The following is a 121,879-nucleotide window of genomic DNA, read 5'->3' on the forward strand; positions in this document are numbered from 1 at the left end:
TTATAACAGGAACTAAACGTTAATGAGGGCAACGTCGTTTTGAATTTTAAGAACAACAGAGGAACTAAAACGTTGCCGTTGTATTCAAAGTCTCACACGCATCTTACTTGAGGGCTGAGGCAGATCTGTAACTAACTTCCAGGTGTCTAATTGTAATTGGTTGAGTTAGTTATTGTTAGCGTTGCACAGTTTCTTGGTTAGTGCTGTTGAATATCGTAATTTAGGTGTTATTCATTAGGTTCTCATCTTAAAATTTAACCATATAGTTACTTAATTAAAAAATATACTTTCATCTTATGAGAAAAAATCCACATGGAAGAATCTTAAAAGGGGAACCTAAGGAATAATACATAAGTACTATACCTAAGTTTTGCTCAATAAATAAATAAAAGACAAAGCAACTTAACATTAATATGAAAAAACAGTTAGAAGGGAGGGAAGTTAGCACAATCGTTTATGAGGAGGATTGAAGAGGTCCAGAGGATGCTAAGGCAGTGTGATTTTTTTTTTTTTTTAACAAGATCCTGCTTGGTGCTTGCTGTTTTGTTCCGGGAATACTAATAAACAAACAATATTTTGGGTGTATAAAAGTAAGATGACCATATCAATCGAGCAAATTTTATATATACAAAAAATTTTATAATATTTTCTCACAATAATTAAGTTGATAAGTATATAGTAATTCTTATTTAGGATTACCACTAACATCGCACTTTTATACTAACAATTTGTCGCATTAACATATTTGAAATTTTTTGTCAATTTTTATTTTATTTTATTTTTATACTATAGGTATAGAGTTCCTCATATCAATAACCCTAAGCATCACATGGGTGATCAGTGCTGGTGGCTCTCATTGAATCAATTATTTATGCATTAGTAATGTAGATGCAAAAGTAAGAATACCTAACTATAAGTGTTTTGTAATTTAACTAACATTTTTTAGAATTTTCAAGAAAAATGTTTATGTTCAAAATTTCCTTTCCAACTATCAACTTATAAAACATAAAATAAAATAAATATTAAGAAAGAAATAATGCATCCACCTAAGGCACACTTGTCACTTATTTTAAGAATGATAGTGTTTATTATACAATGTGTGTGGATTCATATTCCAAAATAAACTAAACAGACATGTGCGTAACAGTTTTTTTGTTACGATCTTAGTGTCCCAAATGGATTAAGTGCAAGCGTAACCATGTGTATATAAGCTTTTAAGCACCCTTTCCTTGCAAGCCAGTTTTCAAGGGTGGGTTTTCTTCAAGAATTTATATCATTTGGTTAGCCACCACTTCGAGTAATCGAACGTAGCTCTTTGAATATAAGATCAAATGAGTGTGGTTTTGTGGTTGGATCTTGAAGGGGGTGACATAGAGGATAGATTAAAATGTCTTGTTAAGTCATTGAATAACTGATAGATGAGTAGAGTCGCCAAAAAAAGAAAGGGCTACCATCAAGTTACTATAGATAAAGTGAGCCGTTGTTGATATCAACATCAACTGCGGAGCGCGATGGTATATTACGATCCAAGTGTTCCACGTTATTTAGGTGCAAGGTTAAACACGTGTATATAATCTTTTAAATACCCTTTCATTGCAAGCCGATTTTCAAGGTCAAGTTTTACCCACGATTTTGTATCATTTTTCCCTCATATGAAGTTGCAAATGTTGCTTAATCTAAATAGACAACCAAATATAAAAACTTCAAATTTTTTTTAAAATAAAATAATAAATTTTTTTTTTTTTTTTTTGGTGGCATATAATAGTAAGATGCACATTTGGCGATGTATAACTCTTGAGAATCGTAAGCATCACATGAATTGTTGACGCCAACTCTTATTTCAATAGTTGTTTAATTTTCAAGTACATTTAGCGATGTATGACTCTCGAAAACTGTAAGCATCACATGAATTGTTGATGCCAGCTCCTATTTAAAAAGTTGTTTATTTTTTAAGCATATTTGGCGATGTATGACTCTAGCTCGAAAACCGTAAGTATCACATGAATTATTGACGCCAGCTCTCATTTAAGTAGTTGTTTAGGGTCCGTTTGGATACACTTCAAAATTGAAAATTGAAACTGAAAAATACTGTAGCAAAATAATTTTTAAATGTGTGAATAGTACCGTGAGACCCATTTTTAATGAAAAAGTTACTGAAAAGTGAAATTTGTGGATCCGTGAACAGTATACGATATGCACTGATTGCCTTAAAAAAAATGAGAAAAGTCAAACTTTGCGGCTATTGTTCATTGAAGAGTGCATGAACAATAGCCGCAAGTCTCACAGACGCATGAAAAAAAAAAAAAAAAAAGGAAAAACGCAGACGCAGACGTGCTGGGTTTTCAGCCCAATCCAAACATAGCCTTAGTTTCTCAAAAAAAAAAAAAAAGTAGTTGTTTATTTTATTCAGCAAAAAAAGAAAAAAGAAAAAGTAGTTGTTTATTTTTTAAGCACATTTGGCAAATAAAGGGGGTGTTTGATACATATGTTTGAAAACATGTGTTTTATTGTTTGAAAATATGTGTGAAAATACGTGTGGGTGAAAAAATGTGTAAAAATACGTGTAATATTATCTAAAAACTGAAAACGTATGTTTAAACAAATCTATCAAACAGCCCCAAAGACTCGAAAATTGTAAGCATCACGTGAATTGTTGACGCTAGCTCTTATTTAAATAGTTGTTTATTTTTAAGCACATTTGGCGGTGTATGTATCTTGAAAATTTTAAGGGTATGCTTGGTTAGAGTAGGGAAAAAATAAGAGGATAAAAGATGATGGGATGATATATCCTACCAAACTCACCCGCATCACATGAATTGTTGACTCCAGCTCTTTATATATATATATATATATATATATATTATGCACATTGCATGCAGATGTTACTTAATCTAAAGTGACAGCCAAATATAAAAAGTAAAAAAAAAATTAATAAAAAAATATTTTTGGGGGCATATAATAGTAAGATACACATTTGGTGCTGTATAACTCTCGAGAACCGTAAGCATCACATGAATTGTTGATGCCAACTCTTATTTATATTGTTATTTATATTTTATGCACATTTGGCGATGTATGACTCTTGAGTACTGGAAGCGTCACATGAATTGTTGACACCAGCTCTTATTTATATAGTATACTTTTTATGCACATTTGGCGATGTATGACTCTTGAGTACTGTAAGCATCACATGAATTGTTGATGCTCTTATTTATTTATATATATATATATATATATATATTTATGAGAATGACAGCAAGGCATATTATTACCCCCCAAAAAAAAAGTTAAGACATATAATATAATAGTAAGATTTATATTTGGCCGCCCCCTCCTACTTCCTTTTTTTTTCATGAAAAGATGCATTTTTCGTTTTTTGCATTACAGGACATGCACATTTGGCGATGCATGACTCTCGAAAACAATAAGCATCACGTGAATTTATTTAATTTAATTCATATTTATATTTAAAATCCGACCATTTTTGGGCTAATGCACCTTATAAAGTTATAATAGCGTTTGGAATTTATAAATTGGTGACTTTTAGTCTTTTAGTGCTAGTAAAGTGCGAAAGTGGGAAGCATGTGCACTTGTCGCATGTTCTACGGCAATTTGCACGTGATTCTGAATCGAAAGGATAGATAGACGCTGAAAAAGAGTTTTTTTTTTTGAGAAAAGAGTTGATTATTACTTAATTAGTGCACAACATGGGTCTATATTCTGTTAATTATAGTGGAAAAATTGAGATAGGAATCAATTCGAACCATTCTTAAATTTCAAAAATCAATAATACAAAATTGATAATAAAGGGTCAATTTGTAATTGAGGCCAAACCCTATGAGTCTTTTTGTATTTTTCCCTATTCTTTTCTTTTTCCTTTTAACGAAATAGCAAGAAAACTTACATGAACTAGATATTATTGGATTCAATAAGTCTAGAGTCATAAGATATTTCATATTTATTGAGAATTTAAGTTGTTCAACCTTATCAGTGATGGAAATCAATAACAACCTTTTAAATGCTGTGAAAATTATTGTGCTAGATTTAAGATATAGTTATGACTTATGATGTTGCCAATCTCTCTGACATTGAATGTCGATGTCCCCCATGTCGTTAATGCATCTACGATGACTTTTTTTTTTTTTTTTTTCCTGAGAAAAAATCTACGATGAAATTGAATGTTAGACATAGGTATAAAAAGAATGTTAGTTATGTTTCATTTTTACCCTTTTTGTATCAGTTTAATTGGTACAATTATATGTGCCCTTGAAAATTTGCATTTGTATTTGGAGACTCTTGCATGACAGCCTGCCAAACTTCCTAAATCTAAAACATAGGGGGATTGTTAATGTTTGTCTGTGCCCTCTTTGTGATTCTGACGAAGAATCATCCACTCATCTCTTTCTTAATTACTCTTTCTCTAAGGCTTGCTGGTATAGATCCCAACTAGCTATACAGTCCTCTGAAATTGGTTCTGTTTCTGTCCAACAGTGGATTAGTAGAACAATACTTGATCACAACAGATTGGAGGAGGGAGATGTGAGATATCTGCAACTTGTCTTTACTCTCATTTGGTCTATATGAACCACAGAAATAAAGTGGTTGTTAGGTTCTAAAGACTTAGGATTTTATGTATTTAGAACTCTAATGTGTATTGTTGGCAAACCATGATCAAAACAATGTGTTTAGTTGTGTTTAGACTTGCTCAAAGTTGGTTCATTTATGTAAAGTTGGAATAAGTTGATGCAGAAGGCTTTTATACTTTTCGGCCTGGTTCGATCGATCAAAACTTAGGCTCGATCAATCGAAAATCGGGTTAGAAGCGTTTTCTATAGAATTCCAACTCAGCCCTAGTTTTTTTTTTTAAAACGTTTAGGGTTTTCTAATTTGCCCTAGGTATAAAAGGCAAACCCTAGCCACGTTTTAGTGTTGCTTATATTGCTGATTGTGTAAATCTCTTGTGAGATCTAGAGGAACTTTCCTTTACATAAGCTTAAGGTTTTCAAGGAGGAGATATTATCTACACCTTGATGATCAATTCAGTTGCTGCCATTAAAGCTTAAAGAAACACAAGTGGGTGTGCTTGTATCTGGTGGTGAATCCAAGAAAGAAGGAGTCCGTGAATTCGGAGTTTGTACGTGGTCGTGTCAGTAAGTTCTACTGGTGGATAGTAATAAGAAGTCGAGCGTGGGGGCTTGTAAGTCTTATTGTATGAACTTCGATTCTTTAAAGATAGTGGATTCAAGTTTACCTTGAGGATAGTTAGGTTAAATTCTCCTCAGGTTTTTACCGGTTTGGTTTCCTGGGTGATCATATCATTGTGTTATTTATTTTTCTGCTGCTTTGTATGATATGATTGTTTGTTTGTGATAACCTAGACTTGGAATTTGGACTAAGTAACAACTTGACTAATTAACTAGGTTAATCCAATTGTGTTTTAAGGGGTCTAAAAACTATCAAGTGGTATCAGAGAGGATAGCTCTCTTGTTGTTGATCTCTTGATCACTGAGCTGATCCTTAACCTCTCTTGTCATGGAACACGGACACTCTCTTGTTATTCCTCCTCACTTTGATGGGAATAATTATACTTATTGGAAAGTAAGGATGAAAGCATTCCTGAAATTGATTGATAAGAGAGTCTGGAACTCCGTTGAATATGGAAGGGAGAAGCCCACTACTCCTGTTAGTGAGTGACAAACTTCTCAAAAAGAAGCAGTCGCGTTCAATAGCAAGGCTATGAATGCTATCTTTAATGCTATTTCTATGGAGGAATTTAAGAGAATCTCTAATGTTGAGGTTGCTCATACTACTTGGAATATCCTCCAGACTATGCATGAAGGCATAAAGGCTGTCAAAATCAATAAATTGCAGCGGTTAACTTCAAAATTTGAAAGCATTAGGATGTCTAATGATGAATCTTTTGATGAATTCTATGCTAAACTAAATGATATTGTTAATTCTGCTTTTAACTTGGGTGAAATCTATGATCAACCTAAAATTGTTAGGAAGATTCTTAGATCGTTAACTGAAGACTTTAGACCCAAGGTAACTACCATCACTGAGAGCAAGGATGTGGACTCCATCTCTGTTGATGAACTTGTAGGATCACTTTAATTTTATGAGTTGGACCTATCCAAAACTAGCAAATCCAAATCAATGGCTCTTAAGTCAGTTGATGATGTTGAGGTTGGTGGATTTGATGATGAGCACTCTGCTACAGAAATTGCTTACCTTACCAAGAACTTTAGAAACTTTCTCAGGAATAGTAACAAAAAGGCAAGAGGTACGAACACTGCTGAACCTAGAAACTTTAGGAAGAATGATCCCACTAAGGTTAACAACAATGATAAACCTAGAGAAAAAGTAAGTCAATCTTCAAATAATTCTATGGGTTTTCAGTGTTTTGGATGTCAAGGGTATGGTCACATGAAATCTGAATGTCCTACCTATTTGAAGTCTAAGGATAAGGCTATGGTTGTAACCCTTAGTGATGGTGAAGTTTCTGATGATGAGTCTGATTATGACGAGGATGAAAACTTCATTGCTTTTACTGCTACTGCTGTAGTCAATGAAAGCATATCTGTTGAAGAGAACCCTTCTGATGGGGAACTCTCTGAGGATACAAATCTTCAAAAGGCCTACAATAAACTTTGCAAAGTTACTGCAAAGGATGCTATGAATGTTAAACTTAGTCTGAAGAAAATTGAATCTCTTGAGCTTGATAAGAAGAATTTGCTTGTAAAACTGTTTGATGCTAATGAACTTTTGAACAATGTGAAAACTGAGAATATGCTATTGCTTGATAAAGTTAAATCTTTGGAACTTGATTTATCTGTTGCTAGATCTGCTAGCTCTAAACTTGATCAAATGCTGAGTGTTCAAAAGTCTCTTTCTGACAAATTTGGCTTAGGTTTTGTTGAAAGCATCTTTGTGTCTGCTCCCTATTCCACAAATTTTATTCCTTCATCTTCTTCTGAACCTTTTGTGAGTGAGATTGTAAGTGAAACTGTCAAACCCCCTATGAGTGAGGTTGTCAAATCCATAAAAGTTTTACCATATAGGAAGATTAGGATTGATCTGAAAGAGTCTAAACCTAAGCAGCCTACCCTTTCTAAGGACAAGTCACATGATAAGCCTGTATAAGTTTGTTATTTTTGTGGAAAGTCTGGACACATTCGTCCAAACTGTTACAAGCTGCAAGCTGCTAAGAGAACAAACAAACCAAAAGTACCTGTGCCTCAAGCACAAGATCCTATGGTACTCATTGGTGAATTGGTAAAAGTTTTAAACATTTATTCCAATCCTAGAGTTGGAAACCACTATAATGTAAATACGAACTCTAATGCTCATGGTGCATCTAAAAGATTTTGGATGCAAAAGAATCGAACTAATTGAGTCTTTCTGACATGGTCCTTGTGTTTCATTGCTCTTCCCTTTGTGACCTTTATTTTTTGGTTTTGTGTTTTTGTTTGTTTTTGTTTCTAGGATTTGCATTGCATAACATTCATGCATTTCATTCTAGGTGTCTTTTTTTTCTTTAAGAATAAAAAAAAAAAAAAAAAAAAAAAAAAAAAAAAAAAAAAAAGGAAGCAAATTGTGTTTTGCACTATTTTCTTGGTTTTTGAGAATAAGGTTGGTCAATTTATTTTCACATAACATATCTTTTGTACCTTGTTTAGCTTTGATGAGCTTATTTATTGCACTTGACTAGTTGAAGCTTTGTAGTGCATATTGTGTGGGAAAGATGTTTATGATGTTTATTACTTTGTCTTAATCTTGAAGTCACATGTTATTTGACTGTCGGACTTGATCTTTTTGAGAAAGGCATAAATAACCATCTCACCACTGTTCACTAGCCAATCATAAACACCTTAGTGCATATCATAAGATTTTGTGCTCAAGAAAGTGTAGCACATGCACAAAAAGAACATAAGGTGTAGCCTTGGTTTAATTGCTTAATGCTTAAAATTGGTGTGTACTATTAGGCTTGATGCCAAATCACATAATTAAAATTGGTGTGTACATTATCCTGGCTTTTCAATAAGTTTCTAAATAAATTAAAATTGGTATGTACATTATGAGGCAAAATTCAAGAAACTTACATGATTGCAAGCTTATGTTCTAGGAGATGTGGGAGTTATATGATGTAACTCTTTAGGTGATAGTCTCTTTTAAATTCTATGTGATGAATTTTGTAGACTTTGTGATTGAATGCTATTCACATATCACCTCACATGTAACTCAAGCTTTTGCTAGTTGCACATACTACACAAGTTACTCTTTGCTAAACATTGTACATATTATTGTGTGTGTTTTTGGTCTGACCAACCAAGTTTGCAAATACTTTGAGTTCTGTGCAAAACTGATTTGATGCTTGAAAATTTATGGAGAATGTAAGAAATTTTAAATTTGGGAAAATTGGGCTTCATTTTTTGTTTTTGAAAATCATATCATCACATACTCATGCATTTTGTTCCTCAATTTTAATGCTTTGAGATGTTTCTAAAACTTTTTCAAAAACTGTGTTTTTCTCAAAAAATTTTGTGAGTCTCTGTCTGTTTCAATTGATCGAGTTTATTTTTCGATCAATCGAAATTGGTTTTAAAAATTTAAGTGAGCCTCTGTTTGTTTCGATCGATCGAACTTAATATTTCGATCAATCGAAAATCGTATGAGAAGTTTTTTAAAAACTGATTTTCAGTTGAGTCAAACACTTTTTCAAAAAGTTCTTTAACTTTTCTCTCTCCATACGACTCGATCAAGGCTCAATCTCAAATTTTTGTCGTTCTCGTCCATTCTTTTTGCAAGGTTTTCCTCTCCCAAGGTCGGTAAGACCTTTATACCCTTCCTTTTGCATTTATTTTCATGTTTTCATGCATAAACTCATGTATTTTGTTGGGATTTTCGGACCTTTTAAAATTTGGGATTTTTGTTGAATCAAGCTTCTTTTTCTGAAATTGATCATTGGGTTTTGTTTCTATATTGTTATAATCATGTTATATGATGATTAATTTGATCAATTTGATGTTTTGTGAGAAATTGAAAATTCTAGGGCTTGTATTGAACCCGAATTAGGGATTTTGTTCAAATTGGTTTCAATTGATGAAATTGGCTTGTTGAAGTGATGTAATTGATCATTATTTTTTGTAATCTATCTTATGTAATGATTAATTCGTCAATTTATTACAAATTGATCAAGTGGTTTTTCAAAATTTTGGGGTTTTTGTTAGAAACTCTATGCTCAAGCCAAATTTGTGAACTTGAACTTAATTTGAACTTCATTGCACTGCATTAGGCCATGCATCACTACATTTAATTTGTTCATGCATCATATAGATTTTTGTTCTACATTTTTTTGTGCTAACTTGCAGTCTGCCCTTGGTTTTTTGTTTTTTTTGCTTTGGGTTTTGGTCCTTATCCTAGCACCATGCCTAGGAAGACTAGAGCCCATAGGACCCCCTTCACTTCCTCTGAGTCTCCCTCTAGGTGTGAGGTGTTTAGGAATGACAAAAGCAGAAAGGCCTTTGAGAAACTGAACTGTAAGCATAAGATTTGGGCTGAGCATTCTGTGTTTTTAGAAGAGGTTGATCTAGCCATTAGGGCTAACTTTGAGTCTAAAGGTTGGTTGTCCTTGTTAGGGATAGATCATCCACCCCCGACCGCCCTGATTAGAGAGTTCTTCTCGAATCTCTCTTGTCACGTCTATGATTCCAACACCCTTGTTAGGAGTTGGATATGAGATGTAGAGTTCACCATTACTCCTTGGATAGTGGCTGAAGCTCTTGGGGTTTCGGTCATTAGGGAGCCTGTCTATCCCTATGCTGAGTCTCCACCCTTAGATGACGTCATGTCATACATCACTGGGTCTTCTATCTAGTGGGGTTCTGATCCTCAGATCACCTCTGCTGAGCTTACTGAGACTACCTATCTTTTCTTTAGGATAGCATGTCATTCTTTGTGGCCTATTTCTCATCTCTACACCATCCCTCTAAAGCGATGTGTGTTTTTATACGCTTTTGTTTCTGGTGCGTCTATTAGTTTTCCTCATTTGTTCCTTCGTTCCTTGAACAAAGTTCATAGGAGTTCTGCCGTAAGGCATGCGCTTATCCATCCTATTTTCATTCATAGGATTTTGTTGTTTCTTGGTCTAGATGGTTTCCCTTCTGGTGAGCCCGTTCATGTTGTCGCTCCAATAGGTGCCACCTTTCTTAGGCAGAGGGCCGCTCACTTGAGAGTTGATCCTTCGCGTCCTAGAGGTGCGTCATTTGGTGCTGTTCCCCCTCTTCCCTCTTCTACAGGTGCTGATGCTGCTGAGACGTTTGGTGCTGCTGCTGCTGATGCTGATGTTCCTTGACCGACTACTTCGGATGATTCAGACATTTAACATACGTTGGATCATGTCTTGACCGTTCAAGCGACTCGTGGACAGATTTTGGTGGACGTGCTTGATGAGATTCGTGCTTTGCGTGCAGAGTTGGCACAGTTTCGACTATCTTCACCGCCACCTCCTTTTGATGATGGATTTTGATTGCCCTTTAGCATTCCGTCGTGAAAAGGGGGAGTTCATGTTTGAGATATGAGCTCGTGTAGAGTTTTGTTTTCAGGGGAAGAGTTTTTTTTATTGGTTGGAGCTTGTGGAGTTTAGATTGTATCTAGGTGCTTCACATTTTATTTTATCTTTTTAGCTCTTGCCACATTTTTTGTTGTTTTGATGGGCTATTCATGTTAGGGGGAGTTATTTTTTATTGTGTTATATGTTTCTTATTTCAACTGCTATTGATTTATATTTATGAGTTTTTCATTGATATATGTCTTTATTGTGTGTTGTTTGAAATCAAGATTTTATTTTGTTTACTTTTAATTTCCACACATGCGGTTATGCATTTTGTTTAGTGTTTCAGGAAATATACAGGTTGATTCAATTGAGTTACTGTCTACACTTGCAACTGATGGATAGTAGTTAGGATTGAATTTATTTTTTATGAGCATTACTTTTGTAAATGGCTTTTCTTTGTAAACTTTGAGCTTCTAGTTGTGTTTTGTCACGGATTGCCAAAGGGGGAGTTTGTTAGGTTCTAAAGACTTAGGATTTTATGTATTTAGAACTCTAATGTGTATTGTTGGCAAACTATGATCAAAACAATGTGTTTAGTCGTGTTTAGACTTGCTCAAAGTTGGTTTATTTATGTAAAGTTGGAATAAGCTGATGCAGAAGGCTTTTATGCTTCTCGCCCTGGTTCGATCGATCGAAGCTTAGGCTCGATCAATCGAAAATCGGGTCAGAAGCATTTTCTGCAGAATTCCAATTTCAGCCCTAGTTTTGTTTTAAAAAGTTTAGGGTTTTTTAATTTGCCCTAAGTATAAAAGGCAAACCCTAGCCACGTTTTAGTGTTGCTTATATTACTGTTTGTGTAAATCTCTCGTGAGATCTTGAGGAGCTTTCCTTTACACAAGCTTAGGGTTTTTAAGGAGGAGATATTATCTACACCTTGATGATCAATTCAGTTGCTGCTATTAAAGTTTAAAGAAACACAAGCGGGTGTGCTTGTATTTGGTGGTGAATCCAAGAAAGAAGAAGTCCGTAGATTCGGAGCTTGCACGTGGTCGTGTCAGTAAGTTCTACTGGTGGATAGCAATAAGAAGTCGAGTGTAGGGGCTTGTAAGTCTTATTGTATGAACTTCGATTCTTTCAAGATAGTGGATTCAGGTTTACCTTGAGGATAGCTAAGTTAAATCCTCCTCAGGTTTTTACCGATTTGGTTTCCTGGGTGATCATATCATTGTGTTATTTATCTTTCCGCTGCTTTGCATGATATGATTGTTTGTTTATGATAACCTAGACTTGGAATTTGCACTAAGTAACAACTTGGCTAATTAACTAGGTTAATCCAATTGTGTTTTAAGGGGTCTAAAAACTATCAGTGGTGTATGAGGTTTGAAAACCAGATCCTTTGAATGTAATTTTAACCTCTTAAGCTCTTTTTTGCAGGTATCATGAAGCATTTGCTAATTACAACAATGCTGACAGAAGATATGGTACTCATCAGGTACAGAATCAGAGATTGGTTGGACAATGGGATCTCATTATCAAGATTGCTAGGGTCAGGAAAAAACATGTCAGGAGAAGTGCTTACTCTTATGAGGCTCAATACATCCAGGGTAACATTGTGTTTAAAGGCTGCCACAGCAGTGCTGCAAAATTAGCTCATGGTGCCTTACTGGAGGCTTTGATAGAAGCTGCAGTCCTAGCTAGGAGATATGGTTTCAGCCACATTTTGTTCCTGAGTAGCAATAAAAGCCTTGTCCAGCAGTTCAATGGGGATAGTAGCCCAACTTGGTAGGAAAGAACCTTTTTTGCAGATATGTGTTCTTTGAAACAGCTTGGCTTATTCTTTAGGTGCCTTTTTGTACCCTCTTTTGTTGTTAACAATGTTTATAGCATAGCTGCCTTGGCTACCAGCTCTCCTTTACACTATAGTTGGCCTATGTTACAAACTGTTTAATCTTTTTCCTCTGATGTTATCAAAAAAAAAAAAAAAAACTGGTACAATTATTTTTGTAGGCTTTTGAAAAAAAAGAGCATATATCGTATATTAGATGTTAAAAATTGGGTTTTAGAAATCATGATTGTGTCAAGTGGTTATATTCTCTATGCACCAAATGGCTACCCCTTTATTTAAGAGTTTGATAAATTACACAATTCCTTTGTAGTTTCGATGGTTTCTTGTACATATAAACCTAATCTATAAGTCAAAATGAGCATTTGCCCCTTTCTCACAAATTTTCCAGCATTTTGCTCTCTTTCTCAAATTAATTAGGGAAATGTCCCTGTGTTGAAACTCAATTTTTGGACAATCGAGTTATAGCGAACTGAAAATTAAAAAAAAAAAAAAAAATTCTGGAACTCGAGTACTTTTATGGAACTCAAGTTCTTGGAACTCGAGTTCTAAAAAAAAAAAAGTCTTAAGTCCATGTTCGCTATAACTCGATGTTCCAAAAATCGAGTTTCAAAACAGGGACATTTTCCTAATTAGTTTCAAACACAGGGTATTTTGTTGGAAAGTTTGTGAGAAAGGGGTAAAAGTCAATTTTGGTCATAATCTATATCTATATTCTATATCTGCACTACTATTTAAGGGCTCAGCTTTACATCCTCTTTTCTCTTTCTTTCTTCTTCTTCTTCTTCTACTTTCAGATTTGGGTTCTAAACAGTTTAATTATCAACCTTTTCACGTCTAAGTCTCCACATTTTCTGTACTTAAGTCGGCAATTGGGTTCCCTAATACAAGTTTTATTCGGTCAAGTTGCGAACAACTTGGGCTTGGAGAATTCAAGCCACACGAAAAAGTCAAAAGCTATAGAGTAGAGAAAGATAGAGACGAGACAAAGAGGTAAGGATTCACTCTGCACTGATTCTAAACCTAGAAAGTTCTCTCACGCTTTTAGTTCAAAGTTCTATATGATTTTGATTATTATTGGTTTTAAGTTTCAATTGATTTCGGGATATTCATATTTGCTTTGCGTTAAACTTAAACTACATATACGTTTACCCCAGTCAGTCTTTTTTTGCTTATATGTATTATTATTGCGATTTTTTTATATATAATCAAATTATGAAAAAGATTATGCCTTATTTATTTATTTATATATGAGATAGAGAATGAGTTGGATACAAACATATATATATGAACTCAAATTGTGAAAAAGATTATGTCTTCTAATCCAAATTGCAAGTTCCTCTTTCTTTTCTTTTCCTTCATCATTGACTTTTGTTTTTTCCCTCAAGTAAATGCTACGATTAGTTTATAGTATAGTTTTTTTTTTCTTTTTTGCAGCTAATTTAACATTTTTTTTTCATTTTAATTCCCAGATATGTTACTTTTGCTATTCATTCTTTATTTTTCGCAAAATTTTAAATTATTAACATTGGATTAAAAAAAAATACAAACTTTTCATTCAAACACAAAACTCTGCACCAACGTACATGTTTCCATTTAAAGTTTTTTTTTTTTTTTTTAAATACTTGGTTTTTTAAAATAATGATAACCTTATATTTAACCCTTAAAGAAACTATATTTATCCTTTATGTAATTTTATGTGAGATTCAATTTACAGTTTTTTAATAATTACTAATTTACTACTTATAAAAAATGTTACATACCTTTTTTTGGTTTTAAAGGTAGTTGTTAAATCTTGAATTTAATCTATTTTTAACTTTTGTTATGGATACGTAGTAAGTAGCTGAATTTTACTATTAAAAACTAAAATTTAGGATTACAAATAAGTTGATAAGTGGTAACTCCCATAAATATATTTTTCTTCTAAAAAGCAACAACAAAAAACTAGGTTTTTCAATGATTGAAAAATGTAGCAATCCTAAATAATGATGAATGAGTGCATGAGAGCGTGCTTAGAGGCCATTTTTAGGAAAAAAGTTTGGTTTCAAACTTGGTTGTAGCCATTGACAAATTCTCCATTCGATTTGCAAGCATGAAAGATATAAGAAGCAAAAGTAATTCAGTGGTAAATTTGTCAAAATTCACAACCAATAAAAAGATATTGAATGAAATTGTAACCATTAGTTACAATCAAGTTTGTAACAAAACTTTTTTCTAAATAGGATGTTAGTTATATTTCATATTGGTCCTTTTTGCATTAGTTTGGTAATAATTATTTTGTAGCTTTTTAGATACAAATCATATATTATATAATAGGGTAAAATATAAAAATTACCCTTAAGGTTGGGCCTAATGTTAGGTACTACCACTTTCTCTGAAAAAAGAAAAAAGAAAAAGAAAAAAAGAAAATGGTCCTACCAAAAATTTTTAAAAATTTATTAATTTGTTCCTAAGCACAAACATCAATTAAAACCGTTTAAAAATACCCTTGTTCCTCATGTTTCCGTCTCTATTTTTGGCTGTTATTTTTCTATCATTGGCAACACACACACACATACACTCTCTTGTGCATATAATTGTCATAATGCAACAACTATGAGACCTATGCAATCAAGACAAGTGGGGAAGCAAAGTGACATAGAGGTAGAACTCTCCAATGGTGTTAAGTGTAGTTTGCGCTTAAGGAGCAAATTTGGTATTCTTGAAAATTTTTGATAGTATATGATATAAGCCTAAGCCTCAAGAGTGGTTTTTGTATTTTACCCTATATAATAAAATTTGAATTCTAAAAATTGCAATTATGTCAAGTGGTTATAATCACATTACACCAAATAATTACCTAATATTAAAAAATTTAGTAAACTATATTAATTCTTTTATAGTTCGGGATGATTTCAAATTGAACCCTAAATTTTAAAAAGTTTAATTTAAAACCATGAGCTTTTTAAATCTTTTCAATCAACTGTCTCAATGTTTCACTAATAATAATAATAATTCACATAAATTACCACAAAAACTTATCTAGCAGCCACAAAAAAAAAAAAAAAAAATCATTTCATAAAATTATACATTACATGAGATTCTTGAAATTATATAATAACCAGATTTGTAATTGTTGTCTACAAAACACTCTGCAATAAATTTTTTTTTTTTTAATTGCGAGTGTTTTATAGACAACAATTACAAATCTCACAATAAAATTAATATCATATAAACTCATGTCTAAATCATATATTATAATATAATGTATAATAAAAGTTGAAATCTCAAATTAGTGTGAAAACACTAAAACTTGTTCAGAACCCCAATTTAAAAAATTACGGTTAGATTGCTTTTACTCTAACTTATGTAAGTGCAGAATAAAAGTAAATGATCGCAATAAACCGGTAACACTATTTTAAGCCATATGCAAGCAAGCAACAACAATAATAAAGCTTAAAGAGTAAGGTTTCGGCGATCCTCAAAGTCGAAATCGATCCACTAGTGAATAAGTTGGAGTACACAAATAATAAAATGCCCTCCAAGCTTAGTCTATCCAATGTACTTGAGCTCTCCAAGTTTCTGCTACCAATAGACTTCTCGGAGTTTTGTCTTCGTTAGCTTCCTAGATCCCGCAATACTGTCAGATTGCATCCACCAAGCCTCACCAGCTTCTTTTGGCAAATCCAAAATGCTTCCCAAGCTCCAAAACACTCTCTACACTCTGAATAGGTATGAGTTGTATTTGAGTAGAAATATCCTCTCAAGGTATAACAATGGAAGAGGGGATGGAGAAGAGACTACAAGGATTTCTCACTAAAGGATAAGTAGCTCTCTAAAAGGTAGGTGTGCTGTGTTGTAGAAACCTATCTAGGGTTTTCTCTTTGAATAGCCCATTTTTACTTTTGTGGGTAAAGGGGTATATATAGTATGGATGAAGGGTATAAAAGTTACACTTAAAATCCTTCAGGCAGAGAGTTTCGCAGGTACCTCGCGAGATGGTATGTCTCGCAAAGTACTTGTGAAATATAGCCTTGCACTTAACTTTTTAGCTTCCAGCATGTGCTTTTTACATGACCTTTTCACGAGTTCCTTTACTCGCGAGTTAGTCGCGAAATTGCACTGATCTTCATTGCATGCTTAATTCTTCACCAACTTAATACTAAACCCACTACAATAAAATCTCACAAAATACAAGGAAATAATTTAATACAATTACAACATTTTTTGTCATGGAATAAAGCCAACATAAAATATAGTTGTAAATCACAACTTTACAAAAGTTTTTTTCCTGCATATTGTGGTTATTTTAAGTGGACGCATTCTTGATGTTTTCATTATTCTTATTATTTATTATGTTTTTTCTGTTTATGACATGTGGTGCATCATAAGTACATTAAATAATTAACATAGTTGCACTTAGTGAAATTCCATTGCAATGTTTGAAAAAGTTTAAAATCCAACTAAAACAATTCTACCACCAAGAGTTTCTAGAATTTATTTTAAAAAAAAGTTTCATTATTTATTTTATATTTTAAATATTTTATCATAATTTTTTATTATAATAAAAAAAATTGGGTAGTATATGTTGTGGTTGCCCTGCATGATTTAATGCACTGTTTTAAAATTGGGACAGATCAGTAGGTTCAACCTAGAATCGAACTGGCCCAAACCGAGAAACTTGAGAAAAAAATACGGTGACTAGTATCTTTTTTGGTTCTTTGACCTTTCCGGTATTTAAAACCATGGTTCAGTGTAAGGATTATTGTTGTACAGAATTAATCTTTTGTTATGTGGCTCATTTAAGTACGTTAAAATAAAAGTTAAAATTATTTAGATATGTAATACTATGTTACTAAATATTTAAATGGAATGTAATGACATAGTGGTTCATATGTAAACATAGTACCTATTTACATAGGCTTGAATAACCCTAAGAGTGACCAACGTAATGAATTGATCGACTCGCATTCAAATAAGTGACGCGCATTTGAATCCCGCTTATACCAAAAGGAAATTAATTGATGTTTTGGATTGGTAGTAGAGACTAGTATACATTTGGAAATTTCTTATTTTCATTAGCTTATTTGCATAATGTGAGACAAAAAGCTAAAAGTTAGATTATTTGAATAACGCAAGACTTAGAGGCTCTTCATTTTTCTTTTTTCTTTCTTCTAAAGGTTAATAATTTTCATTTACCATAATTCAAAGTTGCTACATTAAAACATTTTCCCATAAAAAAAAAAAATTACGAGTGTGATGAGATTTATGTGTTTGTGGGTAAAATGAATTTTTTTTTTTTTTGGTATATAAATCTCACCACACTCTAGGTATTTTTGTGATTGAAAAATATAGTAACTCCGAATTATGATAAATGAAAATTATTAACATTTAGAAAAGAAGAATAGAAGAACCTTTTTTTTCTTTTTAAAAAGGTGAGAAAAAAAAATATTTTAAAAGTAGGTTTCTTTCTTGCAAAAGAGATTTAAAGAAAAAATAAGGGTGGGTTACCGGGTTTTGATAGGAGTTATTGTAACAAATTTAAATTTTGATAGTGGTTTAGTGGAGTGGAAAGTTTTTTTTTTTTGTTGATAAGTAGGGTTGTTTTGAAACATGGGTCAGTAGAAGAGTGGTTCTATTTTGTAGGCATTATTTTACATGGAGTTAGAAATATATATATTTTTACCGAGTTGTCCCATGTTTTATCCCAACTTAATTGTAGGGTGCAGGGGTATTTTTGTACCACAAAATTGTTCATCTAAATAAGTTTCTTAAATAGTAGTATAAATATAAATATTGAGTATATACAGATATAGAAATAGATTAGTATAGTTATCCAAAAAAAAATATTAATATAGTTTTCTATATATATATTAATTAAATTTTTGTTTATCAAAAAAAATTAAATTATTAATATAGTTTCAATTTATTTACAAAATTTTTTTAATTAATCCATACATTAAAAAAAAATTCGTCCATTCATATCATAATACCATATAATATAGGAATAAAAAAGAGAGGGAAAATAAGCGCGCTCTATATCTTTGATCTATCTGCTCCATCCTCCTCTCATAGAAATAGTTCTCATCGTAACCTTCTCACAAAGATAGCATTCATTCAATTCTCAGCAAGAAATGGCGGAAGAAAGGGCGGAAGTAGTTCTATTCAACGTTTCTGCGGGAATCATCGAGAAAGCGGGCAACCTCACAGTCCAAGAGATTGGACTACTCTGGGGTGTCAAACACGAGACTCAAAAGCTCAGCAAGACAGTGTCGGCAATCAGTGCTGTGCTACTGGATGCAGAGAAGAAGCAGTGGAACAGTGAAGTCAAACAGTGGCTGACAACGCTGAAGGACCCCATTTATGAGGCTGATGACTTGGTGGATGACATCTTCACTGAAACTTCAAGACTGCAACGGATGACTCGGAATAAGACGGCAAAAGAGGTAAGCATCTTCTTTTCCAAATCCAACCAGCTTGTTTATGGTCATAAAATGGGCCATAAAGTTAAGGCAGTGAGGGAGAAGCTAGATGCTGTTGCAGCAGATAGGACGTTCTACTTGGTAGAACATCTTGAGGAGACACAAGTTAGGAATAGGGCGAGAGAGACTCATTCATTTGTAGGTGCTGAAGCAGTTATTGGGAGAGAGAATGATAAGCAGGCAATTATAGAAATTCTTTTGGATTCTAATGTTGAGGAGAATGTTTCGATTCTTCCTATAGTTGGAATCGGAGGGTTAGGGAAAACCACGTTAGCTGAACTTGTATTCAATGATGAAGAATTTAAGAAACATTTTGACCAAAAATTTTGGGTGTGTGTCTCGGATGACTTTGAGGTAAGAGTAATTGTTGAGAAAATTATGGAGTGTGCACAAAATGAAAAACCAAGAAACCTTGAAATGAACACTCTGGTTAATGAGCTTAAGAAAGAAATTGATGGAAAGAGATACTTACTTGTTTTGGATGATGTATGGAATGATAATCATGAAAAATGGCTTAGCTTAAAAAATATTTTAATGAGTGGTGCAAAAGGCAGTAGAATTTTAGTGACAGTACGCGAGGAGAGGGTTGCAAATATTGTACAAACAATGAAACCATACTTTTTAAGGGGTTTAAGTGAACATGAGGTTTGGCTTTTATTTAAGAAAATGGCTTTTGAAAATGGCGAAGAGCCAAAGAATCCAATCATTAAGTCAATTGGAATGGAAATAATTGAAAAGTGTAGAGGAGTCCCTCTTGCCATAAGGAGTATAGGAAGTTTATTATATTTTAAAAACCCTGAAAAAGATTGGTTGTCATTTAAGGATAATGAACTTTTGAAAGTAACTAATATCCTGCAAACACTCAAGTTAAGTTATGATCATCTTCCGTCATACTTGAAGCAGTGTTTTACTTATTGTTGTTTATTTCCAAAGGATTACAAAATTCATAAAATAACATTGATTAAAATGTGGATAGCTCAAGGGTTCATTAGGTCTTCAAGTCTAGACCAATGCTTGGAAGATATTGGTCATGAGTATTTTATGGATTTGCTTTGGAGATCATTCTTTCAAGAAGTTGAGGAAGATCAAAGGGGTAATATATTACAATTTAAAATGCACGATCTTATGTATGATCTTGCAAAATCAATAGCAGCATCTGATAGCACCATTTCTTATTTACAAGAGGAAGACATTCATGAGAAAACACTCCATGTATCATTTGATAAAACAATACTCTCATCATGGGGAATTCCAATCTCATCGTATGAAGCAAGAAGGATAAGAACATTTCATTTGCTAGGTGGTTCACGATATCTAGATAAAAGATTGGATGAGTCAACTTGTGATGCAATTGTTTCAAGTTTTAAGTTCATACGCTTGTTGGATCTACATGATATGAAAATTGAATCAATTCCAAGTTCTATCGGGGAGTTGAGACATTTAAGGTATCTCGATGTATCTTATAATCCCATCTATATGCTTCCTAGTTCCATCACAAGATTGCATAATTTGCAAACACTTAGACTCTTTGAATGTAACATTAAAGAATTGCCTATTGATATTAACAAATTAGTCAATCTCACACATATTGATGGGGAATTGCATTTGACTCATATGCCACGTGGACTGGGGCAATTAACTAAGCTTCAAACATTGTTACAATTTGTGATGAGCCGGAATAGCTCTTTAGACTTCAAGCACCACGGTGGATTGAAGGAACTCAACGGGCTAAACAAGCTTAGAGGAACACTAGAGATTAAGGGATTGAGACACGGGAAAGAAGCTGCATCAGAATCTAAGGATTCAAATATGAAAGAGAAAATACATCTTCAAGACTTGACGTTATCCTGGAGAAAAGAAGAGGTGGATGAGTCCAACGTTGGGTATAATGAAGAGTCACTTGAAGCCTTGCTCCCACACGGCCCTCTTTCAAATCTTCAACTACTGTATTTAAATGGATACGGTGGACTGAGATTTCCAAGTGCGATTTCTTCGCTTTCAAATCTTGTAGAATTTTCCTTATACGCCTGTAACAAATGCCAACATCTTCCACCGTTGGATCAGTTTCATTCCCTCAAAACTCTCTATCTTTATAAAATGAATGATTTGGAGTACATATCAGAGAGAGAAAACAACGGGGAGTTCTCTGATTCTTCATTCCTCCCATCTCTAGAGCAACTCACAATTCAACATTGCCCTAATCTAAAAGGATGGTGGCAACGACAGAGGGATTCTGTTGAGGAGTTCCATAATCATTCACTGCCTTCATTTCCTCATCTTTCCAACTTACTAATTCAGGAATGCCCTAAGCTGATATCCTTACCTCTCTTTCCATATCTCGAAGAGCTAGTGCTGGATAAATGTAGCTTGAAGCCATTGGAGCAAACACTGAGAATGGAGGTGATAAACACGGAAACCCCAAAGAACCTAACATCAATAGCAGCAACATCAACCTCTTCTTCTTCTACACTTGCCGCTTCCTCGTTCATCCCTCTCTCCAAATTGAAGTCCATGGAAATTTGGATTATGGAGGAAACTCTACCCAAGGAGATGATGTGCAACCTCATTTCTCTCCAAGATTTAACGATACATAATTGTTGTGGTCCTCTCCCTCTCTCTCGACATCTCACTGCCCTTCAGTATTTGACAGTTGGTGGTTCTAAAGAGGTTGATTTAACAAACGATGGAGACGAGATGGAATGGCATGGCCTTCAGAGCCTTCGCCACCTACATTTCTTGTACCTTCCAAATTTGGCCACTCTACCGGTGGGTATTCAATATCTCACCTCTTTGCAGACACTGCGAATTTATGGTTGTCGAAGTTTGTCGGCTATACCGGAGTGGATCTGTAACCTTACCTCTTTGCAGACACTGCGAATTTGGGATTGTCCCATCTTATCGAAAAGATGCGAAAGGGAAGCGGGTGAAGATTGGAGCAAGATTGAGCACATCCCAGACTTACGTATAGACAGGTAGCTATCTAAGTCTCTCTTTTATCCCAGTCCTTGATAGAACATCAAAATTCCAATTTCTTCTTCTTCACTAAATTTCCTGGTAATTAAATTTCAGATGAATAACCTACTCTTACGATTTGGAGCTTAATCAAACCTTTTGGGCGCTGCAATTGCTCAACAAGTCAACAAATTCACCGGTAATATCTCTTTTCTTTTTTTCCTCTTTTAGATGCTCATAGGATTTTCATTCTTTAATTTATGACTTCCCATATTAGGAAAAAGAATATGTGAATTTTTCCACATCTATTTCTTCATTTTGGCAAATTACATCTTTGTATTTTGAACTGAGTTGATCTGTTTTATATGCTTTACAAACAGAGTAAAAGATCAATGGTACAAGACGATATCGGGTAATATTGTGAGAAGAATAAAATCTGGTAGCCATTTTGCGGGAAGTAGCATGTTGTGCAGGTATTTGGTTGATTTAATTTCAATTTCTTGTTATATCTACAGAACTTTTTATTTTTTTGGGGTAAATACTACTATATCTTCAAATAATGATAGACAGTTTAGTATCTGAATTAACAGAGTAATTTTTGTATTTCATCCTGATTTTATTTCAGTATTTGTAAAACACAGTCTTGATACTGAATAGTCCTCACTTTTCAATTTTTAATAAAAAATTTCATTTGTTGTAGGAGACCTATCATTCAGTAAGGGATTTAGCACATCTGAAGCTTCATTCTATTTATATATGTACGCAATTTTCTGGAATTGGCTTACAAGGTGAAGGCGAGGCCCCATCTCAATCAAGCTAAATCAGAAAGATCAATGCTTTTAAATGTGCACTTCCTCTCTGCATGATTCTCTTGACTGATGGTTAGCACTCTTTCTATCTCTCATCTGTTGATTGTGGGAATTTTCTTTTTGAATGGTAATTTTTATTTATTTTTGAGGTGGCTATGTCACTTTTAGGATAATGAAGCATGAAGCAATGCAGGATATTGGAGAGGTGGATTCGCCGCTGATATTTGTGCCCTTACCAGTGAGGATTTCCCAAAGATTTGTAGATACTGGGAATTCATCAGTGTCCCATCTTACCACAAAGATGCAAAAGGAAGTATGTGAGATTTTCCATAAGATTTGTTACATCCTAGAGTTGGAAGGAGAGGTTTTCCATAAGATTTGTTACATCCTAGAGTTGGAATGAGATCCAATTTAGTGGTAAGAAAACTTATGTCTACATATCATTGTTTTTTCCCTGTCCTTGATAGAAATCAAAATCAAAATTTCTTCTTTGTTCTCTCCAAGAAATGGAGCTTAATGAAAAACTTTTTGGTTTCAACAACAACTCAATGGTATTAGTATTTTTGTTCTCTACAACTCAACAAAATATGTGAATTTTCCTTTTATCTATTTCTTAATTGATCCATGTATTTCAATGAGAATGCTATTTGAACTTGCTCTGACAGAAAAGTGGTTGATATACAACTTACTGAAGAAAATAAGAGATTAGCATTGTCAGGATCCATGTTCAAGTGACTAGCTGTTTTGTAGGGAAAATACATATTGTGCAAGGTCCAGACTTGATCCATGTATATCGATGAGAATACCATCTGAACTTGCTCTGACAGAAAAGTGGTTGATTTACAACTTACTAAAGAAAATAAGAGATTAGCATTGTCAGGATCCATGTTCAAGTGACTAGCTGTTTTGCAGGGAAAATACATAATTTTCCAGTGAGATGGCTCCTTAGACTTTCCATGAACAACGATTTCTTGGTGAGTGCATTCGGTTCATTAGCATGACATTTTCTTTCATCTTTGAAATTGCCTTACATTCTTAAGTACGCTTGGCATACAAAATAATCCACCAATGGACAATTATGGTTATGACGCCTATGGCATATCACTTGAATCCAGCACCTTCTAGTCTCAATAACAGGAACTCTGTTTTCACAAGGCTTTAAATGGAATGCTAAATAATTGCATGCTTAATGGCATTGAGGTGTCTACTATTGAACTAAATTTGGCTGTTTTTATGAGTGCAGTTAGTGGACTACCGGCATTGACAGAGCTACAGTTCCTTCTCTTTTGTAGACTTTGTTGATCATTTACATTTTAGCTTGTAATTCTTTAGAGGTTTTCTGCTGCTTGTATGGGTAGAGGTCCACTCATTTTAATAAATCTTTTATTAAGCCAAAAATATATATATATATATATATATGATTGCTAAATAACTATAGCTATCAAACAAAAGACAACAAATGAGTACCCTTCCAACTGTTTGGGTCTGCAAGTAAAATTATGAATACATTATTGTTACTAATAGGAACTCCTCTCTTCATATTGCTCATATTAATGTTTCAATTATTTTCACTTTCTTGGTAGTGGTTCTTGTATCGGTGAGTATTGGAATTGGGCACATGTTCCAGAAGTTTCATTCTATGAATCAAGTTAGATATATCAACACTTTACTGGACAGAAATTTGCATTCAAGGAGAAGGTAAGGCTCTGTCTCAATTCATCCAAATAAAACTCCTAGTTTTCTACCTGACTCTTATTTGACATTTTTTCTTACTAGAAATTATGAAATGTTCCAAGTATGCCAAATAAAATTGCTGCACAAATGATTGCAAAGGTTTTCCACAACAATTTTCTCTGGTAGCAGCTTTTCAGAACCCATGGAAAAATGGGCTTCTAAATTCTTATTGTCTCAACTGATTAACAAGTGGATTAGAGAGTTTTTTTTCCCGCCAAGGAGTTTTCCATTGATCAGACTATCTGTGGTTAGTTTGCAGTTCCTGGAGATTTTATTGGTCCTCCTTGGTGGTTAGTTTCTCTCACATTTAAACATCAAAATGGATTGTTTATCTTAGAAATTTTTGATTGGTTGATAAATGTGTGAAGTGTGCTTTCTAGATATTGTGAGAAAGAATTTATTTTCGCTTAATGGATAAAATTTAAGTATAAGTACCTGCACTCACTAACTTTAGGAAACAAAAGCCTCATATAGCATTCAATTACAAAATTTGCATTATTGCTTTTTTCACCCACAAGATTTTCAAAATATTTCTTAAGATAATCACCATATGAATGTTTGGATGAAGTTCCATATTATTTTGTTTAAGCATTAATTATGTGTTTGAGACTTTGAGTTCTTTCTTCTTCCACGAGAGTGGAAAATTAACCACATGTGCAATTAGCTAACCTTATTTGAATGCATTTCTTGTTAGGCACTGATCAACTCAGAATTTTCAATATGTTAATTGGAGTTAACACAATTAATCAATTTCATTTGTTATTCATCCAATATTAAGCTTTGTCCTAACAAATGCCAGGTTACGCTTTTTTTTTTGCAGATTAGATGACAAGAGCAACAAATGTCATCTCATAGCACTGTGAAGTCCACCACCTTGGAGGACTTGTGCTTTTGTGAAGTAGAATGGAAAATAAGGGTAAGTGGATATAATAAAATAAAAACATCAATTTTTGGTTTTGTATTTGGTTGATTGCGTCTGCATGACTTGCATATTGTCTTATGATAGACTTCTATGTCTAGAAAAATGTTTAGGTATCATGTTGGAGCAGATATAAATTTGATTTTAAACCAAGAAGAGAATGAGAATTAGCAGATGAAGGAAGCAATTGAAGGAGTTCTTGTTTGTTCCATGTAGTCAGAGACCTAACAACCATCAAGAAGAGCTTCTCTATCCCCAACTGGGAGGGATATTCTTAAGTTAGGAATTCAACCACCAATGTCAAGTGTGAAAGTCAAATTTGAGCCGTATCTGACTTGGACTCCTTTTGTTGACTTTGGCTTGGACTCTACTCCTTTTTGGTTTTGTACTGTACTTGGTTTAGGATTTGAATCATTTTCCTACTACCCCTTGACTTGGGGTACTGTATATATGTGGGCTCTTTATGTAAATATCTTCAGCCTTGGCTCTTGTCAACTGAGAGAGTGAGAGTTCTTTGAATGTATTTGGAGTTAAGGTTCTATGAGAGTGTCTTTGTATCACATTTGTAATCTCCTTATTTTCTTAGTGAAACTTTCTTGACACCGCCTGTGGATGTAGGCCTAAGACTGAACCACGTAAATCTGTCTTCTTGTGTGATTCTTTCTTCTATTTTTCTGTTTATATTCACAAAAACCCATTATTATTCTCTACACTTACAAAAAATTGACATTAAAACTTCTGCTATGTCAATAGATCTCTACTATTGATCCCTCTCTCCTGCTAGTCATTTAGAAAGGTAATCTATTCCCCCTTTAGCTTTTGGTTATTTCATTGGCAGAAAACTTGCAAGCTTGATTTTGTTTCATTCCTTTTTGTCCCCATTTCTTTGGATGAATTTTGCAATTCTAAGTATGTTTAGTGTTGCTGTGAGCTATACAATGAGTTTTTCATAGTTTATCTCCTTAAGTTTAAGGCATCCATAATTTCTTTATTTTATTTGTGCATTTTGATGAGTACATGTTTATATATGTACTTGGTTGAAAAGTACTTGTAAATCAAGCTTCATGTAGTGGAATTTTATGAATATACCAATTCAATCTCTGCAAATTGCAGATATATGCATTTGATAATCTGGAGATCAATTATCTTGCGTGCTTTCCTATTATCATTTAGTTCCACTTACTGGACCAATTTATCTGCCTAAAAAATTTCAATATCTCCTGTAAATAGATATTTGCTAATTGTCAGGTGTAATTTTCTTACCCCTTTCTATTTGGTTAGGGAGCACAATTTTTGTACCTCAAAGTTTGCCCTATATAGAGGAGAAGAGCTATAAAGTTGAACCAGTTGATTATAAATGTTGATTAGATCAAGCTCTAGAGACAAACAGTGAGACCTTTTTTGCGAAGAAGAGGCACTATCTTGGTCTAAAAATCGATGATTTATGTTATGACTGCTAGATAGATAAATAAGATCTTTGTAAGAACGTATTTACTGTTTTTTTCATAGTATGTTCAAGTGCAACAGATGCAATTAGCATGTTATAGTTTATCCTTCTGTGTAGTGTGGATATCATTGAAGTGCTCTGTCCTCAATTAGATACCACTACATACTCTACATATCTACAGCGTAGCATACCAACAAACATGCAGGAGAAATCAAAAGCAAAAGCATTGCCTTTAACCCATTGGTTTAAGTTCTCCAAAAATCCTTGTTAAACTGATATTATTGAAGGGAAAGGGAATGATTATTACATGTTGGCGTCAATCTATATATTTAAGTGGCTTGTAGATTCAGTTGACAACAAAACTGTAGACATTTCATTAAACATTCTGCTAATGGTAAATGCCTTCAATATCTATTTTTTCAATAAATGCCAATTTTTTTAAATATAATAAAATTAAATTCTATAGCATTGCTTAAAGCTATAATAGTGATGATACTATGTTTTTAGCTTTTTTATTTTTATTTTTATTTTTTTTTTTTAATTTTTTGAGTAATTGACCTGCCATGAATTTGTGTGTGGTAAACTGGTTATGTGTTTAATTATATCATAATTAATTATGATAAAAATGGTGATTGAGGTATAAAATTTGGAGTAATGCTTTAGGCACAAATTATTTTACAACATTTTTACAAAATGTTGATGTGGCCAGTCTCTTATTGGTTTTCATCTAGGTCCATCATTAATATCACATTTTTATTTACTAATAATCACTTACCACATCAGCAGTTTGTAAAAATTTTTGTAAAATAATTTATATCTCTAGCATTATTCTAAAATTTGTTACCTTGGAGAATTGACTTATTTAAAAAGAATTTTTTAAAAATAAAACTTTTATTCTTCTAATGAAAGCACTTTAAAGTTTAAACCTTAATTATTTGATTATTGTTTTGAGAAAATGTACCTCACCGTTCATTCTTATTCCATATTAATATATAATATGCGACTTCAAGCATATTTTATTCAAATAATAGTATTAATAATAAATAAGTCAAGAAATATGTTGTAAACCCTATTTTTCATTGAGTTAAAACATTAGTTGCTTGCTTCCATGGATGTAGGCATGAATCAAGAAAAAATTGGAGATCAATTATCTAATTACAAATTATAGATTTATGCATTTCATAATTTGGCTTGAAAAAAAATTTGGAGATAAATTATCATGCCTGCTTATTACTAGTTAGCTCCACTAGCTGAACCAATTTACATGCCTCTTAATGTCTCAATGTCTCTTTATGATTAAAATTTAAGCCTAGATATCTGCTAATTGTTAGTTACATTTTTTTTTACCCATTTCTATTTAATAGGGAAGCTAGATTTTGTACCTTGAAGATTGCACTATATGGAGGTTAGAAGCTCTAAAATTGAGTGAATTGATTTTATTTGTAAATATTGTTTAGTTGAAAGTCTAGAGACATTTTGTGCCTTTTTCCCCAAGAAAATACACCATCTTGGTTTAAAATTTCTTTATGCCTTGGTAAGGACTGATTTGTGCATGATTTTATATACATGACTGGTAGGTATTGTTGTTATCAGAAAATGCTGCAACTAGCATGTTGGTCATACTTATACCAATAGTGTGGATAATTAATAGGCCCTGTTCTTGACTAGATACATCAACAACATGGTATTCCAACAATTGTGTAAGAATCACATTATGACATGTACTTACAGGCTAACATTTCCATTGTAATTAAGAAACCTTGTTAGTAGCTTTTGAATTTGTTCTCTATCAGTTTATACATTTTTTTTTTTGCTAAACCACTATCAGTTTATACATAGTAATTAGAAAGGAGCAAAAAGCATAAGCCTTAAAAGTCCTTGCTGAGATGCTATCAAAAAAGGGATAATTATTCAATGTAGGAACTAGTCTCTGTTTTTCAAGCGGTTTGTAGCCCCAGTTTAGAATGAATATGCAAATATTTTATTGAAGTGCAAGCTTCTGCTGTTAAAGTGGATTGCTCACATTAACTTATTTTCTATAGCCTTCTGATCATCACATAAACTTATTTAAAGCAATGGCCCATATGCCTATTATTGCATTCACTAGATTACCTGGACCGGCCCATTAGAACTTGGACTCCCTTCCTTGCAACGTGATCCAACGGTGCATGGTCTGAATATATACATTATTTTTTGGGTAAATAAAATTAGGTATGTAAAAATCCAAAGTTTATATCATATTTTAGATTGGGTATCAGATTTGATGATTTTGTCAATTAAAGTCCCAAATTAATAAAATCGTTTCAATTTAAGACATTCATTTAAGTTATTATGACAGTAAAAAAGCTTATAAAAGCTGGAATTTGTTAATAAAATCTTGTGTTTTACGGAAGACTTATTCATCAATCAATTTAGAGAGAGAGAGAGAGAGAGAGATTGTTTTGGCTCTACAATTGTACATAATAATGTAAATAAATAATATGAATAATGTTATGTCTATAACACTTTCACAGCAAATTATAAACGACAGTTATTAGAATAAAGAGTCTAGCGACCTTATTAAATATCAAGTATTAAATGGCATGACTCTCACATTAAAATGTGAAATTTGGAAGCAGTTTCAATTTCTTGGCTTGAATCATCCATGTAGGTAACTCACATATAGTATTATAATTTCCCTTTTTAGAGTAATTCTTGTCCTTTTTTTTTTTTTTTTTTTCCTTCGTCTCTTCCTTCACTTCTTCAGGACTTGATTCTTATTGACACTAGATTGTGTGAAATATATGTATCCTGGTGCTACTTGCATACATACTAATTTTATAAATTCTCATTTAATTGTGCTTCAGATGCATTGCTACAGGACAAGAAGTGGAGAGTAGATGACTATCCAATATATAAATTGATATTTGGGGGTGCTTCTGACGGCATAATTATGTTGATATATGTTGATGACTGCTTTTATAAATAGTGGAAGTATCCAGGTGATTTTGAAGAATTCTGTATTTGATTTTAGATTTCTAAGGGCTAATGTTACTTGGTCAAAAGCTGAGTGATTTGAGTGTTATCTCCATTTTTTCTTTTCTGGTAGCCTGGTTTTCATTGAAAACACAGCTTAATTTTTAGAGTTTTAGATCTGCATAATTTCATGGGTTGATTTCACTTTGTGCTCCACTTGGAGTAGGGCCGGCTGAATGGGTGAGCAAAAGATGTGGTCGCTTAAGGCCCCAAGTAAAAAAAAAGGCTCCCAAATTTTAACCAATAGGGTTATTTATAATAAATAAATAAAATAATATTTTTTTCCCAAATGAAAAACAAATAAAAAAGAGAGAAAAATGCAACGTCCACAATATTTTTCACAACACTTTTACAACTAATACTAAGTAGTAGGTTGTTACAATTTGTTATTGATGGCAAAAAAATAATTATAGTAATATTTTCAAATAGAAAACAAAAAACAACTTAAAACTTAGGATTTGTTGTAAAAAAATATTGTGAATGTTACACTTCTAAAAAAAATAAGAATTGAGTTAGCAAACTTTTACTAGTTTTCATATAAGTCTATTACTAACATCACTCTTTTACTTACCAATACAATCTGTCACACCAATAAGTATGAAAAATTTTGTCAAATTTTTCTATCTATAAAATTTCTTAAAAAAAAAAAAATTCTAAGTAGTTCATGATAATGTAATTTTGTATATAAAACAAGATAATCAATTTTTGCCTTAGGCCTCCAAATGCATCAAGCGGCCCTGACTTGGACTAGATTTCTCATCACAGTACTATCTTTTTCTTACTTTCTCATCACACATTGGCCTCAAGTTTAAAAATCGGGCTGTCAATCTTGGATTTTATTCTTTGGACTTTATTTTGGTATGAATATTCTTCATAACTCCACCATGTTTTCATTATTACCCCGATTTATAATGAGATTGCACACTTTTCCATCAATGTTGCAAATAGAATAGAAAATGCTGGTTCTCAACCAATCTTCCTTGCTTTCTTTATTCAGCACAAAGAGAGTCTTCTTCATTAAGTGTTATACCTTCCTCATCTTCAAATTCTTCTCTGATTTCTTCATGTAAGGACTGATAAACAGGTTCCTTACTTTCTTGTTTTATCTATCATACATTGGCATAAGAGATTCTTTCTTGTCATAAGTGCAAGACGCTATTCTCCTTCATAGTCTTCAACAATTTCTTCACACAACTGATTAGCATAGGTAGGGGCTTTGGATTGTTGATCAAATTCCTCTAGTTCATCACAAAGAGTGCTTTTCCATCGAGGGTTTGCGTTGCTAATCATTTTGCAGTTTATTTGTGGGAAGAATCAAATCTGGCAACCACACTGCAGGAATTAGCTTGTTGAGTAGGAGTGTATTCAGCAGGTTCAATTTCTTTTTTTATATGAACTTCCAGCTTGCTGTTATATTTACAGATTTTTTTTTTTTTTTTTGGCTAAGTACCATTTTGCTAAAGATAATGACAGACAGTTTGGTATTTGAGTTTAGAATAATGTCTGTATTTCCCAATTTTGTCTAAAAACTTAGTCTTAATTGAAAACACTGCCTGATATTTAAATCAATTACCAATTTCAAATTAAATGGATCCTATATACTATTGGAGCAACAATGTACCATATTTTTTTGGTAAGTAACAACAAAGTACCATATTTTCTCACTTTGATTTTTAAATTGTAGTTTGGCATGGGTTAAGAAAAAGAAAAAAAAAATCTCTAGCATGTATTTCATACACTAATTATGGATTTTATATAACTAGAGACATGTTAATTACTGTTATTGTCTCTACCTACTAAATGTTACAGTCAACACCATTATTTTTTTGTGAAGATAATCTTTCTACAGATTTAGCAACAGAACCTGATGTATCATTTTAAAGTGTGTGCTTCAGGATTTGATCATGTGAATTAATATTGGCATCTTTCCACACATCTCTAGAATCCTTTCTGTCAATATTTCCTTTGGTTCTTCTTTGACATCTTCAAAACCCGATTGACATGTAGGTTGTCTTTCATACTATGTGACTTGATGCAATCCATCTCTGTACTAATAGTCTTATATCGATGCTTTTTTATTGTATTTCAGTTGCATTGGCATGGGACTAGAAGCAGAGAGTTAATGAGGACCCACGTATAAGGTATGACAGTGCTTCTAAAGGCATAGTTATGTTGAGATACAGGGACAAGTGCTTTTGTATTATGAACTAAGGACACTTTATTTGGGGTGCCGTACTTGTGTTGGACACGCGACATGTCTGGGACACTTGCGGGACAAGGGAACAAGAGGAATCAAATACCCTTTCACAAAACAAAGAGAGCATTCTTGCACTTATAGTAATAGTGCATTTGAAAATTAATAAATATTCTTATTTTTTATTTGTATTCTAATTTCTAAACATCCTTTAATAGTCATGAATTCACTTTATTATTTAGTTTTGCTCTTAAATTGATATATACTTAACATTATGTGAAAAATAAATGCTTAACAATATATAGAAAATATAAATAAAAATATATTTAATAATTATTTAATAGATGTGTTCTGCTGTGTCCTATTTTTTCAAAACAGTGTTGCATGTCGTACTCCTACAGGTACCGTGTCCATGCTTCCAGTTTATATGCAAGTAGCCTCATGACTCTGTGAGAGGTAAGCCTATGTCTCTAAAATTGTAATGGTTTAATTTCTGCTTTTGCTAGGAGAACACGTTTCTTCAAACCTAACTAGTACGATAAACTAGCAATAAAACTATGGTAACTATCTTGCTCCTTGCCTAATTAAATCTTTACGAGTAGATTAGGTTTCAATTTGTTTTTTCTCTTTTTTTGGGCAATATGGTAAACTAAGTATTACTGTCTTGGATGAAAATCCATAACTTGGTCTTCAAACTCAAAGTACTCCCTGATTTCAAGGATAGCTTAGTTTCATGGTGAAATATTCTTGGACTGCTCAATCAGCAAGAGTTCCTTGAAAGAGGATTGTTTGAATAAGATGTTGCCCGTAAGGGGGTGGATTGTGAAGGACCAAAGGGAGATGCAATCCTAGAGTCTCACATCACCAAGGGAAGCACATGGTGATGTGCTTATAAGGGGTAATCTTCCTTTAATGTGCAGAGGCCTTTTCTCTCACTACACAGTTGAGCTGGGGTCATGACAAATAGCTTTAATTCTGGTCATGGTCTGAATTGTGCTAAATTGTAGTTGATTGTATCAAGTGAGAATTGTTCTGCTCTACTGGGTCTGTACATCTTTGAACTTGCTTGCTTCCCTTTTTTTGGGACTAGCAGAGACTTTATTGTATCAGTCTTTTTGTGCTATATATATTGGTCCTCCTTGTTGGTTGGTTTCTCTCACATTTAGACATCAGTTCCTATAATAGATTTTTTATCTTAGAAATATTTGATTGGATGGTAAACATGTCATGCTTTCTAGATTTTTTGATAAAGAAGTTATTCCAGCTTAATAATTAAAATGAAAATCGTACCTTCACTCACTGTAGGAAGCAAACACTTCATATAGAAGTCAATTACAACATTTGTGTTTTTGTTTTCTCTGCCAACAAGATTTTCGAAAGATTTCTTAAGATAATCACAATAAAAATGTTAAAGGTGTAGTTTCATCTTATTTGTTTTTAGCGTTGCTGTGTTTGAATCATTTCTACTTCCATGAGACTGAAAATTCACCGCATGTGCAGTGAGCCGACCTTATTTGAATGTGTTTCAACCTGTTAATTGGAGTTAACATAATTAAACAATTTCATTTGTCATTCATCCAGTAATTTGATAATAGATGATCGTATTATTTTTTGTCCTAACTAATGCCAGGTTACTCTTTTTTGCAGATTATATGACAAGACCAACTAATATCATCTCATAGCATTGTGAACTCCGCCACCTTCAAGAGACTTGTGCTTTTGTGCAATAGAGTGGAAAATAAGGGTAAGTGGTCATTATTAAATAACTTTATCAGTTTTTGTTTTGTTTCTTTTTAGATAACTGCGTCTTATGACTCACTTCTGCATCCAACAAACGTTTAGGTATCATGTTGGAGCAGATATCAAGTTGATGATGCAGCCAGTTGTTTGGCTGCTAAACCACGAAGAAAATGAAGAACTAGCAGATGCGTGAAGCAATTGAAGGCGTTCTTGTTTGTTCCATGTGGTGGAAGACCTAACAACCAACAAGAAGAGGTGCCCTGGACTCATACATTACTGGCCTGCTGAAATATCATAATCTATCAATGATCTTGCAGTTCCCTTCTGTGCAAGAAATAAGTATAACAAAAGAGAGAAGATATAGCACCAGCACTGAGATTACAAGCTCCAATGACACATGATGATAAAGATTACAAAGTAACCTTGTTGGCGTGGCTTGAATATGTTAGGTGTGAAAGTCAAATTTGAGTTGTATTTGGCTTGGACTCGTTTTGTCGACTTTGGTTAGGACTCTGGTATTTTAATCAAGTTCCACAAACTATACATGGTTTGGGATTTGAGTCATTCTTTTGCTACACCTCTACTTTGGTAATATATATGTGGGCTCTTTGTGAAATCTCTTGAGCCTTCGCTTTTGTATTTTGAGAGAGAGAGAGTTCTTTGGGTGTATTTGGGGTTTGGGTCCAGTGAGAGTGTCTTTGTGCCACATTTATAATCTTCGTATTTTCTTAGTGAAACTTTCTTGATGTTGCCCGTGGATGTAGGCCTAAAGCTGAATCACATAAATCTTTGTCTCTCATGTAATAATGTTATTATTTCTTCTCTTTTCTATTTCTATTTCGCATAAACCCACTACTATTGGCTACACTTTCAGCGTATTAGCATTAAAACTTCTGATATATCAACTGATCTTTTCTATTGATTTCTCTCCTACTAGTCATTCAGAAAGGTGAACTATCCCTTCTTCTTTTTTTGGTTATTTCATTGGCACAAAGAACCTGCGACCTTGTTTTTGTTTCTTTTCTCACCTTTTTGGTTAGATTTTTCAAGTCTAAGTATGTTCAGTGTTGCTGTGAGTTATGCCATGATTGGAAAAAGGTGGAGATTAATTTATGCACAATTTGGTCAGGAACCAAAATTTATGCACCTCAAAGCTTGCACTATATAAAGGAGAAAAGGCTATAAATTTGAGCCATATAAATTAGACGATTGGTTGGTAGTAGTTCTGAAAATTACATAAACTATTTTAAAATATTATCTCCTTGATTGGCCAATCTGCATCACTATGCATGGTTGCACACACATTTAAATTCCATGTCATGGCTAAGAAGAGAACCAACCAAGTAACACTGGCATAGGTAGCACCTAAAAAGAAGGCTTCTCCAAGTCTATGTTGAAACAAGTTTGATCTAACTTGAGTTATATGAAATTAAAAAAAAAAAAAAAGGTGCAGCCAAAAAACAAAGACACATACAACATTGAAAAGAATCAAATTGTCATCCTCTAGAAACCAAATAATTAACACTCAAGAAAAAATCAAGAGAGAAACACATAAAAACTTAAAACCTAAAAAGGTGGATGTAGCATGAATGTAATTTATAAGATTCTGCTCTAACTTCAAAGCTTCTTTCTTGCAAACTATATATAGGATTCAAGTAATCATCTGTGAAGTATATGCTATTAGGATTGCATCCAAAATAATCTTTTGGCATAGATAGAAAAAGAAATAAAATAAGAACTATTTCAAATAAATAAATAAGGTCCGGGCTTTGACAGTTCTGTATTATACATATAGACCCAGACCCAATAAAGCTATTGGGTCATCATTCAGCCGCAAGCAACAATAAGTCAAAGACTATGTATAAGTCCAATGTTTTGTTAGGATTAGATACCAAGATAAACTAATAAATGCAATCTACATACATGTGGATGTGGGTGTTTGCATCAAAATTTTCATAATGTTAAAGTCATGGAGGTGCATGTGCACCAACGTTTGTCCATGGCCATTATGTAGACAATCCCAGTCAGAGAAGAAGAAAATAAAAAATTGTGGGGTCTTATCTCTTAAGATGGCCCAAAGGGCCCATGGCCACATGCGACCCATACTTTTTCTCTTGACAGATATGGACCAGAATGAAATTGTGCTCAACAAAATCTGGGTTTTTATTAGGCTCCATTGGTAGAGTAAAAGTGTTAAAGCTTAATTGGCTATTTTCGACGGTTCAAATCTTTACCTTATTACCATCACATATCTTTGATGTGATGATCACTTCACAAGAATAAAGTTATTATGGAGGTTGAGGTTTAAGTTTCCAAACAGGAGCTTCATATATGTATATACTTAGATTAAATTAGAGTAAAATTTATATCTTGCATAAAAAATAATAATAATAAATCTTCACCTTATGATTAACAATCTCAAATAGAGGCAAAAATAAAAATAAAATCCTATTGGTGTCGCTATTTTCGCGTACAATAATTAAGTTGGGTATAGAATTCATTTGATTACACATTCTTTTCAGGGAAGAAACTTATAACAATGTTGCTGAGTCATAGCATCTTCATGGCACCATTCTAAGATTCTGTGAATATAATTATGAACATTGACATTTTATATAATTACGAGTAAAAGTGAGTCAAGGAGAAAAAACTACTTTGATTCATCCTTACACCGACATCTCCACGTGGGACACTATTCAGATCTTCTTTAGGATAAAGAAGATATGATATTTAAGCAAGTAATATATTATTTAAGAGCATATGTTTTCTTTTACACAATTTTTTTAATATATATATTTTATTTTACATGATTGATAAGCCACTTGGAAAAGTGAAATCTATGCACCACTCTTCTTATATGTACTTACCTGAAATTTAATACTGTGAAAGGGGCGCTCAAAAAATAAATCTTGGGTAAGAGAAGCTAAATGTAAGACCTCATTGGACAAGTTTTTATTAGATTTTAGATGTTGGTTAATTTCGTGAGACAAAACTCAAATAAAAATTATTAATATTGATATAATTGAATTATGTTAAAAATCTATCAAATGATATTATTGGAGATTTTGAAGAACAAAATTTCGCCTCAAGCAAAATTACAGGAAAATTCGTTAATTTATGCTGAGGTAATACTTGACAACTATCTTAGCACTTGATATGGATAAAAAAGCTTCTTCTATTTTTCTCCTCCAAACACCACATAACATTGGGTTTTTAATCCAAATTTTAAAACTTTAAGCGATAAACTTGAAGTATCCTAAACTTTAAGGATACAATTTACAATTTTATCTCTTATCAAAACAAAAAATATCAAAAGGAGGTGTTATGGACAAAAAACTTGTATACAATGGGCACATGAGATACCTTCTTGAGTTAAGGACAGTTTTAAAGTTCCAAATAAAACAACAATAAACATAAAGGTCCTGGAAAATTTGAAGTACCCTATCCATACTACTTTGTTTCGAATGTAAACTTTGCTCTCTATGCACATGGGTACAACCAGCTTCAACCCCATCACCTAATCCTGTCAATGTACCTTACTAGTTTTAGTTTGTTTCTCCTCTACGTTTTATGTAGGCCATTTTTAGAGCAAGTGGTCCTGTCCCACCTGTGTGTTGATCTCAATAAGACTAGAACAATTCTTGAGCATCTAATTTAGATGCTTTTAGGTGCCCATTCGCCTATAAACATGTCTCTACAAAGGGTTCTATTTGAAATAAATTCAAACCCCAAACAAAAGCTTCTTATACATGATAGACTCATCACCATCTAAAGTTAGAGATTTGGTGCCAAGGAGTTCATCATAGTTATGGTTTATTCACCCCTTTCTACGGGATTGCAAGGTTTGAATTCCAAAGAAATATTCCTTGATTACAACACTAGGTGACAATTTAATATGAAGAAACTATAACTAATATGGAAATAATCCATTTCTATTCATTAAACTGTACCATTCTCAAATTATTTCTTGAACAAATACATTGACAGATTGCTCATGCAGTACTAGCAAGCATAAAATTTTCCGTTCATATATGATGGAGCATAATAATAGAATAATGTGGAATGTAGAGTGATTAATTAGTGTTTTTTGAAAAAATAGAACATGATATTAAATTGAAGTTTCATGGTTATGAGGATATAGCTTTATTGAGCATCAAAGTTTTCATGAAAATTTATAATCTTACTATTCTTAATAAAAATCATGATGATCAAAATCCGTTAAAATAATGGTTAGATGGTTAAATTCATCAAACTCCTAATAACTTAAGTTTTTGGAAAAAAAAAAACCATAGAGATGAAAAGATTTTTTTTCTAAATCTTTTAAAAGATAAAAGTTATCATGGTATCAAAACAGACAATAATGAATTCGAACCTTATTTACACTCTTTTGATACAATTGTTTGGCTTTTATAGTTATTTAAAAATAAAAAATAAAACCAATTCTTTTTGTATTGAGGTGTCAATTGAGTAAATTGATAGTTTGAATTGACATTGTAAATGAAACGAGAAGTATAGGATGAAAAACACGTAATATTTCTTAATACAATTTTTCAATTGCCAATAAATAAAGGAAAACTAAAGCCACCCTATGTTGGAAAGACCATGAGACAAATGAGATAACCCATTTTATGGTAGCACCCATTATTCATGTGAGAGTAAAAACACAAATTTATTGTGCTTCTAAAGTATTGAATAATCATACCTTGTTGTAAGAAAAATTAAAACACGCTTAAACAACTTCAAAGCACTATAAATAGTCAACTTAGACAAGATCCTAAATAAATTTTTTTTCTCTTTTCATATGCTTCACAGCTAAATCCATGACCCATCCACATAAGTTTTGAAAAAGCAATGAACGATTTCCCTAGTTTCCAATTTCATTTATCATGAGCCCCACAGATTACATTGCACATGGACTGCAAGAAATTCTTTGTTTTTATTTTTTATTTTTTTTACTCAATGATAATAAATCAATTTGTACAAGAGATAATGGTTGAATCCTTATTTTCACTTTTTCTGAAAAAAAAAAAAAAACAGTAAATTCCAAGTTCCATCAAATTAGTGCTAAATCATTACTTTTTCTCTGTATCTAATCTATTTATTGGTTTTGTCTAGGAAACTATAATTAGCTAATCAAAATATTTACCTGAAATTCTTCTATTTTTCTCCCCCAAACACTTCATAACATTGGGTTTCTCATCCAAATTTTAAAACTTTAAGCGATAAATTCAAAGTATCCTAAACTTGAAGGGTGCAATTTACAATCTTATCTCTTATCAAAACAAAAAATATCAAAAGGGGGTGTTATGGGCAAAAGTCTTGTATGCGTTAGGCGCATGAAATACCTTCTACAGTTTTAAAGTTCCGAATAAAACAAAAATTAACATAAAAGGTCCTAGAAACTTTGAAGTACCCTATCCATTCGGTCATGCTAGGGACCATACTACTTTGTTTCAAATATAACTTTGCTCTCTACCCACATGGTACGCATGGGCGACTCTAGGAACAATTCAGGGGTTCAAATGAACCCCCTGAGCTGGCCAAAAAAAAAAAAAAATTATATATAATTTTTTAAGTTATTTTTTGACCCTCCTAAAATAAAATTTTGAACTCCCTAGACCTAAATTTTTTTAAAGCCTAATTGAAATGAACTTGATTATGATTATCTTGACAATATTTTGGTCTAAATTTTTTTAAAGCCTAATTGAAATGAACTTGATTATGATTATCTTGACAATATTTTGGTCTTTAAAAAAAAAAAAACTCAATATCAAACCAATTTTACCTAAACTATGGGGAGAACAGTAAGCCTAACAACAAAAGTATAAATTTATTGTTCTTAAATTTAAAAAAAAAAAAATCATTTAGATCTTAAAAAATTTGAAATAAACTAATACATAAAAGTTTATTATATTTAGATCTCACTTGGAGTTTACTTAACAACAATAATTCATATGTTTATTGTATTTAAAAATAATAGATGATTTCCAAGATTTAATCTTAGCAACAATAATTAGTATCTTTATCATATTAATAAACTATCATAAAAATAAAAATAAAAAAATCGTATTAATAAACAATATGCATTAAACTTATAGTTTATCTTATATGAGAAACGTTATGTTCATAATACTTTCACAACAAATTTTAAGTAACAGATTTTACTGGTTGTTACTGATGGAAAAAAGTAATTCCAGTAGTAAGTTTAAATTAGAACTAATAACAAATTATCACCATTTCTCCACAAAAAAAAAAAATTATCACCTAAAATTGTTAAAAAAGTCTTATGAAAATTTTGTAAATATAGCACTTTATAATAAAGAAATCATGTAGACTATAAGATTCATTTTTTACCCAAATGTATCTTCTTATTGACCCCCCTAAAAATATGTTCTGGAGACGCCACCGATGGTATGACCAACTTCAAAACCATCACCTAATGCTGCCAACGTACCTTACTAGCTTTAGTTTGTTTCTCCTCTACGTATTATGTTGGCCCTTTTTAGTTTTTAGAGCTAGTGGTCCTGTCTCACCTGTGTGTTGATCTCAATAAGAGTAGAACAAATCATGTGCATCTATTTATAAGATGCTTTTAGGTGCCCATTCACCTATAAGCATGTCCATACAAAGGGTTCTATTTGAAATAGATTCAAACCCCAAACAAAAGCTTCCTATACATGATAGACTCATCACCATCCAAACTTTAAGATTTGGTGCCAAGGAGTTCATCGTAGTTATGGTCTGGTCACCCCTTTCTACAGGATTGCAATATTTGAATTCCAAAGAAATATTCCTTCATTACAAAACTGAGTGACAATTTAATATGAAGAAACTAAACAATATCGAAATAATCCATTCCAATTCATTAACATGTACCACTGTGAAATTATTTGTTGAACAGACACATTGACAGATTGCTCATGCAGTAGCAAGCATAAAACTTTATTCATTCATATATGATGGAGCGTAATAATAATAGAATAATGTGGAATGTGGAGGGATTAAAATATTAATAAAAGTTTTTTTGAAAAAATAGAACATGAATTAAACTGAATTAGTTTCATGGTTTTGACGATATAGCTTTAGGGAGCTTCAAAGTTTTCGTGAAAATTTAAAATCTTACTATTCTCAATGAAAATCATGATGAGCAAATAAATTCTATTAGAATAATGGTTACATGATTAAATTCATCAAACTCCTAATAGCTTAAGTTTTTGAAAAAAAAAAAAAGCCATAGTAGCACTGTAGCAGAACATACGTCATGAATTTGAACCTTATTTTCACAGTTTTATAACATTTTGTTTGAAATTAAGGTGTCAATTGAGTGAATTGATAGTTTGAAGGGACATTGTAAAGAGAAAAAAAGTTTATGATGAAAAAATGTAATTTTTTTTCTAATAATAATTTTCAATTGCCAATAAAGAAAGGAAAACTAAGCCACCGTTTGGAGGAAAGAGTGAAGACCATGAAACAAATGCAATAACCCACTTCATGCTAGAGCCAATATTTATGTGGGAAGAGCAATACATATTTATTATACTCTCAAATCATTAAATAATTACACCTTGTTGTAAGCCAAAAAAAAATTTTAAAAATTAAAACACGCTTAAACAACTTCAAAGCACTATGAATGGTCAACTTAGACAAGAACCTAACTAATTTTTTCTATTTTGATATGCTCCACAGCTACGCCATGGATCCACATAACGTTTGAAAAAGGAATGAACGATTTCCCTAATTTCCAATTCCATTTATCATGAGCCCCACACGGATTATAGTTGTCGGATGAGCAAACCTAAACCTGAACTAATTGCGCAAACAGAATCTGATATCAGATCTCAGTCTCTTAGCTAAGCTAATTTAGACAAATTCCAGAATGAGACATTGAAGCAGATTACATTGCACATGGTGCACACGGACTGCAAGAAATACTTTTTTTTTTTCTTTTACTCAATGATAATAAATCAATTTGTACCAAAGATAATGGTTGAATCCTTATTTTCACCTTTTCTGAAAAAGAAAAAAAAAACGGTAAATTCCAAGTTCCATAAAATTAGTGCTAAATCATTACTCTTTCTCTTATAATTAGCTAATCATATTTAACTTTGCATAAGAAGGTGAATCTTACATATTAAAATTAAAAAAAAAAAAATTTAAAAAATGTATTTGTCAGTTATCACAAACCCTTTTTTGTTGTTCAGAAAGAAAAAAGGGAGGGAAAAAAAAAACAGTAAAAATTATGCAAAGTCACTTTGATTTATATCAATTGCAAAAAAAAAACCCTTAATTAAAAAAACATGATTTTTTTATTGATTACAATAATTTTTTTAAGGACATCTTATTAATTAAATCATTAAAAGAAATCCTAATGTCATAAATTTTTTTAATGGAATGTTAATAATTGTGGGTTTGGTTGCTCGGCTACTGAATATGTAGAATAGTTGACTGATTGACTAAGATTTATCATAAAATCAATACTCACCATTCACCAACTAAAATCACTTGTCAGTTCATTAATTAAAAAATAATAATAATAAAGTCATCTTCTTTGCTATTTAATTACTTTATAGTTATACTCCAACAGCCAACCACTAATATCTGGTTATATCTAAGAAAAAAAATAGCTACTATTTATCTTCCAAAGTAATGAATTGTTGTTGGAAATGCTTTAAATGCCTGAAACCTTCAAATGTATGCATTTGCTTCATTCCATAATGAAAATTGAATAAAAGGCAATGGATTCAGCGAGTTTCAAGTAGCCCAATCGGTGAAGTTTTTAATAGTTAAAAAAAGACTTAAAGTTTAATATCTGACTATACAAAAAACTGATAAATATCTTGATTTGATAATAAAAAATATAATTATCAAAAGCAGATGCTATAAATTGAAAATTCTTTATTAAAAAAAAAAAAAAAACATAAGAGTGGGTTCTATCATGAATCCCAATTAGTAAGACGGTGTAGAAGAAACCATTCATGAATCATGATGAAGAAATATCATTTTCGTTTCGACAATAGTTATATTTTTGTTAGAAATTATTCATTTTTCCACTTAGAGAATACCCCCAACATCAAGGAGCTAATTCAGGAAAACAATAACACTATTCATCTACTAATACAACAATAATTCCAGCATACATGGACAAACAAGGAGCAAATTTACCAAAATGGCACTGCTCTGCCATTAATTATGGAGAAAATGTTGGTTTTTATAATCTGAGACAGACAGACATATTCACGAGGTCTTGCTTCAGTAAACAGTAGCTTTTTCAACGTGATTTAAGCTACCCTTTTTCTTCATCATTTCCTAAACCCACTTTTTCTTATCCAGCTTGAATATAATAAAGGACTTCACAGCTCACTATACAGAACAGAAAACCCATTTCAGCTGCCTAGCTCTTTTTCCTCTTGCCTAGTTTTCCTTATGGAAATGTCACTGAATATCACACTTTTGCTTGCTTCCTTCTTCTTGTTGTTCACTAGTACTGCTTTGGCAGCTACAGGTTTGGAAGGTAATGCTCACATCCAACTCCTTTTGGCTTAGACTCTGATCTGTTTTGTTGAGCTGGATCTTGTTGCTTTTTACTTTGTTTTGCATTATTCTTGTGGTGGTTTTAGTCCACATTACTTGAATCTATTTTGTTGGAAGTGTTTTTTTTCCCTCATATTTGTGCTCTCTCTAACCCCATTTGACTTAGTTATGGAGGTCATGGTTTTCTGATCTGTTCTGCATGTTGGGTTTCCATGTTATGTTGTGTACACTCTTTTGAAGTGGCTTTAGGATCTGTTCTGGTCTGTTGTTAGGTCCTCACTTTTTGCTCTCACTTACACATACAGTGATTTGTTCAAAGATTTTGCCTTTTGCTCTCTCTCTCTCTCTCTCTCTCTCTCTCTCTCTCTCTCTCACACACACACACACTAGTAGATTTGTTGAAAGATTGTTCATTTTGTTCTCTGTCTCTCTCTCTCAAACACATTTTGTGAAACATTTTCCTTTTTGGATTAAAATCTTCTAAAGATGTTAGGCTAACTATGAAGAGTTCCAAAAATCCTATCTATGTATTTTGAAATGAATAGATTAAATTTTGCCACGTTATCAGAACTTTAGATAAATACCATATTAGTGATAATTAACTTTTGTTTAAATGTTGAAGACGTGGTCAAATCCACTCCACATTTTTTTTCAAAATGGACGGATAGGATAGAACTCTAGAAGAGAGAGTTTACATTTGATATCTTTCTAATACATAGTACCAACCCTTAATTTCTGGTGCTCTTCTATTTTTGTGCAGGATTGGTAGGAAATGGCAACTTTGAAGAACAACCAAAATCCACTGACGTCAAGAAAACAGTACTCATAGGAAAATATGCACTGCCCAAATGGGAAATCAATGGCTTGGTGGAATACATCTCTGGGGGGCCACAGCCTGGGGGCATGTACTTTGCTGTGGCACATGGTGTCCATGCTGTAAGGCTTGGCAATGAGGCCTCAATCTCTCAGAGTATCAAAGTTAAACCAGGCTCCCTGTATGCTCTAACCTTTGGGGCATCAAGAACATGTGCACAAGAAGAGGTTTTGAGGATCTCAGTGCCTCCTCAGAAAGGAGACCTTCCTTTGCAGACACTCTACAGCAGTAATGGAGGTGATACTTATGCTTGGGGATTCATTGCCACTTCTAATGTTGCTAACTTGACATTCCACAACCCTGGGGTTCAAGAGGACCCTGCTTGTGGACCACTCTTGGATGCAGTTGCTATCAAGGAGCTCTTTCCTCCAAGGCCCACAAGAGGTAAGCCATTCTATTCTATTTCTGGAGACAGACCTTGGTGGTGTTGTTAACTTTGCTGTTGGTGTATCATACTTTACCTAGGCTTCCTTGGTTTGTGATGTCTTTCTGCCACATTACTTGTTCTAAAAATCCATCTGGGGGCTTCTTCTGTAGTTGTATGTACATGTATGTGCTACTTGTTACTTAAACCAAAAAGTGTAAAGGACTCTGCAACTGTCAAGTTGGAATGCCTAGATCTGTGATATGGGTTATTGCTGTTCATTAAAAAAAAAATCAGAATATTGTTATTAGAATAATGGTAAAATGACTAATTTCATCATTTCCGAACAACTTAAACTTTTGAAACAATTAGTAATTAGTTAATAATTTCTTCAGTTCACTATGATTTGCACGATGTGCTCATCATTGATTTGAGCTGTCTTTTTCTACTGATTTTTTTTTCTTGCATGATTTAGACAGAGATTGACATCTATCTCCATGATGTGATCTTATACCCTATATATGTTTGCTCTGTTATTTCATCTGCTATTCTGTGTGCTTCTACCAGACCAAGCAATCTGTTATCTATAGCTAAGTTCTCACCTTAGAACAGTCTCAAATGAATAGCCTAGATGAGAACATTACTATCACTAAGATCTAAAATTACACTCCCTGTGCTGTCTACCCTATTTTGCATGATTTACTCAATTGGCTTCTCAGTTGGCTCTCACAAATTGTTGTCTAATCACAGCCTATAGTTAGATTTCTGCCTTAACATCATGTGGATATAGCCTAGTTAAGACCAAGAAATGTCACTATGATCTGAATTCCACTCTCTGCTCTGAACATTGTACCGTTATAGTATTATTACATGAGACTTGTGCTTGTTTCTTTATATCTATGAACGACTCTGGTTTTATTTTTAACTGTAAATAGTTTTTTGCAGATAACTTGGTGAAGAATCCAGGCTTTGAAGAGGGTCCCCATCGTTTAATAAACTCCACCAATGGTGTTCTCCTCCCTCCAAAGCAAGAAGATCTCACATCCCCACTCCCTGGTTGGATGATTGAATCCCTTAAAGCCGTTAAGTTCATAGACTCAAAGCACTTCAACGTCCCTTTTGGACTTGCCGCAGTTGAGCTTGTTGCAGGTAGAGAAAGTGCCATTGCCCAGGTTCTCAGAACAGTTCCCAACAAGTTCTACAATCTTACATTCACTGTTGGCGATGCAAAGAATGGCTGCCATGGATCAATGATGGTTGAAGCATTTGCTGCCAAAGACACCTTAAAAGTACCCTTCAAATCTGAAGGCAAGGGCAAGTTCAAGACAGCCAGCTTCAAGTTCAAAGCACTGTCACCCAGGACCAGAATCACATTCTACAGCTCTTTCTACCATACTAGAATTGATGACTTTGGATCTCTTTGTGGCCCTGTGCTTGATCAAGTCCGGGTTTTGCCAGTAGCTTAGATGTTATTTCTGTTATCTACTTCCCACTTGTTATCTTGATAGAGATTTTGCAACGGTTACTAGATCCTGCTTTTTTGGTAAATTAGACCGTTGATGAGGCCCATCTTCTACTTAAACTTGTTATCTAAACTGTTTGAATTATGTTTTATGGTACTAGTAATATTCCATTGTCACTTGGTGTCAGATTAGAAAGCTATGTGATTTTCTATTCAGAGAAAAATGTAATGGGAAGATCTTGTGTATGTGATCCATGTAGTAATGCAGACTTGGAAAATGAATAATGTTGAGTGACATCCATATGTAGAGGCTTTAGGATGGTTAAGTGCATATTTAATCTGAGATCTTTTCATATCATTTTATACCTTATATGAATATGTGAAACATTGCATCTCTTGTTCAAATGAATGTTATGATACAACATATGGCGTTTAGAAATTAACAAGGGATTCAAACCCCTCCCGTTAGCAACTATGGTAATTTGAAGGGCATGTTAGAACATTTCTGAACTTTTATTAGAGAAAATACTGACGTATTCAGCATGATTCCCTAAGAAACTTTGTGGAAAATACATGCCCAAGTAAAATAATTTCCAAATGGTATGGTAAATATAACCCTACCATGAAAGGGGGTATCACTTCACAGTAACAATAATCTCATACATCAAATTCAATATCTGTGCCAATCTGCTATGATTATGAATGGGGCCTAGAACCACCTCTTTATTACCCCCATTATTGCTGCTCTTCACTTGCTATCATCTAAAGTACCCACAAGGCACTTCTCTAGTAAAAATTCAGCATTCACCCAAGCATGGTATTTATCTAAAACGAACTTATTAAGGATTTGTAGTTGATTCTGACAATTTTCAATAGGTTATAGAGTAGGGAGAAGCAACATGTATGCAAGAGATGAAGTGCGTCCGTTTGAGAACAACTTCTCTAGCTTTTTGCTAAAAACGTTTTGCTTTAGATAAAAGGTAAAAGTTAAATAAAATAAGTGTGTGTGGGGGGGGGGGGGAAGCAATAAGCTAGCTTATAATCAAAATTAAAACTTTTATGGCACAAACTTATTAGTTCCAAGAGTTAGCTCGGAAATTGTAGATCCTTTAGTGATGAGTAAATTATTTTGGGGTGTTGGCTTTGAACTAGGTTTTCAATAGAAATTTTAAGTTAAAAACCCCAAAAAAAACAAAAACAAAAAACAGAGCAAAATTTTTTGGCATAAATCCTATTCATCCTAAGTTCCCTCTTAGTTTCACTTGCAAAACACATGCAGCAAAAAGAGAAGAGGGAAAGGAGGAGGAGGGGGGGGATGGAGGTCTAGCAAAAAGGTCCTACTGATGAAAACTGAAAACCAAAGGGTTGAAAAAGAGTAAAAATTTTTAGTCCAAAGAAACAAAACTACAATTTAGGCATGACCTAAAGAAATCATTGAATCTAAGAACATTCTGAAAAAGGATACTGAATAAGGATGTACAGTCTTTTCCCACTGCCTGCATCAGCATATCAACACCTGCAAAAAGAAATTTTGTCAAAAGACAAGCACTAATTCATATTTATACCACCTTAGACATGGATTTCTTGAATGAGAATGCAACCTAGAAACACATGAAGACACCATAATGTATCTTTTGGAGGGGAATATACAACTCCATACCTAAACATGTTTTCAGTGATACCATGACATAACTGTTCTTCAACAAATCACATAATCAAATACTGCAAGTTAGAGATTGGAGATGCTTTTGAGCATTACAACTCATAATTTTTGTCTCTTAACATTATTGATTGGCTATGAATAAGGGTATGCAACCTTCAAATAGTTCAATTTCCTTGAAAAATGGAGAGCCCTCCCATCCAGCCTTTTAAGTTTTAAACATAAGTCATTAAGTGACATAGGAAAAATTTGGGAAAATCTGTCTACCTGCTTGTGGGAATAGTATGGGCTGGATTTGAGTTTGAATAAGAGCTAGATAGTATGGGATTTAAAGGCAAAGAATAGGCTGAGAAGGAAATAGACATGGTGCAGGATTTCTAGGCAACCATAAAATTAGGTTATATTAGGATTGTTCTATGGTTAGACTCACTAGACAACATAATTATTAAATAAATGAGAATTTGGCCACAATCAATATAAAAATTGAGCACATTAAGAATATAATAATAATAAAATTATTTGAAAAAAATTTGAGTACGTTAAGATCATGAACATACCTCCAGGATGAAATCTCATGTATGGGGATATATTGTACACACGACCCTTTAATACAGTCCACATGGAACCTTCTTTCTGATGTTGTTTAACTTCATTCATGGAAATGAGCCTCTTATTTGACTGTCCCTTTAAATCTGGAATCAATAAGCAGAGTCAGTGACGTTTCAATTACCATGTAAAATACATTACAATAAATTAAAATTGTAATAACTAACAACCATAGAAATAAGTTGCTTTACGAGCTCAGGCAGTACAACTAACAACCATTTTAATTAATTAAAATTGTAAACACATATAAGTCTCTCTACTAGTTTATGTAGGAATTTCACAATATGGACAAGCTAGATGCATAAGCAACCTTCAGGTAACCCAACACCATCTAACTATAAGCAATAAACCTATTTCCTAACTAAAATTGCCCATAGTTTCCAGACACAACAAAGAGGAGGGAGAGCAAGCCCCACATGATTTTGGAAGGAAATCAATATTGGAACAGATTGTCATGGTGTGTTGTTTTATTGGAGGCAAAAAGAAAAATAGAAACAGAAATGCATAAAAAAAATTTAAGCATATTTGACCATCTAAAAAAATTTGAAAAACCTATTTAGGTGGAAAAATGTCAAATAAATAATTTTGCATAAGTATATAAACTTATCAAAAACAGGACAAGATGCAGGTACAGAAGCATCGAAGAAGAATACAAAGAGACTACCTAAGAGAAGAAAAAATTTAAATGCAGATTATAAAATGACCTGAAAGGAGGATGATGAGAGCAAAAATGTTAGGTGTCCATACATAAAGAGGATGCGAAGGAAAAAGTCTAAAGCTCCAAAACACTTCAGCTTAAGATACTAGCATGGATCCACCGACTTTCTGAGATGCTATCATGGAGCCAAAGGGAGAAAGCAGTTTCAAAAGCAATTCTTGCCAAGTAGATGAGGAATATTCTCTTCAAAGCAAATAATGTGTTAATCAAATTCAACAAAGTGTTCTACTCATGCAGCATAGAAGGATATCAAATACCATCAGCAACAGATCATCACAGCAGCCCCTTGTAACCTTAATTCAATTTCTAAAACTTCTTTTTCCTAAACCTAAACTTTCTTATATCACACCACCTCAGAAGATTTCAAAGGTTGAACCTTTCAAGGCTCCCATACATCATTGAGCCTCTCAAACAGCATATTAAGGATTAATCTTGAGAATTGCTTAAAAGGCAAACCTCAAGTTATAATAGCTTTATAAACTAAACATAATTGTGACAGAAACAGAAACAAATTAATTAGTATTTTATAGCACACCCCTCAGAGGGTTTTCAAAATCACCAGAAAGGACCAAAGGAAGAAAAAAAGTGTTAAATATGTGAAGCAAATTCACAAAGAAATATATTTGTCAAGTACCTGCAAGGTCAGGATGTGTTCGCGTAAGCTTAAGCCAGTCCATTTGGCTATATCCTTTCTCAAAAGGAACCTTGGCTCGAGGTGCAGGCTTCCTTGCAACAGTCCGTTCCTGGATTTTGTTGACAGAATCTCCAGTGCCTCCTGATGCTACTGGTCTTGACAGTTCACTTGACTGTTCACTTGACTGTTTTGGAGAGGATGTATCAATAACATTGAAAGACAGAGAACCAACTTTATCCTGCCTCTTAGAGCCAGAATTTTTTGGAGCTTCATTCCACAGAAAACCACTACTCTGACTACTATTGCTGCCACTTGAGAATTCATCTCCTATAGTAATATCACGAACATCCGACACAAGCTTCTTTGTCTCATGATCTTCTTGGTCTGAAGGTGAGCTAACCTAAATTTATAACCATAACCATCTACTTAGATAAATTCATTCAATATAAAAAGCACCCACAATCAAACTTATTTTAAAATAGAGAATTCTTAATATAAGTTCAAGCCAATTCAATAAGGTAATTAAGCTATAAATTTATCATATCAAATGTAAGTACCAAACATACCTGACAAAATGTAAAATCATTATCATTGTCCATCTCATGCAGATTGCAGTTTCCAAATCGATTTAAGCAATATTTCCTGTGCAAAGTTACAAGTATTAACAAGTATACTGTTTCACCAGCTGCATTTATTATGACTGCATTAAAAATATATATATCTAACAATGTCTAACACACCTATCAACCAGAATTTTTAACAGTGGGGGAAAAGACGAATGCACACTATATTGAATACAATTATTATAAAATAAGCAATAACCTATTCTGGTTCCCCAATTTCCATTGCTTATATAGTCCTCCATCTTTCTTATCACACCACACGTAAAGTTCTCTACAATCCCAACAACCATCTCAAAAGGTTCATTGTGCTTAACTTTTTTGATAAGTTTTCGCCCCAAGAAAAAAATAATAATCACTATGCTTAACTTCACCTCCATTATTCAAACTTCATGCTGCTAAATCACTGCACTTTAATGCCAAACCAAAATTTTCAAAATTCATTTCAATCTTGAGCAAACACACCAACCTCCACATAACTTTGGACTTCAAATCTCAAATTTTCACTTCATTTCAATCAAATAACTTTCTACATTGACAATAACAGCAACGTAGCCTTAATCCCAAAATTTTGGGGTCAACTGTTACCTCCTTAATCAGTATGTCCTTTTTTACTACTTCTAATCTTTCTCACCATTGCATTTGTCACTCTGCTTTGCACATAACCAAACCATCTAAAGTGACTCTCCCTCATCTTTTCATCGATAGGGGTCAGCCATATCTTTAAGCGAATTTCCCAATTTCAAAATCTTTCGTTGTAATTAAAATTTTCTATCTTGACATTCTCATTTCAGCTACACTCATTTTATGAACGCTGCACTTAACAGCGCAACACCATAGAGCACAGCTAATCTTATAGCTTTTCAAATTGACACCATCTTTAAAATCTTCGAAAACCCATTAAAAGTTCAACCCTCCCCAACATTTTATGGACGGATTTTTCTTTATTGAAGACATGAAAATTTTAAAACCAATACTATCTCTAAGCAGGGTCGCAGAAAAAATTCTCAAATTTTTCTATAACCCAAAACAGCATCAAACATGATCGTCCAAAATATAATCCTAATATTTTCCTCCCAATTTTCTCAGCAACCAAACAGATTCTCAGCAACCTCAAATTACACTCATTCTTCAATCATTAACAGTCAAAAAATTCATCACAATAAAATAACGTAACAAAATTCAAGCCAATCATAACAACACAACATTATTAACCTAAAAGACTAATTTTTTTTTTTTGAGAATACTATGAAATTTTCAAAACCAAACAGAGCTTAGTGGAGATTGAGAAAACGTACGTACTGGAGAAAAGAGTTTGGATCGTATGGATTTTCCGAGTTCGACTTGTTTATTGTGCTCAGCCAATGGAGGTCGTATCGGACCAGGTTCTGAATGAATGGGTCCGTGCGTGTTTTCTTTTTCCTTTTTGATGTCTTTTGCTGTAATGGTAGCTGAGGAGTATTTGACTAAACGATCCGTGTTATGGTTTGCCATGTCAGCAGAGCTACGTACACTTTTTTTTTCTTTTTTAACAAAGTTGAGATACAAAATTTGTGATAAACTTAGACTACAACCTTATTAAATGTCTTTTTATTAAAGATAAATTTTAAAAAATATACCATTGGATTATATCTTCTTCTCAAATCCTCCATACTTACAAATTTTTTAGAAAATTAAAATCAATAACTATATCATCAATAAATTATTTAAATTGTAAGTTTTTGTAATTTAAAATTATGCATAAAATATAAGCTTATAAATTATATAATAAATAATATCCGATTGACACAAAATTTGACATGTGTATTAAGAGCGTAAAAAACATGCAATTTAAAGATTAAATTTTCAAAATTGTAATAATGTTTATTTTATTGAACAAGGTTTGTAGTCTTAGACTACAATCAATTTTGTAGCTAAATTTTGTCATTTATTATTATAACATATATATATATATATGGGCAAAACTTAGGTACAGTACCTTAGGTACTGTTGCTTAGGTTCCCTACTTAAATTTTAGCCACGTGTCCAACGAATCAAACCAGCAAACACCGTTAAACCCATCCGTTAGATTGACACCTTCTGGCCATAAAAAACACCCCTGCTTATTGTGTTCTTGTTACAGCTCACCGATTTTTTTTCAGATTGGCGAAAAAACACCACTGATTTGGGGCACTTGGTTTTAAATCCAATCAAAACAAGAGGTATTTGATAGACAAAATAGATCCAGCAAATGATATCACTAGGAACATCACCATCTCGACAAATAATTTCAAAACCAAGAGGATAGGATTTACAGGTAATGTTCACTGGAACAAATCCAAGTTAGATTTGGAAAAAGGCCAGCAAGGATTTGCTTGTATCTTTATTTTAAGCACATCATTCGTGGCTGGCCTCTTCTCCCATTCTTATGGGTTTGGAAAGAAAACTTAAAGGCATCCACCATCGACCTCGCCACCAGTTCACTTTAGGAGCCACCGCCAGTTGTAGCGGTGGCAGATCTGAATCGGTCTTGGAGTTTAGGATTATTTAGATCAAGACAGATAGAGAGTGATGGAGAGAGAGAAAAGGGGAGAGAAGGGAGAAGAGAGGTTGAGATAAAGCTAAGGCACTACCGTTGGCAGCAATGAGTGGTGAACGGCGAAGCTCAGAGCTCTCAGCCATGGTCTTCAATAGATGAGAGGAGATTGAGAATGGGAGCCTTTTTTTTTTTTAAACAAAAACGAGAGAATTGAAGGGTTTTTTTTTTTTTTTTTTTCTTCTCTCTTTTGACGTTAAAGTGTTTTACACCATATGTGCTAATTTAATTCATTGGACACGTGGCTAAAATTTAAGTAGGGAACCTAAGGAACAGTACCTAAGGTACTGTACCTAAGTTTTGCCCTATATATATATATATATATATATTGAGAGAGGTCCACCCATGGTTTTAAAAACCGGAATGGACAAGAACTGAAAAAGGGATTGATCATTGGTTTTGTGGTTCGACTACAGTCGTATTGTTGGTCGAACCGATGATGTCATAGTTAATATTATTTAAATATTTAAGTAATTTTTATGTGAATTTTAATTTTTCATAAATTATATTAAGAAAATATAAAAAATAGAAAGAATTTTTAGGCATACAACCTTTTTTTTTTTCTAATTACTAATTGTTGATAAAGTATAGTTTGCTTTTTAAGTTTCATATTTTTGTTTTTATAAATAATAGTTTAATAGTTTAAATCTAACTTTTAATTATTTATTTTTTAAACAAAGGAATGCTACTATCACAAATTTTTTTTTTTTAAGTAATATTAGTGTTATCGCATATTATACAATTTTTGTCATAAAAATTGTATAAATTGTATTCAAAAGCCAAAACATCAACGTGACTAGACAAGTCATTCTATCCCAGTCACACGTTTATTCTTCTTTTCTATTCTTTCTTTCTCTTTTTTTCTTTTTTTTCCTCCCATCTATCACCACCAAACACGCACACGCACACGTACACGTTACCACCAGTACCACTGCACTTCGCCTCGTTCATATCAAATTCAAACTTTTTACTTTTCAGTTGTCTTCTTTCCCATACTCTTTCGTCAAAGCCAGTAGCCATTCTCCTTTTTCAAAATCTAATTCCAGTCAAAGCTCAAAGCAAAGCTCTCTCATGCATTTCATCCATGATCCAACACAAGTATTTCTTTAATTTTATTTTCACTCACAGATCTGAGATTTCCTCCAAATCTCATTTCAGTACAGATCAAATATGTTTTCACAATTTGGTTATAGCTTTTTTTTTTTTTCCCTTCTTCTTCAATTTCAATAACCGGTTTAACCGCACCGGTTCCGATTTTTCTTACTCTTTTCTTAATTGGAACCAGTTACCAGTTCGGTCCAGTTTTTAAAATCATGGGTCAACCTAAAGTTTTTTTTTTACTCTGCTTTTGGCACGCGTAGGTTGGGTTTGGGTAATGGATACTTAAGTTTAAAAGTTGTTTATCAAAACAAAAACCAAAAAATTCTAAAAGTCACAATTTTTTTTTCTTTTTCACAAAATATTTCGGAACCATAAAAATTACAAGTTGTAAATAGTTGAAATGAAATAATATTAATAATTGGATCCATATAAAGATCAATGACAACTTGACAAGTGACAGCTCAAATGGTTGATGGATTCTATCGTATTATTATAAGTAGGAATTCTATAAGGGTGGCAACCCCAAAATGTTAGTAAAAGATTTCGAACCTAAGATCTCTAGAATATTATAAGGTTTTAAGAACTACTAAGCCAACCTTTTGGGATTTTGATTTTGGTTCGTAAATTTCTACAATTCTACCCCAATAAAATGATCTAATCGGTGTGGAGTCTTTCATAGGGTAGGATCGATATGAGACCACAATCCTTAATGATGAAACATAAGATCCTATTATCCTACTCTATAGAATCCTTACAATCCTATCTTATAGAATCAATTTGGATTGGTGTAAAATCGCTTATATAGTTTCTATGCAATTTAATCAACATCTATTGAAATTATTAAAATTATTTACAATCATGTTTCTCTACAATGAAATTAGGATTGTCCAAACCTATTGATTAAATTATAAAGGGTTTTGAAGAGCCTGACATTTCTCATTATATTAATACAATTGAAATATTTACAAAATCTTTATAACATTGGAATGAGAATGATTTTCCTTTTGTAGCCAATGTCAGATTTCTTAATTTGGAATTTTATGTATATTTTTTTATATTGGAACTTTTAAGTTCGAAATTTGTCATTTATTCATGTATTGGTAATTTGGTACTAAGTAGTTAGTACATTTTATGAGTAAGTTAGGCCACATTTAATTGTGTTATTATAATTCTTTAACATGTATTATTGTTACTGATTTTTTTTTTTTTTTTTTTTGCGGAAAATTAAACTTATAATTCTCAATCCGATCTACAAAACTTCTCATCGATCCCACATAAGATAATAATCTTTACTACCTTGAGATTGTCAATAGCACTGCTCTTTGTGACTGTGAATGAGAGAAAAGTTGAGCCAACTAAGAGAAAGAGATAATAATAGAAACCGTGGAGTTAAAAAAAAAAAATATAGTTTCTTCTGGTCTTATTCGGTCCTCTTCAGTCTTAATTGGTTATATTTGGTCTTATTCGGTCCATTCAGTCTTCTATGGTTGTATTCAGTCCTATTCGGTCCATTTGTTCATGTTTAGTCCTATTTTGTCTTATTTGGTCCTTTTCGCTCTTATTAGGTCCTTTTTTCAGTCCATTCATTCCTATTTGGCCCATTTGGTCCTATTTCGTCTTATTCAATCCTATTTGATCCATTCCGACCTTTTCAGTCTTATTTGGTCCTGTTTAGTCCATTCATTCATGTTTAGTCCAATTTTGTATTTATTCGGCCCTCTTCAGTCATATTTGGTTTTGTTCGGTCATGTTTGGTCTTAATTAGTTTTTTTCGGTCTTATTTGGTCTATTCAGTCTTAATCAGTTTTGTTCGGTCTTAGTTGGTCCATTTGGTCTTCTTCTGTTGTTCGGTCCATTCATTCTCATTCAGTCCTATTCTGTCTTATTCGGTCCTCTTTGCTCTTATTAGGTCCTTTCAGACCATTTGTACCTATCAGTCCATTCGGTCTTATTCTGTTATGTTTGGTCTTATTTGGTCTTATTCAATCCAATCGGTCTTAATAGGTTCTGTTCAGTCTTATTCAGTCCTTTTCGATCCTACTCAGTCTTATTTAGTCATGTTCGGTCCATTCGCTCATGTTCGGTCCTCTTCTCTCTTATTATGTACTTTTTCAATCCATTCGTTCCTATTTGGTCTTATTTGGTCCATTCGGTCTTAATCGATTCTATTTGGCCTTATTTGGTCCTATTCATTCCATTCTTTCATGTTCGGTCTTATTCTGTCCTATTTGGTCTTCTTTGCTCTTATTAGGACCTTTTTCGGTTCATTTAGTTTTATTCGGTCTTGTTCGTTCCATTCGGGCTAAATCAGTTCTGTTCAGTTTTGTTCGGTCCATTCATTCGGTCCTCTTTGGTCTTATTTAGTCTTGTTCAGTCCATTCGTTCATGTTCGGTCCTATTCTGTCTTATTTGGTCCTCTTTGCTCTTATCAGGTCCTTTTTTGGTCTAGTTGGTCTTATTTAGTTCTGTTCGATCTTATCCGATCCATTCATTCTTATTTGGTCCTCTTCAGTCTTATTCAATTCAGTTCTATTTTGTTCGGTCCTCTTCGGTCTTAAGCAAACCTATTCAGTCCATTTTGTCTTTTTAACAACCCTATCTCTTTGGCTATTTTTCAATCTAAGCCAACCAACGAACTTGGGTTGAAAAATCTTCAACCTGACCTATAGTATCTTTAAAAACCAATTAATCGTAAGGTATTTTGATTGGGATAATATATATATATATATATATATAGTCAAAATTGAGAGAAAATCTAATTAAATTATAAATTGATTAGAATTTAATTAAGATCCAATTTTGCACCACGTATCCTATTCAAGATTTTAACTTTTTGTACCAAGTTAATTATTCATTGAAAAATACGAAGAGATCAATATTAAATGAAGTACATAAAAAACCAAATACACCTAATCTAATCATTTTATTATTATATAAATACAAATGATCTAACCCACCTTAAGATTGATCTTCGGATGATTCGTGGCATTTCATGGATCATATATAGTATGCTATAATCATCACGTGGGGAAACTGACAAGTTTCATTTTAATATATAAAAAAAATGATAAATATTTGTTATTGACCAAATTACAAGTATATACAAGTTAATTAGGATCAAAACACCTCCTTGTAACTATATGATTGATTCTTTTTTTTAAAGTTCTACCAAAAAATTACATGAAATTATCATGGTTTAAGTTAAAATAAAAAATACAAACCTAAAAATATTAAAATATGACAGCTAAACATATGATCTACAAACCTTTTATTTTTTTGGTAAAGAATCTACAAATCTTAGTGTGGGTTACATGTTAGTTTTATATTAAACTAAAAGCTGAAAGAAAATCCAATTAGATTATAATTTGAATTTCAATTTTAGGCTAATTTTGTGCCATATGTCCCAAAAAATTTATTAATTCTAGTGCCAAAAGGTGGAGAATGGAGACCACAATAATAATACTTACTTATACAAGATCACCTTATTATTACCCCCCATCAATCTCAATAAAATAGTTATTACTCTAATTTTTTTTTTAATTAAAGGATATATATAGACGACGAAATTTGCCATTTAACATCATTTTAGCAACTATTTAGTTAGTTAGCATGTTTCCTAAACATTTTAGTAAACTAACATCTTGAGTCTCAAAAACTTGAGTTCAAAGAAGGAACTCGAGTTTCTAAGACTCAAGTTCCAATGTTGGCAGTCTGACGTGGAAAAAAAAATACACATGGAACTCAACTCAAGTTCCACAAAATAAAACCAAAAGACCAGATTCACTTTACTTTTAACTTCTCACCCAACAAACACACCACCTCATTCCAATCACAAACTACAAACCTGAACCCAACAAACTCATTTGGATCGAAACTTGCAAAGAGAGGGATAAAATTCCAAGAAAGATAGGGAACGAGATTGAGAGAGATAGGGAACAAGTTTGGCGACAAGTTCTTCGGCCGACAATCAAGAGAGTCGCCTCTCTCTTTCTCTCTATTTCTATTTGTGGTGGTAGAGGAAAAGAGAAATGTTTGAGAAAGGGAAGAAAAGGAAGAATAGTGTATGAGATATTATGAATCTGTGGGGTTGATTTTGATTTGGGTATGGGATTGTTTTTAATTTGGGTTTGGAGAAGGAAGAATAAAGGAGGAAAAGGAAGAGTGGGGTTGTTTTTGATTTGGGTCTGGAGTTGTTATTTATTTGGGTTTAGAGAAAGGGTCTAGTGAAGGAAGAACGATTGGTCTAGAGAAGGAAGAAGAGGGAGAACATGAAAAAGGAAGAATAACAAAGAAACTTGAGTGTTTAAAACTCGAGTTCCATGTGGATTTTAAATCCACCTTAGCTCTGCCAGCACATAGAACTTGAGTCTCTTAAACTCGAGTTGCTAGAGTGAACTCAAGATGCTAGTTTGCTAATATGTTGATAATGATTTTTGCTTTACTCTACATCCATGGACAATGTTGACATTAGTGACTTGACATGTATGTATTATAAAGAAAGGATAATTATTAAGTACTCCCGGAGTACCATAAATATTTACTCCTCCCTCTCACAAAACTGTGGGTCTCACTAATTAAATTTATGATGGGACCCACAATTAATGTGAAAGCGGGGAGTATGCTTTTATGGTACTCCCGAAGTATTCAATAATTTTCCATAAAGAAAATAATTATTGAAACCTATAACAATACTAATTGGCTAACAATAAGGAGTTAGCTTAAGGAATTGACAAATTGTTGAAATTAATTGGTACAGAGAATATTATAGGTGATAATTTTTCCAATAGGTTGAAGAAAACTTGGAAATGTATACAACATGACCCTCTTTGCAATTTCATTTATTAAATAATGGTATTTTAATCCAAAAAATTTATTCAAAAACCTTAAACAAGGTATGATATTTACTATTGATTTTTTAAATATTAAGTACAGGATTTAACAATTATGATTTGTGATATAAAATAGGGAATATTAAAGTTACTACTGTGGGTCCGGGAAGTTTACGATCCGGCCCAAACTTTGTCTGGGCCCAGGGCCCGTGCCGAGGAGGTACCTTGCCGAGGACGAATTGTCGATGGCCGGGGAGTCCAGGGGAACGGCTGAGAAGCTACCCTGTCCTCGGCGCTCCAGAACTTCGATGGGACGATCAACATCTTGGTAGAAGCTATCCCCAGACAGTCCCCTGAAGGGGATGTAAGTAGAAGGGGGCCCATAGGGAAGCAGGGTGTAGGATTGGATCAAGGATGACGCGTCCCCTCCGTATTAAATGCATCTGCCAACACCCAGATCCGATTAATGAGAAAAGACGTTGGGACGGTGTAAACTTCGATCTTTGCAACTAGTAAAAAGTAAGACGGGATGGTTGATGGGATGGATACAGAAAATAAGCTCCTGCCTGACCTACAAGTGGAAGGCCAGGATTAACCAAGACGGACTATATAATAAAAAGGTAAGTGCACCAAGGAGGGGACTGGGAAAAAAAGCCAAAAACCAGAGCCTCCCAGCCCACCTCCAGGAGAAAGACTCCATGGGTGAAGATAACCTAGGCACGTACGAATACCACGAAAAACCCACCATCTGGTGACTAAGGCCTAGCCTTTCAAACCCACGCTCTACAAATGATATTGTTTTGAGCCTTTTTACGTGCGAACCCTACATCGCTACGGTTCGTTACGAATCGTGTCCTTACAACTACCAATTTTATTATAAAATAATTTACAAATTATAATGATAACGAATGTGATTGGTGACACATCAAGGACAAAATAAATCAATTTTACAAAATAAATCAATTTTTTAGTTTATTTCTTTATTGAGTTTTAAAAGTTCAATTTAAAGTTACGATTCCTTTCAATTATACTATAATTCTATATTAGTTATATTTTCATGCAAATTCATTCATCTAAACCTCAAAAATATAAAAAGGCTTAATTTAAATTTATTAATCTTTTATGTAATTATATGAATATGTACAATCCATTACTTACAAAAAGTATGAAAATGTATTTTGTATTAAATGATATCACGTTATTCGTATCTTAACCTAATAAATGAGAGACATGTGTGTAAAAATAATTGCCTACTAATACATGTATTTTATTTGTTAGTGGAGTAGTTATTTTTTGCTGACATTTCTCACATTTATTGGATTTTGATGCCAGTAGTATGGTATCATTTGATACCAATACCTTCTCTACCAAGCATATGTATAAGATTATAAGCTAATTATCATAATTTACACAATTAAGAGTAATATTTCAATTTCCTCGTAACCAAATTTCAAAATGTCATAGTAAATCAAATTAATAATTTTTGTGAAACTCACTAGCCACTATTAAGAGTCTATTTGGGATCTGGTTATTTTGCTAAAACTGAAAACTTTTTGTTGAAAGTACTACAGATAAAAGTAAAAGTTAGCTGAAAAAATATAGTAAGACTCATGAATAGTATCAAAAAATGCAATGAAATCCATGAATAGTAACAAAAATAAACTGAATAGTAAAATAAGCTGGTTTTTTAAGCTGTAGCCAAATGCACACTAAGTATTAACACTATTTTTTTTATAAATCTAATATAACAAACCATATAAACGGTTGTGAAAACTTAGGAAAAAATTGTGTATCACCAAATTTATTTCATAAATATAATATAAATACAAATTTTTTCCAAAAGTAAAAAAAAAAAAAAAAAGAAGAAGAAATTTTTGGTAGATTAAATAGCCAACAAAACCCCAAAAAAAAGTCATACGCTTTTTGCCTTTTTTTCAAAATTTTTTTTTTTTGGTTAAAAGACGATTTTATATAACTCAAAGCATTGCATCAAGATCAGTACAGACTTTGTTAAAGAAAACACCATTACAATCATCTTCCAAAGCCTTAGCTAAGTCCACAGGCGGACTAGCAAACATGTATTCTTGTTCTTGGTTAGCCCCTCTTCTAGCCATCAGATCCGCGCAACGATTAGCCTCATGGTAACAATGTTTCAGCTGTACTTGCTGAAATCCAATCATTAGCTGCCTACAATCGTCCAAAATGGGAGATATAATCTGATTTACAAAGGCAGAATTTTTAATGACATCCACAATCACTTTGGCATCTATCTCAACAATAAGGTAAGAGATATTCAAACTACTACACAACAAAAGACCATCCCTTAGCCCCCATAATTCAGCAGCAAAACTATTAGTAGCTCCTACATGCCTAGTGAATCCAGCAACCAACTCCCATGCTCATTTCTCACTACCCCTCCACATCCGGCCTGCTCCATACACCCAATAACTAAACCATCAATGTTCAATTTTTTCCATCCCAAAGGAGGCTTCTCCCACCTGATTCTCTTGCTGGTTCTTAGGACTGGGCTGCGAGGAGAAGAGACACAATACATAAACTCAGCAGCTTGATTAGAAATCTCCCTATACAGGTTCGGATTAGGGTTCTTCCTATTGAAAACAAAAGAATTTCTGCTCTTCCAAATGCACCACACAGCAAAATTAAACAAGACTCTCCAAGGAGGCTTCCCTTGGATAGGACTACATCCCACATTTCCATTATTTTGCAGCCACTTGTGCAGATTGCTCCTCCAAAAAACACCATTATTTCCCTTCACACCCAGCTGATACCATATATGCTTTACTCTTGGACAATCTCTAAGACCATGCAAAATAGTTTCCGGCTCTCTTAGGCAAACGGGACACCCTCCATCATCCCCAAATCCTCTTCTAGTAAGGCAGGTTTTAACTCCTATGCTATTATGAACACATCTCCATAGGAAAGTCTTAATTTTAGGGAGCGTATCTAATTTCCAAATCCAATTTGCATCTATAATACCCACATCCTCCACCTCATCCACCTCTCTAGCAAAAGAATAGGCACTTTTGAGATCAAAACAACCTCTAGCATTACCTCTCCATCCTAACCTATCCCTTCCTCCATCCCCTACGGAAATAGGAATGGCTTGGATGATCGATTTAATTTCAGGGGTAAGCTCAAAGGGAATTCGATTCCAATCCCAACCTCCACTTACCAAAACATCTTTAATCTTCCAATGGCTTGCTTCACGGGTTAAAGGACCATGAATGAGGCTACGGATAGGACCTTTACATGTCCAATTATCCAGCCAAAAGCTAAGAGTGCTGCCTCTATGAACCACCCACATGTTTCCTTTGTTAAAAGTTTCCCTACCCTTCTTGATGGCCCTCCAAATCTGAGAACAAGGCAACCTGTCCATATTAACAGCATTTAATCTCCTGTTGCTACAATACTTTCTTTTTAGCACTCTAACCCACAGAGCATCATCTTCCGTATGAAACCCTCAATTCAATTTGGCAAGGAGCGCAGTGTTTCTACCCTTCGCCTCTTGCAAGCCCAGCCCACCTTCTTCTTTAGTTTTTGTTATTTTCTGCCAGCCAACCCAATGAATTTTCCTAGTAGTCTCCGATGAGCCCCATAAGAAATTTCTATTAACTCGGTCTATACCATCCAAGATTCTTCCTGGTAAGTAAGTGCCTTGCATGACATACGAAGGGATAGTTGACGAGGAAACTTGAATCAAAACAGCCCGACCAGCCAGAGAGAGCATATTAGCTTTCCACCTGACCAATTTTTGCTTGACTCTATCCAAGATAAAATTAAACTCTTGAGTGTTTTTTTCAAATTTTTTCACAAAGGGAAAATCTAAAAATCTAAATTTGACTCAATCAGGATAAGGTTGACAGTGAGGCCCGCTAGCAGTTCACACGTTTAGATTCTCGGAATCTTTTAAATACACACGGCTCCATTCTCCAACACCACTAAAAAGTATACGTGCATGTGCAAATCTGACGTGGCAACACCACTTATTCTTGCGCACTCATTGTCGTCAACCAAAAAGACACCCTCCTCCTCCACGCTGTCACTCTTAAGAAATTGACACACCACGTGATTTGTTCACAATTTAATTTTATTAAAAGCCTTTCAGCTGTTTGAAATTATTTAAAATACCATTAACCTTGCGCGCTCATTGTCGTCAACCAAAGACACACACTTCTCTATGTTGTCTCATGAAAAACTAAGCGACAATTAAAATAAAGTATTTTTTATATTTATGTATTAACTAAATTAATATTTTTATATTATAATATAATTCATTTAAAATATATTTTTCTTATTTTTTGAGATATAAATTTACTAATTAAACTTTTATATTCAAGTTATTCTAACACCTCTTTTTCAATTGATAATATAGCTAATTCACTTAATATTTCTTGAAACATTATCGATCTTAAATATGATTTTATTGATTTTAATTTTGAAAAACTTCTTTATACATAAACAATTATAACGGGTATTATTAGTAAAATTCTATAAGCAATGCATGTATTTGGAAATGAATATAACATTTGTATATAATTTAGTATGTCAATTGGAGTATATTCTTTTATTTGCAAAATTTCTTTTAGGATAAAATACTATTTTAGTCATTGAACTTTACCAAAAGTTTAGTTTTCATCCCTAAACTTTAAAAAATTCATTTTTCATCTCTTAAATTTTACCAAAAGTTATTTTTTCATCCTTTAAATTTTACCAAAAGTTTGTTTTTCATCTATAAACTATTTAAAAAAGTTACTTTACAAATTTTAGAGATGAAAAAATAACTTTTTAAAGTTTAGAGATGAAAAACAAACATTTCTCAAAGTTTTGGGACCAAAATAGTATTTTACCATTTCTTTTAAAACTTTTAATCCTAATCAATATCATAATAAACACCATGTTTGAGAAAAGATTCAAGATGAAGACAGTATTTTTGCAAGCTATCATCGTTTGGTATTTTTCGATCGGATTTGTATTTTATCCGATTGAATTTTGATTTGTGTATAGTTTAATGATAATATTTTTGGGATAATTGATTTTGTTTAGACCAAATAATTTTTTGGGGTACCAATGTTTGCCAGAATGTACCAGATTTTTTGTTCTTTGGTCACAAGGATGTATTAGATTTTTTGGACTTGCATTTGAAACTATTTTTTTTCCTACTACCCCTACTTTTTCAAAATTTTCGGGTCCCCTTCCACTTGGCGGCCCTAGGCAATGACCTAATTGGCCTAATGGAAGGGCCGGCCTGAGACCGCGTTATTTATCCACCATTCAACTAAAAGACTCCCACTTGTTTAAAATTTTTGAGTCAATTTATGATTAAAAAAAATCAAACGGACTTATTAAATTGACTAACCAATTTTGTTTTTTAGTAGAATGATAGACAAGTAACGTAGTCCATAATGAAGACTATATAATTTGTCCTCTCATTGTTGTTTTTTCCTTTCCAGCTTGGAAGGAACATAAAAATTAACACAATTTTTGCTGCAGTTAGACGTAATAAAGTTATGAGTGGTTAATAAAAAATAGTGAGTTTATATAGATCCACATCTCCACCACTTACAACTTATTATGTAACGAGTTACAATGAAAATTATGTAATTTTTTTTTTTGGTACTAATATTGTTCCTTCCACTTGGAAAATAGAAAATACAAAATAATATATCTAAAGAAAGCCACTCAGAAATAATCTTTGTTTTATTAAGAGAACGTATAACATTTTTCAAGTTCCAACTGTTTGTACCCTTCATCACTCGTGGTTGCACCTTGTGCTTAAAAAAGTTGTTTCCAGCTCATCACGGAGTAGGAAGAACCAGACAAGTCCCTATTTAATTTTAGTATATTCTTAATAAAAAAAAAGGGAGAAAAGAAATTCAGGATATTAGCACCTCTTTTTAAAACTTAAAAGTCTATCTTTGGAAAAATATTACTTACTATTTATGCTAATCTATTCACATGATGAAACTAATCTCACACGTCACAACTTATAAATATTTCCATAATGCAAACTTGAACAACCATGATCCATGAGCATTCTATGAGAAGAACGAACTTGGGATAATTTATCCTTTAAAAATTTATAATCCTTAGTTGTCATAGAAAACAATTTATCTCTCGCTCAAACAAAAGTTATAGTTATGTTTTTATATATTTTAATTTAAGAGTTTGACTTTTTTTTGGTGTTTCTGAAAGGAAAATGATTCTAGTGTAACCTCCTGTATATATATATTGCATTATGACGTGAAACCACCTAGGCATTAAATGAGATTTATCACTACTCAAATTCATAATTTTTTAGACTTGTATGATGGGTACAAGTACATGGACTTTTTATTGGGCACCTTCCTAAGTGGTATATTCTTCCTACTTAGATTAGGTATTACAAAAAAAAAAAGTTAAACAATGTTTATTAGATACATTAAATAAATTTTTTAGTGAGAGCCATATGACACCTGGAAACATTTATAAAAAAAAAAAAAGCGACATAGCAATGAGTATTGTAGTGTGCATCTGTGTTCCAATTTTATTGTTTAGTAGATTTCAGTTAAACAATGTTTATTAGATACATTAAATAAATTTTTTAGTGAGAGCCATATGACACCTGGAAACATTTATAAAAAAAAGAAAAAGCGACATAGCAATGAGTATTGTAGTGTGCATCTGTGTTCCAATTTTATTGTTTAGTAGATTTCAGTTAGTTCAACTGATAAAGTTCTTGATGGTTGAATAAGAGATTTGAGAGTTCAATCTCCGCTTACACAAAAAATCAATTGGTATCTTAGTTTGATAATAAAGAGCTATCGCTAAGAGTCTATGGGTGAGTTTGGTTCAGCTTTTTGTAAAAGTGCATAATGAAAAAGTGGAGTTTTCAAAAAGTGCATAATAAAAAAGTGCATTTTTAAAAAGCTGAGTGTTTGGTAAAAACTGTTAAAAAGTACTTTTTGAAAAAGTTGAGTATTTGGCTAGCACTTATAAAAGTGGAAGTTTGAGTTATAAATTACCAAAAAGGACAAGATATATATATAAGTGAATTTTTTGTTTTAATTATCTCTCTTAATGCAAGTTATGGACACAATATTTTTACAAAAATTTCACAATAAAGTCTATATGACAAGTTGTTAATGGTAGATAAGAAAAATAATAATTTCATTAGTAGGTTCAAATGAGAACCAATAACAAATTACTGTGTAAAATTTATTATGAGAAGTGTTATGTTCACAATATTTTTGCAATATTTTCACAACAAAATTTATGTGGAAAGTTGTTACTAGTACTAATTTGAACCCACAACTGAAATTATTTTTTTACTAACCAATATTAACTAATAACAATTTGTTACTTAAAATTTATTGTGATAATATTACAGTAGTATTTCTCAATTAGGATTTTTTATTTTTTATATTATTTTTCCTTTTTCCATTTCACTTTCAACCATACGTTTTATTTTTTTTTCTTTTTTTTCTCCTCCACACGTTGTCCACTATCTCTACCCCTCTATTACTCTCATTTTCTCCCTCGTTCTCCCTCATTCATCAGAACATTCTAGGAGCTCTTTCTTTCTCCAGCTCCCTCTCTCTTTTTTTTTTTTTTTTTTTACTTGATTCCAAAACTCTCTCTGTGATAAGAAAATTTTCCTTTTCTCCCTCATTCAAGAACATTCCAAGGGAGCTCTCATCTTCGTGTTGTTGCTCATCTTCGTCCCCAACCCAGTCCAGATGGGTCAGCTGGCTTCTGTCCTTTGTCTTTTTTTTTTTTTTTTTTTTTTTTGCTTTTATTGTTATGATTTGATTAATTTAAAAACTGTGTTTTTGAGTTTGTATTCTGGTAATTTGATTATGCTTGAGTTTAGAGATATTTGAGAGAAAGTTTGTTTATTGTTATGATTTGTAGTGTTTGTTCTGTGTTTGTTCGTGGGTATTTCTGTAATTTCATTATTAGCAACGGTAACCATCAAAATGCGCAGTGCGCGTTTTCATTTATGGACCCTCAGAGGTCCATAAAATTTCCACGTTCAGTCCGCGTTTTTGGCCTATGCCCAAAACGCAACTTTTATCAAAAAGTTGTGTTTTGGGCTTAACCAAATGCAATTTTAGGCCTGACTTTTTTCAAAAAGCGCTTTTTGGGCTCAAAATGTGGGAACAAACAGGCACTATGTCATAGATTAAGTGTCTGTTTGGCAAAGATTATTTTTGCCAACTTATTTTACTATTCAATTTATTTTTGCTATTATTAATGGATTTTACTACACTTTTTGGTACTATTTATGGACCCCACTATACCATTTTAGCTAACTTTTACTTTTATTTCCAATAAAAAGTTTTAAGTTTTAGTAAAACAAGTTGGGCGTTTTGCTCAATAAGCATATCTTGCTTTTTTAGTGGATCCCATATATACTATTCACGCACCACTAAACCTAGCAAAACACAAATTTCTAGATAAATTTAGGTCCCACGACACTATTTACACATTTAAAAATTATTTTATTACTGTATTTAAGTAATAACATTTTAGTTTTTAGTAAATAAACATTATCCAAACACAACTTAAAACTCTAAAAAAAAAAAATTGCATTGATTCAGTAGAGGTAATTGATGATTGTGAGTGTCAGTTTCAGAGATCCTAACAATACCATCAGAAACTAAAAATAAATGCCGGAGATACAACGCTAAAAAAGAAAAAGAAAAAGAAAAAATGTCTACTATATATATCCACTTTATTCAACATACCTAAGATTTCTCACTTTTCTCTCTCTCTTCCTCGTAGCCTCCACTCGACAAACCTCTCCATTTCCTATCTGAGATCCTCTCTCCTCCTCCTCTTCCATGTAAAAGATTCACACACTATAACAATCTGCATTATATTGCAACAACAAAAAATTTAATATAATTCTAATGCTTTTTCTTTTTTATTTTTTGCTTTTTGTGTTTCTGTTTTTGTTGTTTTTGAATAGTGTTATTTTTGGGAAAATCGCGATGTCGAAGGCAGGAGCATTGGATCTCGCATCGGGTGTCGGTGGAAAGATTGACAAAAATGAAGTTCTCTCCGCTGTTGATCAGTAATCACCATCTCTCTCTCTCTCTCTCTCTCTCTCTCTCTCTCTAGATTTATGCTTCTTTTTTTTTTTCAATCTCTGTATCTCTCTCTGATTTCCATTTTCTTGTTGCATGACATTTTGATACTCTGTGTGTGTCCGTTTGGCTGTAGAGTATGACGCTTTTGATTTTCTCTGTTTTTTTTTTTTTCTCTCTCTCTCTCTAGAATCTGATGTTTTTTTTATTGGATCACACTTTGTCACGCTAGAATTTCTTTGAATCTGTTTTCACTTTTTTCTAGAATTATGTGATTTTTTTTTTATATCACTGTTTCTCTCTCTAGGATTGTTATTGTTGTGAGAGTTTCAATCTGTTTCTCTCTCTAGAATGATGCTTCAGAACCTGATTCTCTCGCTGCATTGACAAGAATCTGATTTTTTTTTGGATCACTCTTTCTCGCTCTAGAATTTTTTTTTTCAAGAGTTATGTGATTTTTTTGATCACTGTTTCTCTCTCTAGAATGATGCTTCAGAGCCTGATTCTCTCTCTGGAACTGCGATACGTGGATTTTCAATCCGATTCTCTTGGTTCAATGACATTCGAATCTCTCTCCAGGGCTCTAGAACGTTTCTCTCTCTAGAATTGTGGTTGTGGATTTTCTTTTCTCAGCCTATTTCTCTCTCTAGAATGATTTTTAAATCGCTCTTTCTCTCTCTAGAAACATGTTTGGATCTTTCGTATCTCTCTCTCTCTAGAATGATAGATGTTTTAAATGCTTATCTTCATTCAAGTACTGATTTTGATGTTAGTGGGCTAATTAAGGACCAAAATTCAATTAATCAGAGTGGGCTAACTAAGAATTTTGACCTTTGTGGAACACAACAGTGGTGGTGATTGATGGATTCAATTCAACGACTTTTTTGTATGGGAATGTTATGTTTGTGAAAAAAATAATGATGGACTACCTTGAAAGTTTGAAACCATCGTGTTTGTTTGGTTATGCCTAGTGGCTAGTCCTAAGTTATACTTGAGCTAGTGATTTAAGGAAATGGGTAAGGCTTATCAAGAAAAAAGATGGGACGTTGAAACCTTGACTAAGAAATAATCGTTGGGCCTGCTTAACAACATGGTCGAAAGGTCAGATGTGTGGGCATAGGTTTTATTAGTTCTACTTTGGATACTATTCTTGACGGGAAAATATACCATGCATTTGGGGCATGTATCTCCTCTCGAATGGGGGTGGACCCCACATGAGAGGGGGATACATGTACTGGATGGTATGCTGTAAGTTATGAATGCACCCATTGAGTTTTGACTTTTGAGTCTACCACCTTGGTCTATGTTGAGGAAGATTTAACTGGGATTTCACAAAAAAAAAACTGAGTTTTTACTTTTTCTTGAGGTTGTGTAGTTACTGGCTTTTTTGGGCTATTTTTGGGGTTTCTTAGGTGAACTTCAATGGAATCTGAATTTATGGTAAATTTGTGCTTTAGTGAATTAAAAAAAAAAAAAAAACTTGGGAAGCTTTGTGGTTGTTAGAGGTTGGAATAGTTGTTGTGAGGTTTGATTTCCATTCTGTATTTTTCTTCCTCTTTTACCCTTGATAGTACAACTGGAATTTCAAGCTCTGTTGTTTAGAGGATATGAAACTTTTTCCAGTGTACCAATAATTTTAAATGAGTAAATGTAACGCAGCAAGGAAAAAAAATTATATTGGATCCATTGTGTGTCACATGGATTGTAAACTTAGTATGCAATGCAACTGTAAAGTATCTGCATAACTGTGGATAAATGAGCTGCCTCCCAGCCTTCTAGTATCTTTAGTCATTATCGAAGAATTTTGTAGACCATGAGTTCAAACATATATGCATGGTCTGCCTTTTTACTTGAATGTGGAATCACAAGGAACTGGCAGCATGTTTCATAATTTGTTGGGCTAATCGATTAAATATTAAAACATCAATTTTCTTATCCCAATGAGCTTTAACTCAAGTGGCACATTGTCCACTTGTACGAGTAAGGTATAGGGTGAAGTTGTGAGTTCAAGACTCGCTAATTGTGTTTGTGTGATTACCAATTAGAAAAAGGAAAATAAAGAAAAAAGAGGACAACATCAATCTTCTTATGCTCTGTAAATGTTAGTATTTCTAGAAAATCTTCTATGATACTCCTGGTGTGGCACACATAATGATGTGACTTTTCTGTCATTGACTATTTGTTGGCATAATTGGTTTTTGTGGTAAAAGTTTTGATTTGATGATTTAGGTATGAGAAGTATCATGTCTTCTATGGAGGTGAAGAGGAAGAGAGGAAAGCTAACTACAGTGACATGGTGAGAGCTATTCCCTTTTTAATGATCTTTTTATTGAAAAATCAAGGTGGTTGTGTATAAAGAATTAACTGCCCACTTATTCTGGAAAAAAAAAAAAAAAAACTGCCCACTTGCAGCATGTTCTAAGCAATGCCATTGTATACCTGTCTCTGGAATTGTTCTGTAATAAGCTCGTTTCGTATTAGCTTTCTAAATCATATTATAAGGTAATTTGACCAATGTGATGATAAAGCCTTGTACTGTATTTATAACGATGTGCAAGCTAGCAACCTGAGGGAATCAGTGACTGAAAGTTAGATTTATTTACTAGGTTTTGTTTGTTGGCAAGGTTGGCCATTAATCAGTGACTGAAAGTTAGATTTATTTACTAGGTTTTGTTTGTTGGCAAGGTTGGCCATTGTTATGCTTATATTTGAGCATGAATCTTTTTTCTTTCTTCATTGCTTTATTGGTTAAAATGAGGATTAATGTTCATTTTCTATTGGATTTAAAATCTAACACCTTCTGAATAAGAAAATTGAGCTGTCTCATGTGGATTTCAGGTAAATAAATACTATGATCTTGTTACCAGCTTTTATGAGTTTGGATGGGGGGAGTCTTTTCATTTTGCACCCAGGTGGCCTTTCAAGCTGTGTAGTATTAATTCTTTTCATGAACTTTGCTGGTCAAATCTAATGATGTACATTACTTTTGTTCTTAAAGATGGAAGGGGGAGTCTCTTCGAGAGAGCATCAAGCGACATGAGCACTTCCTTGCTTTACAACTAGGCCTGAAGCCTGGACAAAAGGTTTATTTTTCAGTAAAAGGTGGAGAAACTGACAATTTAGAGATTTACTGTTCAAATTTTGACATTTTTATTTGACATGATAGGTGTTGGACGTAGGGTGTGGAATTGGTGGACCACTAAGAGAAATTTCTAAATTCAGGTGAATGGCAATTCATGTATTTACACTCTTTCCTCCCTTCTGGATTCTAGTATTTGATTAAACAAGAGTTTTATGGAGCTCCATCTTTCAACTTGTTTGTAGTTTTCATGTGCATTCTAGGTACATTCAAATCAGATTGGGTTGTGCTTTGTTGTTCTGGATGAATATTCAGTTGGTTACTAACAATAAAATAATAATATCAATCAGATTTTTGAGAAGAGAAAAGTGCATTGGTTGGGTTTTACTAGTTTGTAGGATTGAATTTTACAACCCCTTTACAAATTTCAGTTTTTCCTTTGAAGAAGCACTGTTACCATACCTTTTGGACTGCTATCTTATTTTGTTTAAGTTATGACTTATAGCTTCTTCTGTTCATACTAAGTGTAAGTGTTTTAAATTGCTAAATTAAACCTTTTGGCTCATCCTTGTGTACTTCCTGGGTACTTGGGTTGCGCCCCTTTCTTTTGATCATTTTTTAATGAATTGATTATATATATGTGTGTGTGTGCGCGCGCGCATGTAAGTTTTTATATTTATTGAACTTTTATTTTTAAGAAAGAGCCTTTTGCTTATGTTTGCAATTATGATTTGTTGCAGCTCAACATCAGTCACAGGATTGAACAACAATGAATATCAGATATCAAGGGGAAAGGTACATACTGATCTTTGAGTCAGTGATATAAAGATCAATTGCATTTAGAAATACTATTTTTACCTCTTGTTTTTACGATTTGATTAGTTGTTCAGAAACCCTGAATAGTGGTTGAGTTTTTTCTTCCCTTTAAGACAATGCTGAAGTCATGGTTGGTGGAGATTATAAGGACTTTCCTCAATAGGCTTTGTATTTATGACCACTGACATTCTAAAATTCTTAAATTAGCAATAACACCTGCAAGCTTCTGTTGCTCCACAGGAACTAAACCGCATTACTGGAGTGGATAAAACCTGCAACTTTGTGAAGGTTGGTCATATTGCAGGCCAAGTTCATGTTTATGTAGTGCATTCCTTTACTTCCAAATGCTTTTGTCATTTTATATCATTCTTCTGTAAGTATTTTATATTTATTTTACAAATGGGTTTATGGTCCAATGAGCTCTAACTCAAATGGCACCTTCTTTCCTTGCAAGAGCAAGGTTGAGAATGATTAGTGCATTCAAGATCCACTGATGCGTGTTTAACTTACCAATAAAAAATGGGGTTTATGGTGAAAGATCTGTGATTGTTATTGATTCTTGATGATGCAGGCTGACTTCATGAAAATGCCATTTCCTGACAATAGTTTTGATGCAGTATATGCGATTGAAGCTACTTGCCATGCACCGGATGCGGTATGTATTCCTTATTCTAATATATTAAAACCTTGGCTAGGATGGCACATCTTTTGTAATCTCTCTCTCCCTTCTTCTCCTTTTCTTTCTTGTTCATAGTGGTTTAAACTTTGTTCCTTATCTGGATAGCATGGATGCTACAAAGAAATACACAGAGTATTAAAACCTGGACAATGTTTTGCTGCATATGAGTGGTGCATGACTGATTCTTTTGATCCCAATAACCAAGAACATCAAAAACTAAAGGTAAGATATGCTTAAAGCATGAAAAAGCTATTTTCTGTTTTTTTTTTTTGGGGGGGGGGGGGGGTGGTTGTTGAAATTTTATCATGAATCTCATCTTGGGGAGTTATATTTTGTGAGTGTAACAGAATTTCATTGAAACAGGCAGAAATTGAGATTGGTGATGGCCTTCCTGACATCAGGTTGACCGGAAAATGTCTTGAAGCTCTGAAGCAAGCTGGTTTTGAGGTGAGTGCTAGTTACGATTCTTTTTTCTGAATCTTTTTTTGTGATTTGCACAAGTGACAACCCATTTATTTATTCTGCCAAAGGTCATATGGGAGAAAGATCTTGCAGCGGACTCACCTGTCCCCTGGTACTTGCCTTTAGATACCAGTCACTTCTCACTGAGTAGTTTCCGTCTAACCACTGTTGGGCGTTTCATCACGAGAAACATGGTAAGATTTGTTTCATTCTAATGTTGCATTAGTGTTGTTAGCTCCCTCTTCCCAAACTCAAGTTTGTAAAAGCCATGCTTTTGGCTGGAATTGTATTTTGACTTTGAGATTTGAGAGAATTTGTACTTGTGCAATTCTAGAAAGGCAGTTGATAAGTGCTGATTATTTTTGTTAGGTCAAGACCCTGGAATATGTGGGACTTGCCCCAAAGGGAAGTCAACGTGTCCAAAGTTTTCTAGAGCAGGCTGCGGAAGGGCTAGTTGGAGGTGGAAAGTGAGTGTTCCCACTATCATACTTATTTTCTCGAACTCCATGCTAAATTTTTTATATATTTTTCCTGAGTAACATAAAGTTAGCAAAAATTATATTTTTATTGGGGAAGTTTGTGGCCTCGTGCACAAGCTGTAAATCCAGCATTACATCAGATCCATCTATGTAGGGTTTATTCCTGTAACTAGTGCAAGTGTGTATTTTGAGCTAAGTCAATGGTCCTAAAATTTAAAGTGCACCCAAAGCTTGAAAGGATAGTGGGAAGAAATGGTGTTTGAAATTCTTATCTTGAAGTTGAATCATAGTTTCTTCTTTTTGAGTCATTGAGTTAATCTGTTAATATACTTGTGTACACATTAGCTGCTCACATCGTTATATTTCTGTCTTTCAGGAAAGAGATTTTCACACCAATGTATTTCTTCTTGGCCCGGAAGCCGCTTTCAGATAATCTGTAATGTGGCAGTGTAAACTAATTAACCTGATACCATAGTCATGGAAATTTCCCAGGAATTCTGTCAGGTAGAAATGTATGTTAGAATTTGGTTTGACCATGTTAATTGACTTTGTGTTTTGTATCTTGCTGAGTTTTGAGTTGCCATTTGAAAGTTGTTTGTCTGTGATTAGTTATCTGTGGGTTCATCTGTACACCTCCAATGGCTTGAGCTATGAATTAGCCTTCAGCTTTATTGGGCTAGTGACTTCTATTTTATCTATCGAGTGAAAATTTGGAGGTGCACATTTTTTGTTGTTGGTAAATGTATATGATCACTTTCATTGCCTAGATTACAAGGAACATGATCCTCTATTCCCAAATTACTTGAAATAGAGTTAATTTCATGGTTAAAATTTTATTTCTTGGATTTAACAATGTGTACAGAGTGCCAAGTCAACGTTTAATTTTAAATGATGTGACACTTGATATACCTTTAGATTGTGTTTGGGAACTTTGAATTTGGATTTGGATTTTAAATCAATAAATTTAAAATGTCTTGATTTCAAATCCATTGATTTTAAATATCATTGAAAATCCAAAAATTTTTGAAGATTGGATCCGTGGGGTTTAGTAAATTGAAATTCTTGATCTTTTAAAATTTATTAAAACAGGTATTTGGATTTTAATTATTCAAATCCAAATATAAATGTCCAAATCTTGATATCCAAATGCATCATTGAATTTGTAATATTTAATCTAAATAATGAAATGAATCCATTTCAAATGAAGAGTACGCTAATACAAATTCCAAGAGCTGCCTTGTAGCATAATGGATTGGGTCCAGCAGCACGTGACAAACAAATTGTACGGTTCTGCTTATTAAAGAACTAAAACCTTGTTTTTAAAACATTCTTATGTTTGCACATTTCTGGATATGATTAGTTTCGAGTCTTTCGACAATGTATCCTCATTGACGGTACTTAGCGTGATGGGAAGAGAATGAATCATTGATGGTACTTTGCGTGATGGGAAGAAAATAGTTTGTGCTGCTATTATGTTGTGCAAGACACATCTAGACAAGACATGGAACAACCAGAGTCTGCCTTTTATGGGTGCCGGAACATGCAACATTATTTGTCTCTATTTCCCTCTATAAATTTCATAAACACTATTACACACCTTGCTTTAAAAATCAAAGGATAGTTATTGGTTTGCCCCTTTCACCTCTCATATTTAGTTAATTGTTGACAATAGACTACATCTAAGATAATTTAAGAAGCCTACTTGAGTGTGATGGTGTAGGTAGCCATAACTAAACAATAAGGAAAACGAGGTAGGATTAGCAAATTTTTTAGCCCTATAGTATTTTATTAATTCTCTGTTGCAGCCAACCTGTTATGACAAATGACCAAATTGTGAGTTCTGAAAGTATATATTCGCTGTCAATTTTCTTATTCAAATGTTTGTAAAAAAGAACAAGTAAATAAAAAAAGATTTAAAGTGTTAGCTGTAGTTCATGTGAAGGCAAAGACACTTCTTTATTTTAGAGGATTAAGCAATTCCATGTCGTAGGAATATACTCTTTCAGATTGACACTCCTTTATTTTAGATCACAAGCATCCAAAGAATTTATAAAATAAAAGGAAATGTGTGATCCAAATCCAAGTTTGTATGAAGACATAGTTATAGTGGTGGCCAATGGCTATCTCTAATATTTTACCTAAACCAATTGTTGCTAGATGCCAAGAATTGGCTATGGCAAAGCTTGGATTCTCCAAGACCCTGAAAATGAAAGGATGTAATGATAGTGAAATTCCTTGTCCTATGAGAAATGCTATGTTGTGCATAACCGGAAAAAAAATGATCTCTAATATGAAAAGCTGAACAAATGAAAGAGAAGCTAATGTATCAGCCTACAATTGTGATGAATGGACTACGACTATTTCATTTCGTGAGTCACATGTAAGATTTGAAACTATGTTGTAAGATGTCTTTTCTTGAAAAATTCAGACTTCAAAAGAAAAAGAAAAAAAAAGGAAGGAAATGACGAATTTGAACAAAAAGCATCAAGAAATCAAAGACAAAGAATATCCGTGACTTGCACCCAAAAAAGGAAGAAGAAGGAGAAGAAGAATATGCTTGAAGGAATAAGGCAAGAGAACCATCAAATTTGGCTTGGTTGCTGAAGCTAGAAGCTATAAGCATTTGACTTTTGACTCTTTTACATTTTTATATGAATATATATTTCAGTGATTTCACCCTTCTTGCCAAAAAAGAGAAGCGTTCCCACAAAAAGTAAAACTTTCCTTATGCAAGATAATCAAGAGAAATTTTTTAGAAAAAATTAAAAGATAAATCATAAAAATCAGCTCCTAGGAATCGCTTACTCGCTTGGAATCAACACCAAGCAAGAAACTTAGGCAGTGTTAGCACCCAATGTAGTGGAAAATCTCAATTAAATTTTTTTAATAATCAATAGTCTAATAAAACATAGGACAAAACTTAGGTACAGTAACTTAGGTGCTTGTTCCTTAGGTTCCCATCTTAAGATTTAGCCATGTGGCTACTTTACTGAAAAATACACTTCCATTTCATGAGAAAAAATTCACATGGTAGAATTTTAAGAGAGGAACTTAAGGAATAATATCTAAATACTGTACTAAGTCTTGCCCTAAAATAGAAACCATTGCGACTACAAGAGTTCATAAATCATTAAACTCTAAAGTCTAAACTGATAATAATCTATAAAACTAATCCTTATTTGAACTCAAAATAACATGGAATCCTAAAATAATTTGTGTCCATAAAAATCCAATTTAACAAGGTGTGTTTTCCTCATCACTTCCCTTCCCTCTCTCTCCTCTTATTCCTGATGAATGAGTAAAAAACCTCTCAATTTAACATATGGGCTATAATTTTGTAGGTTGTTTGTGCTTACATAACTAACTTCTTATAATATCACATTTTGTATTATCTAAGTTCTATTGTCACCTCTTAACAAATACTGGCCTAGTTTTGATTCAAAAGCATGCAAATTTTATAGTTCGAAATCATCTCTCAAGTTGATTCTTGCAGAATTGGTCAATTAAATTACTTGTGATCCTCTAATGAATCCATTCTTTAGAATACAATGACCTACCATTATCAATCAATATTTAAAAGTGCCTAACCACTTTATTTAGATGGAAATTTCACACTAGTATTTGTTTTAATGAAAAAGCAAGGTCATAATATATGGCAATATATCAAAAGTGGGTCCAAATTATGTGTCACAGACTCACAGATGAAAAGCATCGCACAAATTAAGTTGATTTTTGTAGAACTGGACAATTAAATATCTTTGATTCTTTCTCATAAACTTGTGATTTCTAATGAATTCATTTGAGAGTACAATGACCTACCACTAGTCCATTACCATCCATTAATTTTAAAGCGTGCATAACCTCATTATTATATATTAATATTCTTCTATATATATATATATATATAAAAGAAAAAAAAAAGAACAAAAAAAAAAAGAAGGTCATAAATTATAGCAATGGATGAATGAAAGTTAAAGGAAACCAACTCTCAAAAATCTTGTAGCTCAATTGACCATTTTTAGAGTTTTTAATGGAAATTTCGATAGTTCAAATATTTAAAAATAAATATATAAAATAAAATAAACAACTATTGTACTTGAAGTATAATTGAAGTATCAAACCCTCTTACTCATTCCTTCATCACAAAATTTAGGAGGACAGCTAGCAATGAACTCTCTCAAGATTACACTTTCCGTATAAAACATAACAAATTTCACATTTATTGTGAGTAACATCTTCCATTCCTTTTGATAATCAAACAGAATAAAGAATAAATTCTGTGGTTTCAACACCCCCATGAACAGCCTTGTTACCACAATAACGCATCTGGGTTGTTGACACATCGATGCTGACCTTGGAAGCACCTCCATCTGATTGGTGGTGGTGTTGGTGGTTGTCCTCGGAGCCAGCCGGTGGGTGGTAGTACATGCGGCCGGTTTGTGGGCAGTGAGAGTGAAATCTTGCTGCTATTCTCACCCCTGCATCCAACATCTCCACAATCTTCCCCATACTCATATTTCTTGCATATAAAAAACGTTGTATTCAGTGCATAAAACTCGTCCTGTAAGAGGTGATTGATAGACACAGTCTCTCCCTTGATCTCTAGAGTATATATGAGATGACCCTTTCTCTCTTTTTCCAAGAAAAAGAGAGAAAGGCAGAGAGGGAGAGAGGGTTGAAACTAGAAAGAATGAAAGATTTGTTAGAAGACGTCCCAAACGTTGGAACTCATGAAACAGTAGAGAGACAGAAATTTTTGGTGTTTGGTGTGTTGGACAAAATAGGAGAGGGCAACAAGTTTTATAGTTGGCTTTTCTCTGTCTTTTGTTTGGTATTTCCTTTCACATTTACCCACTAACAACTACACAGCCAAACTTCTTCCCAAGATTTTAGGTTCCTTTCACATTATGATTGGTGAAAAATATGGAAGGGTATGTATTTGTAAATTTTGTTATAGGAAATGTTGACAGATGCTTTAAGGTCTTTATGATAATAAATCATTTATAGAAATTTTTTATGAGAAAAAAAAAATAGTTATGTTAACGGATGCTTTAGGGCAATTGTTAATAAACCATAATAGAAAAATTTTGACACTACTTTCATAGGAAATATAAAAAAATGTCGACAACATTTATTATTTTATCAACTTTTTATATTTTCAATAAAAGTGATGTCAAAATTTTCTTAAAATAGTTTACTATATTAATAATTGCTTTAAGGGCACTTGTTAACAACTTAACATGACCCTATTTTAATTTGTCACATACATATATTAAGACTTAATAAATACTTAATTATGAGTTATAGTGCATGTTAAAATAAAATAAATGTCACATGAATATGTTAAAAATTATTAGATGCTTAATTATGAATTATAATGCACGTTTTTTAAAATATTTTTTTGATTCATTGGGTTATGCTACACAAATTTATTGAAGTTATGTATACTTTTTTTTTTTCCATAAAATTTTTTGAATATATTTCATAAATTAATGTTCTTAGGTTATTGATATATCTACTATTTGATTTTAATTTTTGAATAATATACAAGAATATTATTTAATAAAGTATTTTTTTATAAGAATTTAATAAAGTATTAAATGTACCTTTAAGTCCTTAACCACGGCAGTATTAGGATGTTCTTTAACAAAAGCATAAAGTTTAATCCCAAAATTTTATGATTCCTTTCACATTGTGATGGGATAATATTAAAGAGGAGTTAATTTGGAAGGGGCATGTATTTGCATTTATACCCTAAAATCTTGTTATATTTTTATTTGTCAAATATACTTCTTGTACTTTGGATTTATTTATTTATTTATTTTGGTCTTATATATATATCCTGGTCACCACTCACCACTGTCCTTAACCCTAAATAATAATAATAAAAATAAAATTATTATTGTACCACACAAAACATTGTTTATGTTTCCGAATCTTGTTAAGCGATTGATTGGCCTAAATTAATCGCTATCATTGTTAGGCATGGCGATTTATTTTATTGAAGGGTCCATACTCCATAGAACATAAAAATACAATATATTATGAAACTTAGTGGTAATTTTCAAGGATTTTGTGTTTGCAATTGCAATCAAGTAGAAAGACTTTAAGGTCAAGTGAAGTCTCCTCGTAACCACTATTTTTCTCGCCCTAGCCGCTCTCTGAGTTGCCCTAGCCGCTCTTGGAGTCGCTAGAACGTAGAACCTCGTTATCTTCCTCGGAATGATAGCCTCTCCCCTCTGTTAAACATCCATAACAGTAGGGTTCATATTGACCTCTGTTTCTCTTACGTGTGGTCTACATCTCTCTGTACTCTTTCACTCTAGCATTACCTCATGGACGATATTCTCTACGACTGGAAAAAACTCTCACTGACAGAGGAAGAAGATACAAAATTAAGCCTGTCGAAGTCAAAAAACATACGCAGCAAGGAGTTTGTTCTTGCTGCAAAATTCCTCACAAAGAGGGCCCTTAATGTGGAAGCAATAGGGCGCACCTTCAAGCCCTTATGGAGAGCCAAAAACGAGTTCAAGGTGCGTGAAGCCGGAGATCACATCCTCCTTTTTGTTTTTGAACTCGAATCTGATGCAGAACGTGTCCTTGCCAACGAACCTTGGACCTTCGATAAGCATGCTGTCCTGTTACAGAGATTTGATGGATCTGTTCCAGCGAGGTATTTGAGATTCACAAATCTGAAAATCTGGGTGCAAGTACACGGTTTGCCGATGCGCATGCTTGATCCGGAGATTGCAATTGAATTAGGCGAGACACTCGGAAAGGTTACACCATGTGAGAACTCTAGTGAACTGGTGGGAGGTGATTTCTTACGTGTTCACGTGGAAATAGACGTTTCAAAGCCACTGTGTCGAGGTCGCCGGATAGCATTGGATGATAATGAGGAGGTATGGGTTTCTTTCAAATATGAGAAACTACCTAATTTTTGCTATTGGTGTGGACTGATCTCACACGATGGGAAAGATTGTGAAGTTTGGTTAGCAAAAAAAAATGATGGAAAAACAGAGCCTCATGAGTACGGACCGTGGCTGCGAGCCTCGCCATACAATCCCGGAAAAATTCCCTTCGTTGTGGTTCCTGGTATGGGCGACGGCCTGGGGGGAGTTCCAAGTCATGCTCAACGGACGAAGAAGGCCGAGACAGCTGAGATGGCGAGCAAATCCACCAAGGAAAACGCTGCCAGGTTTGATTCCGGCATGGAGAAAGACGCTGACCTGAGGACTGGGACAAACATGGAATCCCGAAATTCAGGGGAGCAGATCACGCTGACTACCCGAGAGTGTAGCAACCAATTCACTGAGGTATTTACTTCAAATCCCAATTTAACTTCATTCCATACTGATATTGCTGACTTTGAGACGCAGATACAGGACATTGATTCTGAAATTAGCAAGTTTGACAATTGTGAAACACACGTGGAAAAAATTTCAGTTAGTGCATCACAGGCCCCACCAACCAGGGAGAAGTATCTAGCCCCTTCCATGCAAACACAAGTGGTTCTACAGCAACCTCACCAAGTAGAAGAAAATTCCCCACCAGCTAACCAAGTGAGCAAAACTTTGCGCACGTGGAAGAGATTGGCAAGGGACAATCCTATGGAGACCGACTCATCATTGAGCCCTACGGCTAAAAAAAGAAGCAGAGAAGAAGAAGTAGAATATCTTCCCGAGTTACCTACCAAAAAATCACAGGTTTCAAAGGGAGAAAGTCAGAAAAATTCAATGGCGGAGGCTGCACAGCAGTCCCGCCAAGCGCAATGAGTCTTATAGTTTGGAACTGTCGTGGGCTTGGGAACCTGCGTACAGGAAAGGAGCTCGAAGTAGTGATTCGGGCAAAAGATCCCTCCGTTGTGTTTTTAGCCGAAACATGGGCGGATGAAACTAGGCTAAAAGAAGTTCAAAGAAACATCAAATTTGACAATTTGTTCTTCGTGGAAAGAAATCCTAGAGGTGGCGGGGGTTTGGCTCTATATTGGAAAAATTCCATTGATATTAGTGTGGATTCTTTCTCCAAATACCACATTGATTCTATAATAAATAAAGGTAGTGATGATGCTTGGAGATTTACAGGTTTCTATGGAGAACCAGCAACACACAAGAGAGTTGAAGCATGGAGTAAATTGAGGTTGCTCAACACCAGACATCAGCTTCCTTGGCTTTGTGCCGGGGATTTCAATGAAATCACAAGAAGCTCAGAGAAATTGGGAGGAAATAATAGAAGTCAGGCTCAGATGCAACTTTTTCGGGATGTCATAGACGAATGCGGATTTCTTGATCTTGGCTATGTGGGAGATCAATTTACTTGGAGAAGACATTTTGTGGATGGACATTCATTGTGGGAAAGATTAGATCGGGGGTTAGCTAACCACGAGTGGTTCATGAAATTTACAGGAACAAAAATCCATCATCTGCAATCTGATTCTTCTGATCATTCCCCACTGTGGATCTCCTTAGATGGTTTAGACATTCCATCTTTTGCTAAACCATTTAGGTTCGAAGAAATGTGGCTCTCTGACCGTGGGTGTGCAGATATTGTTGAGGCAGTTTGGTTGTCAAGGGGAGAGGAGGAAGACCATGACCATGTTATGCACAAAATAGATAAATGTAGTAAAGAACTCCGCAAATGGGAACGAGACTGCTTTGGGAATGTCAAATTGCTATTGAGTCGGAAGAGAAAGGACCTAAAGGAGGCCGAAAAAATAGCCATGAGAACTGGGAATAATCTGCATGTTCGTGTATTGCAAAAGGAGATAGCGGAGTTGATTGATAAAGAAAATAGATTGTGGTTCCAGAGAGCAAAGGTCACGTGGGCCAAATTTGGGGACAGAAACTCAAAATTTTTTCACTGCCATGCGTCTCAGAGGAAGAGGAAAAATTTGATTCGAAAGCTGAAAGATCCAAACGGCCGAGTGATGGATACTAATGAAGATATAGCTGATTGTCTGGTGCACTACTACCAGGACCTTCTCCAATCACACAACCAGCAATTCTGCTCTGTAGCTACGAATTCCATCCAAAAAGTAATTACTGAGGACATGAATTCTATGCTCTCATCCGAATTCACTCTCTTGGAGTTAAAGCAGGCCATCAATCAAATGGCCCCACTTAAGGCTCCCGGACCGGATGGTATGCCTCCTCTCTTTTACCAGCATTATTGGAACTTAATTGGGTATGATATCTCTAACTCTGTGTTACATTACCTTAACTCTGCTACTTTACCTGATCATCTTAATCACACTTTTATTACTCTTATTCCCAAAAAGAAAAACCCTGAATTTGCCTCTGAATTTAGACCAATCAGTTTGTGCAATGTTTTATATAAAATTTTCTCTAAAGTGCTAGCTAATAGACTTAAGAAAATTTTGCCAAATATTATAACTGAAAATCAGAGTGCTTTCACCAAGAGTCGCCTTGTTTCTGACAATATTCTTGTAGCTTTTGAATCCTTACATAGCATGCAGAAGCACACAGGTAAGGAAGGGTATATGGCCATCAAGCTTGACATGAGTAAAGCATATGATAGAGTGGAGTGGGATTATCTGTCTTCAGTTATGGTTAAGATGGGCTTCAATGAACATTGGATCCGTCTTATGATGCTATGTGTTAAAACCGTGACATATTCCATATTGGTTAATGGGGAACCTAAAGGCATGATCACTCCAACAAGGGGAATAAGACAAGGAGACCCACTCTCACCTTTCCTATTCTTGCTTTGCACAGAAGGCTTAAATGGGTTGATCAACCAGGCCACTCAACAGGATCATATCAAAGGCTATTCTCTTTGTAGAAATAGCCCTCGGTTAACTCACCTTTTGTTTGCAGATGATAGTTTGTTGTTTTGCAGGGCTACTATAGAGGAGTGCCAAAGAGTTCTGGACATATTGGAAGTTTATGGGAGATGTTCAGGCCAGCAGATTAACCGAAGCAAGACGACAATCTTCTTCAGTAAATCTACAAGGGATGACATCAGAAATCAGATAAAGATGGCATTGGGGGTTCCAGAAATTGTCCAATATGAGAGATACTTGGGATTACCGTCACTGGTGGGCAGAAACAAAAAAGCAAGCTTCAACTACATAAAGGAACGAGTCTGGAAAAAATTACAGGGATGGAAGGAGAAACTCCTCTCACAGGCTGGAAGAGAAATCTTAATCAAAGCAGTTGTCCAAGCGATCCCTACTTACACTATGAGCTGCTTCAAACTTCCTTTGGGTCTTTGTTCAGAGATTGAGAGCCTGATACGAAGATTTTGGTGGGGCCAGAAAGGTGATAGGAGGAAAGTTCACTGGGTGAAATGGGAAACTCTTTGCCTTCCAAAAAAGGAAGGAGGTATGGGCTTCAAGGATCTAGCTAACTTCAACGATGCCCTCTTGGCTAAGCAAGCTTGGAGATTACTTCATAATAAGGACTCCCTCTTCTATAAAGTCTTTAAAATGAAGTTTTTTCCAAATTGCAGCATTTGGGAGGCACAAGAATCTAGCACCGGTTCACACGCTTGGAATAGCATCTTAAAGGGCAGAGATGTGCTTCTTAAGGGTGCAAGATGGAGGATTGGTTGTGGACAGGCAGTTAGCATATGGAACGATGCATGGTTACCATCAGTGGAGCATCCAAGAGTATTATCTGATATCGTTCCAGGCTTTGAAGAGGGGAGAGTCTCTGACCTCATCAACCCACTCACAAGAACATGGGACTTACATTTAGTACACGGACTTTTGTCTCCAGAAGAAGCTGCTCTAGTTCTTAGCATTCCTTTAAGCCGTACTCCGGTGGAGGATAAGATCATTTGGCCCTTTACCCCCTCAGGTAAGTATACTGTAAACTCGGGTTCTAAATTTCTAACTACACTCAACTCTGTGCAGGTTCCTACAACCAACCAGCAGCAGCAAAGTGGCTTGTGGAAGCAGATTTGGAGCCTTAATGTCCCTAACAAGGTGCGGCACTTCATGTGGAGAGTATGCAAGGAAGCTGTACCAGCAAAGCACAACCTAATGAGGAGGAAGATCTTAATGGAGGATAAATGCGAGCACTGTGGTGTGGAGTCAGAGACAACACTTCATGCTATTTGGGAATGTGCTATGCTTGATGAGATTTGGGAGGCCATTCCAGGTTTTGAAAACCGGCGACAACATGCAATCTCAAGCACCAAAGACCTGTTGAGTGTGCTTCATGAGAAGAAGAAAAACCTGGAATTAATGACCATGGTGATGTGGACGATTTGGCACCGACGTAACCAGCTACGTCTTAGCTCTAATGATTTTCCACGTTCACAGGTCATCCAACAAGCTACTCAGGCGCTGTCTACCTTCCAACAAAGCCAGCAGTCCCTCAGTCAACCTTCAGCAACACAGCGAACCCAGCCTCGCACACAGTGGTGCCCGCCTTCACCGAATTGCTTTAAATTGAACTTTGATGGAGCTTCTTTCACGGAGATGGGTAAGGTTGGATTGGGTGTGGTCGTGCATGATAGTCAAGGAAGTATGATTGCCTCGCTGTCTGAACAAGCTCCTCTGCCATTCTCATCGGATATCGTGGAAGCCATGGCAGCGGCAAGGGCATTGATCTTTGCACAAGAACTGGGGATAACTGAATTTGTTCTGGAAGGAGATTCAGAGGTAGTGGTTAACTCTCTACGTAGCAAAGAAACCTCCTTTTCTTCATTTGGCCACCTGTTGGAGTCAGCGAAATCTTTACTCAGTCCAATCACTAGTATCAGCTTCTCCCATGTATGTAGATGTGGTAACAGAATAGCCCATAACCTAGCTAGACATGCAAGAAATGTCAGAGGTTTGTCGGTGTGGGTGGAGGATGTCCCACCACACTTAGTTGATGTAATTTTTGCCGAACCTGGCTGATTTTTATAATAGTAGTAGTCTTCTTTCTCAAAAAAAAAAAAAAAAAAGTATTCCATTCCATATTAGTTAATTTTATTTTAATTTGATATTAAACTTGAATTTTTTTACTTAAAAAATATATCACTTAAGTATAAAAGTTAGACTGACATAGGAGATATTAAAAAAAAGGGTTTTGCTAACGAGTGCCCTTAGGGCACTCATTAATAATCCACTTTCGGAAAGTTTTGATACCACTTTTATAGGAAATGAAAAAAGCTGTCAAAATATTAATTACTTTTTTTTTTCATTTCTCATAAATACTTTCTTTATATGGATTATTAACTAGTACCCTAAGGGCACTCGTTAGCATTTCTCTAAAAAAAATTACTACGTAATGTTTCACTGATTACAAAGTGGGTAATACAAATATTTATTTATAAATTGTTAAATGATATTAATCACATTCATTGTCAATTTATAAGTTTTTTATAATGAAATTTGTAATAATTTTCAAAGTTTTTGTGTTCGTAATTGCAATCAAGTATTGCATTCCATAATAGTTAGTTTTATTTTAATTTGATACTAAACTTGAAATGTTTTACTTAAAAAAAGTATCACTTAAGTATAATTGTATAAAAGATTACAAATAAGTAATACATATATTTATTTATTAATGGTTAAATGATATTAATCACATTCGTTGTCAATTTATAAGTTTTTTCATAATAAAATTTATAATAACTTTAATATTTCTAAAATTTTAAGAACAAATTAAATATTAGATACACTTATTCTTGAAAAAAAAAAAAAAAAAACTTTAAGCTAAACTATGAGTTTAAAACTCAAACCATACAAATTTTTTTTTTCTTTCTCAAGCATAAACATTGATTCTCTCACTAGTCAAGTAGCAAAAGGGAGATGCATCATGGTAGCGACTAGATCTATTTTTAAATGGTCTTTATCTCTTTGATTTCATAACCTTTGAAATGAAATTGAGACAAACAAAGAATTCCATTCTTCATGGTACATATTAAATTATTTTATTATATAACTATTCAAAGTTTTTGTCAGACCTAAATATAGGGACCTCGTAGCAAGAACAAAACCGCGTTAAATATTCCTTTTTTAAAAAATAATATTCTTCCGTGGGACCAATTGACCAAACCGCGTGAGAAAGAGAAATACAATGAACTTTAAATATGCGTTAAATGTTCGCCGCGTGATAAATGATAATAACTGGCAAACGCCGGTCATTGAGTTGGTAATTATCGATTAATTAATTAATTTATGTAAGAGCAATGACTATCGCACATGCTCAATATGAACATGTTCCTTGTTAATCATGTTTTTATTTTTTACGTGTACAGTAAAAATTGTGAAATCGTGTTTTCACTTTTCACAATTTCAAAGAAAATGTATGGAGGGTTTTTGCTATTTGTGTTGATTTTGCAAACATATTAATTATATGGCTAAAATTGAAATATATTAGTTAAGTAGCATTATTTGGAAATAGAGTTCCAATGTGAAGAAATTGAGTTTATGAAACTTGAATTCCATTAAGAACTTAAAAAAAAAAAAAAAAAGACATATATTAACTCATGTTTTTCTCCATGAAACTAGAGCCTTTGAGACTCAAGTTTTACATTTGGAACTCGAATACATGAGTCTCAAGTTCCAAATGATGCTACCTACCTAACTAATATGTTTTATTTTCGGCCACATAATTAATATGTTTGAAAAATCAATTAAATTGGCAAAAAAGACTGTGTATAGAACGTACAATAGTATGTAACAAAGTTTTTCCTTAATAGAATATCTTATTACACACTCGTTATTGTAAGCTCTCTACACACTCCTGTTTGAAATGGTGCTTTTAAAACACGATTTTAGCCTATGTGCTATTATGTGTAAGTGAGTGTGTAACTATAATTACCAATTAATTAATTGGCATAGTTTACCGCCTCTGTCACCGAGATTTGTTCTAACTTCTGAACACGTTTTTGTCCTTGTGCTTGTTCCTTCTCGTCCCACAAAATTGACCAACTCTTGTGTGTACAGTTGGATAGTCACCCACCACTTTTCATTTACGATTGTTCTATAAAAATGTTACAACAAAGAAAAGGAACAAAAAAAATGTCTCCTAGTATATATAGTTTTTCTAAAAAACTTATAAAAAAAAAGTACTACGTTTGGATTTGAGAAAATAAAAAGCAAGGGAGTTGAAGAAAAACTACTAATACAAGTTGGTTTACATAAATTTAACTAGTTACGATGATGTGAAATTTTAAGATTTTGCTGGAATAAAAACACTTATAATATAATTGAATTAGAAATAGTAGCATCTTATGATTAGTTATTTCAAATTTACATATTAATAAAATTCGAATCTCTCTATAAATTTTATCAAATACAAAATTATATTTTAAAATCTAAAATTTTCTCTTTAAAATTTAAATACTTCTATAACTAAACCAACAACACTGGATTATTTATCCAAACCAGCCACACAAGAATCTTGAGCATTACACAATTTAGATTTTAGACTAGAATGAGAAGTCAAATACTTTATAACTTAGTGAGTTTGCTTGGTCTCCTTTACTAGAAGACCTAATGTTCAAATCTCTCTCTTCCATTAGTTGCAGCAATTATCAATAGAAAAACAAAGGGATGGGACTACGCGGACAAACAACACTAAATACACCCGACTCCAAGGCCCACTTGCAGAGGGATTGGCTGCTCTAGAGGCCCAACCAAGATGGCAGTGAGGTATCTCTAGTAATAACTAAACATCTAGTCTCCTAGCACAGCTTCATTGAAGGACCAATGGGAAAATCATTTATTATTTTCTTTGTTTTTGGTAGCTAAGGGTGATAATAAACAGAGGGATAACAGTACAGTTCAAAACATGTTTTAATTAATACCAACAACCATATTAGAAAGGTGTATAGTTCATTACTTCCTATGATCAGAAACAAAAACAAAAGCACAACAAAAATTTTTTTGATATGAAGGTTGTCTACTGGACAAAACTTTTGCTTCCAAGCAATATATGAGCACAACATATCGGAGGATTATATCTGAGCAGGAAAACATGAAGATGATTGCACTCATTCTTCCATGGGTTGATTCTCTGCCTGTGTTTGTGATACCTTGACCTTGATCTTTGGAAGAGTGAGAGAATTGTCCTCCTTGAAAGCACCTGGGGCTTTGACCAAGTTGATGCTTTGCTCCAGCTCCTTTACTGCCTCTCTCATCAGCTGGGCCTTCTTTCCCTTCTTTCTGCAAAATGTTTTCGATTACATGTTAAATGATATTCATCATCCTACCTAAATGCATTTTAAACAAATGATGAGAAGAACAAATTACCTCGTCTCAATGTGTTTGGCCTCCCTCCTTGATCTTACTTTATCGATTGTCTTAATGGCCTTCAGAGTGTTTTCTGTGAGATTCCTGTCATATCTCTCTGGCCTATTACGCTTCCTCTCAAACTCAAAGGTAGAATCCTACAAAATATTGAAACAGGAACAGGAAAAAACAGATAAACACCCAATCCTGTATGGTCCAAGAAATGGTGGTCATGCAATGAGAAATACACTAGTTAGATAAAAGATAAGGTGAATCAATCATATTTACTTGTGTCATGTCCTTTCCATGCAACCGCCTATAGGCCTTGGTCCATTTCACCTTGCGAGGATTCCTCTTCATCTTGAAATTCTTGTGGCATTTGGATCTACAGAAGCGAAAAATCTGCAGAAAGATCACCCGTCAGGAACAAGAGACACAGAATAATTGTATAAACAAATGGATAATATGTTACCAAATGATTGACTAAAGGCATTATGGAAGGCACACAATCTAGCTTTAACAAAATAAATAAATTACTTCATTTTCTTTCTGGGTCTGCAATTCAAGTTCGCATTTACATAAAATTTTTGTGAAGCAACATATAAACTTAACATTGTAAACAATATGTATTTGATTGCTGTACTAGATTTATATATCTAGCAAAATATGGTATGGCACAACCAAATAGAGATGAAATTACATTAAACAGCCTAAATATGGCAAAGGAAAAAACACAGGATAAATAATTCCAACAATAAAATAGCCACTCTACCTTTGCATCATTGCGGACAAACTGAATACCATGCCCTGGATATATAGTGGAGGAACAGAACCAACACTTCTCTATCCTCATGTTGTTTTCAGATTAACAACAAATCCAAGTTCCTGAAATTTATAAAAAAAAAAATGCCACAAAGAAGAAATCTCGAACAATGAGAACAGATCAATATGATATAACATTCTTCTCCTAAGCTAATGAATAAGGAAGGACGACTAAATCCGATAAAGTTCGGAAGTTCCATAGTCCATATCTAGTAGTACCCACTGCCACCAACATTATCAGAATCAGGTTCCTACACAGGATCTGTGGAGGGGCCTTGTGAGTTAGATAAATAATCATGATAACGTTACATTGGCAGTGATTATGTATGTCAAGTAATCTTTAGAATTATCAATGAAAAAAAAAAGTAATCTTTAGATTTTAACATTGAAATTTTTTTGGGGATGAATGGTAAGTTCTATTAGATTAAACTCAACTACACAAGAAGCATATAAGAGAATAGAAAACAACAAAACAAAGGATTACAACAATGAAGATTAGTGCCTCCCAAAACTGAATCACAATAACTTCCCCCTAAATGAATAATCCGACAAATGTATACAGAAAAGAAACTTCTAGCTTAATTAGGATGACTCTACTCTACAAAAGTTCTAGCATTGCACTCCTTCCATATGTACCACATCAAGCACATTGGGATAACCTTCCACATAACCGAATTCTGCATATTTCACTCCTCCCATCCAGCTTACAAACAGATCTTTCACTGAATATGACCTCGTATAAGGCACACGGAAAGTCCCATAATTCTCAAGCCATCTCAGAATAAATAAAAAGATGCTTAATTGATTTACCATCAGATTTGCGATGCAACACACATTTTCTAATTAATAATGATGACTTCCCATTTTCTAAGATGCATGCAACACACACCAAACAAAGAATGCACATGGGGAGGGTCACCACTTAAGAGAACCATTGCTGTGACACAAATAATCAGCTACAGTGGCATTTTTATTGGCTGCAACCTCAAAATGATCGAGGAAGATGGAGTAGAAAGAAACCTCACAAAACCAAAAAAACCAAAACAGAACCCAGTTCCCATGCCTAATAGAGAAACTATTATACTGCGATTTTATACTCTACATGACTACATCTCTACTCCCTACAGAAATATACTTTCTTTCTTTATTTTCCAAAACAAATTACCCAAAAGTTCATTCGATAGCAACCAAGTAACAAAACTACCAAACATAAGCAAAGGAAAAAAAGTTTTCCAAGTTCCATGTTCCAACACCATAATGGGTCGATAATTACTACAACAATTCTTTGTTAACAAATTAGACAGGATCAGCCCTAGGAAGCACAAACACTTCTTTGGGGTTGGTGTTATACCCGTGTCGTACCAGTGTCATATAATTTTTCATAAATTGAACGTGTCGCCATACCTGTACCCATACCCTTGTCCATATCCCTATTATCTGAAGTCATACCCTTTGTTACTCCCATAATTGACATGTCCGTTTTAACAACTACTAATGTTATTTTTGGTCTTCCTCTAGCACTATTTGTTCCCTCAACTTGAAACAACTAACTCTCTCTCACCAGTTCATTAAACGCAATCCTCTAAACATTATCAAACCATCTCAAACAACTTTCCCTAGTCTTTTCATCAATTAAGACCACCCGTATCTTAAAGCAAAAAATAATTTTAATTAATTAAACAGCTAACTAAAAACAAAGAAAAGGGTTAAAATATATGATTGGTCTCTAAATTTGGGTTAAATTCTACGTTAGTCCTAAAAAAATACAGCACAAGATTAAAGCTTTTCAGACAAAATATACTAATTCACAATTTTTCATACGTTTCCCAATAACCAAACAGAGCCTAAAACCCTAAAAACCTAAAAAAAAAAATTCAAGCTTTTCAGATACGAATCACTGTGAAAATAAAAGAGTCCAAAAAAAAAAAAAGAGTGGAAACGCTAAAAGTTACTTACGGTTATGTGTGGTGATAGATTTGTCACCGTCAGAGTCACCGGCGGCGAATAGAGCTTAACGCGCACACAGAGAAACCCTAAACCCTTGCTTTTGTTTTCAGGGTTTTAGAGGGTAAAGAAAAAAGAAAGAGTGCAAGAGTGGGATGAAGAAGACCACCCACCTCAGCGAAATAGGTCAAAGGGTAAAAGTTTTAAAATGGGAATAAGTAAAAATATGGTGCTGCACCAAAAGCAAAGCGCCTGTGGCCTAATGGATAAGGCGTCTGACTTCTAATCAGACGATTGTGGGTTCGAGTCCCACCAGGCGTGCCTCTTTTTTTTATTTTTCTTTCAAAAGCCCAAGCCCATGATAGCCCAATAAGGCCCAGCTTCACCAAGCCATGAAAGCCCAATCTCTGTGTTAAACTTGGGGCTTCTATCCTTTTTCCAATGCGCACTTTATTTTTACCTCCTATTTTCCACAAGTTCTCTGAGCCCAAGTCCATGATAGCCCAATAAGGCCCATTTTCCAAGCTAATGATAGCCCAATATCTCTCTGTTAAACTGGGCCTTTTGTCCTTTTCCCGTGCACACTTTATCTTTTACCTCCTATTTCCCACAAGTTCTTTGAGCCGAAGCCCACAATAGCCCATGAGGCCCATGTTTCCTAAGCCCATGATAGTCCAATCTCTCTGTTAAACTGGGCCTTTAATCCTCTTCCCAATGTGCACTTTATTTTTGCCTTCTATTTTCCACAAGTTCCAAAGCCCATAATAGCCGAATGAGGCCCAAGTTTTCCACACCCATGATAGCCCAATCTCTCTGTTAAACTTGGGCCTTTTTATCCTCTTCCCCTTGCACAGTTTTTCTTTACCTCTTTTTTCCCACAAGTTCTCCAAGCCTATGAGAGCCCAATGGGGCCCAAGTTTTCCAAGCCCATGATAGCCCAATCTCTCTGTTAAACTGGGCCTTATATCCTCTTCCACATGTGCACTACTATCTTTGCCTCCTTTTCCCACTAACCTGCGCCTATCCTCGTCTTCCTCAGAACCTTACCCAACCAACATAACTGAATAAGCTACCAAACACAGAAACACTCCCTCCAACTCAACCAACCTTATCCTTCACCCCCACAGCGCAATGGAGCCCAACGCTCTCACTCTCACTAACCTACGCTTGTCCACCACCTGTTCGACAAAATTCCCCAGAGACCAAAACCAGACGAACACACCAAAATCTTATGCCCAAATACCGAAACGAAGCCCCGGACCCGTCTCAAAAGGGCTCCAGAAGGACTCCAAGAAGGACTTGTCTCGGATTCTGAGAACTGATGCTGCTATCAAAGGCATAGCGAGGAAAGCCAACTCGAGAAAGTACACACAGTTGTGGCCTAAAGCTGTTCTGGAGGCCTTGGATGAGGCTATCAGAGAGAATCAGTGGCAGACTGCTCTTAAGGTTTGTGGGTTTTGTTTCTCTTTTCAAATTGTAGTCTTTAACCTTTTTTTTTTTTTTTTCTCTTCCTTCTGGGCATATGGTTTGGAGTAATCCTTATGATACTACAAAGTGAAGGTCAATCACATTCATTGTCACCTCAGTTTGTAAACTTTTTGTAGTAAGTTTATGATTTTCCTAAGGTTAATGCATCAGTGAAAGGAGGTATTTGAATTTAAAAAGAATGAACAAAAACAGGTAAAAGTTAAAATAACACTAGTATGTAATTAAGGAAGTAACACTTAGTATGATCTTGGATAGGACTCAATGGTGGAGAAGAATATATGTGAACTGATTAGTATGAAAGATCCATAGCCGAAATCATAGTGTTCGGACTAATGCTTTGTTTTTATAAGGTTGGTGGGTTTTTATTTTTATGTGTCTAGTTTCTGATTCTTGGTTGTTTTGGTGGTTTATGTGCGTTTTTGGCTTCTGGGTATTTCGACTTCATAAAGCTTGTGTCTTTGTTTGTTTCCTTGGAATATGTAGAATGATAAATGAGAAATTCAAATTTTGTGCTTATTTTTATTTTGGATGACATAGTTGGGTTTTCACATTAGGGGGAAGAGTTATTCCTTGTAACTATTCAAGTGGTGGGTATTTTTGTTTGTTCTTTGCTACCCTTCTTTTCTTTTATTCCCATATTTGATAGTTGAGTTATTTGCTGCTATTCCAAATTTTTCTTAAACACAAATCATAGATTCTGCTAGTATACTTTTGGAAGCTGTATAGGTAAGAGTGAGTTAAACACTCACTGTTGTCAACAAGGATTTTTGAACATGAAGATTCAAGTTAAGATGTCAAAAAGAACATATGAACTCTCTTACCATTTTATGTCTGGATTAGGTGTAGTATGTTTTTGGTGGGTTAGCTGGATTTTGAACTTAAGTTAAAATGTCAACCCTTAAAATGTCTTTTCCATTTTTCATATTGAAATTCTTTCTCCCCTGCAAAAATTGGAGTGTCACTGGCTCGCTGCCACTACTTTATATTTGACTTTCTGGTTGCTTATGTTGTGGGGCTTTTTGAAGTTAATAGATTGTTTCTAAAAACAAATTCTTTTTAATAGATTTTTGGATTGCTTCGTCAGCAACATTGGTATGATGCAAGATGCCAAACGTACACAAGGTTGTTAGTGATGCTTGGCAAGTGCAGGCAACCTGAGCAGGCAAGCTTGCTGTTTGAGATCCTGTTGTCTGAAGGGCTCAGACCTACTGTTGATGTCTACACTGCTCTTCTAAGTGCTTATGGGCAAAGTGGCTTTCTTGACAAGGCTTTATCCACTCTTGATGATATGAAATCGGTGTCTGAATGCAAACCAGATGTATATACATATTCCATTCTTATTAATTGTTGCACTAAATTTTGTCGTTTTGATCTGATTGGACAAATTCTTGCTGAGATGTCATTTCTGGGGATCGAGTGCAGCACTGTGACATACAATACTATTATAGACGGATATGGTAAGGCAGAAATGTTTGAACTAATGGAGAACACATTGACAGATATGATTGAAAGTGAAACCTGCCTTCCTGATGTTTTCACGTTAAATACTTTAGTTGGGGCTTATGGGAATAGCGGGCAGATCGAGAAAATGGAGAAGTGGTATGATGAATTTCGGCTAATGGGGCTAAAGCCAGACATTAAGACATTCAATATTCTGATCAAATCATATGGTAAAGCGGGCATGTATGAGAAGATGAGGTCTGTTACGGATTATATGGAGAAGAGGTTTTTCTCTCCAACAACCGTTACTTTTAATACAGTCATTGATGTATTTGGAAAAGCTGGAAATATTGAGAGGATGGATGCATACTTCAAGAAAATGAAGCATCAGGGAATAAAGCCCAACTCTATTACCTACTGCTCTCTTGTTAGAGCTTACAGTAAAGTTGGGCTTATAACAAAAGTTGATTCAATTTTGAGACAAGTAGAGAATTCTGATGTAATACTAGATACCCCTTTCTTTAACTGCATTATCAGTGCATATGGTCAGGCTGGTGATGTGGAAAAGATGAGAGAGTTGTTCTTGGAAATGAAAGAGAGAGAATGCAAACCTGATAATATCACCTTTGCTACCATGATCCAAGCTTACCATGCACAAGGCATGACTGAGGCTGCTGAAAAATTGGCGAATAAGATGATTGCCACCAAAAAGAGCACTGGTATCTTGCTATGCTTGTAGTTTCCAATTATTCTAGCGTTTTGCTTCTGTTTCAGAATCTTTCCAAAACTTGCTACTTCTTTTACTACTACATTTCTCTTTTACCAACCCACTTTGACCAACAATGACCATTGGTCTAAAGATATGGGGTAGGCTTTGAAGGACATCCTTGTAGAGGCGGGAAATTCAGCACTTCTTACAGGTGTTAATAACACCACTATAAGCTGTGCTGATTCACCTCATGGGATGAGGTTTATTAGGGAGTTTTCTGTGCTTTTATTTTTTTGGGTGTCCCGCCGGGGTAGGGGAGTTGTTTCACCTTAGTAATATATTTGCTCAACATTCAGAAAACTGCTTAAGATTTAAACCTGAAAATACTATTTTTATTACAACTACTAGTATTGTTCATAATTCATTGAATTTATTCTCATACAACCTTATTGTATTTTCAGGCACAAGGTTGATTGGTCACTAACATGACATAGTACTTTGGAAGAGCAAGCTTCACTAATAGACAGTACATATGTCCAAAGGTGGTCAGATCTTGGAAAGAATTATACCTTCCTTGTAACCAGCACTGTCTCGGGTATCTACATAGCGTATCTTCCTCATCTTTTAAGTTATCTTGTACATTACACTCACTGATATTCTGTTGTACAGTACCTTAAAAAAGGCACTCCCAGTCATTTAAATTTTTGGAACCATATGTATGAGTTGGAAATTGTGCACCTTATTCAAATGGTCAGACAAAGCTCCATAAACTGGTCAATTTTGAAATGCATGGGCCCTATGGAAAATTCAAAATTCTTTTACGAGACGGTCTCATGAGATACTTTCTCTAGGCCCTAGATATTTATGGAATAATGTCATCTAGAAGGGACTAGCATCCTGATTCAGGATTTCTTCCTTAGTTTGTGTTCTGTAGCACTTGAAATCTTTTAATTCAATGGAATCATATTGATCATACCATCAAGCAAACTTTATTGAGACTGATTTCCATCTATCTAGTCTTGTGAAAAAGGTTTTGCATTTTTCTCAGCATTGTTAGTTTTGTGTGTGTATATTTATATAGCTAAGGAAATTCCCAATTCTGATTGTTCGAAATTGTCGTATTTACTTATACCACATTATTTTATTAGTAATCTCTTTCTTTCTTTTTTTCTCAATTTTGAGAAAATTTTTTGGAGTTATATTCAATCTTTTTTCTAAAATACATATGTTTCCTCTTGGTAACCGAGTTGACTTCATATCTAACACAATCCTTTTTTCATTCCACAGGCATGTCCATGAGAATACATTACCATAGGTTAATGGTGAAGGTAAATTTGACAGTGCACGCATGATGGAAATTTCAAGGGGTAGGACAGGGGAAGGGAGAGTGTATGTGCATGTATGATTGGAGCAACCTCTTTCTAATTGGGGCATGGAAAATTCAAATTGAAGGGTAGCTTCTATATGTGTGATAGGAGCAGGCATGCTTGAACTCATGTTCATGCTATGAACGTACTGTAATGGCAACTTATAGATCGATGGGGGGCATGATGAGAGAGGACAGAACTTAGAAGGACTTGCAGTGAATGCATTTGTGACTAGGACGTAGAACACACTTTGCTGCATGCATCAAAGACAAATGACACCGACAATGAGAAATGATTTGGTCTGAGGTTGAAGGTGTTGCACTTGCAGCAGTGACAGGAAGACTAAAAAGGCCATTCAGGTTGGTGCCATGGGACGTATATTTAACAGAAGTTCAGGCATAGTGATGCAAGTGCGTAAAAATTTTTACCCTGCCAACCCCAAATATTTGAAAACATGTTTTTGTACAATTCATTACCCCAAGATAAATTAAGAAAAAGGTTTTCTGTACACTTAAGTTGTAATTTGTTTGCTTTACTTCATTCATTCTTTCTTAATCACGCGCCTAACTTGCATGTGGTATCCAGGGCAGCCCAACATAATTTAGGGCCTAAGGCAAATTAAACAAAATTATTTATACTAATCAAATTAAAGTTAATTTGATGCATTAAATACATAATTTGATGGATAATACCAACTAAACTAATGTTTATTTCATGTAGAGAATTAAATATCATAGTTGAATCATAAATTTTAATAAAAAGAAATAAAGATAGATGATGATTAAAAAAGATACTTTATTTTGGATATATGATGATGTATAGTTAAGTAACATTGTAGTCTAATTTTTAATTTTATATCTTATTTTTAAGGCAAAGAGATAGATAATATTTGGTGTGTCGCTTTACAGGATATCGATTTACGAAAATTAAAGTCCTAAACTATTAGGGGAGATTAATCTATAACTTATGATTTAACACATTTGCAACATATTTTTTTGATACATTTTAGGCTTTCAGTTGGGTTAGGTTTTTATTGGTCTTGCGCTTTAAGAGTCTTGATAGAAATGAAAAGGAAAAATGTGATAAAAGCAATATAAAATGTTTACAATATAATGTGACAATGACTATATTAATGAATTTTATCAGTCTAATTAATGAATATTTAAATTACTTTTTTGTGATCAGTGACATGTTAGTTTATAAGCCTATAGTAAAATTTGTAGTATCTTTAGCATTACTATTTTTTTTAAAAGTGTACAATCATTAATATATATATATATATATATAATTTTATAAAATTTTGGGCTTTTCACAATGGAAGAGGGCTTCTTTTTCCTTAAGGGTAAAAATTTCTTTATAGTGGGGTCTTAGGCCTAGGCTTAAGTTGTCTAAGCCTTGGGCCGGCCTCAGATAATTTGGTAAGGAGGTTCCGAGAGTTTGGCCAGCTCTTACTATTATATATTGACTTGAAAATTACATTTACTATTTTTTTTTGGGGGTAAAATGGATGTATTAAATAACTAATCTGAGTCTTAACATTCAGAAAGTAAAACAAGTACTATTTCATTTGGAGAGTTCTCAATCTCATGAATTGAAAATCTTGGGCCAGCATGCATTCTATCTTAAATTCGAAAACAAAAGAATGTTATGGGAGGAACTTGAATGCAAATCCTCCATTCCTCTCTTGTTGTGAGAAGAAAAAAAAAAGTTCTGAACAGGAGGTGGGAAAGGTTCCCCAATAATCACTTACAGAGGGCTAAGTTAGGTTCTTGATTAGGTTCACAGAAAATTCTGCTTCCAACACAATCTCTAAGTTAAAGATCCCCAAAAACAAAACAAACCGTACGAGGTATGGAGGATCAAATGTACATTATTGCTATGTCTATGACTGTGAGTGCTTTCATGTGGCGGGTCAAATCTACGTAACTGGGAAGCTTCTGTTCATAAGCTGTGCCCAAAGTGTCCTCCATCAGGGCATGAAAGATACCATTAGCTTTTCCTTTTAGGCACAAAAAAATAATGGGATCCAAGTAATGAAGGATAACAAATTATCAAGGAGCAAAACTTTAGGTACCAAAGGTTTTCCAATTGAATTCAACTTTCAACCACATAGTTATATTGATGAATGCAGCAAAAACAATGTTATCTTTTCTAAGAACAATTAAATTCAACCATGTGCTTCATTGTTAACTACACGGTTAAATGTAATTTTTTATTTTTGCTGAATAACACAGTTAAATGTAATTGAGGAACTTAATGTACAACACGAAATTGTACATAAATTTAACCCATAACAATAAGTAAGTCTAGTAAGTTTTTCATATATTTTCCACTTTGTAATATAGATATTTTTATTTTACTGAATCTACTAACGTATTTTCAACTAAATTAGTTGAATTTAATTAGAGAACTTTAGGGAAAAATAATATTATTTGTGCTGTATTAATCAATATACTTATGTGATCGAGGGAATTTACAAAACTGTACCAAAGTATTTAGGCCTAAATTAATGGCGTTGATTCTTGATGGGCATGGTGTAGTTGTACTATCGCCCAGGGCCTACTAACCCTCTTTCCACAAAACATTTGAGCCCTATTCCAACTAGGTCTTAGAAAAGACTTTCATGATAAGCCCAAATTAGGTTTAGACTGGCCTTGGGTTGATCCATGATTAAAGCTTGGGTTTTTTCAGATCTAATAGTAGTCTGACCAAAAAAAAAAAAAAAAAAATGTAAGAGAAAAAGATAGCACTTTCTACTCATACTCATAGTAGAATAGCTACTGACCCAAAAAAAAAAAAGAAAAAAAAAAGAATCTAATCGTAGTAGATATCAATTAAATTTTTTAATATATATATTTATTTATTTATGACATTATTTTCTCTAGGAATAATGCTAGTCATCAACCAAGACTTTGCCTTCATTAATTAACAACTTAATATATTAGAAAAAGAAACCTATCTTTAATTCAATTTTTCTATTTTATTAATCAATGTTTACTTTCCCTAACGTTGGGGGGGGGGGGGTGTTGGTTTGGATGGGCATATGTGCTAAGTTTCCGCTCAAAAGTATTTATTCATTGTAACGTGTTTGATCAACTTATTTGCTGATAGATTCTCCAAAAAAATAAATAAATAAAAAAAACTTATTTGCTGACAGTTTATTTGGTTTTTGTGAGGGGAAAAAAGTGATTTTAACAAATGACTTATTTGAAATATTACCTTTTGAGGCCCAATATTACCATTTCTTTTCTTCTTACATTTGATAGATTACGGTAAGCAATACAACTGCCGAATACCAAGTCTAGTGCCATAAACTTTTTTACAACTTTACCACGATTTTACTACGTGGCGACTCGTGATTGAAGGAAATGAAATAGTGGGTTCATGTGGGTCCATAATTTCACCAATCATGATTCGTCACGAAGCAAAGTTGTGATAAAATTGTAGAAAAGTTTGTGGCACTAGACTTACTCCTGAATAATATATGATATAAATTAGGATTCAGATTTTCTAAATTTTCTAGAGTACTCTACCAAATAGATTTCTTTAAATCTTAATCATTCTTTAATGATTTAATGGTTTAGATTTTACTATGTTAGCATTCTACTAACAATAATTTTTTTTTTTTTTGAGGGATACTAACAATAATCTTAATTGTTTTGTTTGCAACATTATTTTATTATTATTTTAAGAGTGTTAGTAGAATGCTAACATGGTAGAATCTAGACCTTTAAATCATAAAAGAGTAATTGGGATTTAAGGAAATCTATTGGTAGAGTATCCCAGAAAATCTAGATGATTTGAATCCAATTAGATAGTTCCCAATATGCTTAATATAATCTTTCTTAGGTTCACATTTCTTCTCCAAAAAAAAAAAATTGCTCAGGTTCACATGGGCTTGGTCAATTTAAGCCAGTATGAGAATATTTTGGGCTCATATGAATGAATTAAATAACTAATCTGAGTCTTAACTCAGGAATTGAAAATCTTGGGGTCTGTGTGCATTCTCTATCTTTGCCAAGCTGCCAGCACTTTGATCAACCTTATAAAAACAAAAGGAATGTCAAGGGAAGAACTTGAATGCAAATACTCTATTCCTCAATTGTTATGAGTGAAACAAAATGTCAAAACCGGTGGTGGTAAAGATTCCTCAACAACCAATTACAATAGGACTAAGTTAGGTTCTTGATTAGGTTCACAGTAAAGTCTGCTTCCAACTCAATCTCTAAGTTAAAGATCTCCAAAAACAAAACCAATTGTATATGGTATGGAGGATCAACTCTACATTAGCATGGCTATGACTATGAATAATTTCATTTGGTGGGTCAAATCTACGTAACTGGGGAAGCTTCTGATCGTAAGCTGTGCCCAAGTGTCCTCCATAAGGGCATGAATGATGCCATTAGCATTTCCTTTTAAGCACAAAAATAAAAGGGGATCCAAGTAATGAGAGATAACAAATGAACAAGAAACAAAACATTCTCGAATTGAATTCAACCACGTGGTTGTATTTATCAATACAACAAAAACAATGTTATCTTTTCTACGAAGGGAAATGCTAACGAGTGTCCTTAAAGCACTGATTAAGAATCCAGTTAAAAAAAGTTTTTATGGAAAAAAAAAAAAAAGTAATTAATGTTTTGACAGCTTTTTTCATTTCCCATAAAAGTGATATCAAAACTTTCTTTAACTGGATTCTTAACCAGTATTTTAAGGACACTCGTTAGCATGACCCATAATTAAATTCAAATGTATGATTAATTGTCAACCATGTGGTTAAATGTAATTGGGGATTCTAACGTACAACACCTAAGAAATTATACTTAAATTTTACTCATTAACAATAAGTAGGTCTAGTAAGCTTTTCACATACTTTTCGCTTTATAATATAGATATTTTTATTGTCATACTATAATAAAATCTAACTTAGGTATAATTTTTTTAGGTGTTGTACCTTCAATTTTTCAATTAATCACATATATGGTTGTTTTACTAAGAGCACAACTTAGGTATAGTTTCTTATCTATTATACCTTAAATTTTCTATTTAAGTTCAAGCACATAGTTGAATTTATCTTCCCTATGCATATTTTAAATTTTCTATTTAAGGGTCTCTTTGGATACTGTTCATTGTTGAAAACTGAAAATTGAAAATACTATAGAAAAATAATTTTTAAATGTGTGAATAGTGCCGTAAGACTCATTTTTAATGAAAATTTTGCTAAGAAAAGAGGTTTGTGGGTCTTGTTCATTGGACCCATAAGCAAAACGCTGAACACGCAAACACTAGACGCTTGCCGCTATCCCAACGTTCACTAAGTTCACCCACATGGTTGTATTTTTTTTGCAAAAAACGATGTTTATCCCACATTAATTATGTTTGTCTAGTGTCTGCTATTTATAATCTCAGTCTACAACTACAAAGGTTAGACCCTTTTGTAATTGTACTTATAGTTGTACTCTGGTTATGTAATGTATTATAAACTCGGTTTAAAACACTATTATTATTTTTATGTGTTCTAATAAGGATTATTGTTTATTCAAAAAAAAATTCAATTAGTCTATGCACAACATCACAAATGACATTTAAATTCAGTTGGTCAATATAATTAAAGTTAACCATGTGGCTAAACTAACTAATATAATACAAACAATTAATAGCCAACTTAGGTATAGTTTCTTATCTATTATACCTTAAATATTCTATTTAAGTTCAAGATTATACCTTAAATTTTCTATTTAAGTTCAAGCATATAGCTGTATTTATCTTCCCTATGCATATTTTAAATTATCTATTTAAGTTCAACCACATGGTTGTATTTAACTTCCCTATGCATATTTAAATTTAGTTAGTCTATGCACAACCTCACAAAGGACATTTAATTTCAGTTGGTCAATATAATTAAAGCTAACCATGTGGCTGAGCTGACTAATATAATACAAACAATTAATAGCCAACTTAGGTATAGTTTCTTATCTATTATACCTTAAATATTCTATTTAAGTTCAAGATTATACCTTAAATTTTCTATATTAGTTCAAGCATATAGCTGTATTTATCTTCCCTATGCATATTTTAAATTTTCTATTTAAGTTCAACCACACGGTTGTATTTTACTTTCCTATGCATATTTAAATTCAGTTAGTCTATGCACAACCTCACAAAGGACATTTAATTTGAAGGAGATTCAGAAATTATTTTTAAAGCTTTAACAGGAAATAGTTATGATCACTCAAATTTTGGGCACATTTTAAAAGACTATAAGTCTACAATGGGTTTGCTACAAACCTTTCTTTCTCTCATGTTAGAAGACAAGGTAATGGGGTAGCCCATGCCTTGGCTAGGAGAGCAAAGAAATTGTCCCCTCTCTTGGTGTGGATGTAATCTGTTCCACCAGACATTTCTTTTTTAGTTCATGTTGATTTAATCTCTTAAGTTTGTGATTCAATAAAGTTTGCATGGATTTTTTTTTTCTCAAAAAAAAAAAAAAAAATAGTTGGTCAATATAATTAAAGCTAACCATGTGGCTGAGTTGACTAATATAATACAAACAATTAATAGCCAACTTAGGTATAGTTTCTTATCTATTATACCTTAAATATTCTATTTAAGTTAAAGATTGTACCTTAAATTTTCTATTTAAGTTCAAGCACATAGCTGTATTTATCTTCCCTATGCATATTTTAAATTTTTTATTTAGGATTTTGCTAATGTGTGCCCCAAGGGCACACACTAATTCTCATTTTTGGAAAAAAAATTTCTCAGGAATTGAAAAAGTATTAACAGCTTTTTCAATTCTCGAGAAAATATTTCCAAAAATAGATAGCTTAATGTGTGCCCTTAGGGCACACATTAACAGACCCTTCTATTTAAGTTCAACCACACGGTTGTATTTATCTTCCCTATGCATATTTAAATTCAATTAGTCTATGCACAACCTCACAAAGGACATTTAATTTCAATTGGCCAATATAATTAAAGCTAACCATGTGGCTGAGCTGACTCATATAATACAAACAATTAATAGCCAACTTAGGTATAGTTTCTTATCTATTATACCTTAAGTTTTCTATTTAAGTTCAAGCACATAGCTGTATTTATCTTCCCTATGCATATTTTAAACTTTCTATTTAAGTTCAACCACATGGTTGTATATTTATATTCCTTATGCATACTTAAATTTAATTAGTCCATGCACAACCTCACAAAGGACATTTAAATTCAATTGGTCAAATAATTAAATTTAACCACGTGGCTGAATTGACTAATATAATACAAACAATGTCATTTTTTCCCAAGAACAATCAAATTCAATTAGTCAATGCATTAACCATTTATCATTAGTAATAAACTATATTAACCCAATAAATTAATAGCCTACTTAGGTATAGTTTCTTATGCGTTGTGACTTAAATTTCCTAATTAAATTCAATCACATGATCATATTTATCTTCCCTAAGCACATTTAAATCCAACTGGTCAATACAATCATCTTTTGATAATTCAATTGCTGGGGAAGGAAGATTTGAACCTTAAATTTTTTTTTAATATAAGATAGAAATTCTATTCTAGTCTAATCTAAATGTAAATATGTGTAAAACTTTTTTCTGAAAACTTGAATCTTGACCCTTGCCCCTCATATTTTATAAGTACTTATACTTGTGGAGTGACCATCACACTAAGAGTATACGGTAGTTGAACCTTAAATTGTTAGAAACACTAGGAAGTGTCAATATTAAGCTAAGAAGTGTTTGGCATAATAACCATTACTATTAGTAATAATTTACTACATTAACCTCATAAATTAAGGGCACAACTATGTGTTGTACCTTTCCCAATGAAATCCAACCACATGGTTGTATTTATCTTTCCCAAAAGATTTTAAATTCAATTAGTCAATGCACAATCATGTTATTGCATTGACTAATTAATTCAAATACCATTCAAAGAAGATAATATTGTTTATACTCCATTAGTGAATACAAATATATGGTTGAATTTAATTATAGAATCTTGGAGGAAGATAACATTGGTTAATGCATTCATATGGTTGAATTTACTTAGAGAATATGAAGAGGCAATAATATTATTTATGTTGCATTGGTCTATATAAACATGTAGTTGATTTTAATTAGGGGTTTTTTTTTTTTTTTTTTTTTTTTTGGGGTTGAGAATCTAAGAAATTGTACTGAGTCTACTAACGTATTTTCAACTAAATTAGTTGAATTTAATCAGAGAACTTTTAGGGAAAAATAATACTATTTGTGCTGTATTAATCATTATATTTATGTGATTGAGGGAATTTACAAAACTGTACCCAAGTATTTAGGCCTAAATTAACGGCGTTGATTCTTGATGGGCATAGTGTAGTTGTACTATCGCTCAGGGCCTACTAACCCTCTTTCCACAAAACATTTGAGCCCTATTCCGACTAGGTCTTAGAAAAGACTTTCATGACAAGCCCAAATTAGGTTTAGACTGGCCTTGGGTTGATCCATGATTAAAGCTTGAGCTTTTTCATATCTAATAAAAGTCAGACAAAAAAAAAAAAAAATTGTAAAAGAAAGAAAGAAAAAGATAGTACTCAGTACTCATAGTCATAGTAGAATAGCTACTGAACAAAAAAGAAAGAAAGAAAGAATCTAATTGTAGTAGATGCCAATTTTAAAATATATATATTTTCTCTAGGAATCATACTAGTCATCAACCAAGACTTTGCCTTAATTAAAAACTTATCTTAAATTCAAATTTTCTATTTTATTAATCAATGTTTACTTTTCCTTATGTTGTTGAGGGTGTTGGATTGGATGGGTGTGTGTTAAGTTTCCACTCAAAAGTATTTATTCACTGTAATGTGTTTGATCAACTTATTTGCTGATCATTTATTTGCTTGTTGTGAGGCCCAGTATAACCATTTCTTTTCTTCTTACAGTTGATTAGATGCCTATAAATTATTCAACTGCCAAATACCTGTAATCCTCAAGATTCATAATACCATATGACATAAATTATTGATAGTCCCCAATATGCATAATATAATCTTTCAACTTAGGTTCACATGGGCTTGGTCAATTTAAGCCAGTCTGAGCATATTTGGGCTCATTTGTGCAAGATTTTGCTCCCATGGAAATCCTATTCTAATGCCCATGTGGCACAAATTTTATCCAAAACCCATCCACTTTTTAAGTTTCATGATGCACTTTTGGAAAACAATGTTCTTTCAACTAATAAAAAAGAACACGAACATGTGTGAAAGGAATTGCAAAAAATACAAGAGTGGGGGCAAGTACAGAAAAAAATCATCACATGAACAGTTAAAGTACCTTTTGTAGCCAGTCAAAGCTCCAATTTTTTCAATGGGATGGCATAAGTTGAAGTTGACCTCCATGGCTAAAACCAAGAAGCTTCTAATGGAGCAATCAACAAAAATAACACTAGCTGTGACACCATTGAGCTGACTACTTCTTTTTGCTAATGCCAATCATATTTCTGATTTCAACAACAACCATTGGAATCCATGATTACATGTTTGAAAGTAACCCATTTTGACCAATGTTTTTCTTCTCCAATCCTTATGGTTTGGGGCAAGGGGTCGGGAAAGTGGAGGTCAAATCCAAGGACTTAGTAAGGTAAAACAGCATAAAATCATTAGAAAGAACTTTGGGATTGTCCATTTGAAAGCAAATCAGGTTGAGCTTGACAATTTCCTTACTGAATTTTCAGTTTTGCGGCCCATAATTGAACCAACTTGCCAAAATGCTTGATAAATCTGAATTTGGCATACAAAAATGTCGTGTCATTTGGTTTGAGGGAAAAAAATTGTGTTTTTCATTCAAAAATGTCAAATCTAAAATCTTTGTTTAGGCACACTGGAAATGGGAAAACAAAGGGGAGGGCATTCTTCCAATCTTGGTTGATTTCACCTAATTTCTAAGACATTGATTTCATTCATTGCACATGGAGACCATTCATTTCAGTGTGACCCCATTTTTGTGCTAAAGTAATATCCAAAGACTAGAAAGTATTCATTCATTGCAACATGATTACAATTTGAGATCTAGTGTCAGAAAATAGCCATTGAAAACTACCATTATAGATGAGAATCATTAGATCTAGCAGTAGGTCTATGTGGAGTGGAAGTTCCTAGTTCAAACTTGAATCTTAAGATTAATCATTAAAGCACAGGCCTGGCTCAATAGGATTATAGGGATTGAGACTTATTGCAATGGTTAAGACTCTTGCACCGTGCAGTACATTTTGAACGGTTCCGATCAAAAGTTAAAAAGTTAAAATGTTAAGAGTTAATAAAAGTTAAAAAATTTGAAAAAGTTAAAGTTTTGTGTGGGGGATAGCACACTGCAATAGCTAGGTCTCAATTCAGATTATAGCTCTTCAATATCAGAAATAAACAAGAATTTTTTCTTTGATGAATGTGAACTACATGTACTTTATCTGGAAATTACATGTGGCATAAGTGTTTACTCAAAAAAAAAAAAAAAAAAAAATTGGCATTTATGCAAAATTATCTGTTAGAACTAAAGGCATATCCCAAGTTGTTCAAAGCTTATTATGCTCTTTCAATGCTTCTAAATCACTACATGCTTGTTTTCAGAATAAGATGTTTGAAGGCAAATACAGAGGTTTTGAGAGCAAATGACAAACTTATCTGTTAGTTAGAAGTCTGACTGCAATGAATAATTTATCTTGGTTTTCTTCTCCTTCACACATAGTGTGTGTCATGGCCCAAAGAGACAAATTAAATAAGGAAAGGAAGAAGAAGAAAAGAAAAAAAAAAAAAAACTATTATGTCTTTATTTTACGTCCATCTATTATTTTAAGGTTGCGTTTGATATTAAGAATTAGATAAATTAACAAGGGTGAGATAAATTATTAAATTTGTTAAGTCAATCTTTGAATATATCTTATATTTCTCTTTGAATTTTAAATATTTATATAGTTTTTTTTTAGTAAATAGTAATACTTATTAGAACTACACATACGAAAATAGTAATATTAGTGTTTTAAATTGGGTTTATAATACATTATCTAACCAAAGTACAACTACAAAAATGTCTAATTATTGTAGTTACCCCTTTTTTTTTAGTAAATAATAATATTTATTAGAACACACACGAAAATAGTAATATTAATATTTTAAACCGAGTTTGTAATACATTATTTAATCAGAGGACAACTAGAAAATGGTCTAATCTTTGTAGTTGTAGATTGAGATTATAAACAATGGACACTAGACATACACAACCAATGTGGGCTAAACATCCATTTTTTTTAGTAAACAGTAATACTTATTAGAACACACACGAAAATAGTAATATTAGTGTTTTGAACCGAGTTTATAATACATTATTTATCCAAAATACAACTACAAAAGGGTCTAACCTTTATAGTTGTAGACTGGAGTTGTAAATAGTAGACACCAGACACACACAATCAATGTAGAATAAACATCTTTTTTTTTTTTTTTTTGTAAACAGTAATACTTATTAGAACACACACAAATATAATAATATTAGTATTTTAAACCGAGTTTATAATACATTATTGAGTGAATAAAGGTTGGTTTTTCTCGAAGAAAACCGATTGTTTATATGTTATATTGTGATTCCATCCATTTTTGATGGAACACATGTAACCAAAAAAAATAAAAAAAATACGAGAGTTACGCGGTATATTTTATGGTTTGATATTGAATAGTGGATGAGACCGGAATTCTTATTATTAAATGAATAAATGTTAGGTTTTTTCAAAGATAACCAATTGCTTATTTCTTACGTTGTGATTCCGTCCATTTGTGATGAAACGCTTGTAACCCCAAAAAAAGAGAAAAAAAAACCACAAGAATTACGTGGTATATTTTATGGTTTGATATTGAATAGTGAGTGAGACTGATATTCTTATTATTGAATGAATAAATGTTAGTTTTTTTTCAAAGAAAACCAATTGCTTATCTCTTACGCTGTGATTCCATCCATTTGTGATGGAATGCATGTAACAAAAAACACATGAAAATGAGCCAGTTTCTTATAGGATATTGTTTTTTTTTTTTTTTTCCTTATTGATCATGCTTTAAGCTTGTCTAAACGTATACAACAAGATGATAAGAGTTTCAAAGGGGATATGATGCCCAAATATTTTTGTCAAATCAGTCGGTTGCTCACTATTTTTTTTTTCTATGGTGCTCCACTTCTAGGAAAGATCAAGAAAACTTAAAGGAAAATGTTGAAAAATTACAAAACAACATGCTTTCTCAATCTTTCTCAAGTATTTTAAGCATTTTTCATGCTGATTTTTATCAGAACATATCCTATGGGGAAATGTATTGCTGATACCTTTGGCGGCAAGTCAGTTGCTTTCTTTTCCTCTTTAAAATTTTCCCCCTTTGGTACTTTTCCAAGACTAGGTAAAGTTCTAAGAAAGATCATGGAAAGGGAAAATGTTGAAAAAAGTGATATCCTTTCTACATATATTTTTTCTAATATAACAGACTATTTTCCTTTCCTTATTAAAAAATTGAATCTTGTTCAGTCTGGTTTGGAAGCACAATCTTTACATAAATATTATATGTGAAACATGTTATTTTATGCTTGGGTAATTGAAAATTCAACCAAAGTGAAAGTGCCCAATTAACTGTGAATAACTTAACCGAAAGCATAGACCTTACTAGAAGCAAATTGACTTATATCTTTATGCCTCTCATTTTCTCCTTTTGCAATTATGGCCACAGTTACAATCAACTTTATAGCGTATCCTAATTTTCAATTATCCACACTTTTTTTTTTCACCTCTTTTTCAAGGTACCACAATAATGCTTCTTTGAACTTCGTATTTGGTACTTCGGAATTTGGTGCTGTGTGTAAATTGTAGAATCAAGATTTAAAGGGTACAAATTCTGAAGGACAAAAAGGAAGTTTACATGATGGGAATGTTTTTTTTTTTTTTTTTTCTTTCTTTATAGAAAAATTTAAATAATGGGAATTTCTTCATTCCTTTTTCATTTTGAATATGATATGCATTAGGATTGGAAAGTCATATGCATTTTAACCAACCTATAGAAGAATTTGACAAGCAATTTCCCTTTGCTCCCACTCTTAGTAGCTAATTATAAATTAATCCAAAAGTGATGACCTGTCTTATTCAATATTTTATGAACTTGGCATAAAGTTAATTCATGTGTAAACCATATATTTTAGTGATTTGTAATCCCATTACCAAGTGTGAACAGTTGAACAACAAGGCATAATTAATCTAGGACATAGTCCATGTTGAAAAATGAAATTCAAAGTTGTTCCACTTGTTCGGTACAAAAAGCTAGTACAGAAGGAACTGTAAGGAGTTTTTGCACCAAAAAAGCAAACATCTCTCATTGTAAAGCATATTTTGTAGGAATTTTGGCTATTGGATATGATACTTGAGCATCATTATGGTGCAACTAATTTCAAACCTAGAACCAACCATTAATATTTTTTAATGGCTCAAGAGAATCAACAAGCTTTGGACACAGATTTGTGGCACATAGAATTAATAATTTAATATTCTCAACCAAAGCCTCCACTGTCCAAAGCTATTCATTTTTCTTGCTCAGCAAAATTCTTGATTTTTGTCGGAAAATAAAATAAAAATTCCTATCTTATCAATTAAGCTTTAAGGCATAATAGGAATATAATGGGCATGAGCATCCAGTCACTGTATGGATATAGTGTATATCAGTTGCAATAGTTTTAATTTGTTCTTAGAATTATGCAATGCAAAGATAATGAACTTTTAACATGTATGATCCAAATGGGTCTTTCACGAATCTATTATTATTATTATTATTATTTTCTCTAAAGCTGAAGATGGTCTTAGTTCTTACACGAATCCAAATTGGAATGAATACAAATATATGAAATGACAATGAAGTGATATTCCCCCATGATGAGTGTAACATATGGAATGAATTTAAGTGGAAAATGCTAGGTAGCTAGCTTAAGCTGCATTTGCAAGGGATACGACTATAAAAAATACTAGCACTAAAATACATATCAAAATAGTTTGCTTATTATGGAAAATAAAAAAGAACCTTTTTTAAAAAAAAATTGGAGAATCAAATAAAAAAGAACTTAATAATGAAAGGGATAGAATCCTAAAGGGTATGGGGTATGGTATATATTTACAATATTGTGTTGTTTCAAACTGGGGTAATGTATGATTCATGAGTTTTGAGACAAGTATCTGGCTACTAGTAGGATTATATATATATATATATATATATATATGAATAAATTCATATTAACACATGCATCACTTCATCTTTAGTGGTTTAATATTCGGCATATAAATTATAATGCTTCATATGCACTACAAAAAATCTGGGTTTAAACAACGTTTTTTATTTATTATTATTATTTTGCACTCTTAAAAACACTGCTATAGGAGCTATATTGTGGCATTTTGTATTATGGCACTTCTACAAAATGCGGCTAAAGAATGGAAATATAGCGACGTTTTCTCAAAACATTGCTACATTCCAAACTATATCTCAAAACATCGCTATATCATTCAATTACATCCACCATTTTATGCATTCTATGGGTGTGTTTGAATACCACTTATTTTGTTGAAACTGAAAACTTATTACTGAAAGTACTGTAGATAAATGTAAAAGTTAATTGAAATATTACAGTAGAGCCCATGAATAGTACCAAAAAGTGAAGTGTAGCCCATGAATAGTAGTAAAATAAGCTGAATAGTAAAATAATTTTAATTTTCTATCCCAATCCAAATGCACACTATGATACCCAGAAACTTCACTTGCTGATATCTTGACCTCCTCCACTTTTAATAATAAAACTTAGTTTGGTTCCTATTGTTACATTATTAATTAAGAATTAAGATTCATTCAAGAAATTCATGAGATAGATTTTCACGGCCTAAATAGTTTCATTTGTCTTGTTGAAAATAGGAAGTTCATTAAAAACAAAATCAACTTTTCTTAATGAGTTTTAACTCTTATGTTTATCGCATCATCTTAATTAGTTTCAACTTTCAAACCATTCATGATTCAATACATCTAACAAAGTCATAATTTCTAAAAGGATTTCCATATATTTGACCTACTCAAAGTGAGCCATTAAATTATAAAAGCCTAGCTAACCTAAGCAAAAAAGTGTCACCTACGTTTTTGTCCTATTTCCAAAAGTAAAAATTTGAAGATTGAAGACGATAAGAGACTATACGGTGATCTAAATGGTGGTCTTCAAAAATGGGGTACGTTTTTCTTGTCCATAACTCAAACAGACACAGTGTATACATTTATGGTCCCCAACTTGCATGAATGGTTTCAGTTCTATCATGAAAGACAAATTCGTCATTATCTGAGACAATGCCTGTCTTGCTCCATCACCATCCACGGATTTTCTTTTCTCTATGGACAGTATGCTGATAACATTTCCTTCAGTTGTTATCAATGTGAATCGTGAGGCCTTGTCTCAACATGTTAAGCGGTTCTGGGTTGTTCGTTAATGGAAGTCCTTTCCATGTTATAGTATGGTACAATTATTTCGAAAAAAGAAACAAAACAAGGTGCCTCTTTAATTAAAAGCTCATAATGTTTGGAAGATTTAGTCGTACGTAAACTCAGATTCAAAGTTGGTAACAATTTGAAGTGAATTCAATAGTCACGTACACGTGTCGAGCACAAATATGATAATCACGAGAGAAAATATCTTATGAAACAGACTTATATATATAGAGACTACATCACTCTCATCTTGGTGGGCTCTATAGATGAGGGAGACACTTTATAAACTGATCCCACATGATAATTTTGTGATTCAAGAACCTGATAATTTAATTGGCTTGAACAAATTGATTTCTCCATCTATTCTTGGACGTGTGATGCATGTTAATTTGTGACAGCATCAGTTTGTTAAGATACATGCTTTTTGCACATAGACAAATATGTAGTCTCTTTTTGAAGCAAAACAAAACACCAAACATGTGCCAAGATATTACAAAGCAATATAACAGCTGGGTAACCCTAGTCCTTAATTATTAATCGGCAAAATGCTTATATTTTTTTTCTTTCTTGGTAGCAAGGGTAAAAAAGGAAAAATAGTAGTTAACACAAAGATGCTTAGATCAAATTAATTTCGTACTTAATTGAAAATTTAGGGTGGTAATGTACAAGAAAAGTGTGTGACTAATTAAATAAAAAATGTCTGGTTTTAGGGGCTCAAACTAAACAGCTAGAAGAGATTTGACCATTAGAAACCTCCCATTTCATTAAGAAATATATTGTTGATGATGAAGAATTATATTTTGTAAAAATGAAATAAACCAATCGATTATTTTATCCAAAAAAAGTTTGGTTGAATGGTATTAATTAGGAAAATGAGATATAGTGGGTTCCACTTAGCTCGATCAACTGGTAAAATCTTTGATGGTTAAATACGAGATCTGGAGTTCAATCCTCACCTACACCAAAAATCGATTGGTGTTTTGATCTGATAATAAAGAGTAATCATCAGTAGCAAATGCCAAAAGTTGAAATTATCTCAAAAAAGAAAGAAGAAAAAAGGAAAAGGAGACATAAACATTTATCAATAAGTTTAGTAACGCGCCATTATTTATAACTTTTTTCATAACTTTTTTTTATTAATTAAAGAGATAGTTTCTATACAAGGCTTTCAATACTAATGATTGCTATTTATTATCAAACTAAAATAACAATTGGTTTTTTGGAGTAAGTGGAGATTGAACTCTAGATCTCTAACGACAAGAGAGACTTTACTAGTTGTATGAACTAAAACCCACCTATTTTCATAATTGTTGATATGACATGTAGTGATTAGTATATAACTAGTCTCATGCGATGGGAGTTTTTTTTTAGTGGTCCTGTTTTGTAGCAAAAAAAAAAATGTGTTTTTATTTTATATATATAATTTTCATTTTGAGAATCTAATTTATAAATTGATAAAGAAATTTGAAAATCTACAGTAGACTGGTCCTATTTTTTTTTTTTGCAGTGTTTTAGTGGAAATTAGAGTTGTATTTTTACAAGATTGTCCTTTAGTTTTGTCTCTACTTAAACATATGGATGTAGGGGCATTTTTGAACAAAAAAAAATGAAGATTTCAAATAGGAGAAGCCCCATAAAAAGTAGTATAGATCATTTTTCAATTTTTGTTTCTTTTTCTTCACATATCTTTTTTCATACCCTAAGTTAATTACTAAAATCATATTTAAGAGAAAAAAAAATCATCATATATTTGTTTACTTCCATTATTTTAGACTACCCTGATCACACGTGCTTTGCGTGTACAATGAGGCTTTTTTTTTTTTAGTGGTCTTGTTTTGTAGCAAAAAAAATAAAATTTTGTTTTTATTTTATATATATAATTTTTATTTTGAGAATCTAATTTATAAGTGGATAAATAAATTTGATAATCTACAAGAGAGTAGTCCTATTTTTTTGGCAATGTTTTAGTGGAAGTTAAAGTCGTGTTTTTATTGGATTGTCTTTTAGTTTTATCTTTACTTAAACATATAGATGTAGGAGTGTTTTTGAATTAAAAAAAAAAAAGGGGGGATCCTAAGCAGGGGAAGCCCCTTAAATAGTAGTATAGATCATTTTTCAATTTTTGTTTCTTTTTCTTTAGATATCTTTTTTCATACCCTAAGTTAATTACAAAAATCATATTTATGAGAAAAAGAAAAGAAAAATATCATCATAGGTTTGTTTACTTCCATTATTTTAGACTAGCCTTATCACATGCGTAGCAAAAGAAAATTTGTGTTTTTATTATTTATATATCTAATTTTCATTTTGAGAATCTAATTTATAAGTAGATAAAGAAATTTGAAAATCTACAGTAGAGTAGTCCTATTTTTTGGCAATGTTTTAGTGGGAGTTAGAGTTGTATTTTTACCGGATTGTCCTTTAGTTTTGTCTCTACTTAAACATATGGATGTAGGGACATTTTTTAACCAAAAAAGTAAGGATCCCAAATAGGGGAAGCCCCTTAAATAGTAGTATAGATCATTTTTCAAATTTTTTTTTCTTTTTCTTCACATATCTTTTTTCATACCCTCAATTAATTACTAAAGTCATATTTAAGAGAAAAAGAAAAAGAAAATATCATCATATATTTGTTTACTTCCATTATTTTTAGTGGTCTTGTTTTGTAGCAAAAAGAAAAAAATAATTGTGTTTTTATTTTATATATATGATTTTTATTTTGAGAATTTATTTATAAACGGACAAAGAAATTTGAAAATTTACAGGAAAGTGGTCTTATTTTTTTGGCAATGTTTTAGTGGGAGTTAGAGTTGTATTTTTACCGGATTGTCCTTTAGTCTTATCTCTACTTAAACATATGGATGTAGGGGCAGTTTTGAACCAAAAAAAAAAGAGGATCCCAAACAGAGGAAACCCCTTAAATAGTAGTATAGATCATTTTTCAATTTTTGTTTCTTTTTCTTCACATATCTTTTTTCATACCCTAAGTTAATTACTAAAATTATATTTAAGAGAAAAAGAAAAGAAAAATATCATCATATATTTTTTTATTTCCATTATTTTAGATTAGCCTCATCACACGCGCTTCGCGCGTGTGATGAGGCTTTTTTTTTTTGTGGTCCTGGTTTGTAGCAAAAAAAAAAAAAATTGTGTTTTTATTATATATATATAATTTTTATTTTGAGAATCTAATTTATAAGTGGATAAAGGAATTTGAAAATCTACAGGAGAGTGGTCCTATTTTTTTGGCAATGTTTTAGTGGGAGTTAAAGTTATATTTTTACCGGATTGTCCTTTAGTTTTGTCTTTTCTTAAACATATAGTGGTAGGGGCATTTTTGAACTAAAAAAAAATGAGAATTCCAAACAGGAGAAGCTCTTTAAATAGCAGTATAGATAAAAGTGACTTTAGTAATGAATCTGAGTGAAAGTAATGTTATTCCAAAAAATTATTCCATACTCCTGCAATGTATTAACATGATATTGCATTTTCTCATGATAGAGTTCACCATGAATTTAATTAATGAAACTCATTATATATTCATGTGAAAAAATAAAATATCACGTTGTTATAATATGAGAGTAAAAAAGATCATATCAATTATTGGAAAAAAAGAAAAAAAAAAAAAAAAAAAAAAAAAAAGAGAGTTTTTTTTAACACTACTTATCAAGATAAGAAAACGCGTAATTCCTGCCAAAAGATCTAAAACCTAAGAAAGAAAAAGGAATATAACTTTTGCTTTGTAGAAACAAATAGAAACTATTTAATTTACCATCACGACTTTGGGGTCTAAAAAGATCAAAATGCCAATAATAGTATGTACTTTTTCATCACACATGTGCATTAATGCCACCTTTTCCTTTTTCTCAGAAAACAAACAAAATGTCAAGATCGAATGAGAACTCCTTTTGCATAAAAAGGATTTGTGATAAGGCTTCCAATTTCATCTCCCCATACATGTATGACTCAGCCCTTTCGGTACCTTTTCCCTGTTTTCCAGGTTAGAGTCTAGCTATCTACTTCTCTCTAAAACTCATTATTCTCTTTTTCCTTTTCTTTTGGAAAGAAAGATAAAAAGGAGTAAAGGACATGAAAACTAGAGTTGTCAATGAACAATCTCTCTAGCTATCTTTCAACTTTCATTACCCACAAATTGTCGTATTGTCGGTGAGAAAAAAAACTCAAAAAAGCTTCAATATTGGCTATCGTATATCTACGTCATGAATAAAAGCCCTAATTGGGAAGTGACTAATACCAGCCACAATATTCAACCTTGGCTATCACATTTAATGTCATCTATAGGGATTGTTAATAATCTTTTCCAACTTTTACTGCATAGTATAAGATAGATATATAAGATGATTGTAAATGAGCTCAGCAAACTTTTTAAGTGTATGATTGTTAACTAGGAGAAGATATGGCAACCACGAAATGGTTTCAATGATAATGTAGAGATGAAAGGCTTGAAAGCTTTTGTCATTGTATGTGGTCTTTTAGTTATTTGTCATTGCCACATATCAAGGTGTCAATTTACTGAATAATGATAATGGTTTTACATGAATTTAAAAAATAATTATAAAAAAATTTTGAATTAGGTTTCTTCTTGATATGATAAAAATTATACTTATCGTAATCAAATTCAATGGTTAGAAGCATTGAATCTAAATGAAGAGAATCTTTCTCCTAATGCAATCTTGTAGCAACTTTTAACTCTCTATAAGCAGAGAAGATATTTGCTATCAAATAATATCTTGTTAGCAATATCAAAATCCAAAGACATGCATACAAAAAATAACTAACCCACTAACAAATAAAAAACATGTATTAATAGGTAGTTATTTGTCATTGCCACATGTCAAGTTGTCAATTTACAGAATAAAGGTAATGTTTTTACATGAATTTGAAAAAAAAATAAATACAAACAAACAAACACTTTGAATTAGGTTTTGTCTTGATTTGATAAAAGTTATACTTACCATAATCAAATTCAATGGCTAGAAGCATTGAATCTAAATGAAGAGAAATCTTTCTCCTAATGCTACCCTGTAGTAACTCCAACTCTCTAAGTAAAAAAGGTATTTGGTATCAAATGATACCACATACGTCAGCAGTATTAAAATATAATAAAAAAGAGACCTATAATTATTTGAAAGACATATGTTAATGGGTAATTATTTTTACATGCACATCTCTAGTTTATTGAATTTTAATGCAAATAATGTGGTATCATTTGATATATATATTTTTTTTTTTTGTTACCACCAAACAAATCATATCCAGGTGAGCCTTGTAAAGCATACTGTCGCCATGTCTGCCAATCCCTGAACTTCTTGGAGCACCAGTTGAGGAGCAACTTGGACGTGAATATGTTTAAACATCTTTTGTAATGTTGCAATATCTTCCATGATCGGGACATTTTCCAAGCTAGTCAAGCAATGTGTTTGAATTAGCTTTACTCCATGATTTGATTGTAGAAAAAGGATTACCTCCCTGAAACCTTGTTTCCACGCCTCATACAAAGCTTCTCGAATTGTGGATAGTAAGTTGGTTTCATCATTGCTGGAATGCCAGGAATAGCAACCTTTACGAACGGACTGGCCTAAACGATTTTTGATCACAAAGGCACCTCCATTCCAAATAGCTTCGCGCGAACGCTTTTTTATATCTACTATAATTATTGCTTGCCAATTCTGAGTTCTGCATGTAGACTGGTTTCCGGTAGTTTCAGTAGGTGTTGAACCAATTTGGAGGTATTCATCTAATTCTATTTTCCATTCTGTCATGAAGTAACTGGTGCTTGAAATGGCTTGTTGGATGTCAATAGCTTTATTCTCAAATAGAACCATATTTCGATAAGTCCAAATCACCCAAAGAGTGGCACTAATATCTGTAAGAACATTATCTTCCTGTTCATTACCTGCCTTATATTTTTCAAGAATGCTTATCAACCATTGTTGGATAGAGGGGATAGTATCAGAACGAATGTTCCGTGGCGAGCCAAACCATAAAGCTCTTGCGAAGGGGCATTTGAGGAAAAGATGGTCCAATGTTTCGTCCTCTTGTTCACACATTACACAATTGGTGCTAACAATAATTTGTCTTCTGTTGAGCTCCAATCTAGTGGGTAGCCCATTATGTAATAATTTCCATAAGAACAGACATATTTTATACGGTATTTTTAGTTTCCAAAGGTGTTTCCAGCCATGTTTATTCATACCATAATTAATTGTCCCATCTTGTCCCTTAGTAATCAGTTTGTATCCTTCATTTACTTTGTAGGTCCCCTTCTGTGATTGCAACCATAAAATTTTATCCAGAGCTCCAAACTTTGAGTGTGGAGTGTTTAAAATCTCCCGTGCAACTTTCGTTTCATATATATTCGCAATGATTTCAGCCCTCCAAGTGCCTGTTTCAGTATCCATAAGATCTCTAACTGTACCTCGGTCCAGTCCATATTCCACCAATGATGTTTCATTCCGAGGTCTATACCATAGTGGATCCCGTAATTTGATGCCATCCCCCATACCTACTTGCCATTTTGCTCCTATCAGTAGTGTTTCTTTTGTCCTCCATATTCCTTTCCATATTTGGGACGCAGTGGTTGGACATCGTTCCATATCCCAAAGGTTTTGAGCTGTTGGAAAGTATTTCCCTTTAAGAGTAGTAGCTAGTAGTGATTGTGGATTCTGGGTTATTCTCCAGTATTGCTTGGCTAAGAGTGCTTGATTAAATTGTTCTGTCTTCCTAATACCGACACCTCCTAGTTCCTTAGGTAGGCAGATTGTATCCCAAGCTATGGTATGTAACTTCCTCACTTCTGCATTGTTTCCCCACCAAAAGTCTCTAATGATTCTGTCAATTCTATTGCAGGTATCTTTTGATAATCTATGGATCGACATAGAATAGATTGGCATGGCTTGCATAACTGATTTAATAAGAGTTAGCTTCCCTGCAGGTGATAAGAGCTTACCTTTCCAAGTTTGGAGTCTACTTTGTAGCCGATCAATGATTTGGTTGCCAATTTCTCTTTTAGTTGTTCCCGGGTCTACTGGGACTCCTAGATATTTTCCAATCTTCTCTGTAATATTTACTTTGAACTTTCTGACTAAGTCTTCTTTTATAACATCATCACAGTTAGGACTGACCACCATGACTGATTTGGTGCCATTTATTTTTTGGCCTGACATTTCACAAAAGCTTTGTATGGTTTGGCTGAGCTTGTCTGTATTCTGCATGGCAATTTTGAAAAAGATGATAATGTCATCCGCAAACATGAGATGTGAGATAGGAAGCCCTCCTTTGTTTATTGCCACTCCCTTTAGCATACCTGTATCTTCTAATTTCTGCAACATACATGACAGAATATTTGTGCAAATAATAAATAGGTATGGTGATAGTGGGTCACCTTGCCTTATACCACAGTTGGGTTTGAATTTTTCTGTGGGAGATCCATTGACTAAAACGCTGTATGTTACTGTGGTAACACATTGCATTACCAACTGAATCCAGTGCTGGCTGAAACCCAACTTCTGGAGTGTGGCTTCAAGAAAATTCCAATTTAGTCTATCATAGGCTTTGCTCAAATCCAACTTTAGTGCAGCGAAACGAACCCTTCCCTTTTTTTTCCTCTTAATTGTGTGAAGTAACTCATGAGTCAAGATGATATTATCAGTGATCAATCTACCCTTGATAAATGCATTTTGGTGAGGAGTGATAAGCTCATCAATAACTAGTTTCAGTCTATTTGCTAAAACTTTGGCAGCAATTTTGTAGGCCACATTACATAAGCTGATTGGTCTGTACTCACTAATTTTCTCTGGGTTGAGGCTTTTAGAAACCAAAGTGATAAACGTGTTGTTTAGTTCCTTGAGTATGTAGCCTGTTCTGAGAAAACTTAATGTAGCTTGTATCACTGTTTGTCCCATTGTGTCCCAACATTTCTGGAAAAGCATTGCTGGAATACCATCAGGGCCTGGGGCTTTCCATGAACCCAATTGGAAAGCCGCCTTTTTAATCTCTTCTATGTTAAATTCTCTATCCAGGATTTGCCGATGTAGGTGCGAGAGTCCTGGTAGCGTGTACTCATTCAAAACCTCCATAATAGTTGCAGTATTTACCCTTGATTCTGAATGGAAGATACTTTGAAAATGTTGTTGTATGTGATCCCTTAAATTTTGATCCTCATCTATCCATTGATCTAAGTGGTTCTTAAGTCTTGTTATGCGATTAGCTGCTCTTCTTTTGCGAACAATAGCATGGAAGTATCTAGTATTTCTATCACCCTTTTTTGTCCAATCTTTCCTTGCTTTTTGTGCCCAAAACACTTCCTCCATATTCAGAAGTTGTTGGAGTTCTTTTTGTTTCTGTTGTTCTTGTTGGGCAATTTCTGGAATATCACTGTTATTTTGGATATACGTAAGCTCCTCCTTTATTTTGGACAGTTTCTGGTGCAAATTTCCAAATTCATTTCTGTTCCAACTGATGCAAGCCTGCTTGACATTGTAAAGTTTGGATTTAAGGATATAAGCAGGGGAACCCAAGATCTTTTTCTGCCATTCCTGCTGGATTACTTGTCTACAGCGTGGGTGTAGTAACCACATAGCTTCAAATCTAAACGGCCTTTTTCTGTATAGGGGAATGTTGTTGATGTCTAGGACTAGTGGTGCATGATCAGATACCGTGATAGGCCAGGCTTCAAGAGTGCAATGTTCAAAAGTATGCAGCCATACATTGTTAATAAATGCTCTGTCTAATTTTTCAAGGACTAGCACATCCCCACCTCTTTTATTTTTCCATGTGTATTTGACTCCCGTAGATTGTAATGGTATCATTTCTGTGTCTCGTAGACAATCATGTAAATATGAAGCTCCTGGACAATTTTGAGAGGTTGAGGATTGTTTTTCTGCATTGGATAACACTTGGTTAAAATCACCAATCCATATCCAAGGGCCATTTATGTGTTCTTGGAAAGATGCAAGTTGGTCCCACACTTCCTTTCTTTTGCTGGTTTTTGGGTGGCCATATACAAAAGTAAAATAACACAAACCAAAAGTAGGATGTTTCATTCTAGTGTGGATGAAATTTTTTGTAGCTTCTAGTACATTCAAACTGATATTTTTCCAACACAACAAAAGCCCCCCAGATAATCCTACTCTTTCTACTTCACAAAAGTTTTCAAAATTCCACCTATGGGTCCAATACTTTCCCCTTCCTTTCTTCTGCTTTGTCTCCATTAGAAATAGGATGAAAGGGTTAGTAGTTTCAGCAATTTTTGAGATGAGCTGAACTGCAGAGGTAGTGCCGAGACCCCTGCAGTTCCATACCAGTGTCTTCATGGCTGCTGTGGAGGCCTTTGTTGGGCTGCCTCCGAAAGCCTTATGTTTGCCAAAAGTTGGATCAGATTAGCAACTATATTCTGCTGATGTTCAGTTTCTGCACTCTGTCTGCTCCATATAACTTCAGTCTCTTGAAATTGATCAGATTGACCAGTGATCCTAAGTCTAAGAATGAACTCATTATTCTCAGACTCAATGTTATACAGTGAAGTAATTATTGGATCAGCTACTTCAGTGAAGTTGTGATTTCTGTTGGATAAGTTCCCCTGCTCTTGATTCAATCTTCTCCTATTAACTCTGCTTGTTTCTCCATCATCTTCATCACGCTGTCTCTTAGGTGAGGCAGGTCTGGATTCAACATCAGCTGGTGTAGCTAAAGGAACCAATCCGTCCATTAATATGTTCCTACTAGGAGTAATGTCTCCAATGGCAAAGCTTGCTGGATTTTCATGTAGTGGGTTTGTGATAGGATTTGCTCTTTGGTTCTGTGGGATAGCATGTAAGTCGTACAGCCATTGAGGGACCAGTTGTTGCAAGAAAAGGCCCATAGATTGTATAGTGTTCTGAGAAAACAGTTGAACCAAATTTAGAATATAGCCAGGGGATTGTGACTTAGAGAGATATACCATCAGCTCTATTCCCATTAAAACTGGGTTGTCAGTGCTCTTGTGGTATCATTTGATATAAAATACTTTTTCAGGTATTATTTAATTCAAAATACTTTATCCTCTAAGCATGCCTTTGGGAATTGTTTTTTAATTTATTGGGATAAAATGATATCATGTTGGCCGGCGTTATCAATCCAATAAACAAG

General features: G+C 33.4%; 6 protein-coding genes, 1 long non-coding RNA gene and 1 other non-coding gene across 15 annotated transcripts; 6 read left to right on the forward strand and 2 right to left on the reverse strand.

The window, feature by feature from the left end:
• The first annotated feature begins 18,464 nt into the window (after nucleotides 1-18,464).
• On the forward strand, nucleotides 18,465-25,858 carry LOC115984518 (putative disease resistance protein RGA4). Its single transcript, XM_031107537.1, has 9 exons — nucleotides 18,465-21,625; nucleotides 21,728-21,831; nucleotides 22,512-22,692; nucleotides 22,789-23,037; nucleotides 23,286-23,594; nucleotides 23,864-24,318; nucleotides 24,397-24,644; nucleotides 25,175-25,270; nucleotides 25,375-25,858. Exons 1-3 carry the CDS (start codon nucleotides 18,512-18,514, stop codon nucleotides 22,528-22,530), a joined length of 3,237 nt encoding a protein of 1,078 aa, XP_030963397.1. The 5' UTR covers nucleotides 18,465-18,511; the 3' UTR covers nucleotides 22,531-22,692; nucleotides 22,789-23,037; nucleotides 23,286-23,594; nucleotides 23,864-24,318; nucleotides 24,397-24,644; nucleotides 25,175-25,270; nucleotides 25,375-25,858.
• Nucleotides 25,859-30,482: 4,624 nt separating this feature from the next.
• On the forward strand, nucleotides 30,483-33,831 carry LOC115983659. Of its 7 annotated transcripts, none has more exons than XR_004090149.1 (6): nucleotides 30,483-31,107; nucleotides 31,631-31,738; nucleotides 31,825-31,876; nucleotides 32,308-32,385; nucleotides 33,577-33,673; nucleotides 33,772-33,831. It is a non-coding gene; the product is annotated as an uncharacterized LOC115983659 (long non-coding RNA). The 7 variants fall into 7 exon arrangements; XR_004090151.1 differs by lacking the exon at nucleotides 31,631-31,738 and having other exon boundaries at nucleotides 30,483-30,942; nucleotides 31,033-31,107; XR_004090146.1 differs by lacking the exon at nucleotides 31,631-31,738.
• A 9,063-nt stretch (nucleotides 33,832-42,894) lies between these two features.
• On the forward strand, nucleotides 42,895-46,197 carry LOC115986419. The gene is made up of 3 exons (XM_031109425.1): nucleotides 42,895-43,180; nucleotides 43,961-44,458; nucleotides 45,384-46,197. The coding sequence occupies exons 1-3, from the start codon at nucleotides 43,093-43,095 to the stop codon at nucleotides 45,902-45,904; spliced, it is 1,107 nt and encodes a 368-aa protein (XP_030965285.1). The 5' UTR covers nucleotides 42,895-43,092; the 3' UTR covers nucleotides 45,905-46,197.
• A 79-nt stretch (nucleotides 46,198-46,276) lies between these two features.
• LOC115986420 (cytochrome b5 domain-containing protein RLF) lies at nucleotides 46,277-51,622 on the reverse strand. Of its 2 annotated transcripts, none has more exons than XM_031109427.1 (6): nucleotides 51,437-51,622; nucleotides 50,085-50,160; nucleotides 49,519-49,918; nucleotides 48,118-48,252; nucleotides 47,366-47,416; nucleotides 46,277-46,725 (listed from the first exon to the last, which is right to left on the reverse strand). In XM_031109427.1, the coding sequence occupies exons 2-6, from the start codon at nucleotides 50,115-50,117 to the stop codon at nucleotides 46,649-46,651; spliced, it is 696 nt and encodes a 231-aa protein (XP_030965287.1). In that variant the 5' UTR covers nucleotides 50,118-50,160; nucleotides 51,437-51,622; the 3' UTR covers nucleotides 46,277-46,648. The 2 variants fall into 2 exon arrangements, with proteins under 2 accessions (XP_030965287.1, XP_030965286.1); XM_031109426.1 differs by having other exon boundaries at nucleotides 46,279-46,725; nucleotides 51,441-51,585.
• Nucleotides 51,623-67,352: 15,730 nt separating this feature from the next.
• LOC115986962 (cycloartenol-C-24-methyltransferase) lies at nucleotides 67,353-74,013 on the forward strand. Its single transcript, XM_031110395.1, has 14 exons — nucleotides 67,353-67,488; nucleotides 67,615-67,719; nucleotides 69,962-70,028; nucleotides 70,571-70,644; nucleotides 70,731-70,815; nucleotides 70,899-70,954; nucleotides 71,552-71,606; nucleotides 71,868-71,915; nucleotides 72,199-72,282; nucleotides 72,412-72,528; nucleotides 72,670-72,753; nucleotides 72,837-72,962; nucleotides 73,138-73,235; nucleotides 73,624-74,013. The coding sequence occupies exons 2-14, from the start codon at nucleotides 67,637-67,639 to the stop codon at nucleotides 73,685-73,687; spliced, it is 1,041 nt and encodes a 346-aa protein (XP_030966255.1). The 5' UTR covers nucleotides 67,353-67,488; nucleotides 67,615-67,636; the 3' UTR covers nucleotides 73,688-74,013.
• A 13,894-nt stretch (nucleotides 74,014-87,907) lies between these two features.
• Nucleotides 87,908-91,370, reverse strand: LOC115983547 (probable ribosome biogenesis protein RLP24). The gene is made up of 5 exons (XM_031106252.1): nucleotides 91,219-91,370; nucleotides 89,213-89,325; nucleotides 88,729-88,842; nucleotides 88,462-88,598; nucleotides 87,908-88,374 (listed from the first exon to the last, which is right to left on the reverse strand). Exons 2-5 carry the CDS (start codon nucleotides 89,291-89,293, stop codon nucleotides 88,203-88,205), a joined length of 504 nt encoding a protein of 167 aa, XP_030962112.1. The 5' UTR covers nucleotides 89,294-89,325; nucleotides 91,219-91,370; the 3' UTR covers nucleotides 87,908-88,202.
• An 84-nt stretch (nucleotides 91,371-91,454) lies between these two features.
• On the forward strand, nucleotides 91,455-91,527 carry TRNAR-UCU. The gene has a single exon. It is a non-coding gene; the product is annotated as a tRNA-Arg (tRNA).
• A 685-nt stretch (nucleotides 91,528-92,212) lies between these two features.
• LOC115987694 (pentatricopeptide repeat-containing protein At3g53170) lies at nucleotides 92,213-96,720 on the forward strand. The gene is made up of 4 exons (XM_031111291.1): nucleotides 92,213-92,652; nucleotides 93,758-94,853; nucleotides 95,305-95,438; nucleotides 96,131-96,720. Exons 1-3 carry the CDS (start codon nucleotides 92,338-92,340, stop codon nucleotides 95,325-95,327), a joined length of 1,434 nt encoding a protein of 477 aa, XP_030967151.1. The 5' UTR covers nucleotides 92,213-92,337; the 3' UTR covers nucleotides 95,328-95,438; nucleotides 96,131-96,720.
• Nucleotides 96,721-121,879: the final 25,159 nt, after the last annotated feature.

The sequence above is a fragment of the Quercus lobata genome, chromosome 4 (genome assembly GCF_001633185.2).
Source record: "Quercus lobata isolate SW786 chromosome 4, ValleyOak3.0 Primary Assembly, whole genome shotgun sequence".
Taxonomy (NCBI): Eukaryota; Viridiplantae; Streptophyta; class Magnoliopsida; order Fagales; family Fagaceae; genus Quercus; species Quercus lobata.

Coding starts and splice junctions, on each gene's coding strand:
- LOC115984518 (XM_031107537.1), top strand. CDS start 18,512: ATGGCGGAAGAAAGGGCGGAAGTAGTTCTATTCAACGTTTCTGCGGGA. Junction 21,626..21,727: donor CAAATTTGGCCACTCTACCG/GTGGGTATTCAA, acceptor ACCTCTTTGCAG/ACACTGCGAATTTGGGATTG.
- LOC115986419 (XM_031109425.1), top strand. CDS start 43,093: ATGGAAATGTCACTGAATATCACACTTTTGCTTGCTTCCTTCTTCTTG. Junction 43,181..43,960: donor GGCAGCTACAGGTTTGGAAG/GTAATGCTCACA, acceptor ATTTTTGTGCAG/GATTGGTAGGAAATGGCAAC. Junction 44,459..45,383: donor TCCTCCAAGGCCCACAAGAG/GTAAGCCATTCT, acceptor AGTTTTTTGCAG/ATAACTTGGTGAAGAATCCA.
- LOC115986420 (XM_031109427.1), bottom strand. CDS start 50,117: ATGGACAATGATAATGATTTTACATTTTGTCAG. Junction 48,253..49,518: donor AACACATCCTGACCTTGCAG/GTACTTGACAAA, acceptor TATTGATTCCAG/ATTTAAAGGGACAGTCAAAT. Junction 46,726..47,365: donor AGACTGTACATCCTTATTCA/GTATCCTTTTTC, acceptor AGTTCGTTTTAG/ATAAATACCATGCTTGGGTG.
- LOC115986962 (XM_031110395.1), top strand. CDS start 67,637: ATGTCGAAGGCAGGAGCATTGGATCTCGCATCGGGTGTCGGTGGAAAG. Junction 70,816..70,898: donor GCCTGAAGCCTGGACAAAAG/GTTTATTTTTCA, acceptor TTGACATGATAG/GTGTTGGACGTAGGGTGTGG. Junction 72,754..72,836: donor TGAAGCAAGCTGGTTTTGAG/GTGAGTGCTAGT, acceptor ATTCTGCCAAAG/GTCATATGGGAGAAAGATCT.
- LOC115983547 (XM_031106252.1), bottom strand. CDS start 89,293: ATGAGGATAGAGAAGTGTTGGTTCTGTTCCTCCACTATATATCCAGGG. Junction 88,843..89,212: donor TTGTCCGCAATGATGCAAAG/GTAGAGTGGCTA, acceptor ATCTTTCTGCAG/ATTTTTCGCTTCTGTAGATC. Junction 88,375..88,461: donor GCCAAACACATTGAGACGAG/GTAATTTGTTCT, acceptor AACATTTTGCAG/AAAGAAGGGAAAGAAGGCCC.
- LOC115987694 (XM_031111291.1), top strand. CDS start 92,338: ATGGAGCCCAACGCTCTCACTCTCACTAACCTACGCTTGTCCACCACC. Junction 92,653..93,757: donor AGTGGCAGACTGCTCTTAAG/GTTTGTGGGTTT, acceptor TCTTTTTAATAG/ATTTTTGGATTGCTTCGTCA. Junction 94,854..95,304: donor TGCCACCAAAAAGAGCACTG/GTATCTTGCTAT, acceptor TTGTATTTTCAG/GCACAAGGTTGATTGGTCAC.